General features: G+C 34.6%; 11 protein-coding genes and 1 long non-coding RNA gene across 13 annotated transcripts; 10 read left to right on the top strand and 2 right to left on the bottom strand.

Moving 5' to 3' along the window:
* Positions 1-10,693: 10,693 nt before the first annotated feature.
* Positions 10,694-11,524, top strand: LOC110714534. Its single transcript, XR_002510123.1, has 2 exons — positions 10,694-10,906; positions 11,281-11,524. It is a non-coding gene; the product is annotated as an uncharacterized LOC110714534 (long non-coding RNA).
* Positions 11,525-17,340: 5,816 nt separating this feature from the next.
* Positions 17,341-20,834, bottom strand: LOC110714399 (zinc finger MYM-type protein 1-like). Its single transcript, XM_021892905.1, has 4 exons — positions 20,316-20,834; positions 18,438-20,208; positions 17,731-17,815; positions 17,341-17,545 (listed from the first exon to the last, which is right to left on the bottom strand). Exons 1-4 carry the CDS (start codon positions 20,832-20,834, stop codon positions 17,341-17,343), a joined length of 2,580 nt encoding a protein of 859 aa, XP_021748597.1.
* Positions 20,835-27,618: 6,784 nt separating this feature from the next.
* On the top strand, positions 27,619-31,101 carry LOC110714661 (cytochrome P450 90A1-like). The gene is made up of 8 exons (XM_021893215.1): positions 27,619-28,247; positions 28,469-28,618; positions 28,860-29,111; positions 29,419-29,505; positions 29,710-29,788; positions 30,059-30,165; positions 30,578-30,705; positions 30,798-31,101. Exons 1-8 carry the CDS (start codon positions 27,726-27,728, stop codon positions 30,895-30,897), a joined length of 1,425 nt encoding a protein of 474 aa, XP_021748907.1. The 5' UTR covers positions 27,619-27,725; the 3' UTR covers positions 30,898-31,101.
* Positions 31,102-39,230: 8,129 nt separating this feature from the next.
* Positions 39,231-57,499, top strand: LOC110714197 (DNA mismatch repair protein MLH1-like). Its single transcript, XM_021892678.1, has 16 exons — positions 39,231-39,658; positions 39,743-39,915; positions 40,035-40,107; positions 40,557-40,691; positions 40,790-41,000; positions 41,234-41,382; positions 41,601-41,699; positions 51,249-51,318; positions 51,845-51,980; positions 53,312-53,409; positions 53,528-53,636; positions 54,052-54,217; positions 54,480-54,641; positions 54,747-54,918; positions 55,034-55,197; positions 55,606-57,499. The coding sequence occupies exons 1-16, from the start codon at positions 39,386-39,388 to the stop codon at positions 55,648-55,650; spliced, it is 2,235 nt and encodes a 744-aa protein (XP_021748370.1). The 5' UTR covers positions 39,231-39,385; the 3' UTR covers positions 55,651-57,499.
* A 784-nt stretch (positions 57,500-58,283) lies between these two features.
* Positions 58,284-61,609, top strand: LOC110714269 (transcription factor MYB13-like). The gene is made up of 3 exons (XM_021892769.1): positions 58,284-58,717; positions 60,504-60,633; positions 60,733-61,609. Exons 1-3 carry the CDS (start codon positions 58,579-58,581, stop codon positions 61,406-61,408), a joined length of 945 nt encoding a protein of 314 aa, XP_021748461.1. The 5' UTR covers positions 58,284-58,578; the 3' UTR covers positions 61,409-61,609.
* A 4,473-nt stretch (positions 61,610-66,082) lies between these two features.
* LOC110714312 (protein NRT1/ PTR FAMILY 1.2-like) lies at positions 66,083-71,327 on the top strand. The gene is made up of 4 exons (XM_021892816.1): positions 66,083-66,322; positions 66,459-66,676; positions 69,488-70,041; positions 70,279-71,327. The coding sequence occupies exons 1-4, from the start codon at positions 66,205-66,207 to the stop codon at positions 71,195-71,197; spliced, it is 1,809 nt and encodes a 602-aa protein (XP_021748508.1). The 5' UTR covers positions 66,083-66,204; the 3' UTR covers positions 71,198-71,327.
* Positions 71,328-83,662: 12,335 nt separating this feature from the next.
* LOC110713890 (ABC transporter G family member 34-like) lies at positions 83,663-95,124 on the top strand. Of its 2 annotated transcripts, none has more exons than XM_021892329.1 (20): positions 83,663-83,829; positions 84,095-84,361; positions 87,199-87,319; positions 88,078-88,166; positions 88,503-88,587; positions 88,933-89,223; positions 89,325-89,415; positions 89,533-90,439; positions 90,559-90,719; positions 90,869-90,972; positions 91,219-91,384; positions 91,477-91,658; positions 91,748-92,080; positions 92,255-92,545; positions 92,697-92,780; positions 93,084-93,217; positions 93,375-93,602; positions 93,711-93,882; positions 94,009-94,263; positions 94,644-94,916. In XM_021892329.1, exons 2-20 carry the CDS (start codon positions 84,096-84,098, stop codon positions 94,914-94,916), a joined length of 4,233 nt encoding a protein of 1,410 aa, XP_021748021.1. In that variant the 5' UTR covers positions 83,663-83,829; position 84,095. The 2 variants fall into 2 exon arrangements, with proteins under 2 accessions (XP_021748021.1, XP_021748020.1); XM_021892328.1 differs by having other exon boundaries at positions 83,664-83,829; positions 84,091-84,361; positions 94,644-95,124.
* Positions 95,125-95,463: 339 nt separating this feature from the next.
* LOC110713891 (cytochrome P450 CYP72A219-like) lies at positions 95,464-98,428 on the bottom strand. The gene is made up of 5 exons (XM_021892330.1): positions 97,615-98,428; positions 97,287-97,501; positions 96,805-97,058; positions 96,329-96,719; positions 95,464-96,015 (listed from the first exon to the last, which is right to left on the bottom strand). The coding sequence occupies exons 1-5, from the start codon at positions 97,916-97,918 to the stop codon at positions 95,590-95,592; spliced, it is 1,590 nt and encodes a 529-aa protein (XP_021748022.1). The 5' UTR covers positions 97,919-98,428; the 3' UTR covers positions 95,464-95,589.
* A 3,222-nt stretch (positions 98,429-101,650) lies between these two features.
* LOC110714192 (beta-amyrin 28-oxidase-like) lies at positions 101,651-103,618 on the top strand. The gene is made up of 3 exons (XM_021892674.1): positions 101,651-102,750; positions 102,849-103,036; positions 103,132-103,618. Exons 1-3 carry the CDS (start codon positions 101,790-101,792, stop codon positions 103,426-103,428), a joined length of 1,446 nt encoding a protein of 481 aa, XP_021748366.1. The 5' UTR covers positions 101,651-101,789; the 3' UTR covers positions 103,429-103,618.
* A 1,127-nt stretch (positions 103,619-104,745) lies between these two features.
* Positions 104,746-107,475, top strand: LOC110714258 (beta-amyrin 28-oxidase-like). Its single transcript, XM_021892756.1, has 3 exons — positions 104,746-106,031; positions 106,550-106,737; positions 106,859-107,475. Exons 1-3 carry the CDS (start codon positions 105,077-105,079, stop codon positions 107,168-107,170), a joined length of 1,455 nt encoding a protein of 484 aa, XP_021748448.1. The 5' UTR covers positions 104,746-105,076; the 3' UTR covers positions 107,171-107,475.
* Positions 107,476-109,689: 2,214 nt separating this feature from the next.
* Positions 109,690-110,853, top strand: LOC110714352 (DNA-directed RNA polymerases II and IV subunit 5A-like). Its single transcript, XM_021892859.1, has 4 exons — positions 109,690-109,890; positions 110,139-110,324; positions 110,451-110,564; positions 110,703-110,853. The coding sequence occupies exons 1-4, from the start codon at positions 109,690-109,692 to the stop codon at positions 110,826-110,828; spliced, it is 627 nt and encodes a 208-aa protein (XP_021748551.1). The 3' UTR covers positions 110,829-110,853.
* A 1,322-nt stretch (positions 110,854-112,175) lies between these two features.
* LOC110713943 (protein TIC 40, chloroplastic-like) lies at positions 112,176-126,390 on the top strand. Its single transcript, XM_021892394.1, has 12 exons — positions 112,176-112,701; positions 112,826-112,901; positions 114,892-115,225; positions 115,568-115,671; positions 115,754-115,805; positions 116,168-116,252; positions 116,895-116,935; positions 123,288-123,333; positions 124,117-124,211; positions 125,047-125,150; positions 125,219-125,266; positions 125,850-126,390. Exons 1-12 carry the CDS (start codon positions 112,379-112,381, stop codon positions 125,907-125,909), a joined length of 1,368 nt encoding a protein of 455 aa, XP_021748086.1. The 5' UTR covers positions 112,176-112,378; the 3' UTR covers positions 125,910-126,390.
* Positions 126,391-130,467: the final 4,077 nt, after the last annotated feature.

Below are 130,467 nucleotides of genomic sequence, written 5' to 3'. Positions count from 1 at the left end.
ATGCGGACCTTATCTTAGACGACTCACGTCCTGACCGAACAGTCAAAGTTGGGACGACTGCTCTGAGAAACCTTGGTGACGACTTTCACAATCTATTGAAAGAATACAAGGACATCTTTGCATTTGAAGTCCATGAAATGCAGGCATTAGTCCTGATCTGGCGGTACATAAACTCGCTGTGGATCCGAAAAAGAAGCCGGTACGGCAAAAGAAGCGGAACCATGGCGAAGAAAGAAGTCAGGCGGCAGCCGCCGAAGTTAAAAAATTACTTGATGCAGGGTTCATTCGGCAATGTTACTTCCCAGACTGGGTTGCAAATGTGGTGCTTGTTAAAAAGCCGAATGGCACCTGGCGAATGTGTGTAGACTACACAGACTTAAACAAGGCGTGCCCCAAAGACAGTTACCCTCTGCCTAAAATTGATAACCTGGTCGACTCAACAGCCGGCCATGCCTTGATGAGTTTCATGGACGCCTATTCTGGTTTCCATCAAATTCCCTTATGGAAGAAAGATCAGGAGAAGACGGCCTTCGTCACTGATCAGGGGTTATACTGTTACACGGTCATGCCGTTTGGTCTTAAGAATGCCCCGGCTACCTTCCAACGAATGATAAACACAGTGTTCTTTGATCAGATTGGGAGAAACGTCGAGGCATATATTGATGATATGATTGTCAAGACTAAACTTCAGAAAGATCATCTGACAGACCTCCGAGAAACTTTCGCCACACTCAGGCGGCACCATGTCATGCTCAATCCCAAGAAATGTGTATTTGGAGTTGAGTCTGGGAAATTTCTCGGATTCCTTATCAATCAGAGAGGAATAGAGGCGAACCCTGAGAAGGTGCAGGCGGTCATTGACATGCAGTCGCCTCGTACCATCCGAGAGGTTCAGAAGTTAACAGGTTATCTGGCGGCCTTGGGGAGATTCCTAAGCCGATCATGCGACAAATGCCTATACTTTTTCCAGGCAATTAAGAAAAAGGCAAGGTTTGAATGGGGGCCGGATGCTGAGGCCGCCTTCCAGAAATTAAAAGTTCACTTGCATTCCTTGCCGAGGCTAGTCAGCCCTTTGCCCAAAGAGGATCTCTACATGTACCTGGCCGTCTCTGATCATGCGTTAAGCGCTGTGCTCCTTGCTGAAAGGGACGGCTGTCAGCTCCCGGTCTACTTTGTCAGTCACGTACTGAAAAATGCCGAGTTGAGGTATCCCCTAGTGGAGAAATTTGGTCTTGCACTCTTCATGGCTGTTAAAAAATTGAAGCCTTACTTTTTGGCACATGCAGTCGTCGTGTATACCGACCAACCAATCAAGCGGCCCCTTACCATCATGGAGTCGTCAGGACGAATGATCAAATGGGCCATAGAAATACAGAGCCTCGAAGTTACTTTCGAGCCTAGAAAAGCAGTGAAGGGGCAAGCCTTTGCTGACTTTATTGTAAAGATGACTCGTCCTCCTGACTCTCAAGTTCCAGACCAAGTCTGGAAGGTATATGTGGACGGAAGCTCTACTTCAAATGGTTGTGGAGCAGGCGTCGTATGTCAATCTCCAGAGGGCGACAGGTTCGAGTATGCTCTACGCTTCAGTTTTCAGGCTTCAAACAATGAGGCAGAATATGAAGCTTTACTAGCCGGGATCCCCATGTGCAAGGCGGCAGGGGCAAGAAAAATAGACGCCTGTTCGGATTCACAATTGATAGTGAGTCAGTACAATGGCGAATACGAAGCAACCCATCCGGCCATGATCAAGTATTTACAGGCGGTCCGACAAGCAGTCGGCTCCCTTGAGGATTTCCATCTGATCCAAGTGCCGAGATCAGAAAACAACCAGGCAGATGCACTGTCAAAATTAGCATCATCCGCCTCCTCCGATACTCCTCGAACTGTTTTTTGGGAAGTAATGGAGAAGAGAAGCATCGAGGAAAACCCTATTGGAATCCTAGACAGAAGCTCAACCTGGATGGATTCAATCAGGGCATATCTGACAAACGGTACACTGCCGGATGATCCTCAACAGGCGGCAGCACTGAAAAAACGAGCCTCCTGTTTTGAAATGATACAGGGAGAACTTCACAAGAGGGGGTACCTTCAACCCTTCTTAAAGTGTGTTACTCCTGAAAAGGGACGAGAGATACTAGATGATCTTCACTCTGGTTACTGTGCTTCTCATATAGGTGGTAGGATGCTTGCTCAAAGGGCAAGGCGGCAGGGCTACTTTTGGCCTACTTTGGAAGCAGATGCAATGGAGATGGTGAAAAAATGTGACAAGTGCCAAAGGTTTGGCAAATTAATTCACCGTCCGGCTACTGACCTCACTACCATTCACAGCCCACTACCGTTTGCTAAGTGGGGCATGGACATTCTGGGTCCATATACGCCTGCTACAGGCGGCAGAAGGTATATACTTGTTGCCGTTGACTACTTCACTAAATGGGTAGAGGCGGAGGCTGTAAAGGGAATCAAGACGAAAGATGTAATTTCATTCATTTGGAAAAACGTCATCACTCGGTTCGGGGTTCCCATGTCTATGGTTTTTGATAATGGTCCCCAATTTGAGACGCTTGTTCTCAAAAGCTGGTTGGGAGACCAAGGAATTGCACACTACTTTGCATCTGTCGGCCGTCCACAAGCAAACGGCCAGGTAGAAGCCTTTAATAAAATCATCTCAGACGGTCTCAAGAAAAAGATTGAACGAGCAGGCGGCCTATGGGCGGATGAACTACCACATGTTCTCTGGGCCATTAGGACGACTGAAAAAGGGGCGACTGGAGAAACTCCATTCCTCCTAACTTATGGTGCGGAAGCTGTTCTTCCAATAGAACACTACGAGCCGACTCTTCGAGTAATGCTGTATGACGAAGAGGCAAACTGGGAAGCCATGCGCCTGACATTAGACTCACTTCCTGAAAAGAGGGGCAATGCTGTTTTGCGCCATGAGATCTATCGCCTGAGAATGACTAGATCATACAACAAAAAAGTACACAGGCGTCCACTCAAAGTAGGGGACTTTGTACTTAGAAAAATGGAAGCAGTTGGTAGGGCTAATGAGTCTGGAAAACTAACTCCCAACTGGGAAGGACCCTACCGAATCTATGAGGAAGTCAGGGACGGTACCTACCGTCTGGAAACACCAGACGGACAACCGTTGCCTCGAACTTGGAATGTAGATAACCTTAAAAAATATTTCTTCTGAAAGATGTAAAGTAAAGGGCTACTTAATAAAGTTTGCACTTACTATTAAATTTTGTATTACGAGGGGCATGCCGTCTGTACCTTTACAGTCGGCTACTCTCCATTGAGTTTTTTCACTCTATCTTCAGAGGGGCATGCCGTCTGTACCTTTACAGTCGGCTACTCTCCATTGAGTTTTTCACTCTATCTTCAGAGGGGCATGTCGTCTGTTCCTTTACAGTCGGCTACTCTCCATTGAGTATTTTACTCACAATACTTAGCTAAAAAGATTAGGGCCTGGCCGACCCTGTGCCTAACAGGCGGCTACTCTTCTTTTACTTAGCACCTACGTTCACCAAGAACTTACCAAGGCCACCGGCCGAATGATCAGACCAGGCGCCAAGCCACCTGATCAAATCTACAAAACTAATACGACCTGTCCCAACATCGTAGCAGGCGTCCGACGGCATCCCTCCGGATGAAATTCGTCGCAGAGAGCAGCTCCCTTTTGGGTGGAACATTGTTCTATAAACTAATTACACGGCACCTATACGACTGTCCCCAAGGGCAACCACGTAGCCGTTTTTGAGACAAGGATAACTCTATCACTAACCAAACCAGTGGTAGCAGTTGACATCTAAGTCAGATGACCGCCTGTATTACTTGGGATAAATGCAGGGGGTACCTATTGAGTTAATAGCCAACAAACATTGGCGAATCAAGGGGTCTAGCCGACCTACGCCGCCTGGCACCTCTACTACTCAATCTAGATTGTGACGAAGACTAAGTAACTCCTATGTTAACTTAATAGTCACTCAAACTTAGTATGGAGCCTAAAAGGTATGAGTCGTCCGCCTGTTTTTAATAAACAGGGGCTCTCAACCACTACTCTTGCTAGGTTAACAAATTACGAGTTAAAAGCCAACATTGGCAATAAAGGGAAACAACCGGTATCCGCCGCTTGTTATCCTACTTAATTCCTTGGCGACTAGGTAATACTATTTACTTGGTCAGACCGATTGAATAAATAGTTCGAATACCGATTGAATAAATGGCCGACTGATCGTCTATCCTGGAAACAGACAACCAGTCGTCCAGGGGCATAGGCGGCGTACTTACTATTTGTACCTGTCTGCAACGTTCGGCCATACACAACAGTCGGTCTAGTGAACAATGGGATTTTAGATATGGAATACTTAGACAAATTTGAATCAAAACAAAAATTTGATTAAAAATAAGCCGGTCATTAAAGACCAACAAAATATTCAAAACCCCGGCCCCCTGGCCGGGTAAATACAAAGCAAACGGCACGCAGGCCGTGAAAAAAAAAATATACTTTAAGCTTAAGAAGGGGGCAGTTCCGTATTAGCAGCTGCCGCCTGGTCAGCACTCTTCTTGCTGGACTCGGCTTTAGCTGCACCCTCTTTTGATGCCTTACCCCCAAGTGGCACAAGCGCCACAACCGGCTCTTCCTCCTCTTCTTCCAACGCCTCTTCTTCAGCAGCCGCCAGGATCTCTTGATTATATGTTTCCGAACACTGGCGGTACGTTCTTTCCCATGAGGCAAAGTCGGCATTGGGGAACAGGCGGCCCCAGGTCATGCGCTGGATTTAAACGGAGTCTTCCACCATCTCCCGGACGAGCTCTTTCTTCTCTTGCTCGGCCTTTTCCGAGAGCTCTTGGGTAAGACTCTTCTCTTGGCTCACCAGGCGTTCTTTTACGTTGGCCAAAGATTTCTCCATGGCTTCGTAAGAGTGCATTTTTTGGCGAAGAGGTTTCAGCTCGGCCTTAAGATTTGTGACGGTCGCCTCCAGCTCGTCATTCTTCTTCTGGGCCGCCTCTAACTGAGCCCGAACAGCGGCGGTAGCCTGCGCCTGATAATAAAGAAGATCAATGGTCAGTACTTCATTTTGGGCAATTTGAAACATTGCCTTATCACAGTTGGAGGCGGCCATAGCTTTTGCGGCCTTTACCTCTTTGTTTTTCCGATCAATCGGCTTGCGAAGGCTGTTAACTCGGAGCAGGGCCTAAGTACAAAAAAAAAAACAGGCGTCAGTTTCCAAACAAAAAAGATAACAGGCGTCCTGGAACTCAAATACTCAAAAATATGCTAAGTATACCTCAGCAAGGACCCCTGAAATCCCATCAAGGTCAAGGGTGCCGGCACCCCTGACCGCCTCCCTTTCAGATGGAGGAACTACTTTGATCATGGACTTGGCTACCTCAACCAAGTCAAGCCCCTGAGGGCCGGCTGCATCAAGCGTAAAAAAAAAAATCAAGTTAGACCTAGTCAAGAAGGAAGCAAATGAGTTTTTACAAGTAATTGTCCATACTTCTAGGCGGCCCCGCCGGGGTTTTAGAAGAAGTGGCCGGCTGCTTCTCAGCCGCCACTGGTTTCCTGGAAGACCCAGGAGAGCTTGCAACAGTCGTCCTCCGGGCCTTGGGGTCCGGCTGTTGCGAGGAAGAAGCCCTTGGAGTGCCAGACTGAAAACAAAAAGAGTTAGTATATGCATAAGACAACTAAAAGAGGAAGAGTTTTCGAAGCCTACCAAGGGTGCCCCCTTGTTGGGGGAGTCGGCATAAGACTGTTGCATGAGAGAGGCCCGCAACATGGCCGCCGCAGTCTTGGATGCTGTTATTTTACTCATGGCGTCAGCTGCAAAAAATAAACAGCAAAGTTAGTAAAGATCCCAAGTAAACAAGGCGTGAAAAAAACAGAGTATTTGTCAGGCCGGCTACCTCTAGAGCACCAACTGCTGAGGCCACAGGCGGCCAAAAAGTACTCGTCATAGAGCCACTTGAAGCTCGGGACGCAGTTTAGGGGTACTTGCTCTCGTACCCCTGAAGTAGGGTTCACCCTAGTCTCTACTTTGAAGAGTCCTTTGTCTAGGATCTCTCTTTTAGCCTTTGGGGGAACAGGCGGCATGCTGCGGCCGCCTGCGAGAAGAGGCGGATCCCTATTCCACTTGTTAAAACGTTGGTTCAGCTCCGTGTCTGAACCCTCAATGATAAGGAAGGTGTTCCGCCAATCCTTCCATTTGTTCGCTTTACCTCTCGTCATGAGGTAACCCCTATGGCTTGTTAATTGATACCAGCCGGTACCTCCCGACTTAGGGGTCCGGATGAGATAGTTCATGTGGGCGAAAGCCTCAAAGCTTGGCTCCACCCCGTACATTTCGCACCCGGCCACATAGCCGAGTACGTTTACCCAAGAGTTGGGGGCTAACTGCCATAACCCCAAATCATACCCATCTAAAATCCGCTGAACAGCCGGATGTAATGGGAAGCGCAGTCCAGCTTTGATGGCCGCCACATAGCAGCCAAAGCAGCCGTCATCATAGCTGGTACCAGCCGGCCAGACGACAGTGTCTTCTGGATCCGGCACGAACAGTAAAAATTCCGGGCCCATTCTGTGGTTAGCAATAAAGCTCGCCACTTTGTCTTGCATGGTTGCGATCCGGCCCCGGGGTACCATGCAGTAGTAGGGGGCGTTTTCCTCTCTGTAAGAGGCGGACGGCTCCGCCCAATTGTCCCCCTTCTCAACTGCATGAGAAAGTCTCGCCTCTTGTAGGCGGCTATGTCTTTCTTCTGAGCTTGGAGAACTGTGGCCAGAAGAGTTGGACTCGGACTCGTCCTCTGACGAGTCCGAAGAGGACGACTCCTCCCCTTTCCCAGAGGGGCCCGCCTCCTCTCCCTTAGAAGGAGCAGGAGGAAAATTAGACATGTCAACGGTAAGATGGGAAGGGACCACCTTGGCCCCTCTCTCAGAACTGTCGGCTTGGCAGCCGCCTCGTTTCAATTCTACATCTGGCGCCTGGTCAGATGTTTCACTAATGAGCATCCTTTGGGAGGAGCCGTCTGAGTTTGATATCATAGCAGTCTTTTTTGTTCTGGCCATCACGTTCTGCATAGACACAGATACAGTCGGACTTTGTATAAAGGGCAAAGATGGGTCCAGAAAAGGGCAGGCGGCACTCCTAGTCCTAGATTCAGCCGTCCCCGGTGACCGGCTGATCACTAACTTAGGTCGTGTCGTGTGCTTCCGTGGTGCCATTTCAAAAAATAAAAAGAAAATTAAGAGTAAGAGAACTGAGTTACCTGAACGAGTGACGGTTGATGAAGTTCTGGAAGTCCGGTGCAGTCGGCTTGTCAGAACAGGCGGTAGGCAGAAAAGGTCCGAAATGTCAGAGCAAGTTCAGGGGTCCGAATGTTCTCGCAAAGTTCTCAAATGTGAAAATGACCGAAGTCAGCACTTCCTTATATAGGCAAAGTGAGAAGGCGAAGGGTCGCTTCCAAATTCAAAATTTGGGCGGGAAAATCTCTCGGCCATTTGCAAGGTGACACCTGTAGCAGGCCGTCGCCTGTCACCGTGCGACACCTGTCACAGGCGACACGTGACCAGTCACGTGCCACCTGTGAGGGGCAAATGATTAGGGGATTTTTATCCACCAATCACCGTCTGACAAGTGGACCAACCAGGTTCCGCCACGTGTCCTTCACGAAGGCCAATAGGAGCCTGCCACGTGTCAATCACAGATACGTCCTCTACGGACCAATTGAGACACGCCACGTGTCCACCCATGCCAAATGGGAAAACCGGCCAACAAGGCCCAATCCTGTCTAGAGGCCCGGTCAGCCCTAGGTTTACCCTAAACCTAGAGAGTGGCACGCTTCTCAAGGCTATAAATACTTAATTAATCCTCATTAATTAGAGAGATCAAGAAACCAAGAGAAGAACAGAAACATTACGGAACACTAATAACCGGCTAATCTCGCTAACGACGCAGATTACCAACATTAAACACTCTCACCTAGAGAGATCTTATTACTTTAATTTCCGTATTAATCACTCCTTAATCAGGTACTAACTTGACCGTTGGAGGCGGAGCTCTCAGGAGTCTCCGTTATTTTGCAGGTACAGGCGTCCGGTTCCAGTCTCGGAATTGTAACTCTCCCGCAGGACATCAGAAAACCCCGAAACAATACTAATCTTTGATGATTATAAATAAATAAAAAAAATTCAAAAAAAAAATTGCACGTAAAGATTTTTTATCTCATAAATAATAACTCTTTTGTTGCAACTAAAAATTGTTATTACTGGTTGGTAAAGAGTAGAGTCCTATCGAGCCGATCAAAATCTTTCACATGTCTTCCACATCCTAGTTAACAAACTAGACACTTCGAAAATATGAGAGAAAGAATAAGAAAATTCCCACTCCAAAATACCTCTAATAGGGTTTGAAAAATTAATGAAAGAAATATATTTTTTATACAAATTCGAATGGTAGAGTACCTAACTCATTGATCATTATACCTCGCCCGGATCCGCTTAGAGTAGCTTAAAAAGTAAAAAGAGATTCTAGTGGAATAAAGATTCCCAGATGTGTGCATCAAGAAAAGCTCTGAATATGCGAGAAACACACACTTGTGCACCTCTCAACATGACACTGTTGTCACATTCTAAGCCTTGTTGTTTACTCAGGAGTTTACTTCAAGCCACCACCTACTTCCCAAATTAAAATTATTAAAAATAAAAAATACAAAGTTTGAAAATTCAAACCTTTTTGATTGCTTCGTTAATATATATTTTTTTTATTTGCTGTTTATACACGATTACACCACTTTGTAAAAATAATCTAGTTGTTAAACTTAGCTGACCAAAGATAACGTTGAATTTTACGTCAAATTTATTAATACCAATCAATTTGCTAATTTGCTGTTGTTTTCCCTTGATTAAGAAAGATCTTTAGCCTTTGACTTCATGATCATCTTCCTTATTCTACAGGAATTTTTTTGTTAGTTTATTATACTCCGTAAATGATTCATTAATACAAGTAAAAACATATACGAGAACCCTTATAATTACATCGCAGTTTTACACAAATTTATATGCTTCGTATTAATTACATTGCGCACCGTATTTATATATTAAAGTACGGAGTAATAAATAAAAAGAATAATTTGAGTTTTCCCTTGATAAGAGAAAGAATATATCCCTAGAGTGATGGGTGGGTAATACACTACAAATACGAATTTAAATTTCCATATTGTTACGTTGCCTATGTACGTGATGTAATCACCAAGTTCGACTAATATAATTATGATATTGATTATGTAATTTTATTATAATCTCAAACGAAACTTGCTGTCAATTGCAAGTGTACAATTCACTCCCTCTTTACGTGATATTATTGATCAATAATTTAATTTTATAAACATATATATATGTGCATGTAATCATTTTCGTTTATGTAATTCATATAATTGTGTTCATACGCAAAACCTTTTTTTCATAATAATAATAAATACTACCAAATAAGTAATGGATTACATGAATTGATGTACATACCCCTGTTCTTATTTACTCCTTTTATTCTTATCTAAATTGCTCAATACACGTACTCGATTGGTAAGTTAATAACTTATGTTTGTTCAAAATATCCCTCTTTAACACGAGTGAGTAGTTATAAATTTATAATTAAGTAAGCCCTTCATTTATGGAATATTAGAGCAACTCCAATGAGCTTGCCATGCCACATACTTTTAAGCTAATTATCATTTTAGTTATTTTTTGCTCCACTGGCTAGCTATTAGCTTAGTAGTAGTTGTTGGATAAAAAATACATGGAAATAACTTAATTGGTGCAATGAACATTTTTATTTTGGCAGTTTAATTCCCAAACAAATTAGCTTGGCAAAGCTAATTTGCATGCTTAGTCAAACTAATTGTGTTTTCTAGATCCAATAGTCAAACTAGTAGCTAGAGAATTATTGAAATTGCAAGCAATTCCCTAGCTACAACCATTATCCCTTTGATTATTTTACATAATTTATCAGTTCCAAATGATCATGTCATGCATAAACCGTGCTACTCGTCAAATAACAAGTTGCCAATTCAGCACCGTTCTAACCTAATTGTATGTTTCTGTTCTTTTCTTTCTTTGTTCTATTTGTGTGAGTAAATGTTAGTTAGTAATTATTGTCAATTGTCAAAGCCACAGTTGTTTGTTAAAAGCGTTTGCCACAAATTAGTTGTTGATATTGTAAAATAAAATTTCAAATTGATTCATTGATAAAAAAAATAAAAATAAAAGGTTATGAACACCAAGGTATAAAGTGCAAACATCAAGGCTATTTACTTTTATTTGTTGTTCATAATAAAATCTTAAAAAGAGCAAAAACATACTCCGTCAAATGAGCAAAAAGAGCATCCCTTGGTGCATGGTGCATAGGGGTGAGCACAAATTCCGGGTACCCGGTCTTGGAATTGGAATCGGTTAGGACCCGGTGGGTCCGGACCCGGACCCGGTACCACCGGTTCCGGTTCCGGTTCCAAAATTTAGGATCCGATAGCAACCGGTTCCAATTCTGGGTCCAAATTTTTTGGACCCGGTACCCACTACCACCCGGTTAAACCAATTTCGGTACCGGGTACCCGATACTGGATCCAATAATAACGGGTACCCGATTACTGGTACTGGTTTTTTTATATCTAAGTAGGATTTTTTTATACCCACTTACCCAGAATCTAGATAAATTTGGCCCATTTATTAAAAGTCCAATATGAGGAAAAACCCTAGTTCATTTCTCAGCCACCATCACTTCATTTCACACTCTCTCCTCTCTCTAGCTATTTCAATTTTCAAAATTTAATCCCTAGATCTCTCAAAATCTCAAGTTTAATCTTTGTTCATCGGTGTCATACACTCTCCCATGGTTATCTAAGCGAATTCGAGGTAATTTTTGTTTAATTATGTTCGTTTTACTTGAATTTTTATGTTTATCAAGTCATTTTCGTTTAAATTTGTTCATCTAATTTTTGTGCGAAAATGTTCATGTGAGATTGATTTTTTTTTTTTTTTATATTTAGTTGTTCACCTTTGTCCGTTTAATAATGTTTGTTCTAATATATCTCTTAAATTATTAAGTCTCTTACTAATCGTGTTTATAATTTTTATTTTTACAAAGTTGGATGATAATGGGCTTACACAAGTTGATGATATTTTAGGAAACAAATGTAAATGTCTATTTTATTATCTTCTTTCTTATTAAAATTTTATTCTATATTAATTTTTTACTCACTAATTTTGTTGTATTTTTGTTTTACAAGGAGTTAGAATAGTGTGGTTTGTGCTTGGATCCATCATTGGATTAATCAAATGGTTTGGAGCTTGTATTATTACTTTTGTATTGTGTAGTGGACTTTTATATTAGTTGGTTGTTTGTATAAGCTTTTAATTTTATGGAACTTTTTCGAGGAACTTTTAATTTGTAATTTATATGTATTTTTAGCTTTAATGTGTACTCCTATTAATAATTATGTGTATAATATTGTGTGTTATAAATTAAGATTATACAGGTTGCGGGTTTTACATTATCATAGAAACATAGCATATAAGCAATTAAGTAGGAACAAATTTTAAAAAAATTGTTAAAAAAAGTCATCGGGTACCCGGTCTTGGAACCAGTTCCATCCGGATCCAATACCAGTTCCAAATATTTAGGACCCGGTATAACCGGTTCCGGTTCCGGGTCCAGATTTTTTGGACCCGGTGTAACCGGTTCCGGGTCCAAAATACCCAACCGAGTACCCGGGTATGCTCACCCCTAATGGTGCACCTACCTATATATGAACACCCGAATACCTGATGTATGTATATAAAAGGTGCTTGTTAATAATTGAATGTAATAAAGTTTGTATACTCGTATTTTGACAAATACTAACCAATTAGTACAAAACTCTAAATTTTATTTATTTTTATTTTTATTTTTTTTTTTACAATGAGAACTTCATAAATAAAGACAAATTACAACCTAAGACATCTAAAACAAGAAATTAAAAACAACAAAACCCACTTAACTAAACCAGTAGAGGGAAAGAGAAATGAATTAATACACCCATGTGCATCATACCAAACATCTCGGAGCCCGGATAACCAAAAGGTTCTTACCAAAACCTTTTGTTGGACCAAAAGTTGCCAAACAAACCAAAACCTTGGAGAAGGACAGATAATGCAAGCGAATACTAAAGAAGGAAACCGAAACTTAGTATAATCCCTATGAAAAATCCCGACGGAAGTAGTGTAGAGACAATACACCCGAAATTCAAAAGCACCCTATTGCTGAAAAAAGGACCCAACACCCGACTCCACTCCTAGGGAATTATCTCCTAAGAGTCCGGGAGCCAAACCATAAGAGTCGAATTTTTTCACGACTCTACTAAGAGAAACCTTACACCAAAATGTAGGTTTCTTTCCTGCAAATCTACCTATATAGAATGCAAGAAAATGGAGGACTTTGCTTACCCCAAACATTAAAGATGGGGAGCCTCCTTCAAGATTGAAATTTTTAATGATGATTGTCTTTGTCATCATCAACACCAACACCGACACTGGGATGATAATCATTGAATGAAGACCTATATCATCCCGCAACCAATAAGCAACAGGGCCAATGTACAACCCTCTCCCCTTAAACTTACCTACCCCCTGCAAACTCCAAATGCAAGGAGTACTTTCTGCTTACATAAATATCGCTAGCCTCTGGAAAACAGCACAAACACAGAGGACATCGCCCAAACTGACAAAGGGGGAAGCCACACATGCAACATGACAACTTCCCATAACACAATCCCACCCCGAACAAGCAACTAAAAGGACCGCCAACCAAACTAGCAAGGGATTGTTAAACCTTACAACCCCTAAAACCAACCAACAAGGTGCCGAGAACAACGACCACACTTCATAACCCTCTATAACTTGAACAACTTTAAAACCAAACAAAACAACAAAACCCACCGGTGTTAAAATAACTTTATTTAAAACCAAACAAAACAACAAAACCACACTTCATAACCAACCAAACCAGAAGCTTACACAAAAACAACATAATAAAACCAAACAAAACAAAACAACAATTAAAATAAAACAAGAACGCAAAGAAACGAAAGAACATAGGAAGGAACAACAAGAACGGGAAAGACCTCACCGACAATAACCAACTCAACACCACGGACAATCGTTAGCGACAACAGAAAAAGAACCCCTCACTGAATCTAACTTTAGATACGCGAGGAAACCCTAGCCTTAACTTCACCTTTACCGTCGGGAAATTAGATTAATCCTTTCAACGGCGGCGTTAAGGGTAGCCCTTTGGTTCTTTAGTCCTTGAAACTAGTCGCAAAACACTTGACGATATACCAAAACCCACGAACTACCGAAGAGGATTGGAGCTCCCTGCCTTCCTGTATTCTTCGCCAAACAGACCAAAAAACTAAAAATAAAATAGCAAAAAAAGGTATTAACGGGAGGACTGGGCTCGCCGGCGACGGCTAGGCGAAACGCCAGTCGCCGGCGAGCAGGGCTGAAGAAAGAAGGGGGGCGGTGGAGGATAAGGATGGGGTTAGAGAGAGAAGGGTCGAGAGAATTCTTCAGTACAAATATGTTTAGATGTATAGTATTTGTTCCTCTAAAAGTTAGTTTTGCTGGCTTTTGTAAAACAATTTCAAAATCTATACTTAGTATTTAAAAACACAAACCATAATTTTTCATGTGACACATGTCATCACAAGTCACTCACTACCACATATGATACATGTCACCCCTTTTAATCTTTTTGTTTAAGTCTTTATACATTCTATAACTTGCAAATTCAATTAAGAAAATGAAGTGTTTCATTTCCATCATAATAAAATAAAGTTGAACCAATTAATACACATCGCATAAACATATGAATTGAATTGTATAAAAATTGTCTTTTCAACTAATAAACTTAAAATATAACTTAAACCAATATGTCATTTCATATCCTACAATCTCCATGTATATATATACGTATCTAAATTCCTTTATCTTTTTCCACAATTCTATCCTCATTCTTTTTTTCTTTTAAGTTTTAGCAATGAAACAATTACTTCGTATTTCATATCAAAAATTTCAACTATTGAAAAACATACCTACATATAAAATAACCTAGATGAGAACCCATGCATCGAACGGGCCAAAAGGCTAGTTGAATTTAAAAACTGTCATCCGCCAATATTTTGTGAAACATTAGTACATTACTAACCGAGCGAGGATCTATTTTTCCATATACTAGGGCAGCTAACGCGCGCGTTGCGCGCGGAATGGCTAGCCATTTCGAGTTAGCTTTTTTCAGCTTGTGTTTAGGAATGACAATATCCATTTATCACATGTATACGTAATTATCACAAGTGTAGCTAAAACTTGGCAGTGTTTGGGTGGAACAACGATTACTTTAGTTGTGGACGATTACTGTTTTACATTATGTGTTTAAAATAAGTGTTTTTTAATAAAGCCTTACGAATTTAGACCATAGTTTTAAGGTTTATTGGAACAACTAAAGCATATAACCTAATGCATAATAGTCTTAAACCATAACCTTGAAAATGTTACAAACAAAAGGTTCAAAAGCAACAATTACAACCAAACATTGAGCATAATATGTTGTATGTGGTAGTGTTCTTGTATGAAGAAACACTGTGTACTTATTCATGTTGTAGCTAAGTTGTTCTAGTAGAGTCTAGGAAAAGGAAATGGCTTTGATAGCCCACTTTAGAACCCGAAGTCTAGTTAGGGATGTTGTTGATGCAATCTAAACGTACAGTAGCTTGGTTGCCAAGGTGGTAGTTATTACTTCAAATTCTTGTTAGTCGCCCTGTGAAATAATGCATTGAACAGTACTAACCTTTGTTTTTTTTAAAGGTGAAGGAGATATTAAGATGAAGGAGAAATAGGAAAGCCAAGTATATAAATTGTTGGAATTATAAAAGAACTATCAGTTTCCTAAAAAAAATAGTTACAAACTTTAGCAATTCTTGAGCTTGGTTTTAATTAGAATTTAATTAGAATTGAATTGATAATAGGAAATGAATGCACGAAATTTGAAAAAAGTTACAATTATTGTTTATGGGAATAATTATTGCAAATTATTTTTAAGTACGGAGTACTATTTTAATCTTCCTATGACAGATTGATAACGTAAAATGTTGTGCAATAAATTAAAAATATAGCATCCATTGAGCTAATGAAAAGCTTTTTCACATTCATCATCTTTATTGCTGGTCAATTATTACTTTTGAGTTGTGCTTCATCTTCTTTGGGTTTTCTTCAGGGATGGTGATTAAAGATTGAGCAGATAGAAATTAAAGTGCAAAACTCAATAATGGGTAGGGATTATAAAGGGGTAAGAATGTAAATAAATATTTTGAAGGGCAAAAAGGTCCATGCACTATTCATAACAACAACTTCCCACTTTTTATAAGGTAGGGATACATGTAAATAATTGCATTAATTCCATAATCAATGCCTAACTACCCCTAAAACTTTATCCAATTCAATATTTTTTATGAGTACTATATACGAGTAATTAATAAATGAAACGTAGGATCACCTTTTTTTTTTTTAACACAATGGATCACATGATGTTTTGTAGTTTTGTACATTGCAAAATGCCAAACTACTTCGTAGTATATTGTAATTACATTTAGCTTAATCGATGGCCAAGTTTTCTTAAATAAATTATGTGATTATTATGATAACTTTTATATAAGAGATTAGTATGGTTAAATTTCATAGTGATACATATGGAGCCATTGAAATTGTTTTTGTAATTAGTTAATTAAGCGAGAGTGTTAGTCTATTGTTTTCAGTGCAAATTTAGCGAGAATATAATTATATAATGCTTTAACTTGTGCTACAAAACTTAAAACTCGTATACACAAGTATGCAACAATCTCGTGTAAAAATAATTTTTTTTTAAAAAAAGAAAAAAAAAGTCTGCAACATTAAAAAAAAAAGTCTGCAACATTATTGTTAATAAAATCTTATAACATTGTAAATTGATAGGAGTATCGATAAAATATATTCTAATACAGTACATCCGATTCTGGTGCAACAAGCACAAACTAGACAAACTAAATAACAAAACAACAATAAATCATAGATGTTTTTTTTTAGGAAAAATGGAAATTAAAAATCCAACCTTTGCACTTTTTCCTCCTAAAAATCCAACTTTTATTTTATTCCACAAAAATCCAACCTTTATACCCCCTTCATCTAAAGGTCCATTACCTGTTGATGACCGGTTTTTTAAGTTAGATGCCACGTGTCAACTATTAATAGGTCGATTATAATTTTAATTATTAAAAAAAATTATTTTAAAAAAAATTTAGAAACCCAGCCCACCCTCCTTCCCAGCCCACCCTATCCCCACCGGCCACCGGAATACCCACCCTCTTCCTCTAAATTATCTGGCAGCCCCAAAAATTTCCGGCAGCCACCTCTTCCCCCCCCCCCATCTGACCAACCTCCATGATTATTTTTTCAATTTTCTCCATCCTCCATTAAATTCGGCCACCATTCCTCACCACCTCCCTTTCCGACCATCCTCCCCTTACCCTCCCTTTCCGTCCACAACCTAGCTCGCACCACCGCCCAACTCTATTTCCACCCTCAAAACCGCACCTGCTCCAACCCTCCAACCCACAAATACGCCAGCCACCAAGAAATAAACCCAGCCAACAACTCCGATCCAAACCCAAACCCCCCACAAACTGCCCAGCCACCAATTAAAACCGCCCAGCCACGAAAATACCTGCCCACAAATTAAAACAACCTTTGGGCTTTGAAACAGACCGTACCACCCAAAAATCGTCGCCGAAAAACGTCGCAGTATCACGAATTTGGATGCGGTAGTACGTAGAGGAAAGAGGAAATCACTTGGGGTTGGATATCAGAGTGGCAAGAGGGTGGCAATTGGGGTTTCGGGGCGGCAAGTGGGTGGGTCTTGTGGTTTCAAGGGGGAAGCAGGTGGGTGGGTTGGTTGTTTCCGTTTTTGTGGAGAGAGGAGAGAGAAAGAGGAGTGAGAAGGGAAAGTGAGAAAATTTTAAAAAAAAAAAAAATTAACCTGTTAATCAGGTTAAAGGTCAAATGGATCTGTTGGAGAAGGGGGGGTATGAAGGTTGGATTTTTGTGGAATAAAATGAAGGTTGGATTTTTAGGAAGAAAAAGTGCAAAGGTTGGATTTTTAATTTCCATTTTTCCTTTTTTTTAAGGTAATAAGTTAAAAACAACACATAATAATTGATAGATGGCTTGATCTGATTAATTAACCTCATTGTTTAATTTGAACATTGTTCACAGTAAACTAGTCACATAGAAACATTGTCATCCATCTTTTCTCTACACTTCTTGCACCAAAGACTCTTCCGATCAACGAAATATTGCATCTCCTCCTTATTTTGCAAAACTATCCATACAGATGAACGTCGATAAAACAATACCTTACCAAATTGGGGAGACTTACGAACATGATCGTAGTGCATGTATAATTTTTCTACAGATAATCCAAGTTTCCTGAGTGAAAAAATATTGATTATTTAGATCGTAAATTTTGTTTGTTAATCATATACATTATGCACAAAATATAACACGATAACAAGTTAGTATAACATTATTGAATATTGACGGATAATTAAATCCTCCTAAAAACGAGATCTTGATGAAATGAATTGAAACAATGTAGTATAGAAAATATATACCAGTTGAAAAAATTGTAAAGCTGCATTTCAGTGAGGGGATGTCCATTTGAAAAGGTAACATAGATTGACCTATCCTTTGCTGGACCTATAAAGAGCCTAACATAGCTAGGTTAAGAGATAATTGAGCATGCCATGACGTTGTTAAGATCTCATATAGGCCTTTATGCCCCTGGCCTGTAAATGGACCTTTATGAGCCTCTAAAATATCTTTTAGACCGTGACCAATGCCCCAGTTCGTTCTATACATGTGACCCGCTATCAGGAAAAGAATTGCAATAGCTAAATGATGGTGTGCAATATCGGTCAGCCACAGACCCCCAGTTACTGGGTCTAATCCTCCACGCTCGGTCAATCGTAGGCCTCCAAGGCATTGCGTGTGGGTTCAAAGTATGACGACTTTGGTTTTGAGCCATAATGGATGCAGTGGCGGACCCAGGATTTTCCGACTGGTGAGTCACAATCGATAATCAAATATGTAAAAAAAAATTTTTACCAAACAACCAAATAATAGTACTAAAAAATACATCCAAATATTCAAACAGTACAAAATACAACCAAATGTTCATATAATACTACAAAAGACAACTAAATAGTAATGCAAACTTATTACAATAGTTCTCGACGAGTTTTCATGTTTTGATATCGATTCATGATATCTTCCATGCTAACATTCAAAAACAAATCATTCTCCAAATAAGTAATTAAACAATCATTCAACATTTGATCTCCCATGCTATTTCGTAGTTTGTCTTTCACTTGCTTCATGCCATAAAATACCCTTTCCACACTTGCCGTTGCGACAGGAAGAAGCAACACCAACTTCAAAAGTAAATAGACCCTATCATGAGTTTCAGACAATCCCGTTTCAACCAATTTGATTGAAAGATCACTAAGACCCTTCAAATTCCAAAACCTTTCATCTCCTCTAACAGAACAAATGTAACTATCAAGTGTATGACCAAAGACTATCAATTCTGAACTTGGAAATTCATTAGGATAGAATTTTGCAAGCTTAATCAATTTTTCCTTATCAAACTTAGAAAAACGATCCACAGGACTCAAACAAGACATACACACAAGTAGTTCTTTAGTTATTTCGGGAAATCGATTTTCAAGTTCTTGCAATTGAAGATCAATGACACCAAAAAAAACTTCAACTCGAAAATGATGTAGATTAGACACTTGTGGGCATTTACGTCTAAACAACCTCCTCCCGGGAACAACATATTTAGCCTCCATATCTGGAACTGCAATGTCATAGTCACCAATAAAAGAAATTACCTTTTCCCTATGAGAATCCCATCCTTCATCTCTCATTTTTTGCAAATTAGTCTTGGTTACATTAACCATGGCCATTGCATTCACAATGTCTTGATCGTGCTTTTGTAAGGCCACATTCAAAGCATTTGTTATCGCAAATATACTAACCATCAAGTGTGCCACGAACACAAAATCAAAGGACATCAGAAGATTTGTAAGTGTTTGAGCTCTATTAGAATCTATTGTATCAGATACTTTTGCAATATCCTCAAGAGAACCAAGGATTACAGGGAATAAATCAAGTACATTCAAGATTGTCTTGAAGTGAGATCCCCAACGAGTATCACAAGGTCTACCTAATCCACGTTCTTGATTTAAACCTGAACCCGTTTCAAGTTCACCTAGAGACAATGCATCCACCACTCTTTGAGCTTGATTTTCACGAAGAAACTCTTTCCTTTTTGGTGAACCCCCCACAAAATTCAAGAGAGGTGCAAGTACATCAACAAATAACCAAGCACAATCTGAATTCTTTTTAGCAAGTGCAACTTGAGTTAATTGAAGTTGGTGAGCAAAGCAGTGGACAAAATAAGCTTCTTTACACTCATTCTCTATAAGAGTCCTAAGGCCATTAATAGAACCTTGCATATTACTTGCCCCATCATAACCCTGACCCCGTACTTGAGAGAAAGACAAAGAATGCTCCATTAATAAGGATTCAATAGCAGTTTTGAGAGTCAAAGAAGCAGTGTTTACAACATGCACAATACCAAGTAAACGCTCACACACTTCTCCCTTTCTATTAACATATCTCAAACAAAGAGCCAATTGTTCCTTGTCAGAAACATCAGCGGACTCATCAGCAAGGATAGAAAATAAACCACCATCAATATCTTCAAGCATTGCTTTAGTGGTCTCTTTTGCACATGCATTTATGATATCTTTTTGGACTTTAGGAGAAGTAAGTTGACAATTACTAGGAGCATTTTTGAAAACAACTTTAGAATATTCAGGATTACCTTTGGAAATAAGGGATAAAAGTGAAAGAAAGTTACCTCTTCTTAAGGAACTTTCTTTTTCATCATGACCACGGAAAGGCAACCCTTGGAGTAAAAGCCATTGGATAGATTCAATTGAAGCTTCAAGTCGCGTCCTATATGCATTTGTACTCTCAGCGGTTTGTTTTGTTAAGGCTTGTGTGATGCTTGAATTTTGTTTCTTGAACAAATCATAGCTAAAACAACATTATTATGTGCACTCAAGTGTTTACCGACATGTTTTCTTATTAAATCCGATCGATTCCATGATTTGAAACCATCACTAACAAAAGCATCACCTCCAAAGGCATTTTCATCCTTGAATAGATAACAAGAGAAACAATAGGCAGCATCCTTTTCCACACTATACTCAAGCCAAGTCCAAGTATCAAACCACTTAGCACAAAAGCGACGATTTTTGCCAAAAATAGAAGTTTGAGGAAATGTAAAGTCTTTGGGCTGACAAGGCTTTCTTTGAATGTAAATTCTTCTCACTAAATCTCTATCATCTTTATGAAATTGACTCATTTTTCTCCTCTTTCCTGGATCTTGTGGAAGATTAGCAAATTCATGTTCACTTAATCTTTCTCCAAAGATTGGGGCATTAGGAGAACATTGGCCTTGTTCATTTTGAGGGGAATTTTGAGTTGAATAATGAGATGGAGATGAAAGTTGCTCACTTTCTTGAGGTGGAGTTATAGTTTGTTCATTTTGTGTTGGATGTGGAAGAGAAGTTGGAGTAGGATTCTTTTTAGCAAAGAAGCTAGTAATGTTTTGCATTTCATTTGGAGTATGTTTTCTCTTCATTCTGAAATTTGAATAAATATTGAACTAAATCAAGCAATATTCCCCAGAAAAATTATTTGAATAAATATTCAACTAAATGGTCTAAATCAAGCAATTTCACATAATGACATAATCACATAAACATATTACACAAAACACAATTACACAAAACAGATTTCACATAAGTAATAACTAATAAGTTCAAGAGATTTCAATTACACAAAACACAATTACACAAAACACAATTACACAAAACAGATTTCACATAAGTAATAACTAATAAGTTCAAGAGATTTCAATTACACAAAACACAATTACACAAAACAGATTTCACAAAAAAAATCAATTGATGATTAGTTGATTACCTACCTTGCTAGGCGGAGGCGAGCAGCGGAGCAGGCGGAGCAGCACTGCAATAGGGCCACGGGCAGTCGGCCAGCACCGCAGCACGACAGTCGGCAGCACTCAAGTCTCAGGCACCGAGGCACGCACTCAGCAAGACAGCAATTCGCCAATTCAGCAGCACAACCAACTACAAATTAACAAATCAACCAAAGTTTAAACCAAAGTTTATTATAATTAACTAATTAGACTGAATTAATTTGAAGATTAGAAATTAAAAATAAAAATTAGAAATCAACTTACTAGCACCGACGTTTCGAGTAGCGATTTCGAAATGCGATTATGCGACTATGCGAGAAGCCACGAAGAGGACGGAGTCCACGACCACCGACGTCCGACCACCAGGCGATTAGGCGAAGAGAACGGTGGCTGCCTGGCTGGGACGAAGCGAAGAGGCGAACGCCGCGAACTGAAGAATGGAGATGAGGCGAAGTCACGAAGAGAAGAAGGCTAGGGCTTGAAGTCTCCTCTAACTGATTTTAATTTATTTTTTTTTTTTAAATAACTTAAATTTTTTTTTTGGGCCTGGTGAGTCACTTGACCCACCAGGTCTAAGCCCAAGTCCGCCACTGAATGGATGAGATCTTGTGAAGAGAACGCACCCAAATGCAGGGACGATAGTAGAATTGTATTGTCTTTTAATTTTGTATAAATGAATGTGAGACCAGAGTGGTAACTTGGTAGCATATTTATACTAAGGTGGAGAAGGTAATTTAAGGACTTTAGTAACATTTAGTAAAGCTATTAATGTATTATCCATAAGTGGGGTATGCAACTATTATGTTACATACCTTAACTAGCAAAATCAAAACAAGTTCCACACTTTGACCCATTTCCATACTTTTTAATTTGCATTTCCACCCCTTTAATATAGGTTTATTATTACCTTATATAAATGATTATTGTAGATTATTACCTTACATATATGATTATTATAAATTATTACCTTTAGAAATGATAGTTTAATTTATCAATGCAATTATTTCATCTCCAAGTCCAATTGCTATGATAACAAATGAAAGAAAATGTGCAAGACCCTTTGACTCTATTACTTGTAGCAAAATTTAGTATGTCTTAAGTATTGATCTCTAAAACTTTGACCAATTAAATTATTTAACATCCACTAATAACAAACTTAACATAAGATTAAAATAATAAAAACACATAAAGCCCCTTTAAAGTGATTTAGATTATCTCCACACGCGACACATCTATCAAATTTAAGATTTCCAAGCTTGATCCCATGAAAACCACAACAATCTAGGTTAGAACCTCGAATTAGATGAAATAAAATATCATGAACAATACTTATTCTCATTATTAGATATTTAGATACACGTAAAGTTTTTAACATAAAACAATTAATAAATTAGGAAAGCAATTATTTGTGTGTGTGCGTGGGTGTGTTTTTCATTTTTTAACTCACTCGTGATTATCTTCTACTTTTTTATAGAAACTGGATTTGAAAGCTTGCATCAACATAAATAATCTTATATTTACAATAATTTCTTATGGCACCAAGCAATTATTGTCTTCATGAAAATCAAGGGGCATAATTTGTCCAACAAATTTCATTACACCCACATCTTCAAAAAAGTTAAAACTAATACGAAATGTCATATTGTCATGTACTACCTTCGAATACTTGGCGGGAAAAATACACACAAACAGAACCATCATCGAATCCCTAGTCTGAGCCATTCACTTCGCTTTACTTCATTCATTATCTCTCTCCTCTGACCAACAACAACAACTATGGAGAAGAGAGATGAATTCTTACCCATTCAAGAATATTATGATGATCACTGCATTTCAAGTTTCCGACGAAATTCCGGTATGAGGAACTTTTTTTTTAAAAAAAAAATCCAGAAAAATATATGATCTTTGAATTTTTTAAAGATTAGCCCTAAATTTTGTTTGTTTATATTGTTAATCCAAGGGTCTTGATACTTATCGAAAGGCATACGATGTTGAAATTGTCGAAATTGGAGGGTTTGCATTTTGCAGTCGATTACATTGATCGGGTTTAGGGGTGAGGATTTGGAAGCATGAACTATGTGACTAATGTGATTTGGTTATTATTGTTTTTGGTTAATTGCATGATTGTAAGGTGAATTTGCGGGTTTTGTTTTTGATCACCAAGTGTTTGATGAAATGCCTCTTAGAGAGATACTGTTGTGTTTTGTTTGTAATGGAGTTCTGCTGTTTGTTCCAGGGTTTCTTCAAGAAATCGTTTGACAGAGAATAGGCCTAGAGGTCTTGTGTTGCTGTGAATGGGACTCGGATAATGGTACGAGCCGTAATTGTTCGAATGAAATGATATTTCTTTTGTTTGTTTGTTTTGTTGATAAGATATGTTGTGTTACCATTGAAAGAGGATTGTTGCTTTTAAAGAAAGAATAACTTTTAACTTGCTCTTGAGTTTAACAAATGATCATGCCTATTTTTTGTCATTTGAAGAGAGTAATACAAGGAACTGACTGAATTAAATTGATCTAGTACTCCTTGAATATTGTATTTCTTGGTTAATATGTAGACAATTATTATCTTACTTCGGTTATCCTAATTTTCTTAACAACCAAATAGAGGGCAGATGAAAAAATAGTTGCTGAGATTTGATATATATTGTAATTTTGTTTTCGAAATGTAGTAGTGAAGAAGTTAAAAATGTCGATTTATAAGCTTTCATCTACAATTCCAATTACGTGCCCATGAAGATAACTATGGTGCTGTATTTTGATATGTATGTGCTGTGCATATAATGCCTGTAAGGGTATATTGATTTTGTCATTGGTTCAGATACTCCCCTCTCTCCCCTTATTTATTCTAGATATTGTGGAAAAGGTAAACAATGTTCATTAAGTGTCAATCTTATCATTGTGTCATTGCTTGATTTTTTTATTTTTTTATTTTTTTTTTTTATTTTTTTTTTTTTTTTTTTTTTTGGCTAGCAGTAGGGATTTATTTGTTATAATTTTACAACATAATCAATTTATTGGATTTTCTTCTAGATTGGTCTTCCGAGTGGTATGCTTTGAAAAGGGCTACTGAAATTTTTTATACTGCAACTATACGTTGCCATCAGATTATATTGATAGAACATATATTCAACAAGAAGAAAGATAAGAAAGACATTTTAGGTAGCTCATAATTTCACTTGCATTAATTTGTAGTTGGGCCCTTTGATATTTAGGATTGCAGATTGCTTAACCAATTTTAGTGGCCTTCTTCAGTTTCCAATTTTTAGCTTTTGTTCCTCATGTTACGTCATCTGTGTTTTACAACTAGAATCATCATAATATTCTCATAACATGTGCTCTGTTCTCTTTCACTAGAAAGAACAACTTATGATAGATGATCAGTTCCTTTGCTCATCATTAAAAAGATACATGTAAGCTTCTGAATGTACGCTGTACATAATCTTTCAAAGTGGCTGCAACTGGAGTATATGATTCGGCTTTGTCCTTCTATTGATCTCCTGCATATATTTTAGATTTCTGTCTAATATCTAAGATCCCTGTTGATTCTGTTTCCATCAGTGGGAAATGTCATTTTCTTGATTGGTTTTTTGACAGGTAAAGCCTTTTGAGTTTTGATTCAGGAAGTTATAGTTGATAAGATAAATTTTAAGCAAAACCTCAATCATAAAATTCCAATGAGGAAGGAATCGCGAGAATATTTGAAGAGTAGGTACATATATGTTACCAGGAGCTGCAAACCTTTCATTACATTAAGGATTACAGCAGTTCTTTGTGCTTGCTTACTAATTTACTAAGCACAAACTCCAAGAAAACTCTTCCCATTGATGTGCTCCTTGCCGTTTGACTCAAATTCAATGTTTTTATACAACAAAAATTTGTGGAACTCAACCTTTAACATATTTATTTTTACATAAATGACAAGTACCTTTTATGTATTTTTAAGAAATCTATCTTAACAGACAAGTTGACTAATACACACAACTGATTGATATTTTTCTTGACCTTCAACATTAAGTATGGTTCACAAAGCCAGTTCTCTTCTAGGGCCTGGCTACTCGCCACAATAAAGTGTTACATATAAAAAAAAAAGGTGTTTACATATAAAATTGGTGAAATGGTAGTGTGCATTGGACACTTAAATTTTGTTAGGTATTGTTTTAAGCAAACTTTTTTATAAGTTTGTTGTTTGTAATACAAGTGGTATTTAGAAGGTAATTTCTTATATATTATAATCCTTTACTTTTCTTAATGAAGACGCAAAATATGATTTTCTTATTGCTGTACAATGCATGGTTTTGCTATAGTATTGAGGATCCCTCTACTAATAACATGCATGTATTCTTGGTTTGTAATCTTGAATGATGGCATTATCTGCCAAGATGAAAAGTTCATAAGCATGGGGTTTTATTGATGATGATGTACTTTGTATACAGTATCATTCTTCTGGCCTAAGGAAGTTTAATTGAAATAGGCTTTTTTGATTGGATCAGAATTTTGGCTAATGTTTATGATTTGCTCTGTTTAGACATCTTGTTCCTTCTGTGTTGTCCTCCTTTTCATCTTCCCTTATAAAGAAAAAGAATTGATCATTTATTCCCTCAATTTATATATATCTCTCATTTTTCAATGCATGAAGCAGGTGGTGCAAAGATTTCCATTCTGCTCCTTCAGCTTTGGGTATGGGATATAATCTTACAAACTTGTCTCAGCTTTCTCAAAATTTGGCTTTGTCACCACTTGATATTCATCTAATGAATTATAGAAATGACAAATGATTAAATAGTGTATTTTCAGCCTTTCACCAAGTGTTGTATAAGTTCTTATATTCTTAGGGCAATTTTTTTGTTTGTTTTTAAATTTTATAGTTTGCCTGGGGAAAAAGGGGGTAGGAAAGAAAAAAGCATTTGCTGAACATTCTTCTTATAAGTTTTAGGAGACATGATACATAAGATTTGGAACAAGCATAAAATGGGAAACATGCATCAGGAGACTTAATCTACTGAATTAGAAGCTCAAGTTGATAGGTTTTCTTCTTCCCTGGAGCAAGCCCTATCAAATGCTCTGTAACAGTTATTTACTGACAGATGCTCAAGTGATGCTTATAGACTTATAGTTACTGGAATTCCGTATGGCATGGACAAACACTGATAGAGTTATATAAGCTATAGTTACACACATATGCATCAGTCACATAATTTTTTTTTTCCCCTGCAATAATCCTTTTACATTTTGGTACTCTTCATCACATGACATACAATCACAGCATCAAAGTTGCAGAATTACAGAAAGATCCAGTGCTTGGATTCTGCAGACGATATGTGCTTAAGCCCTCTATAGTCAGCTCAAGGAAATGCTGCCTTGCGTTCTTTAAGGTAGGACATTTTGTTGATGCAACATTGTTATTCGTGCTTATTAGTGTGATTCTGTGAAGGTAACAATCTATCTTCTGAGAAGTGCGATTCTTAAGTCAGTATCCGAATGAATTATTTTTGGGTAGGAAATCTTGTTATTGTTGCTGTTAAGTAGGACTTTTTCTTTTCTTTTTTTATTTTTTTATTTATTTATTTTTTTTATTTAAAAAAAAGGAAATTTGTTTCTATTTTTTCATATCAAGAATCCTCTTCAAAAACTTCCTAAAAAAAAAAAAAAATCCTCTTTAAAAATAGTTTTAAAAGTTGTGAATCTGTGACCTCACTCTGACCCTTTTAACAGTTTATTTTAATTAATAAATCTGTGACAGTTTATTTATTTACTTCTCAATGTTTAAATTTAATTTGAGAAATTGAGATATTATACATAAATTCTTGGATCAGATAGAAAACAGCAGATAATTTAAACAATATGATTTTAAGTAAGGAGATAGGCGATATTGACAGTTAGAAAAGTTGACAATTAGAATATGACTCGTGTAATAAAGCTATCCAATCATAGTAATGAAGATAACTTAGATAGCATATTAGCATATTATTCTATAAGCAGCATAATGTGATGAGTGCATAGTGATTTATGAGAGCTTAATAATATTAATGTAATTTTGACCTATGACTAATTAATTTAGCAGACATCTATTAAGTGTGTCTAGTTTTAGGGGAAAAAAATGAATTGGAGTAAAATGTAAAAGGGTGATGAATGTAATAGTGATATACGAAGTACATACGTAGTAGTATTTTGTATTGTGTATTTGTGGTGTTACATTAAATTATTGTGATACTTATATAGTTATATTTTCATATGTTAGATTATATTGTGGATCATATATGATTTTTAGCTCATTTTTACACAACAAAAATATTCGCTCAAGTGTTCAAAATACAATGGAATTTTTTGTTTATTGAAAATATATTTCAATATATGTTTTATTTTTATATGAAAATTAACTAGGTAAGTGCACTGTGCACCACATATATTCTGCAATGATTAACTGGATATTTTTTTAAGGTAGACTGGTTGAGTATAATAATATCCTAACCGAGGAATCTGTCATTACTCTTCTGTCTAGCTCAGCTACTAAACACTAGTTTGCTCTCCTATGGAGTTCTCATTAAATGTCACGATCACCTTGTTCATCTCTCTTCTCTCCCTCCCCTTCCTACTCTTCACTTTGTATCGCCGACGGCCCAACACTCTCCCTCCTGGTAAAATGGGTCTCCCCTTTATCGGGGAGACCCTCCAACTGATATCGGCCTTCAAATCCGATAACCCTGAGCCTTTCACAGATGAACGTGTGGGCCGTTTTGGGCCCATCTTCTTGACCCACCTGTTTGGTGAGCCCACAATCTACAGTGTTGATCCCGAGGTCAATCGTTTTATCCTTAACAATGAAGGCAAGTTATTTGAGAGTAGTTACCCAAGTATAATTGCATATTTGCATGGGGAATACTCACTGCTTTTAATGAAGGGAAATTTGCATAAGAAAATGCACTCTCTTACTGTCAATTTTACAAAATCTGCTCTTACTCGTGGCCGTCTTTTGCTTGATATGGATCGTCTGATGCTGTTTTGTATGGACTCCTGGTCTCCCAAACTTTTACTTCTGGAGGAAACTAAGAAGGCAAGTATTTCCATCTTTTTTAACACTTAATAACTTTGTGCATACGTTGCAATTTAAAATTAACAGAGAAATTACACAAAACCTGTACATGTTTAATTACGGAGATACAAACTATGCTACTCAGTTAAACTTTAATTTATTATATCTTTGCAGTTTCTGTATCCCTGAGGTTCAAAACTAGTGTATACTAAATTCCATCATATTCTTTTGTATGAATGCAGGTTACATTCGCATTAACTATAAAGCTTTTATTGAGCTATGACCCTTGTGAATGGACAGAGAACCTTAGAAAAGAATTCCTTCTTATTGTTGAAGGCTTCTGGAGCATTCCCTTGCCTTTCTTCTCTATCTCTTACAAACGAGCAGTTAAAGTACTTCCCCTAATTTTCTGATCTTAAAATCAATATTTTGCATATGATCTTCAATTGAATTTGATTTAATTCCTTGTTTGATGAATATAAGTTAATTTATGTCGATCTATGAAAAAATGTATTGAAGCTTATATTTATGAGTAGGTATATATCATCAATCATGACTTGGAAATTACTTTTCTACATCTCTAAAATTTGGACAATATCATATGTTAATTGGATGGTCACTATGTGGTTGAAGGCTAAGACAAAAGTGGTAGAAGCTTTGAAGTTGGTGGTTAAGGAGAGAAGAAGTGCTAGGGATGAAGGGGAGAGAAAGAGCGACATATTGGGGGCTATTCTGGACGAGAAGGCTGATGATGAATATTCTGATGAGATGATAGTAGATTTGCTGGTGTCTTTGATGTTGGCAGGCTTTGAGACCACCTCCTCAGCAATGACTTTAGCAGTCAAATTTTTAACTGAATCTCCACTTGCTCTTGCCCAACTCAAGGTAATCGATCTCTCTTTATTTTCTCCCCCGTTAATTTAAGAAAATTTGTAGTATACTTTGTACTCATATTGTATTGACCTGAGAAAGTCACTCCAGTATGACTTTGTTTTTCTCCGTGCAATCATGTCTTATTCTACCTCACTTATGAGATTAAGGCTTGATTGATTGATTGAATTGTGTCTTCTTCTAGTAAAATTTCCCCTTATGCATGTTTGAAGTCTTTGATGGTTTTTCCTAGTATGCTCTAGACTGTTGGCAAATATTAATACATTGCATAAGAAATTAATATGCTGTAATTATACAACAGGAAGAACAAGAGAAGATCAGAGATCAGAAGGGTGATAATGAGCTATTGGTTTGGAATGATTACAAATCAATGTCATTCACTCAATGTGTAAGTCGTCTTATTTATATATGGTACTTAGTCTAGTAACCTACTTCAAACTTGCATAAATTTGCAATACTGTATTTTAATCTTCTCTTTATTTCTATAATTTTGATAGAGTGAAGTTTTCTAACAATCTAATATAGAAACTTTAAGCTGTGTAGTATTAGGCTAACAATATTCTAATTTCTGTATATATGATTATATGTCCAGGTTATTAGTGAAACTTTGCGAATTTCTAATATCGTTGGTGCCATATTTAGACGAACCCTATCAGATATCCAAATGAACGGTATTTCTATGAGTTTATATGTTTACTTGATCCTTATCTTTCTAGTGGAATTCCAAATATTATGTTTTGTTTAAGATGAATATTAAATACTATGCATAAGGGTGATTTTTATAATTAAGTTGTTGATTATTAAGAGACTGAAAAAGAGGTGGCATATTCCGTCTCACGTATGTTACATCTCATACTATAACTTATGACATTTATAGGCAATTATCTTAAATCATAGTAGTTGAGTAATATATTTCTGCCTCTGGGTCAATATGTTAACAGGCTATACAATACCAAAGGGATGGAAAGTACTTGCAGCAATTAGGGGCGTACATATGAATGATGAATACTTTAAGGATGCTCAATCATTCAACCCTTGGAGATGGCAGGTTATTCATCAAAAATCCCCTGCTCTAATTGTTACCTAGATTCCCCTTTTTCTGGTTAGAATTTAATTATTTTGGTCATTTTTTAAATTTGCAATCTCCTTATTTCTTTTAATAAGATAAAAATGTATACTCTGTAGCTTATATGACCTCTAGTATGCTATATTACTAGTTTCAATACACTTGTAGTGAATGTAATATTACTTTTCAACCAGATATATAATGTGGGGGCCTTATGTTCTTGTAGTAAGTAATGATGTAACTTGTAATTAGAACTGTTAGATTAGCTGTATTCATTGCATTGATACAGATACCGAGTATTTAGATGTAAAATTTTGTTTACTACGCAGTAGATCATTAATACGAAGTTTATCTTTTTCCTGGATTGATGATGTGTTTTTTGTCATATGAACAGGGTGATGCAGAAATGACCCCTGCTAATGTTTTCATTCCATTCGGGGGAGGGCCCAGGTTGTGCCCTGGCTATGAGCTTTCTAGGGTATCAATCTCCATCTTCCTTCACCGCCTCATTACAAAATACAGGTAACATTGTGTTCTTGTCTATAAATTGGCATTGGCATATACGTATTAATATCATCACCCTTGATGTCTTACATGGTTTGGTTTTTCAACAGTTGGGAGGCTGCAGAGGAGGATAAGCTAGTCTTTTTTCCCTTAACTGGAACACAGAAGCGGTATCCCATTAATGTACGCCCACGAAATCCATCTGTGTGAAGAGGAAGACAGGAGAAAAAAAGTATCATACTATAAAATGGTTTTTTCTGTTAGAAGATAAATATGAATGCCTATAATTATTTGATTTGATTTCACAATGTTCACACAAGTCCAAAGACTTGTGAACTTGTGTGGCATTATATGTAAAACTCTTGGCTATATAAGCCATGTTACCGGAGCAATATACATAACCAATTTCTCCATCTTCTCTTACTCCTTTATAAAACTTTCTATCGGTAAAACTTTAACACGTTATCAGCACCAGTTTTCAGTCAGGTATATTTATACCTACTTATAAAAATTTATAACAAAATAATACTATCTACTTCTAACTGTTTCGAGGAGTATGCTCTATAGTTGCCCATATTTGGGATCCTCTATAACAGAAACTCAAACATTTACTATATATACCTCAAAAAAACAACGGTGAAAGTTCTCTTACTTGTGAATTTACTACTATCATCTTTTGTTTATTCATGTTGATGTTTCTTTGTTTGATCCATGTTGATATTACATACTCATTTTACGTAAATTTTTATCTTAGTTATTATAATTGCTAAGTAGTAGCTTTGCATGCATATTATTATTAACTAGATTAACAAAAAGATGCAGCCTTTTTATACTTATTATTTTTCTTACTTTTACATACTTTTTTGTGTTTCTTTCCGTTTTCGAACCCATGATCTTTTATAGATATTAGGGCTCTCGGACCACTATGGCTTGCATTCCCAGTGTGATAACCTTTTACAATTATAAATATATATATATGGACCATAATTTACAGTTGTACAGAACAGTAACGGATAAACCTACCTCTATAAAAGACGGATTTTTCCCCCAATTTCACCACAAATCCTTTATCTCTTCCCACTTTTTATCCAAAAATCACCTAAATTTTTTTTTTTCACCCCCTTCTTCTCCGATATGTTCCCCGACGACGGCAACTAAAACACCCAAAACACCTACAACTTCACTTTTGAAGAAGATTTAAGGAAGATAAAACAATATTTCCTTCTAATTACGGCACTTGTAGTTCTATTAGTAGCAATATTAATTTTTGTCATTATGTATAAGTAAAACTCACTTATTTTGTCGTTTTAGTATATTAAAAGCTTGTTTTTGTTTTATTATGTTGTTTGTTGTTATTAATCATCATTGTATAATATTACCGTTATCATTATAATTATTGTTACTACTGTCATTGTTGTCGTTTTGCTGTTTTTTTTTTTGCAACTAACATGATTAATTTTTGTCTAATCATATAATTACTCACAATAATAAACCAAGGGGGAGAAAAGACTATATTATTTATGGTTTATTATTATTAAATTTAATTATCACGTGTCTTATTAACTTAATTATAAATATGGAAGAACTAAACATGTGAGTTGTACATATAATTTGTTATTATAATCTAATTATCACAAAATTTGTTGTAGCTAAAATGGGAGACCTTATAAAAAGACAGTTCAGCATCTTAGATTTATCTGGAAAGAAATTTCTGGAATGGAAAGTGGATGCAATGATGAATTTGAAAGCTCAAGGTTTGGAGCACACTGTTAAAGAAAATAAAAGTCCCTCTGGTCAAACAACTGATGCTACCTCTTCTGCAATGACGGTTGAAAAACCTATCACTGAACAAGACAAGGCAAAAGCCTTAGTGTTGTTAAGGCATCATTTACATGAAGGCCTTAAAACTGAGTACATGATGGTTGAAGATCCCAAAGAATTATGAGATTGCCTTAATGAAAGATTTGGACACCACAAAAGGGTGCTCCTGCCTAAGGCATTATTTGATTGGACAAATTTACGGTTCCAGGATTTCAAATCTGTAATTGATTATAATTCAACCATATATGAGATAGTGTCTATATTGAGATATTGTGATCATCCGGTTACAGATGAACAGATGATTGAAAAAACACTCACTCCTTTCATGCAAGTAACATACTGTTGCAAGAACAGTATCGTGAAAGAGGTTTTAAAAAGTTCAATGAATTAATGAGTATATTGCTTGTTGCGGAACAAAATAGTGAACTTTTGTTGAAAAATCATAACCTGAGACCAACTGGGTCTTTGACCACTCATCATGAGGCAAATGCAACAAATTCCTATCCACCCGAGTCAAATGCTACAAGAAGAGGTGGACGTGGAAATTACAATGACCGTGGAAGAGGCCGTGGAAATTATCGCGGACGCGGCCGTGGTCGTGGTAGAAATAATTTTCAAAGAAACAGTAATTTCAAAAATTTTGAAAAACAGAAGGGACAGTCATCTGGAAGCCACAAACAAACTCCTTCGAAAGGAAAAGACACATGTTACAGATGTGGCATGACAGGACATTGGGGACGTACTTGTCGAACGGCCAAACATTTGGTAGACCTTTACCAGGCTTCTGTAAAAGGCAAAGAGAAAAATGCAAAGCAAATTATGTTAATGAGGAAAATGCTCCTTGTCCCAGCCTTGATGTGTCTGATTATTTCATGAATAATGTTGAAATTGGAAATGATTTCATTCTTGGAGAAAACAACAATACGTAGGTTTCTCATCTACTAATGTAACATATGCTATGTTTTAATGTATTTTCTTAGTTCCCTGTATTTTAAATTTCTAGTCATGTACTTTAAATCTCTATCATCAATAAAAGTTTGTATGATAATATTCTAAACTAATCTCAAATTTATTTTATGAAGATATGGATCTACCTGAAGTTAGTTCCGAATATCAATGTCTTTTGGACAGTGGAACAACACATACTATCTTAAAAGATAGAAAATATTTTTCACAACTAAAGTTGTTTCAAGCAAATGTAAACACCATTTCCGGGTCAGCTAAATTAATTGAAGGATCTGGAAAGGCTTGTATAATGCTTCCAAATGGAACAAAATTAATAATCAATAATGCTTTATATTCGAGTAAATCTCGAAGAAATCTCATAAGCTTTGAAGATGTACGCCAAAATGGCTATCATCTAGAAACAATGACAACAGATCAAAAAGAGTATATATGCCTCACGGCAGAAAAACATGGCAAGAAACATATATATGAGAAATTGCCAGCATACTCTTCGGGGTTATATCGTATAAACATACGACCCGTGGAAATCAATATGGTATCTAACCAGAAGTTAGATGACAAACATTTGATTATTTTATGGCATGATCGTTTGGGACATCCAGCAACTGGGATGATGCAAAGAATAATAGCACATTCAGTTGGACATTCAATAAGAAATGTCAAAATTCCCCGATCAGATGAATTAACATGCTCTGCATGTTCACTTGGAAAATTAATAATAAGGCCATCTATGAACAAAATTGCTACTGAATCTCCAAAATTCTTGGAAAGAATTCAGGGAGACATATGTGGGCCAATTAATCCAGCATGTGGACCATTTCGATATTTCATGGTTTTAATTGATGCCTCTACACGATGGTCACATGTTAGTCTACTTTCAAGTAGAAATGTTGCCTTAGCAAAATTACTTGCCCAAATCATCAAATTAAGAGCACAATTCCCAGATCATACAATAAAGAAAATAAGACTTGACAATGCTGGGGAATTTACATCCCAAACATTTAATGATTATTGTATGTCAATTGGAATTGATGTTGAACACCCAGTAGCTCATGTTCATACACAAAATGGTCTAGCTGAATCACTAATTAAGAGATTACAATTGATTGCCAGACCATTATTAATGAGGTCAAGATTGCCATCATCTGCTTGGGGACATGCTATAATACATGCAGCAGCGCTAATTAGATTGAGACCTACAACTTATCATAAATTCTCACCACTACAACTTGTTTGTGGTCGAGAACCAAGTATCTCACATCTAAAAATCTTTGGTTGTGCTGTATATGTTCCCATTGCTCCACCCCAACGAACAAAAATGGGTCCACAAAGAAGGCTGGGAATTTATGTCGGGTTTGAATCCCCCTCTATAATTAAATACCTTGAACCATTGACTGGTGACTTATTTACGGCTAGATTTGCGGACTGTCACTTTAATGAAACAGTATTCCCAACCTTAGGGGGAGAGAAAGTGGACCAACATAAGAAAGAAATTGAACTCATTTGGAATGCAACACAATTGTTGATGTTAGACCCACGAACAAATATGTGTGAACAAGAAGTTAAGAAAATTGTTCATTTACAAAGTGTTGCAAATCAATTGCCTGATGCATTTGTAGACACAAAGAAGGTGACAAAATCACATATACCAGCAGAAAATGCCCCTGCACGTATTGAAATCCCAACTGGTAATAAGGCCATAGAAAATGAATCTCAGGCACGCAGAAAGCGTGGAAGACCACTTGGTTCAAAAGATTCTAAGCCAAGAAAATTGAAAAGATTGGATGGAATAGAAAATGAGACTAATGATGTTCCCCCGTCAGAAGGTCAAGAAAAACCAAATGTGGATGAAAGTAAAGAAAATGATGATAATCCAAAAGGGACGAACAAGAAGACAACCCTACGGGGAATGAACAAGATGTTCAAAACATCGATAACAATGAAATTTCAATGAATTACGTCTCTACAAAGACTCAGTGGAATAGGAAAGATGTTATCGTTAATGAAACATTTGCAAATTCCATCGCAATCGACATCGTGTCCGATGAAAATGATGTTGAACCAAGAACTGTAGAAGAATGTCGACGTAGGAGTGATTGGCCAAAGTGGAAGGAGGCAATGCTGGCTGAGTTAAAGTCACTTGAAAAACGAGAAGTTTTTGGGAAAATAACCCTTACACCAGCAGGTGTAAAACCCGTTGGATACAAATGGGTATTTGTAAGAAAACGTAATGAGAAAAATGAAATAGTTAGATACAAGGCAAGACTTGTAGCCCAAGGATTTTCTCAAATTCCATTGATTATGAAGAAACATATTCTCCAGTGGTTGATGCAACTACATTAAGATTTCTGGTAAGTTTGACAGTCACAAAAGGACTGCAAATGCGATTAATGGATGTAGTGACTGCGTATTTGTATGGGTCACTCGATACGGACATTTACATGAAAGTCCCCAAAACTACCAGAAAACCACAAGCCTAGAAAACTGCTTTCCATAAAACTAAAAAGGTCACTTTATGGATTGAAACAATCTGGAAGGATGTGGTACAACCGTCTGAGTGAATACCTTATGAGAGAAGGATTCAAAAACAACCAAGTTAGTCCCTGTGTTTTCATAAAGCGATCACAATCAGGATTCTCTATCATTGCAGTTTATGTTGATGATTTAAATATCATCGGAACCCCAAATGAACTCGAGAAAACTGCAAAATACTTGATGAAAGAATTTGAGATGAAAGACCTTGGGAAAACTAAATTTTGCCTTGGACTACAAATTGAGCACTTGAGTCATGACATTTTTGTCCATCAATCAAACTATACAGAAAGAGTTTTGAAACGTTTCTTCATGGACAAAGCAACCCCAACCAACTTCCCAATGGTTGTTCGTTCTTTGAATATGAAAAATGATCCATTCAGACCCCGAGAAGAAAATGAAGAGATTCTGGGTCCAGAAGTACCATACTTAAGTGCAATTGGAGCCTTAATGTACTTAGCTAACAATACTAGACCCGACATAGCTTTCTCTGTGAATTTGTTAGCCAGGCACAACAATGCACCAACATATAGGCATTGGAAGGGAGTTCGACACTTACTCCGGTACCTACGAGGGACACAAGACCTTGGTTTATATTACCAACCAAAACAAGATGCTGCTCTCATTGGGTATGCAGACGCTGGATACTTATCAGATCCTCAAAATGCCAAGTCACAAAATGGATATGTATTCACTTATGGCGGCACTGCAATATCATGGAAATCAACAAAGCAGACATTGACCGCGACATCATCAAATCATGCAGAGTTGATAGCCCTCTATGAAGCAGGACGGGAATGTGTGTGGCTGAGGTCGATGATCAGTAATATCCAAAAGGAGTGTGGAATGAACGCAATAACAGAAGACCCAACTATCATCTTTGAAGACAATACAACATGTATCGCTCAAGTAACTGAAGGATATATTAAGGGAGATAAAATGAAACATATTGCCCCAAAACTGTTCTTCACACAAGATCTGCAAAAGGACGAGGAAATAAGTATCCAGCAAATTCAGTCTTGTGAAAATCTTGCCGACCTTTTCACCAAATCACTTCCTTCGAAGAAATTTGAACAGTTAGTTCACAAAATCGGAATGCGACATCTTCGTGAACTATGCTGAGATCAGGGGGAGTATTATATGTACTGCACTCTTTTTCCCTTCGATCAGGTTTTTATCCCACCGGGTTTTTCCTGACAAGGTTTTTAACGAGGCAGTATACCAAAGCATATAATACTATATCGTTGTACTCTTTTTCCCTAGCTATGGTATTTACCCCATAAGGATTTTACCTAGCAAGGTTTTTAATGAGGCAACAAATACCTTTCTGTATAATAAGTATGGGCATTCAAGGGGGAGTGTTAGAAGATAAATATGAATGCCTATAATTGTTTGATTTGATTTCACAATGTTCACACAAGTCCAAAGACTTGTGAACTTGTGTGGCATTATATGTAAAACTCTTGGCTATATAAGCCATGTTACCGGAGCAATATACATAATCAATTTCTCCATCTTCTCTTACTCCTTTATAAAACTTTCTATCAGTAAAACTTTAATATTTTCCTTTTTTTTTTTAATACAACAAGGGAAACCTGCCTGTTATAGTCTTATGTCTAGATTATAAGAAGTCACAAAGGTCTAGCAATGCTTGACAATCAACTCTTGATTTGATTGCAAAATAAGCTTAGACTGTGTTACTCATATATCGGCTCCATAAGTAAACATAAAAGGTTCAAATACACAATATGTTTGTACTTTCCTGTCAAAAAAAAAAAAGGTTTGTACTTTGTAATATGTATATATGGGTGTATGCTATATACGTATATTCACTCTATGCAGGCTATATAAATTTCAGGGAAGGGGTAATTGGGTAAATACTGTTGTTTTCAAGGGCTTTTTAAAGGGCTCAACATGCTGCAAACTTAACCGCGCATGTTACTATGCCAGTGACTAATTTAAACAGATTGAGGATTGACAATCGTCAGTGTATATAGTTTGTCTTGGATCATCCTCTAGTGTTCCTTACTAGGAGGGTTGAAGAAATTGTGATTGATTGAGCTGCAAATCGAATAGAATATTTATATTTGCTACAAAATATGGAGAATAAAGTCTATATATTTAGGTGTGTTCTGTTTAAGTATTAATATGATAGTTTTTGTGTTTTTTGGTAAGAGAAGAAGGAACTATTGAACTGAAACTTTTTACTAGTCAACTCAATCCAGATTTGCAGTTAAGGCCCCTTGAAAGTGAGGGGAAGGGTAAAGAAGTCTTCCACTCTCAAGTTACTTATAGTGGAATTTTATGGTTGCGAGATGACAATCTTTACCATTAGACTAAGTATTACTTAAGGAGAGTGTTACTTATAATGGAATTTCATGGTTGTGAGATGACTATCTTTACCACTAGACTAAGTATTACTTAAGAAGAGGGACTCTTGTGAAAGGATCTAGCTTGGTAAGAACTTTAATCTTACCTTTTTTTAAAAAAAAAAAAAACTTTATCTGTAGGATAGTAGGAGAAAACATTAGTTATTACTGTTGTATGTAGTCTTCAACAAGTAAGTTTTTGTGGGAGCATTGTCCCACATGGAAAGAATATGAAAGGTTGGTCTTGTTTATTAACTTCTCAAAAACATGTCCATGGAGAGAGTGAAAATTATACTGTGTTTTCATTCTTAGAAATAGGATATTCCTGGGGGTAAATTAGCGTAGGAATTCCCATCAGCATCGTGGGGGCTAATATTATCCTAAGGACAGAGATTAATCTCGTCCTATTCTGTTTGTATTATTATTGTAATTAGTTTTCTAATTTTCTGTAATTATAATTTTCTAACAATTACAAACGTATTTCCATGAATCAATGCAAATCAAAAATGTTTTGGAATTACAGAGAAATACTTAGCCTTTACCGGTATTTAACTTCTTTTGTAGAAGTTTTAATTACTCCTTTTGTAATTTTAATTAACTAAATGCGGTCATTTTTATTTTAATTGTTACAAATTTATTTTAGCAAATTATTAAGTAACGAATGTCTTCAATAACTAGATATTAAAATATTTTCTAAAATACAATTAATAGAAGAATGTATACCAAAATTACGCGTTAATTGAAATAATTAATGGTCATCTTATAAAACGTCCCATGATATCCATTAACTTTTGCCAATTAGTCAATTACTACTTCCTCCGTTTACTTCTTAGTTTTAGTCAAACAATAGCCACTACTCCACTAGGCACTAGCCCACTAAATATAATGGGGAAGGGAGAAATTATGTCAAGTAAACTTGGCGGGAAAAACGAAAGCAGCCATTAAAACAACCATAATATCTTGAAACTTGAACTACTCGCTCATTCTCTCTCCTCTTAGCAACTACAACAATGGAGAAAAGAGATGAACCAATACCCATTAAACTAGATGAAGAAGATGATGAAATCATTCCTACTACAACCAAAGAACCCCCTAAAATCCATCGTTTAGATGAATCTGTAATCAACCGTATCGCCGCCGGTGAAGTCATCCAACGTCCAGTATCCGCCATTAAAGAGCTCGTCGAGAACAGCCTCGATGCTCATTCTTCCTCCATTAATGTCGTTGTCAAAGATGGTGGTCTCAAACTCATTCAAGTCTCCGATGATGGTCACGGAATTAGGGTAAAATTGAACTCATCCAGAAATTTTATGATTTTGTGGCGCAATCTATGTATTGAAGATTAACCCTAATTTTGGTTTGTTTAGTTTGAGGATTTGCCGATACTTTGTGAACGGCATACGACGTCGAAGTTGTCGAAATTTGAGGATTTGCAGTCGATTACATCGATGGGGTTTAGGGGTGAGGCTTTGGCAAGCATGACTTATGTTGGTCATGTGACGGTGACTACTATAACCCCAGGCCAATTGCATGGATTCAGGTAATTTTGGTGGGAATTTATTTTGAGCACAAAGTGTTTGATGAAATGCCTCTGAGAGAGAGACAGAGTTATTATTAAAGTAGGAATTGGTTCTAATGAGGGTTCATTGTTTGTTTCAGGGTGTCTTATAGAGATGGTGTTATGGAGAATGAGCCTAAACCTTGTGCTGCTGTGAAAGGGACTCAGATCATGGTACGAGCCGTAGTTACTTGGATGAAATGAGACTTTTTTGTATGTTTGTGTTGTTGATCAGATTGAATGGTGGCATGCCAATGAAAGAGAGTTGTTCTTAATAAAAAAGATTGACTTTATTTTGCTCTTCAGTGTAGAAATTGAAGTATGTCCCAGTGAATTTAAACCTGCCCTTTGATGTAATCCTTTGTTGCAAATGATTATTGAGTAAATGATCAGGCATAAATTTGGCCTTTTGAAGTAAGTAATAGAAGGAACTAACAGAATTGAATTCAACTATTGTAATATGAGAGGTTTGTATTGTTTGGTTTGGTGGTTTACTTTCTTTTTCTAGTTTATCCTTATTTTTTCACCATCTTAAATGAGGCTAATTGGACAAATATGTTACAGAGATCTGATGTTTTAGGTGAGTTTGGATCTTGAATTGAACTTTTTTCCATTGAATGTAGATCGAGAATCTTTTCTATAATATGACTGCACGGAAGAAAACACTTCAGAACTCTAATGATGATTATCCAAAGATTGTTGACTTGCTAAGTCGGTTTGCAATTCATCACATAAATGTGGGCTTTTCTTGTAGAAAGGTTAGTCTTTGGTTTTAAATTCCTCCATTTCATCTACTTTATTTCTTCAGGAGCCAACCTGATATAAAACTCATTATTTGTGCTCCTTTTATTTCTAGCATGGGGCTGCAAGAGCTGATGTTCATAGTGTTGCCACATCTTCTAGAACTGATGCGATCAGAGCTGTTTATGGTGTATCTGTTGCTCGTAATCTAATAAAGATAGAAGCCTCAGATGATGATCCATCTAGCTCAATGTTTAAGATGAAAGGTTTCATCTCCAATTCCAATTACGTGGCCAAGAAGATAACTATGGTGCTTTTTATTAATGGTATGTTCCGTGTAAATATCACCTATAATTGGGTATGATCTTTAAGTGGTCGAGATACATCCCTCACTTCCCTCTGTTCCTAAATATCGCGGAAAAGGAAATATTTTCAATTATATATTCATCTATTTACTTGTTTTTACTAAAGTGTCAGTGGTTGAAGTTAATGCTGGCAGCATGGGTGCATTTGTTTTAGCTTCAAAACATCATTGACCATTTATCGGAATATCTTTCAGATCGATTGGTTGAGTGCTCTGCTTTGAAAAGAGCTATCGAAATTGTATATGCTGCAACTTTGCCCAGAGCATCAAAACCTTTTGTATACATGTCAATTACATTACCACCTGAGCATGTTGATGTGAACATACATCCAACAAAACGTGAGGTAAGAAATAATTTTAGGTAGCTTGTAATCTTCAGATGCTTTGATTTGTTGTTGAGCCCATAGCAGTTCGTGATTGCAACCTATTTAGGTTACAAAAAATCAGCATTGTCCATCTGTTGACCTTAAGAATTTTTTTTAGATGTCTGTCTCACAAGACCCTTGTTAGTCCTGTTACCATTTTTTGGTAGATAATATTTTCTTGGTTGATTAATTGGCAGGTAAGCCTTTTGAATCAGGAAGTTATAATTGAAAAGATACAGTCAGAAGTGGAACTGCAATTGACAAACTCCAATGAGACAAGAGTATTTGAAGAACAGGTAAAATATTTTGCATCTACTACAAGAGCTTCAAATCTTTAACTTATATAGTGCATTCAACAGTTATTTTGTCTGTTGGAAAATATGCACAATGCTGAGTTTAGTCCATGATTACAACCCCTAATGTCTCTTAAATTGCCTCTAACCTTCTTGGCATCCTTTTATCCTAATTTTACAATATCTGATTCTCTCTAGAATTTCCATTGAATTCTGAGGGAAGTTAGCTTACTTATCTACTTAACCCGCAAAGTAGGGTTTCTTGCATTTGTTTGCAATCTCTAGTTCATATCGAAACCTTGGGATCTCAACTGTCCTTGTTAGTATGTTACAAACAATTACCTTTTAAAGAAATTTATTAAAATAACTATCTTGGGAGACAATTTGCTTAATAAGAGCTCCTATATGAGTATACGACAATTATTTACTTTTTGTGATTTTCAAAAGTTAACTAGTTAAGTATGGCTCCAAAATCAGTACTCCAGTAGCCTCCTGTTTCTGTCTTGTTTCCACGCATAGGGCCAGGTCTAGTTTAGTAAGCCATACTTAGATTTGAAATTGTCAAAAATTGTGAAATGGTAGTGTTCATTGAACATACATTCTTAATAGGTACTTTGTAGTTGTTTGTATAAATCGGTATATAAAAGGTATTCCCCTTCATACAATCCATCACTTATGTTAATGAAGTCGTAACAGTTTCGTAATTAATGTAGTGGTTCAATCATGACATTGGATCTCCCTTATCTTATGTAATGTGCATGCATGCATGGCTTGAATGACATCAATTGCCAAGATGGAAATTTCATAAATATTGGGATTTATTAATAAAAAAACTGTATGGATCTTCTGACCTATTGCCATGCTCATGCTTTTTCCTAGAGCTGTCAATTCGGGTAAACAAGTCGGGTTTTGGTAGGGTAAGAGTGGGTCGGGTCAACTCGGGTCGGGTCTATTCAGATTAATTCCATAACCTATACGGGTTGGGTTTGGGTTGGGTAATGCTTGAGTCAAGTCACGTCGGGTCATACTTCTTATCGAGTTTGGGTCAGGTTTAGGTCGGGTTAATAAGGTCAGGTTACATTCGGGTCAGGTGAACAATAGGTCGGGTTTAATTCGGGATTTCACGGGTTAAAACAGGTTAGGGTAATTCTCGGGTTCGAGTCGGGTTAAGTTCAAGTCAATAATTTGCGGGTTAGAATCAGGTCGGGTCATTCTCGAATTTATGTCGGGTTCGGTTTAAGTCAATAATTTGCGGATTATAATCAGGTCGGGTCATTCTCGGGTTCAAGTGAATAATTTGCGGGTTATAATCAGGTTGGGTCATTTCCAAGTCGGGTTATTCTTGGATTCAAGTCGGGTTATGTTCAAGTCAATAATTTGCAAGTTACAATCAGGTCGGGTCATTTCCAAGTCAGGTCATATTCGGGTTCAACTAACTATAAATAGATAATTATCATTTTTATCAAGCTAATTATTTCCTTTGACTATAATATATATGGCAATATACTAGGGAACTATAGTCTATAATTTAGGAAGATAATTATCTCCTTTGACCATACAACAAATATATACTATATTTAACTCTTAAATTTGAGGATGATGCTTCTTTCTTTTGTCGGCCTGGACCGACTTGGTCTCCCAAGACAAAATGGTTTGATCAACAATAATAAGGTGGTCTAATTTGCATTTAAGGTGATTTGAAATCGGGTCAGGAACAATTTAGGTTGAATTTAGGTCGGATCAATAACAAGTCGTGTTATTTCAAGTCGGGTTAGTAACACATTGGGTTTAATTTTTGGGTTGGGCAAGTAATAGGTATGGTAAAATTTAGGTCGAGTCAATAACAAGTTGGGTTGAATTTGGGTCAGGTCAATAACAAATCGGATTGATTTCAGGTCGGGTTTGTAACAAATTGGGTTGAATTCGGGTCGGGTTAGGAACAGGTCGGGTTGAATTCAGGTCAGGTTCGTAACAAGTTGAGTTAAATTCGGGTTTTGACGGGTTAAAACGGGTTTCGGTCAATTTCGAATTAAGTCGGGTTTGGTGCAATTTAATTAAATTGGCCGTTGTAAGCCAGTAAATCTGTGCAAGGTGTAGAACGGTAAATTGGCCATTTAAAAGCAAATTGAATGGTTCCACACACCCAGTTGGACTCTCGGGAATATTAGGAACCATGGTAAACATTTCGACAATTTTCATTTCTAGGCGAAAAAAAGTAAAAAAATTCCAAAATTGAAGGCTTAGTTTCCACGCTTTTTGAGAAATTTTGGAGGTTTCGAGGCCCGGTGTAGAAAAGTATTAATATTTTAGAGGATACACCTCGGGGTCATATAATGCCGTTTGGAACCATATATGATCATTATATGTTGTCATAAATATTCGTAGTAGGCTTGAGTTAATGAAATCTGTGTAAGTTGTAAACCGATAATTAAATTGGCAATTTAAAGGCAAATTAGATGGTTCCACCAACCGAATTGGACTCCTGCACAGGGACCATGAAAAACATTTCGGCAATTTTTATTTTTGGGCGAAAAAAAGTCAAAAAATTTCAAAATTGAAGACTAAAATCCACACTTTTTGAGAAATTTTAGAGGTTTTGGAGCTCGGTGTCGAAAAGTCTTGAAATTTTAGAGAATATATCTCGGGGTCATATAATGCTATTTAGAACAATATATGATCATTATTTGTTGTCATACTTTTCGTGGTAGGCTTGAGTTAATGAAATCGGTGCAATTTGTAAACCAGTAAATTGGTCGTTTAAAGGAAAATTGGATGGTTCCACTATGGATCATGGTAAACATTTCGGCAATTTTTATTTTCGGCCGAAAAAAAAGTCAAAAATTTCAAAATTGAATGCTAATATCCATGCTTTTTGAGAAATTTTTGAGAATTCGGGGCCCGTTGTCGAAAAGTTTTGAAATTCTAAGGGATACATCTCGGGGTTATTTAATGAGGTTTGGAACCATATATGATCATTATTTGTTGTCATAAATGTTTGTGGTAAGTTTGAATTAACGAAATCGGTGCAAGTTATAAACCGGTAAATAGGCCGTTTAAAGGCAAATTGGATGGTTCCACCCGCCCAATTGGACTCTCGAAGGATATAAGGGACCATGGTAAGCATTTCGGCAATGATTATTTCCGGGCGAAAAAAGTTTAAAAATTCCAAAATTAAAGGCTAATATCCACACTTTTTGAGAAATTTTTTTAGGTTTCGGAGCCCGGCATCGAAATGTGTTGAGATTCTAGGGAATACATCTCAGGATCATATATTATCGTTTGGAACCATATTTGATCACTATTTGTTGTCATAAATGTTCGTGGTAGACTTGCGTTAATGAAATTGGTGCAAGTTGAAAACTGGTAAAATGGTCGGTTAAAGACAAATTGGATGGTTCAATCCACCCAATTGGACTACCGGAGGGTATTAGGGACCATGGTAAACATTTCGACATTTTTTTTTTCTGGCGAAAAAAAGTAAAAAATTTCCAAAATTGAAGGCAATGTCTACGCTTTTTGAGAAATTTTGGAGATTTCGGGGCCTGATGTCGGAAAGTTTTAAGAATTTAGGGAATACATCTTGAGGGTCATATAATGCCGTTTGGAACCATATATGATCATTATATGTTGTCATAGATGTTAGTAGTAGGTTTGAGTTAATGAAATCGGTGTAAGTTGTAAATCGGTAAATTGGTCGTTTAAAGGCAAATTGGATGGTTCCACCCACCCAATTGGACTCCCGGATCGTATTAGTGACCATGTTAAGCATCTCGGCAATTTTTATTTCCGGGCGAAAATAAGATAAAAAATTCCAAAATTGAACTCTATTCCACGCTTTTTGAGAAATTTTGGAAGTTTCGGGGTCCGGTGTCGAAAAGTCTTGAAATTTTAGGGAATACATTTCGGGGTCATATAATGACGTTTAGAACCATATATTATCCTTATTTATTGTCATAAATATATATGGTAGGCTTAAGTTAATGAAAATGGTGCAAGTTGTAAGCCGGTAAATCGGTGTTTAAAGATAAATTCCAAAATTGAAGTCTAATATTTCTGGGCGACTAAAAGTCAAAAAATTCCAAAATTGAAGTCTAATATCCACGCATTTTGTGAAATTTTTAGGTTTTAGGGTTCGGTGTCGAAAAGTATTGAAATTCTAGGAAGTACATCTCAGGGTCATATAATGACATTTGGAACTATATGTGATCATTATATGTTGTTATAAATGTTCGTGGTAGGCTTTAGTAATGAAATCGGTGCAATTTGTAAATCGGTAAATTGGCCGTTTGAAGGCAAATTGGATAGTTTCACCCACCCAATTGGACGCACGGAGGATATTAGGGACCATGGTAAACATTTCGAAATTTTTTTAATTTTCGAGCGAAAATAAGTCAAAAATTTCCAAAATTAAAGGCTAATATCCACGTTTATATAGAGTAATTTTAGAGGTTTTGGTGGCCTGTGTCGAAAAATCTTAAGAATTAGGGGATACATCTGGGGGTCATATAATGTCATTTGAATCCGTATATTATCATTATATGTTTTCATAAATGTTCGTGGTAGACTTGAGTTAATGAAATCAGTGCAAGTTGTAAATCGGTAAATTGACCGTTTAAAGGCAAATTAGATGGTTCCACCCATCTAATTGGCCTCCCGAAGGGTATTAGGGACCATGGTTAATATTTCGGTAACTTTTGTTCTCGGGCGAAAAAAAGCCTAAAAATTCCAAAATGAAAGTCTAAGATCCATGCTTGTTCAGAAAGTTTGGAGATTTCGAGGCCCAGTGTCAAAAAGCTTTGAAATTTTTGGATTACATCTCGGGGTCATATAATGCCGTTTGGAACAATATATGATCATTATATGTTGTCATAAATGTTCGTGGTAATCTTGAGTTAATGAAATCGGTGCAAGTTGTAAATTGGTAAATAGTATGTTTAAAGGCAAATTGGATGGTTCCCCCCACGCAGTTGGACTCACGGAGGATATAAGGGACCATGGTAAAAATTTCGGCAATTTTTATTTACGAGCGAAAAAAAGTCAAAAATTAAAAAATGGAAGGCTACTATCCACGTTTTTCGAGAAATTTTGGAGTTTTCAGGGCCCGGTGTTTAAAAGTCTCGAAATTCTAGGGAATACATATCGGGGGTCATATAATGTCGTTTGGAATCGTATGTGATCATTATTTGTTGTCATAAATGTTAGTTGTATGCTTGATTTAATGAAATCGGTGCAAGTTGTAAACCGGTAAATTGGTCGTTAAAAGGCAAATTGGATGGTTGCACCCACCCAATTGGACTACTGGAGGGTATTAGGGACCATGGTAAACATTTTGACAATTTTATTTCCGAGCAAAAAAAAGTCAAAAAGTTCCTTAATTGAAGGCTAATTATCCACGTTTTTTGAGAAATTTTGAGGTTTCGGGGCCCGGTGTCGAAAAGCTTTGAGATTTTAGGGGATACATCTCGGGGTCATATAATACCGTTTTAAACCATAAATGATCATTATATGTTCTCATAAATGTTCTTGGTAAGCTTGGGTTAATGAAATCGGTGCAAGTTGTAAACTAGTTAATTCACCATTTAAAGGCAAATTGGATGGTTACACCCACCTAATTGGACTACATGAGGATATTAGGAACCATAATAAAATATTTCGGCAATTTTTATTTTCAGGCGAAAAAAGTCTAAAAATTCCAAAATTGAAGGCTAATATACACGCTTTTACGGAAATTTTTGAGGTTTCGAGGCCCGTTGTTGAAAAGCTTTGAGATTTTAAAGAATACATCTCGGGGTCATATTATACCGTTTTAAACCATAAATGATCATTATATGTTCTCATAAATGTTTTTGGTAGGCTTGAGTTAATGAAATTGGTGCAAGTTGTAAACTAGTTGATTCACCATTTAAAGGCGAATTGGATGGTTCCACCCACCTAATTGGACTACCTGAGGGTATTAGGAACTATGGTAAATATTTCGGCAATTTGTATTTTCAGGCGAAAAAAGTCTAAAAATACCAAAATTGAAGACTAATATCCACGCTTTTACGGAAATTTTTGAGGTTTCGAGGCCCAGTGTCGGAAAGCTTTGAGATTTTAAATAATACATCTCAGGGGGTCATATTATACTGTTTTAAACCATAAATGATCATTATATGTTCTTATAAATGTTCGTGGTAGGCTTGAGTTAATGAAATCGGCGCAAGTTGTAAAACAGTAGATTTACCATTTAATGACAAATTGGGTTGTTTCACCCACCTAATTGGACCCCCGGAGGGTATTAGGGAGAATGGTAAACATTTCGGCAATTTTTATTTACAGACGAAAGAAAAAGTCCAAAAATTAAAAAATTTAAGGTTGATATCCACACTTTTTGAGAAATTTTAGAGGTTTCGAGTTCCGGTGTCGAAAATCCTTGAGATTTTAGGGGATACATCTCGGGGTTATATAATGCCGTTTGGAACCATATATGATCATTATATGTTGTCATAAATGTTCGTGGTAGGCTTGAGTTAATGAAACCGGTACAAGTTTTAAACCGGTAAATAGGCCGTGTAAAGGCAAATTGGATGGTTCCATCCATCCAATTGGACTACCGAAGGGTATTAGGGACCGTGATAAACATTTCACCAATATTTATTTACAGGTGAAAAAAAGTCAAAAATTCCAAAATTAAAGGCTAATATCCCCGTTTTTTGAGAAATTTTGGAGGTTTCGGAACCCGGTGTTGAAAAGACTTGAGATTTTAAGTTATATATCTTGAGGTCATATAATGTCGTTTGGAACCATTTATGATCATTATTTGTAGTCATAAATGTTTGTGGTAGACTTAAGTTAATGAAAACAGTGTAAGTTGTAAACTGGTAAATTGGACGTCTAGAGGCAAATTGGTGGTTCCACCCACCCAATTTGACTATCGGAGGGTATTAGGGACCATGGTAAACATTTTGACAATTTTTATTTTGCGGCGAAAAAATGTTAAAAAATTCCAAAATTGAAAGCTAATATCCACGCGTTTCTGGAAGTTTTTTAGGTTTCAGGGCCCGGTGTCGAAAATCTTTGAAATTTTTAGGGGATACATCTCGGGGTCATATTAAACTGTTTTAAACCATAAATAATCATTATATGTTGTCATAAATGTTTGTGGTAGGCTTGAGTTAATGAAATCGGTGCAAGTTGTAAATCGGTAAATTCGCCATTTAAAGGCAAATCGGATAGTCGACCCACCTAATTGGACTCACGGATTGTATTAGGGACCATGGTAAACATTTCGGCAATTTTTATTTACGGGCGAAAAAAAGTCAAAAAATTCAAAAGTTGAAGGTTAATGTCTATGTTTTTGGGAAATTTTGGAGGTTTTGAGACCCGGTGTCAAAAAGACTTGAGATTTTAGGGCATATATATCGGGGTCATATAATGTCGTTTGGAACCATTTATGATCATTATTTGTTGTCATAAATGTTCGTGGTAGGCTTGAGTTAATGAAATCAGTGTTAGTTGTAAACCGGTAAATTGGCTGTTTAAAGACAAATTGGATGGTTCCACCAAACCAATTGGACTGCCGCAGGGTATTAGGGACCATGGTAAACATTTTTGCAGTTTTTATTTCCGAGCGAAAAAGTCAAAAAATTCCAAAATTGAAGACTAATATCCACGCATTTTGCGAAATTTAAAGGTTTCGGGACTCAGTGTCGAAAAGTCCTGAAATTCCAGGGAATACATCTTGGTGTCATAAAATTCCGTTTAGAACCATATATGATTATTATATGTTGTAATAAATGTTCGTGGAAGACTTGAGTTAATGAAATCGGTTCAAGTTGTAAATGATAAATTTGTCATTTAAAGGCAAATTGGATGGTTCTACCCACCCAACGGGATTCCCAGAGGGTATTATGGACCTTGGTTAATATTTCGTCAATTTTGATTTTTGGGCGAAAAAAGTAAAAAATTTCCAAAATTGTAGGCTAATATCCACTTTTTTGAGAAATTTGGAGGTTTTAGGGCCCGTTGTCGAAAAGCTTTAAGATTTTAGGGGATACATCTCAGGGTCATATTATGCCGTTTGGAACCATATATGATCGTTATATGTTGTCATAAATGTTCGTGGTAGATTTGAGTTCATAAAATCGGTGCAAGTTGTAAATTAGTAAATTGGTCGTTTAAGGGCAAGTTGGATGGTTCCACCTACCCAATTGGACTCCAGGAGGGTATTATGGACCATGGTAAATATTTCGGCAATTTTTATTTCCGGGCGAAAAAAATCAAAAAATTCAAAAATTTAAGGCTAATATCCACGCTTTTTCAGAAATTTTTGGAGGTTTCGAGGCCCGGTGGCGAAAAGTCTTGAAATTTCAAGGGATACATCTCGGAGTTATATAATACTGTTTTAATCCATAAATGATCATTATTTGTTGTCATAAATGTTCGTAATAGACTTTAGTTAATGAAATCGGTGCATGTTGTAAACCTGCAAATTGGTTATTTAAAGGCAAATTGGATAGTTCCACTTACCCAATTGGACTCTCGGCGGACATTAGGGTTTATGGTAAACATTTTGGCAATTTTTATTTCCGTGCGAAAAAAAGTTTAAAAATTCCAAAATTAAAGGCTAATATCCATGCTTTTTTAGAAATTTCGAAAGTTACGCGGCCCGGTGTCGAAAAGAAATGAGATTTTAGGGGATACATCTCGGGGTCATATAATGCCGTTTAGAACCATAAATGATCATTATATGTTGTCATAAATGTTCGTGGTAGGCTTGAATTAATGAAACATTTGTCGTTTAAAGGCAGATTGGATGGTTCCACCCACCCAATTGGACTCCCGAAGGGTTTTTGGGACCATGGTAAACATTTCGGCAGTTTTTATATCCGGACGGTAAAATTTGGGTCGGGTCAATAACTAGTCGGGTTGAATTTGGGTCACGTCAATAACAAGTCGGGTTGATTTCGGGTCGGGTTTGTAACAAGTTGGTATAAATTCGGGTCGGGTTAGGAACAGGTCGGGTTGAATTCAGGTCAAGTTAGTAACAAGTCGGGTTAAATTTGGGTTTTGACGGGTTAAAACGGGTTTTGGTCAATTTCGGTTCAAGTTGGGTTCGGTTCAGGTCAATAATTTACGGGTTACATTCGGGTCGTGTAATCTCCAGGTCAGTTCATGTTCGGGTTCGGGTCTCACATATTCGGGTCTAGGATTGGTTTTAGTTCGGGTCAGTCGGGTTTGGGTTACCATTTTTCGGGTTCAGATGGGTTGGTTAATAATCGGGTTTGTGTCGGTATTTTGGGTCTGGTCAACTTTTGACAGCTCTACTTTTTCCAATAAAATTTAACTGGAACAGAGGTATATAAAACAATTAAGTGTTGATCATAAGAGGACCATGCTCTAGAGAAAGGCTTTTTAATCAGACTTGAATTTCTTAGCCTCTTTTGCGTTATTTAAAGCACCTTTTCTTCCATGTTGTCTTTGATTACAGTTGATAAATTATCTTCAACTAAAAGAAACTATCACTATACTCTTAATTTTTGTACTCGCTTTTGTTTTGGATGTGTGAAGCAGGTGATGCAGTCCTCCCCTTCAATTCCTGTAGGAACAAGCAAAGATTCCCTTTCTAGTCCTCCAGCTTCTGGTATGGATAAATTATCACGATCAAATCTCAGCTTTCCTTAAAAATAACACTTGATACAGCTTATGCATCCTAGAAGCTGAAAGTTGCTCAACTTCACCAGTTTTTTTTTTCAAAAAAAAAAAAAAAAAAAAAAAAAATCTTTAACCTTCTCTCCAACAATTTTTGGTTTGTTGGAATAATTGAATTTTTCTTAAAGAAAAATAGAGAAAAGTGAGGCTTTTGCCCAAAAAAAAAAAAAAAAAAAGGTCTCTTGATAAGTCTGTAAGGAGGAGAATGACAGGATTTGAAATATATGAAGTGGTCAACATGCATCCAAAGAGACTGTAATAACATAGTCTGTAATGCCTTTGTTGATTGAGGAAGCTGAAGTAAACAGATCTTTTTCATTGTTGCAGCAATAAGAGATGAAAGTTACTGCTTACTAGAATTTTGTGTGACCAATACTGACAGATACTCAATTGATGCAATTTGTCTTTATATATTTATTTGTGATGTTTTGATGCCCTACCCCCTGGTGCAACTGCAGCATCAAAGTTGCAGAAGGTTCCCGTGCAAAAGATGGTTAGAACTGATGCATTAGATCCAGCAGGAAGGTTGCATGCATATATGCAAGTTAAGCCTTCTACTCAGCTTGAAAGAAATGCTAGCTTGAATTCTGTAAGGTCAGACTTTCATAGATGCAACATTGTTATAATTATTAATCATCAGTCTCCTTTTTCATTGTGCTTCTTAAGTTGTCATCTTTTTGTTTTTTCTTGGTTGGTGGGTGCTGGTGGTTTTAAAAACCACACCTCAATTCCTTACTTTCAGCAGTTATAGCTTGCTCTTTGAACTGGTTTTTGCTTTCACCAGCTAGGATATTTGCTTCATACAAAGTTTGTTTAGTTGGTAATGTTGAAAAAAGAGCAAATCATATTCTAATATTTGTGACAGGTTGGAGTTTAAGAGTGTTTCTACAACTCTCCTAAGATTTCTGAATGGTGTAAATCTTGCTGACCTGCGTGTAAAGGATAGAGTCAGTTTTGGAAGTGATAGGAAAGTGAGATTAGGAGAATGCTAATGTCCAAAGCATTAAAATTTTATGGTGAAGGAAGTAGAACTCAGTATAATACCATAATTAATGTGTTCTGCTGAATAATTTAGTGAGTTTAATTTTTATGTTGTTAAATCCAGTAGATAAAAGCCGCCTGAGCTGCAAGGTGACACTGGCCATGTGTCTTTTTTGGTCTAGGCAAGTCTGGTTTGGTGAGGCACAATGAGGCACGCCTAGTTGCACAACCTTTATTTCCCCATAAACTTTTTATTAAGTGCACCCCATTAAAGCTCTCACTTCAATGAGGTGCAGAGAAACCCCTATCTCCTTTACACAAACTCAAATTGTCAGCCAACTGAGAGATTAAAATTGGAACCGAGTGGCAGTTTACCCTTATGAGATAAATACTTCTCATTTGTGATATTTTTCCTCTAAGCTTCCGTATTGTAAAGTGAATTAATATGGTCTCTTTAATGCTGTCTTTGCTACTGTTCTTCTGATATCGCACCTTGTGGTAGTCTTAAGTCCTTTTTCTTTACTGATTTTTTGCACCACATAATTTTTTTTTTCCCTTCTCTTTCTAATTTCAACTGATTTGTTGCACCTCATAAGTCTTTAATTGCATGTTTGCCATATCAGAACAGGTTTTTTATTTTGTCATGGTTTTGTTTTTGTGACTATGTTATGTTGCTGCCTCATGTCATCAAGCTCTGTTCTAAGTGTTACAATCCTCAGCATGACATCTTTTGTTTTCTAGTAATTTCTCTTTTTTTTTTTTTTAGATCATACCCAAGACCGTATTAGCGTATTGTTTATCTCTGTTGCAAGATATTTAATTTGGTGTTAACAAGCATTTGTTTGAGTGTAGTGTAGTATCTGGTGAATAACAATGTAAGAATCTCTTAGGATTGTTGTGGTTGTAATATATCTAATGATAAAGACGCAAATTGAATATTGTAGGTCTTCAATTATTAGACAAAGGAGAAATCCCAAGGAGAGTGCAGATCTTACCAGCATTCAGGAGCTTGTTGAGGAAATTGATAATAGCTCTCATTCTGGTGAGTTCTCCCCCCACCCCCTGTATGTACTGTAATAACTTTGAAGCCATTTTCAATTTAGCCATAGCTTTTCTTTTTATATTAATAATTATAGCTCATTAATTTGTATTTCTACCAGGCCTTCTTGATATTGTCAGAGGCTGCACTTATGTTGGAATGGCAGATGATGTTTTTGCATTGTTACAGTACAAGACTCATCTTTATCTGGCAAATGTAGTAAACTTGAGGTATCAATATCGGCTCTTTTACGCTCTTTACACTAAATGTTTTGGATTCATGGCAAGAATAAGCAGCTGTCTGATTGCCAATTGGCCATTCGTCTCTACATTTATCTTATAGTTTTAAAGTTGACTCTGGTCTACATTGTAAAGAAAATTAGTAAGGTTAGGATAGTACTTTAAGTCTACTGCTGGTCCATCATAGGGATCATAGAATCAAAGAATTGATGATCCTGCAATATCTGGAGTAAATTGCAGCATGCATTTTGGATGGAAAAACAACTATTGTTGGTTTTATCATCCTCCTTGCAGTCAGTTAGCCTGTTCTTTAGTTTGTGTGAGTTCCATATAAATCTAAGCATCAATTTTTACTGATCTCATCTGATTTTGTTTGCTTGTTACTTTTACCCCTTTTTCTGCCCAGCAAAGAACTCATGTATCAGCAAGTCCTGCGTCGTTTTGCTCATTTCAATGCTATAAAATTGAGTGACCCTGCTCCTCTCCCTGAGTTAATAATGCTGGCACTCAAAGAGGAAGATATTGATGCAGATGACAGTGAGGATGATGATTTGAAGAAGAAAATTGCTGAGGTTATTACTTTTCCTTTGTCCACTTTTCCAAAGAAAGTCCTGTACTCTTGCTCCCCCTGCTTGAGACCTAGGCTAGTACTTTATTTAACTGCAAATTAACATAATCAGATACCTTCATGTCCTTGATTTTTCCACATTTACATGTTATGTTTCTTATATTTATTACATCATTATCTCTGAACAAACCCATACTTTAAGTTTCCACTTGCACCATTTAATAAAATGCTTTTGATGTGATTTATTTTGAATAATTGGTCTACAGATGAACACGGAGCTACTCAAGGGAAAATCCGAAATGCTGGAGGAGTATTTCTGCATTTACATAGATCCTCAAGGGAATTTGTCCAGGCTTCCTGTCATACTTGATCAGTACACACCTGACATGGATTGTGTTCCTGAATTTGTTCTTTGTCTTGGCAATGATGTATTTTTCTTGCTCATTAGCTGCAATCTTCAATTTTTTCTTATAATTTCTGACTCTACTTTCATCCTGTGTGATGGCATAACCCTACTATTTGTCTCTTCATAGGTTGACTGGGAGGATGAGAAAGTTTGCTTTCAAACAATCTCAGCTGCTCTTGCAAATTTCTATGCCATGCATCCACCTATTTTGCCAAATCCATCAGGTGATGGCTTACAACACTATAGAAGAAAATCTCAACCTGCTGTGATTTCTATTGATGAAGATATGAACAGATCTGGTACTTAACTCATTAAAATCTTGTTTCAGTTGATAGAAGTTAAATTTAATACCTTCTTGAACAAGCTCGACTGTATGCAGAGCTTTTTGCTGAATTTAATTTCTGTTTTCTACAGCTCCTAGTGAGGTTAAGGACGATGAGATTGAACATGAACTACTTGCAGAAGCAGAGACAGCTTGGGCACAACGTGAGTGGTCTGTGCAGCACATCCTAGTTCCTGCTATGAGACTCTTTCTTAAACCCCCTAATTCAATGGCTAAAGATGGGACTTTTGTACAGGTAACAAGTGCATTCAAACTCATGTTAGTCTTTCCCTGTTACATAAACGAGATTTTATTACTCCCTCATCCTCAAATAATAGGCCGCATTTAATTAGGGATTGTTTTTTAGGAACAGAATAATATACCATTACTGGAGACTCATTCTCTTAATGTCAAACCGAAATTGGCTGTCGAGTTTTTATAGTTAATGCCTATAAGAGTGATCTACTGATGTAGGAAACTTCACATTTTAACTTAACATAGAAAGAAGTGCCCAATTATTTTGGAATGATCGAAGATAGAAATGTGGCATATTATTAAGGACGAAGGAAGCAATAATCTTTCTTTAAATAAAAAAGGAAGCAATAATCTTATTTTTCCGCGCAATAACTATCTTTGAAAATCTACATTGTTTCTGAAATTACAGGTGGCCTCACTGGAGAAGCTTTACAGAATATTTGAAAGATGCTAACAGGTTAGACTTGAAACTCTTAGCTAAGATGAGGAAAAATGATTGTTTGAAATATAGGGGATGTATATAAGTATGAATGAATGATAACTTTAATTAGGTGTCACCTGTCTTCTGTACATACAAATTGTCTGATGTCATCTGCAGTATGTATAAACTGCTGATTCAACAAATACTTTAGACTTTCAATGTGAAAATGTTGTAAACTTCTCCACTTATTATTCATGCTTTTTGGCCAAAAAGCAAATTTATCCTAGAAATTCCGATCTATCCTTGAGGGTAAAGTGACTATAAGTTTATGTCAAGTCGTACAATTTTTAATGTTACCTCAATATCAGCTTAGACTATGATATTCTATTTTTTTTTTTTTTTTTTTTTGGTTGTTGTGTGAAGAAGTTACATTAGTTTGTTTGCTTCAAGTAAGAAAATTCTATGATGCGTCTTAAGAAAATTCCATTGGTTGAGATGTATGCTGTTTGTGCATTAGATTATTATGGAAGTATATACTTGTACTCTGTATATGGTGACTCTGATGGTCCAAATCTCACTCACAAAAACACAACTCTTGGTCTGGGATTATTAGGTTGTAGGTATGTTGGGTGTGTTGGGAGACGTACAGTAGAAGTATTTTTGGTGGCTATTAATAAGAAATTATGTTACAGAGCATTTTCCGTAAATATTTAGAAAGTTAAATGTAAATTCGTTACGAGTTCAAATAGTATCAATTGAGCATTGTAATGAACAAATTTCAAAATACGTATTAGTTAAAATGGTACTCCGTATTAACATGTGGTTTCAACCAATTATTTTATCTTTTCTTTTTTCTCCCTTTTCATCGCCTAATACACCCACATTTTTGTTACCTCTTCATTTCTCTCTCAACTTTGTGATATTAAATTACCCTTTAACCCTTGTGAAATATCAGGGCTACAAGCCTTCAACTATCTTATTTAGACTCTGCCTGCCAATGAATCACTTGTACAAAAATCGACAAATAGGAGAGTTTGGACTACATCCAACTATCTAAGCTATTAAACAAAATTGGAGTGTTTGGACAACAAGTACGGAGAATTAAACAAACTCATAACAAAAAAGTAATAATTTTTAGTGATTTGGTGTTACATTTTTTTTTGTTTGTTTATTGTAAGATACATTTGATTTTTATATTAATCCAACATTTTGTAACTATTCATGGATTATGGAAAAATACCTACTTTCTCATAGTAGACATTCATTATTATATTAAAAAAAATCGTTGGAAAATTGGTACAAAATTGTTGACGAATGAATAAATTCCAATATGTTAACCACTTTCTATTTCTGTGTGGGAGAAGATTATGCTTTTGTTTGAGAAGACTGAATTATAAGCATGCAGTTGATATATAGTCAACATCTTCAGTCACTGTTACATTTACAATTTACAGCTGAGATTTCAAACAAGTAATTGACCTTGCAAACCTATATTATTTAAATAATACATTTTGTACTATTCTCTCCTACATGTCTACATGTTTCTATATCAATATATTCATTGAAATTGAAGTTTTAACCTTCATTGTTTTATTTTAAATACTTAAATAACAACTTAACATTCTATATTCATGGCAAAATCATTCTCTCCATTATAAAAGTAACCTTAATGTATGTTTTTGTTATTATTTCAAAATCATAAAGATATTGCTTGAAATTGTCATAAGATGATGTACTACATATCCTATATATAAAGTGAAAGGGGATTTTGGGCGATAAATTTCACTTTCTCAAAATACCCCTCTCATTTTTGTTTTACTTTTTTTTTAAAAAAAACTACCATCTAAAACATAATACCATCCTTTAATAAAAACTATCATCTTAAAAACCTAACATGTGAAAAAAAGAAACAAAAAAAAAAAATAAAATTCCATTGTGTAATTAATGTGAGAAAAGAAAATTAAAACAACCCTACAGGTTATGTATGAAAAAAAAAGAAAAAAAAAACTAATCAATTAATAATTTTAAGCGACTCATGTTATCTAAAAAAAAAATTATATAATTTTAAGCGTCATGATATGTACGAAGTACATTATGATAAAAGGCAATATTGTCCTTCCCCTTAAAGAATGTATTATTTAAAAATGTTTCAGGTGATCTTGAGATTGATTTCCTGAAATTGATTCTCATCACTTCTTCTTGTTGATATCTAAACCAAAAAAAAAAAGTGCAATTATATTAAAACGGGAGAAACATATATATGATCCGTACCCATTACTCCTTAAGCTATAGGCCACAACAATCAAAATGGCAAAATCCTTTGGTTATTAAAATTAAAACCTACTATTACTGTAATTATCTGTGTAAATTTATTATCATCTTCATTTACATCAGCACACACATCAATTTAGATAAGCATGACGTATGAACAACTTGCAGATGATTAAGTAGTAAACTCACCTGTAAATCTGAAAAAAGAGTTTCAATTAAGAAAATCATTACGTATACATACTAATAATTAATTAATCAAATAATTGATCATCAATAGTCTAATTAATTAGGACTATTATTTACCCTCTAATTAAATAATAAAAAGTTAAAATAGCATAAATTCAAAGGAAAAGTTAGTAAGTCCAAAAAGGTTTTTTTTTTATTATTTATTTATTTATTTATTTATTTTTGAGGAAAGTAAAGTCCAAAAAGTTTGGTAAGAGTGAATAATATTACTACTACGTTAGCGTAAGCAAATGCATGTAATTTCATCATCTTCTCTCACTCCTCTTCCCCTATAAATACTTGCTTTATCATTATTCTCATAACTTCCTACTAAATCCAAAAAATCCACTCTTTCAACAATTGTAAAAATAAAATATATATAATACTCTTTTTAAATAATTTTTGGATATTAATTAGTTAGAATTGTTAATTAGGAAACAAATTAAATTTAATTAAGAATTTGATATGGGTAAAGGAAGAAAGCCGTGTTGTGACAAAGCGGGTGTAAAAAAGGGACCGTGGTCTCAAGCTGAGGATTTTAAGCTCATCTCCTTCATTCAGAAACATGGTCATAATAATTGGCGAGCTCTTCCTAAACTTGCAGGTTTTTCTTCTCAATCATTATTCTCTTTTTATTGAAATTATTTATGAGTTGGTTTAATAGTTTTTAAGGCATAAAATAGCATATCTACGTGATTGTAGTTGCTTTGTTACACTTGCAGTATCATATGATCGTCTTATTCAAAAGACAAACAGTTTAGCACTTAGTATATTACAAAATGCGTAATTTTTACAGGTGGATAATTACTAAAGGATGCAATAGCTAGGGGGAAAAAGATATCACAATATGATCTGAACATTTAGTGAAAAGTTGCTAAGTTTATATATTTATATATACATATTTGGTGCGTGCGAAAAAGTTATTAGGTTTATGATTACTAAACATCATCATAAGTTAAATATTGTCTTAGATTCATCAAATCTTAAGAATTGTTTTCACCATTTTTGGAATTATGCAGTCTCGTAATGCTAATTAAGATCTTTAGAATGATTAAGTTTACCATATAGAATCTTAGATTATAATACAGTACCAACCATTATATCGTGTGTTTTAAATTGTTGCTTTTATTGACTTTTTTACTTAATGCACGTACATTGCCGCATGATAATATAGAATTAGTTTTCCTTTAGTTAGCTAGTAGTGTATCTCAGTTATATCGTAATTCAAAAAGCTATAATTGATATAAAAAGCAAAACATACATCAATTAAGCTTATATGGACTTATCTATTTTAATGATTTTACTACTCCGTACTAAATTGCTTATGTGATGACATGAATCATGATCATAATAAATACTCCAAACAGTGCAATAGACTTTTATGAAAGTTGAATTTGTCTACAAACTATGACAATGTGATTTGTCTATTTTGAATTAACAAGGTATATATTTTCGATCAAGATTGTATTTTCTAATTAGTTTTATACATCCTTTTTTCTGTATTATGACTATCATTGTTTCATTTTGAAATATCTTTATTTATTTATAAGAAAAAAAATAATTAATGATATATTAAATATATATATTGTGATAAATCCAATACCTTGTTATTTGTTACATAATATTACTAATATCTAAATGTATAATTATATGATTATGACCAAAGTAAGATTTATGAATAGTATAGAAAGACACTATTGAACCATTATTAAAATTTAAATAAATGAAGGAAGAAAGAATTTGACTATAAACACACAAGTATATATACATGTAGATTTTTTTAGCTTTTTACTCATATGGTTTACTTTTAATCTGAGTAACAAGGGTATTACACGAGTACAAATGAAGTAGAGAGAAATCGAACAGTGAAATAAATATCATACTTATTCATACATATGTTATTCATATAGCACTAATTAGTGATCAAAATTTATTATATTTTACACGTGAGAACCGGCCTTATGATAATTAATTTATGGTGGTGGGTTGATGATAAGTTGCTTGGTCACTTAGTCAAAGAACTTAACCAACCAATAAAATGATTGTCTTCAAAGGGACCAAAAACTTTTATAGGTAAACGAAGTCAAAGAAATTTACGAAGCAAGGCATTTTAAGTGGAGTAAAACATTCCAACCCTACGGTCTTTATCAAGGTTGTTGAGTGATTTCCCCACCCAAACTAATATAGAAAATAACTCTTCCACATACTAATTAATTAATTAATCATTCAATTAATGACATCATAAGCATAAAATAAAGAGTATGAGTTAATTTAAACCTAATCACATCAATGTTGTTATCATCTCATTTAAGTTAACTAGTTTCCTTGCTTGTCTTATTAATTATAATAATATGCCATAAATGATGATCATCCTATGTTTGTTTTTTTAGGATTAGCACGATGTGGCAAAAGTTGTCGTTTAAGATGGGTTAATTACCTTCGACCAGATCTAAAACGCGGTGATTTCACTCCCCAAGAAGAGGAAATCATAATCAAGTTACATGAAGCGCTGGGAAACAAGTAATTGTTCAAACCTATGCATAATTTGAACCATTTTTGGTGAGATTTAAATGCTAATAATATAATTTCTAAATGATCATTAATGTTTATATTATTCAGATGGTCGAAGATAGCATCACATTTCCCGGGAAGAACTGACAATGAAATAAAAAATGTATGGAACACTCACTTAAAGAAACGCCTCAAAGAGAAACGTTCTAGCAATGATTCTCCTATATCATGTAACGCATCATCCTCAACAAATACTCCTAATGAAATTACTATTGATGGAAGCGACAACCAACATTGCTATAAACAAGTCCTCACTCAACAAACAATCACAAACAACGACACGATAGAGTATTCAAGCTCATCATCTACCTCTTCAAACTCACAAGCCTCATGTTCATCGGACCATCAAATGATCGAAAATGTGGAGCACCCTAATAAGGATGAAACAAGCGCGTGTGTGGGCAAGAACATCGAAAATAATAATTCACTAGACGAGCTATTTGAAATTCCTTACGAGCCAAACTTGGACTTATGGGACTTGTTACATGGAGACAATAATGAAGTCCAATTCAAAGATGTTGACACACCAATAATATATGAGAATGACAACAAGAATGAAAATGTAAAGCAAGGTGATGGAAGTTGGTGGTGGTTAGTATACTTGGAAAATGAACTTGGACTTGATCATCTAAATCAGTCTACACCACTACAATCTACCAACAATACTACTTCAAGTTCAAACCATGACTTAGATTTTAATTTCCTTCTAAATTCACCTAATTAGTTAATTAGTTCAACATCTTCAAGTTGATAGTATATAATATGTATATGTATAGATAATATTCAGTCAAATGTAGATTATTGACAAATTAAAAGTTAGTTTGTCAAGGATTTATAATTCGTACTAAGATTGGACCAAAATTGTTCAACTCCTCATATAATTAATGGTGTTAAATTTTTATGGTTTACACCGGCCGTTTGAATATACTCCGTATTAGAGCATGACCATACATATGCTATATGAATTTGTATAACATTTTGAGTCAAATACTAATACTACCTCCGGTCCAAATTACTCCCAACTTTGGGGTATTATTTGTGAGATATAAAATATTCCAAAGTTGTGAGTAATTTGGACCAGAGGTAGTATGTATTTTCGTGCTTTGCAACTACATACCCCGTACTATATAATTAAGTTAATGTCCCCTCTTGTCAAAAATTATTTTAATTACGATCCTGCTAACGGACGCCCCGGACGTTAGATAAGAGCAAAATTTTTTGTAATCTATAAAATAACATTGATAATAATAATTAAAAATGCATTAAATTAGCTAATTTAATACATGGTCAACTAATTTACCTTTCCCAAAAAAAAAAAAAAAATTAAAAATGCATTAAATTAGCTAACGAACGCTCCGAGGCGTTGGATAACCCTATAGAGTCAAAATAATTTATTTATTTATTTTTTTGCTATTGCTACTTGTATGCATGTTACCAAGTAGAGCTGATCATAGGCAGGCCTAGCCTTGGCTAAAAAGGTTTGCCCATTAAATTCGTAGACAAATCCACTAGAGTATTTCAGGCAAAAAATCCACAGCGTGTTCAAACCCGCTATCTTGGTCATTTGGATAGAGCTAAATTTTAACTAAGAATAAAAATTTAGGTTGTCCAAAATTCAACACTGAACCTATCATTTTTTAAGCTGCTCTACATTTAATACTGTCTAATTCCAACAGTACTAGAAAATTTGTTAAATCTATACCTGTCTAGTATGAGATTACATATCAATCCATTTTAAATTTTAATGTAAAAAACCAAACACGAAACACTCCCTAAAATTTGTTAAATGTAGCAAAGAAAAAACACGGGTTTTATTAAAAGATCGGCCGAGTCATATTTTGAACCGGGCTGCATTTGAAAACAATGATGATCATGATTGACTGATTGAGTGTTGTAACTTGTGTTGTGTACTTGTGAGTGGTGTTGGCTGATTTTTCTGTTTTATTTGATGTATGATTTTGTGTTTGTTGCGATGTCAACGTGGTCGTGCTTGGGGGAGCAAGAGACTAGTACTAGGTACCGGGAGCAATGTGACTGTTTGTGCCCAAGTACAGATGACGAGGTTGTTGTGTGTTGTGTGGTGCGTTTGGGTTGTCTATAAGTATTCGCTGCTATCTTGTGCTTACAGGCTGTAGGACATGTATATTTGTGATCATGGATACTGAACCATTCAATTGTGTGTTTTAGAAACTAAATAGATGAGCATAATGGCGGCACGTGATGCCAAAGGAAGAGACTCCCTCTTATTATAACAGAAGCTGAGTCTTTGAGAGAGAGTTTCAAGAAACCCAAGTTCACCAAAGGTATTGATTGATCCCTCTGTGGTTTTTGAATTTGATCCCACATTAATTGCTAGCAGAAATATTACCTGTATGCACAAAATCGTGGAGTGGAAGTAGGTATTCGCCATTTGTCTCAGGCTATAACTAACCTCTTTGACAACTAATTTCTATCTCTTAATCTCTAACTAAACCAAATCTTTTGGGGTTTCACCCTCCTAGTTTTAAAATGAACAAATTCGTACTGCATAGATATCAATTAGGTGAACATATTTACTAATTGCCTTAAATTTACTCGCTAATGAGCGTACACATTCTACCTATTTTGTTTGCTTTCCTTTCCTTAAAGAATTTAAGTTCCCTTCCATGGCACAAGGTATATATGCTAGAGTTTTCTTTCTGTTCTACTTTTATCCTTTCCTGGGTCATTTAATTGCTCTGTTATTGTTGTGAGTATCTATGATTGCATTTGTTAGCATATAGTCAGTGTGTGTTTTTCATTATCATTATGATATTCTGCATGTTGCTAGATTTGGAGTTAATAATGTCTCTGATTTTTTTCCCTTTCTTGTCTCAATTCAGTTGTATGCTCCGACTCAACCATTCTTTAATGAACCTTGGATAGGTTGAGGTATGCACTTGACATCAGCTCTGCTGCATGTTAATGCTGCTGTCGCTACAACGAACTAATACTGCTGCTGCCACTCCTGGCGCTTCAGCTAATACTGCTGCTGCTAAAGCTGCCCACTACTACATGTTGCTGCTGCCAGCATTAAAGAATTATTACAATAATTTATTTATGAAACTATTTAAGCTTATACTTCGTATATATTTATATATTACTAACTTTTCTATGCACGCGATGTGAGCATTACACATTAATCAAAATAATTTATATCATTAGTTTTAAACAATATGTATATATCAAAATCTAATGAGTTAAGAACAAAGATGTATAGTCCAATATGTTGAATAGTTTAAACTAAAACTCTAGATAAAAGCAACCAACCAATTGAATGATAATTAATTACGAAGTAGTAGCTATTTAACCAGTATAACCAACAATAATTTCGATCAATTCATTAATGTGGCACATGGTTATACATAAGAGAAAGATAAAAAAAAATTAAAAATTAAAAATTAAAAAATTAAAAAAAATAAAAAAAAATAAAAAAAAAATTTGCGAGATAGTGTAAGTAAAAGAAGAGAAGATAGCGAGGTATTTTTAATACTAAATGATTAAAGTAATTGATTAAAGTCTTAAAAGGTGGTACCAACACTAAAAATTAAATTTTTCTTAAAAAAAAAAAACAAACACTATAAATTAAACTCCGTTTACATCCTTGGCTTTTCGTTGACTAGGGGTGACGTATACAAAAAGATGTGAATTCGATCCTCTCTATGATTTGACAAGGGGTGAAAGTTCGGTTTGCGGTTTGGATTATAGCCAAAACCGAATCCAATCCGAATTAATTCGGTTTCGGAAATCTCAATCCGAATCCAAACCGATTTAAGATTCAATCCAATCCAAACCAAACCAAATTATTTCGGTTTTTCATATTAGAATCCAATCCAAACCGAAATTTGTCCCCTTCTTTAACAAGATTCAAATCCGAAACCCGAACTTCACCCAAAAAATTCCTACAATCATTTCTTGTTAACAACATTCTTTGTGAGAGAGTAAGATATTAAGAAAGGAGAATTGAAAATTAGGTTTTTTTTTCAAGTTTATATATGAAAGGTGAAAGTGGTTGGATACTTTGAAAAAAAAATGGGTTTAACGTAATGGGTCGAAATTCGGTTTGTAATTCGGTTTTCGATTTTTTAAAACCCCAAACCAAATCCAATCCGTAATCCATATTTTTTAATTTTTCCAAACCGATCCAATCCGAATTCTAAAAAAATTCAAACCGAATGACTAATTAATCTAATTCGGTTTGATTTTCGGTTCTGTTCGGTTTTAATCCGAATATGGATTTGACAAGCACCACAAACAAAATTTTCAACCGATTCTCTTGGTGTTAGTTGGATTCTTATTTAGATTTTTGGAGTACTTTTCTAATTATCTTAATTAAACATGTGCATTCGAGATACATTCAAAATGAAAAGAATATCTTTTCAACAAATGTGAAAGTTACCGAAATTTATTTCTTTTAATTTTTTTTTTCTTAAAGATTGGAGTTCACAAAACTGCACTACTGAAAATAAAATTTTGTCGGCGCCTCAAATAATTTTAATTTGCTCGTGGGTCCAGCTCATTTAAAAATTGGCAGTGGTATTAAATTGTGTTTAGATGTGTCATCTAAATATCAACAAGGAATTATATTGATACCAACAAAATATTTTTACATTTGTTGATTCTACTGAATAAATATTTTGGTATCAAGATAATACCATCTAAACTATAATTTAATACCAACGCATGTTATTAGAATCATTCATTACTCAAATTATTATAGGTAGAGAATTCATCGTAAAGAAGTCTCCCTTTTCTTAAAATTATTGTAGTCCATCCACTGTAAATGAAAAGTGAAGTGAACTTGTTTTTTTCCCAAAAAAGTTGAACAAAACGAGGCTTTCAATTCATAGTATATAAAGTCTTATAGTCGTAACTTGTAAGCAGAGACGAATCTTTGTTAGGTCATTAGATAAAAAAGATGCGTTGCCTAAAAAATCTATAAAAACACTTCATGGTATAGTGGTCATAAAATCAATTTATAGATTTAAAACTAGCAAACTCTTTATATTTGGTCTAAGATCCACCACTGTTTGTTATTACATACTCCCTCTATTCTTATATTTTTGCTTAATTTGATTTTTTACGGTCTCTAAAACACGTTTTAAAACGAATATATTTCTATTTACTTTCATCCGTGTAAAAATAATAAAAATTTAATATTAATAAAATATACAATGAAATGAATCCACATGATTATATTATCTCTTATTAATTCAAGGGAATCAATGGACAAATTAAAATTTTCAAAATTTAATTCAAATATTAACTATAGGGCGAAAAAAATAAGAGACAGGGGAATTACTCAATTACATAAACGTTCACTATTAGCCTTGTACTCTTTGTTTGATTATTTATGCTATTAAATTATTGTCATGAGATTCATGACTATATATATTTTTTGGTCTTGATAATGACTACATATATGGCTCGATCGATTCCCTTACCAAACAATCAAATTCAACTAAGTTTAATTTATTCCTTCTCTCTCTCTCTCTCTCTAAAATGGGGGCAAGTGATGAAGAAAGGAACATTAACGGGCAACAAGATGATCACCAAGAACAACAACAACAACCATCCAAATGGAAAAAGAGTATCTTCATTACCATGCCATTCATCATAGGTAAATTTATACTTGTTGTTGCATGCATGTTTTTTTTTTTTTAAATTAAAGACGGATTACACTGTCATCGTGACTATATATTAACTCATCGCGAATATCTAACACACTTAAAATGTTGGAATTGTGACACATACAGCAAACGAGTCATTTGAAAAGGTAGCAAGTTATGGATTATTACCAAACATGATCGTATATTTGATGAAGGATTACAAGATGAGTTTAGCGAAAGGCCAAAATTTGATATACTTTTGGTCAGCTGCTACCAATTTTTTTCCTCTTATTGGTGCTTTTGTGGCTGATTCTTATCTGGGTCGATTCCTTACCATTGCTCTGGGTTCCGTCTTCAGTCTCTTGGTAATTCTATTAATATTTAATATCGAATTCTTTACTTATATTTAATTTTAGATATTATATTCATGGATATTATTCGCTATATATTTATTTAATTTTATACTCTATCTTTCTCTAATTAATTGTTTTATTTTTTTATTCTATAAGCTATCACTAAAAGATTTTAGACATCTGGTATTGTACTCAGGCCCGTTTCTGAGATTTCGGTGGCCTGAGGCAGAAACATAAATCGGGGCCATAATTCACATATACTATATAAATTTTTTTAAAAATTGGGTATGCAAAAATATTTTATTATGTTCGATAATATTTAAAAACATCAAAATTCATAAAACATTGAAATTACATTCTCTTAACTCTCGTTGAAGTAATTACACCAGCCGAACCATTCAAACCAAGTACTAACCCATCCATTAGATTTTTTTTAATACAAAGAAAAATATAATTTAATACAAAGAAGAGAACTTGATGGATAAAGTCGTGTATGCACCGTTCAAAAAAAAAAGTAGGGTATGTAAAGAGAATTATATATAATTAGATTAATCACGTTGAAAATTTAAGAGTAAAATGATCGTTTATTATAGTTTTCATCTTCAATTGAATTGCGAAAGAGAAGGAATTTAACTAACTGAAAATTATAATGAAATACATTTTGAAAAATAAAATTAACAAAAATAGAGATACAATAAAAATTAATGACTTTTTTTTGTTAATCAAATTCATTTGGGAAAGTGAATAAGTTGGGCAAAAAATTAGGGATGAAATACATTTACCAAAAATTCCATTTGATAATTTGGAATACTACAGTACTATTGTAGTGTTGTACATTACACACTTCTTGTTTTCTTTCTCTTCACATATATATATATATATATACGGTAAGATATGAGGGTACCCCTTTTATCACAGGATGGGTGGGGTGAGGATCAAACCCAGGTTATTCATGTGGGAGATGGAGGGACGGTTTCCCTCTACTACATGATCCTCATTTAAGCCTTATATGGTAATATGGTATGCAGTCTCATTTTGCCATTTATGATTGTTTCTTAGCTTATCGATATTGCAATGAATCTCCCTCTGTTTACTTTAATATTTTAGTGTTTTTTTTTTCTTTTTTCTTTTGTCATCTTATATACCAAGCAAACTAATACGAGTAGTCAACAATTGATTTCACCTGCTCCCTTCCATTATTGATTTCATCACCCTTTCCCTTCCACTCTTAATAAGCTTAATTCTTGGTATTTGCTTTTTGAACGGTATTAAAGACATTTTTTTTAACCATTATTCTCTTCTATTTATGATGTTAGTCCAATTTAGAATCTTTTGACTATTAATATTAAGAGGAAATCTAAACTAGTTTATGAGATCAATTTAATTCAACTTGGTGAGTACATTATTAGTCAGATGGTCTTTTAACAATTAGATATTGATAATGTACTCACCAATAATGCTCATATGTTTAATACTGTCTTAATTTACATAATTGTAATAATTACAGACAAAGGTTTATTATCATTGAAAGTTTACAGAATAAGTATACAAACGAATGGAGTAATAACTGTAACAAAATCAATGCTAGCCACTTGGTTAAAAACCTAAAACAGGCATTTTGCTTTCTTTATGAAAACAAAAGGTGTTTAAACAAGTCAAGTAAATTAAACTAGCCAACAATTAATGGTTACAAAATAAGGCCTAAAGTCAAAGTTAGTTGCTTTCTTTGTATTTAAAAAAGCAAGTTTATCTGGCAACAATTATGCTATGAGTAGTTTATTTGCATAATTTTGGCAAAAAATATATATGCTCATTTTTATTCAAATTAGAAAATTTTATTTTCAAAGGTACTCGGATCCCCCTACCATTTTAAGGTTACATCTAACAAAATTGATTGCCCCATCAAACTTAACTACGGAGTACTTAACATACAACATGGCAACTCGATACGAACCAAGATAGCATCACATAGGTTTATAGCTTAATAACTCCTTGAAAATGTGATTGTACAACTTATGCGTAACAAATTATATTTGAACAAGAACATTTTTCCAAAACAGTCCAAATTATTTGACAATATCGATAACCCACCAGCCAGAACTTTAAAAGAGTCATAAGATATGATCTTTTCTGCACTACGTGAATTCATATACCATGCAAAAGGAGCTAGAAATAGAGAAGTAATGAAGGGGTAATGCAAGTTTATCATCATTATAAATAAAAAAAAACAAAAAAAAAAACTTTTATTTAGTGGCATTTTCGTAAATAAATTAACAATTTTTTATCAAATGTGGATCCCATAAATGTTGATTTATTTACGAAAATATTATGCTAATTGAGATAGATTGGGGCTTCCTCAGTAATAAACGAGGAATGTAGCTATATATTTGGTTATGAATTACTTTGTAAATGTTATTGGGGGACAAAGCTGCTGCAAAACATGAATATGTAAAATTAGGCCATGTTGACATGTTGTGGCACATGAATCAACATTTTTGGTAAATATAAAGTATGTCAATAAATCAAAACCAATCAATTTTATTATTATTATTATTATTATTTATTTATATTGCTATTGTTTAATTAATGTACTTGAAAGAGCATATAATCATGGGCCTTCAATTATGAGCTTAATTTCTTGGTGATCATTTGACATAGTATCAAACCAACGTGACAAGAAGGTTACTGCTGGTCCAAATTTCATACCCCTCGATTGTTGAAATAATCTTGCAATTCTAGAGTAACGACATTGGAGAACATTTAGCCTTATAACGTACCTATACATATGTGATGTATTAATTGTAAGAAATTTTCTTGATGCAGGGGATGACTCTACTCTGGCTAACAACAATGATCCCAAATGCAAAGCCACCGCCGTGCAACACCTTAGCCCATGACTGCAAATCCCCAACATCAGGGCAATATGCCATCCTAGTGTTTGCCTTTCTCATCATGTCAATTGGTGCCGGTGGAGTAAGGCCTTGTTCACTAGCTTTCGGCGCTGATCAAGTAGACCGAAGAGACAATCCCAAGAATAAAAAGACTTTGGAACTCTTTTTCAGCTGGTACTATGCATGTGGTTGCTTTTCTGTAGTAATTGCTATGACAGTAATAGTGTACATTCAAGATCACTTGGGTTGGAAAATTGGGTTCGGCATACCAATTATTCTTATGCTCTTATCGACCATCTGCCTCTTGCTTGCTACTCCTCTTTATGTGATGAATAAGGTTAAGAGTAATCTCTTTATTAGCCTTGTCAGAGTTGCAATTGTTGCTTTTCGAAACAGAAAAATTACTCTGCCACCTCCAAGATCAAATGTGGATTACTATTATCTTAAGAAAAATTCGACAATAACTTCCCCAAGAGATAGATTAAGGTATGTTTCAATCTTATAAGTGTGCTTAATTAAGTTCTGTTTAATATTGTTTCAACTTTTATATGTTAACCTAGGTACTATACATAAGTATCTAATTAACCTAGTGTTTTATATATCTTAGCATCTTGCAATGTAATATTCATACTAGTTGTTAGGCCAATATAATGAGTTTTAATTTGTGCTATGGAATAAACAACTAAGCATGCTTCTATCTAATACTAGTATATCATTTTATAGGTGCTTGAATAAAGCTTGTATCATTCAAGATGTCTACCGCGACATTGGGTCTGATGGAATAGCGAAAAACCCATGGAATTTATGCACGGTAGAGGAAGTTGAAGAGCTAAAGGCTCTTATAAGAGTCCTTCCCATATGGTCGACTGGGGTCTTAATGTCCATACACGCGAACCAGAGTTCATTTGGTGTGGTCCAAGCTTTATCCATGGATAGGCACCTAGGCTCAAAGTTTGAAGTTCCAGCGGCTTCTTTTATTACGTTTCAAATCATGGTCATAGTGCTATGGATTCCTATCTATGATCGCGTACTCCTTCCCTTGGCATCAAGGATCAATGGCAAACCTATTAGCCTAAGTGTAAAGTTAAGGATGGGGATCGGACTCTTTTGTGCATTCATGTCAATGTTTGTAGCCGGAATTGTGGAAAACATACGAAGAAAACGAGCCACTAGTGAAGGGTTGGCAAGTAACAATAGGCATGCAATCCTTATGTCTGCCTTTTGGCTAGTACCCCAAAATTGCTTAAGTGGCTTAGCTGAGGCCTTCAACGCGATAGGGCAAAACGAGTTTTATTACACCGAAATGCCCAAGAGCATGTCAAGCATAGCAACATGCCTCTTCGGAGTTGGGATGGGTGTTGCAGGGCTATTATCTAGTGTAATATTGAACTTGGTGAATGATATTACAACAAAAAGAGGCAAGGAAAGTTGGGTTTCAAGCAACATCAACAAAGGTCGATATGACTATTTTTATTGGCTTATTGCTGCAATATGCTTCTTCAATGTCTTGTTTTATATGTTTTGTAGTTGGTGTTATGAACCTGTTGATGAGGTGCATAAGCAGGCTGTCAATCAAACACCAACATTGGCTAGACTGGAGAATAACAGCCTGCCGGCGAACGAAGAATTGAAAGAGGGCTAGATTTATTTGTCGATATATCATATATATTATTTGTAACCTTGATTTATTATATTGATTGGAGTACAATGAGAATATCCAAGTTTCTCCCCTAGATAAATAAGGAAATTTTATCAAATGGCAAGTTAGTAAATAAAGAGTCTTGAAATACGTGCTACCACATTAAAAAAATATTTTCTATCACTTTGTGAACAGTTTTATAAGTTCACAGTAATTTCACCAAATCTAACACCATTTGGTGACTGGTCCCTGCTATCTTCTTCCATTTTTGAGGCTCATAATTTTCCTCCATTTTTGAGCTCCATAATCTTCCTCTATTCATGACAAACACCCCACCCTTTGGGGTTGAACATTCTCCTTATTTCCATACTTTTTCTTAGGGTTTTCTTTGAATTCCACCATTGTTGAACGTCTTCACCCCCGATCTTCCTCCATTGTTGAACATCTTCGCCGTCGTGTTCCTCCATGATTGTTGAAGCTTTATGTATTGTAGTTTAATAGACCAGCAATAGGTATGAAGCAGACGACATCTAACGACGTTACTTATGAGGGTAACGATGGTGCAACGGAATTTACGCATATACCCTTCAGTATTTACTAGAATTGACAACTTTACCCCTTGATAAACGTTGGTGAGAAACCCTGGCTAGCTCGAGTACAATTTAGGGAAGTGATTTTGGCGCACCAAAAAGTAATTTAGGCACACTCATTATTAGAGCACAATTTTCTATGTACCTTTTACATAGAGGTATGTCAATATCAATATTAGGTTTGCCAAAATCAGCTTCTATAATTTATGAGGATAATTTTCAAAAGGAAAAATTGCCGGGAATAATCTCACCTTTGGGGCATCCTCTAAAAATAATCCCACCTTTGGATTATTTTTAAATAATCTCATCTTTATACCCAATCTACTCCCAATGATCCCAACCGGTCAACTAAATTATTATAACAAGTTACCTGACACGTGTCGGCCTGTGATTGGTAAAAAAAAATAAAAAAAATTAATTGATTAATTGAAAAAACCACCCACAAGCCCCAGCCACCCTCCCCGCCGCCTGTTCCTGTCGGCCTTGTTGTCGGACTCCCCTGCCCCACAATGCCGACCGCCCAGACCGCCTCTCCTAGCGCTGACACCCCCCTCCCCTGAACCACCAACCTCCCTACCACCGTCACGAAAACCCATTAAAACCAACCATCCCCCAACCCTCGAAAACCCTTTCTCCGCCCCGATCCCGGCTCCGCTCCCCTTCCCCCATTTTGATTTCGGCAGCTCTCCCCTTTCCCCATTTTGATTCCGGCAGCTCTCCCCTTCCCCCTTCCCGATTCCGGCCTTCCTCTCCTTTCCCTGGCTCGAGTTCGGCCTCCCTCACATTCCCCCGCCACAATTCCGGCCTCCGTTGTCACTCTTCCTTGCCTCGATTTCGGTCGCCCAGACCACCCACAATAGCGACGACGACGCGAGCACCGATCTAATGGTTGCTGCAATTCGGCGATCGAGTGTTGCGGTGGCTAGGGCTGGTGGAGGGGGTGGCTGGGTGACTGCTTTTTTTTTTTTTTTTGATTCAGATTTTTTTTAATTTTAAATTTTAGACAAATTGTATGGTAACACGTGTACTTTAAAACCCAAATTATTTTTTTTTACCATTTTAACAGGTAACCGGTCACTTGTTGGGTGCAGATTGGGTATAAAGGTGGGATTATTTAAAAATAATCCAAAGATGGAGTTATTTTTAGCGGACGCCCCAAAGATGGGATTATTCCCGGCAATTTTTCCTTTTCAAAAAAGGTATTTACCATAGAGTGCCAAAATCCCTCATAAATTATGGAAGTGTTAAATATAGAATAGAAAATAAAGAGAGATGAGGGAAGATTGTTACGTTCTATTTCATATTCTATCTAGTACGGGATATATATAATGTACATTACCTAGGGTTCCATCAATGGATAAGACCAAATACCCAACTCTAGAATATTCTAGATTGTACATGGGATAATAGTCATCCATATTTAGATATTATCATAACACTCCCCCTTGGATGACTATATATTGAATAAAACAATAACTAACATTTACTACAAAACCCGTACAAAATAATACACTATAATGCGCATAATATGTTGCCTCGTTAAAAACCTTACCAGGAAAACCCAGTGGGAAAAAACCACGGTTAAGGAAAAAAGAGTGCAGCGCGCATTAACTCCCCCTCATGACTACATCACTTGAGATTTTTAAGACGACGCAATCCAATGCCGTAAGCTAACTTTTTGAATGTTGCTGTTGGAAGAGCCTTAGTAAATAAGTCTGCTAAATTCTCACTTGAACGAATCTGCAATACATTTATATCTCCATTCTTCTGAAGATCATGAGTGAAGAAAAATTTGGGTAAGATGTGCTTTGTTCTGTCGCCTTTGATGTATCCTTCCTTAAGTTGAGCAATACAAGCAGCGTTATCCTCATATAAAGTTGTTGGTGCCTCTTTCCCATATGATAAACCACAAACTTCTTTTATATGTTGAACTACCGACCTTAACCATACACATTCACGACTAGCCTCGTGAATTGCTAAAATCTCAGAATGATTGGAAGAAGTAGCTGCAATGGTTTGTTTCATGGAACGCCAAGAAATGGCAGTACCACCATATGTGAACACATATCCAGTTTGTGACCGACCATTATGAGGATCAGATAAATAACCTGCATCTGCAAAACCAATCAAATTTTCTTTGGACAATTTTGGGAAAAATAAACCCATATCCTTCGTACCTTGAAGGTAACGAAGTAAATATTTAATCCCATTCCAATGCCTTCGGGTTGGACATGAACTAAACCTTGCTAATAAATTAACTGAAAATGATATATCAGGTCGTGTATGACTTGCAAGGTACATTAGTGCTCCAATTGCACTAAGATACGGTACTTTAGGACCAAGAATTTCTTCATCATTTTCCCGAGGTCGGAATGGATCTTTCTCTACTTCAAGTGATCTTACAACCATAGGGCTTCTCAATGGATGTGTTGTATCCAAAGAAAATCTTTTAAGAACCTTTTCTATGTATGTTGATTGATGCACAAGGATTCCATTCTCTAGGTGCTCTATTTGTAACCCCAAGCAGAATTTTGTCTTTCCTAGATCTTTCATTTCAAACTCTTTCTTTAAATAATTAACAGTCACTAAAATCTCTTCAGGAGTACCAATGATATTTAAATCATCAACATACACTGCAATTATAACAAATCCTGATCCAAATTTCTTTATAAAAATACATGGGCTGATAGGATCATTCTTATAACCTTCTTTCAACAAATACTCACTTAGACGGTTATACCACATACGCCCAGATTGTTTCAATCCATAAAGAGATTTGTTTAATTTAATACAGAAATGTTCTCGAGAACTAGATTTTGCTGCTTCTGGCAGCTTGAATCCTTCTGGGAGCTTCATGTAAATGTCATTATACAGTGGGCCATATAAATAAGCTGTGACTACATCCATCAAACGTAAGTCAAGTCCTTCTCTTATTGCCAGACTAATCAAAAATCTAAAAGTAGTTGCATCCACCACAGGAGAATATGTCTCCTCATAATCAATACCAGGTCTTTGTGAGAATCCTTGTGCAACTAAGCGTGCCTTATATATTACAACTTCACCTTTTTCATTTCTCTTTCGCACAAAGACCCATTTATATCCCACTGGCTTTACACCTTCAGGTGTACGGACTACTGGTCCAAATACTTCTCTTTTTCCAAGAGATTTTAATTCTGCTTTAATTGCTTCTTTCCATTTTGCCAATCATTTCTTTCTCTACATTCTTCAATGGATTTTGGTTCATGATCCTCATTATTATCCATAACATCTAATGCTACATTGCATGCAAAAACATCATCGACGTCGATTTGATTTCGGTTCCATGTAATTCCAGACATGATATAATTTATTGAAATTTCTTCATTATCAGGTACCTGAATTTCTTCTTGTATCATGTCTAAAGTCTCTTCTGGAGATCCTTCGGAAATTGTTTCTTCAATTTGACCATCATCAATCAATGCTCCTTTTCTTTTTCGAGGATTCTTATCTTTGGAACCTATTGGTCTTCCACGTTTCTGGCGTGGTTTAGACTCATTAGCAATTTTATTTTGTCCTTCCGGGACATCTATTTTAAATGGAGCATTAACAGCTGGAATATGTGACTTGGTCACTCTTTTTGGGTCAGCAAACGAGTGTGGCAATTGATTCGCTAAACTTTGTAAATGAATTATCTTTTGAACTTCTAGTTCACATTGTTTAGTTCAAGGATCAAGATAGGATAATGATAATTCATTCCATTTCATTTCATTTTCCAGCTCTCTCTTTTCTCCCCCTAATGTTGGGAAAAGTGACTCGTTATAATGACAATCTGCAAAATGAGCCGTAAATAAATCCCCTGTTGTAGGCTCGAGATATTTAATTATTGACGGGGATTCAAACCCAACATATATCCCCAACCTCCTTTGAGGACCCATCTTAGTGCGTTGTGGTGGAGCTATTGGAACATAAACTGCACATCCAAAAATTCTTAGATGGGAAATATTTGGTTCCTGACCATAAACCAATTGTAATGGGGAGAACTTGTGATAACTTGTTGGCCTAATACGAATTAGTACTGTTGCATGTAATATAGCATGTCCCCAAGCAGAAATTGGGAGATTGGATTTCATAAGCAATGGTCTAGCAATCAACTGAATACGTTTTATTAATGACTCTGCTAGACCGTTTTGTGTATGAACATGTGCTACGGGATGTTCAACATATATCCCAATGGACATGCAATAATCATTAAAAGCTTGAGATGTAAATTCACCAGCATTGTCAAGCCGAATAGTCTTAATGGGAGTATCTGGAAAATGTGCCCGTAACTTAATCAATTGGGCAAGTAATCTCGCAAACGCCAGGTTACGAGTCGATAACAAAGACACATGTGACCATCTAGTTGATGCATCAATTAAAACCATAAAATATCTAAATGGTCCACATGGGGGATGTATGGGCCCACATATGTCTCCTTGTATACGTTCCAGAAAACTAATTGATTCAAAATTAATTTTAGCTGGTGATGGGCGAATAATCAACTTGCCTTCTGAGCAAGCAGCACATGAAAAATTATTATGAAGAATCTGCTGGCTCTTCAAAGAATGTCCACATGAATTCGTAATTATTTTTCGCATCATTATTGAACCGGGATGGCCTAACCGGTCATGCCAAACAACAAAATCATCAGTAAACTTCTGGTTTACTATAGCATGAGCTTCAATAGCATTGATTTTTGTGTAGTACAAACCACTAGAGAATGTAGGTAGTTTCTCCAAAAACATGTTTTGAGCCTTGAGTTATATTTGTGATTTGAAGGAATTCATTATTTTTTTCATTGATTGTCTCAATATGATAACCATTGTTGCGAATATCCTTAAAACTTAATAAATTTCTTTGAGACAATGGGGAGTATAAAGCATCAATTATTTTAATTTCAGTTCCCCAAGGCAACTTTATAGTGGCTCTTCCGGAGCCCTCAATGATATTTGTACTACCCGATATGGTACTCACATTAGTTCTTTTCATCATCAAATGAGAGAAATATTTTTTATTTTTAAGTATTGTATGAGTAGTTGCACTATCAGCAAGACATAATTCTTCACCATTCATAGCAAATCGAACTTGAGTTATATCCATGTTCTTCATGAAATAAAATACATGTCAAAATATTAAGCAAAAAAATAAAGATGATAAAACACATAAATCAATAAAAACACTCAAATAGTTCTTAAATTTATAAAGCAAAAATCCTTATTACAATGAAAGAAATAAACTTAAATAAATCACTAGAATAAGCAAACATGAGTCTAATACTTAAAACTGACATAAAACAATATAACTTTAATTATTCCCTTTTGGGGCAGTGAATAAATCGGCAACTTCTAAATGTGTTGTACTACCAAAATCAAAATTATTCCCTTCCGGGGAAGTAAGGAAATCACCAACACCAAATTGATTGGCATTGCCAAAATCAAAATCACCTTCACCATCTTCAAGAACAAGGTTTGCCTCAACTTTCTTTCCTTTCTTCAATGATTCTTGGTAAAGTTCAATAAGATGCTTTGGAGTTCTACAAACCCGAGACCAATGACCTTTTCCTCCACAACGGTAACATATATTGTTATCACTTTTCTTTTTTTCATCCCTACGTTCCCACTTCTGGTGGGATTGTGAGTTTGTGAAATGACCTCCACGACCTCTACCATATCCACGTCCACGACCCCGGCCGCGCCATTGGCCACGACCACGACCTCTACCTCGACCACTACTGCTGGAATGGTCTCTGTTTTTAGTTTCTTTCCCATTATGGGTTGTCACATTTGCTTCAGGGAATGGAGTAGAGCCAGTAGGACGTGATTCATGATTTTTTCATTAACAACTCGTTATTTTGCTCAGCCACAAGAAGACAAGATATTAATTCAGAATATTTTTTAAAACCGTTTTCTCTATATTGTGTCTGCAGGACAATATTATTAGCATGGAAAGTGGAGTATGTCTTTTCAAGCATTTCTGCATCAGTAATATTTTCTCCACATAATTTCAATTGAGAAGTTATTTTAAACATAGCTGAGTTATATTCACTAACATATTTTAAAATCTTGCAATCTCAAATTCAACCATTCATAACGAGCTCTAGGGAGTATCACTGTTTTTTGGTGGTCATACCTTTCCTTTAGATTACTCCAAAGGATTTGTGGGTCTTTCACAGTTAAATATTCATTTTTGAGTCCTTCATGGAGGTGATGGCGAAGGAATATCATGGCCTTAGCCTTATCTTGAGGTGTTGCCTCATTAGCCTCTTTGATTGTTTCACCAAGCCCTTTAGCATCTAAGTGTATTTCAGCATCTAACACCTATGATAAATAATTCTTTCTGGTAATATCAAGGGCCACAAATTCAAGCTTGGCAAGATTCGACATTTTCACTATACAAAAAATTGTTCAAAATTAGATCTCATAAAATATCAAACATATACATACCAAATGTATTGGCAAAATAAAATTAATGTTGCAGAACTAAAATAAGGCATGAAAATAAATTAATTTAATAACAATCATGATATATATATATATGGTGTACTACTCATAAACAAAACGTGATAATTTACAAATTTCTTAATTATAAACACAGAGAATACGAATAGAGATGCTTATAGATCCATAAGAATATGAGACATGATTACACTTGCATATATATGGACTTAAGAAAATAAAACAATAAAAATATGCAATTTGGTAATTCGGCATTAACAAACAAAAGACCAAAACTTTCATGATTGTAATCAACCAAATCTTACCTAGTTCAAAACAATCTATATATTGGAATATAATTTTAATCTATACAAAGTGGAGGTGGAGGTAATTACACTCACCTCAATTGGATGAAGTGTACGTATATTTTGCGATTCGGCAAATTGAGGTTGGTGCAATAAGCCGGCTAGCAATAATGTTTCCTCCGATTCTCGATAACTAAAGCAATGGTGCTGATAACGTGTTAAATATAAAATAGAAAATAAAGAGAGATGAGGGAAGATTGTTACGTTCTATTTCATATTCCATCTAGTACGGGATATATATAATGTACATTACCTAGGGTTCCATCAATGGATAAGACCAAATATCCAACTCTAGAATATTCTAGATTGTACATGGGATAATAGTCATCCATATTTAGATATTATCATAACATGAAGCTGATTTTATGGTAAATTTCATTGAGAAATTTAAAGTAGTTTAATTGATACTCAAATAATACTATGGATATCAAACAATGAGAATTTATATACGTTGTTGTTCATGGTCCATAAAACGCTAGATGTCCATAAAATGCTAAATGGGCCAGGTCCATCATATACTTTAATAACACTAATCTTCTCCTTGTATAAGGTTTTATTTTTTTATTTTTTTTTATTTTTTTTTTTTGTGCATAGAAAGCCATAGTGGCGGATGGTAGGGGTGTTCAAAAATTGGCTCGGACCGAAAAAATGGATCGGACTGGTCCGGATTGGACCAAATTAATCGGTTCGGTCTCCGGGTCGAGAAATTTATTTTTCCGATCTTCGGTCCGGTCCAAAACCCTATAAAAACCGATATTAGACTGGACCGATTTTTTCCTTAAAATTATACATAAAATTTTTATTAATGCTTTAGATTATCCTTAACAAACTTGAAAAACAGAAAAACTGTAGTCGTATGAGTTTTTTGTACTAAAAATACAAAAAAAGACGTTAAAATAGTGTTTTTCCTTTTTTTTTTTCAAGTTTTCCATAAAATATTTAAAATTTAATAAAAATTCTAAAATCGGTCAGGACCGGGTTTTGGACCGATTTTTTCGGTCCGGTCTGGGTTTGGTCCTAGCTTAATCGGTCCGATTTTCGGTTCTTGAAATTCAATTTTTCGATCTTTGATCCGGTCTTGGACCAATGAACAGCCCTAGCTGGCTAGCTGATGGCAATCGATATTAGAATCCTCTAAAATCGGGAAGAAAACTTAACCAAGTGAGATATCCCTCGCTCTCTCTTTGTATGTAGTATTTATTGATAAATAATGAATAGAATCAATTATACAAAAATATTCTTTCGTGGTATTTGAAATATTGAGAATCATCAATATTTAAACAAGATATCTTTTCCTCTTAAAATAAACGGTGTTTTTTTTTCACTTATAGAAGTTACTTATTCAAGGTTACTCAATCGGTCAAGGATTACTTATAGGGATTACTTATTAAGGGGTTACTTGGTCAGTTAGAGGTTACTTAATCTGTCAAGGGTTACTTATAAGGGTTATTTATGAAGAAGTAACCCCGTATACCCTAAATTGCTCATTTACTATTGAATCTCACCAAACAAAAAAGAATAAAAAAAACTTAAAAGTATAGAATATCAAACTCCTTTTGTTTCGTAATAATCGCAACAGTTTGACTTTTGTACTATTCATTTGCTTACTTTGACTATACTTTTTACCAATATATAAAAAAACATATGTTGCCATGAAAACTATTTTTGGATTAGCTTATATATATTTTTATTATATTAACTTTTTATACTTCTTAATAATATATAATTATAAACATTAATGGTCAAAATTATGTATTGCCTTGTGTGTTAGTCAAAGTTATGGATTGACATTTGTGTCAGTTAAAGTGTTGCGATAATTATGTAATAGAATGAGTAAAAATAAATCAAAATTGAAAATTATAATACAAATTCTCATCATGCACAAAATGGTGAATAAAGTTTGAAAGTGAAAAAGGAAAGAGAAAATGGGTTATATATATCTAGAGAGTGGAATAGGAGAGTCATATCTCTATTATATGAGCCCATCGAGAAGGCTATAGTTTTCATCTACAGTTACTTTAGTATCCTCACTCAATTTTCATTAAATATTTTTGGGTTGGGGTAATTGGGTATATTAGACAACTTGGAAAAATTAAAAAATAAGTAACCCCGAGTAACTCCCCTTAATTTATTTTTACTATAAAAAAACTGCACTTATCTATAAAAGTAACCCTATTTTCCCATTATGATATTAATGATAACCTCTTATCCGTTAAGGTAACCCCATTTGACAATTGTTGTAACCTAGTAACCCCCTTTACTTAATTAATTAATTATATGTGAAATGTTTACATCATGTGGCTAGCCACATATAATACTACCTCCATTTCATATTTTTTGCAAGTTTGGGGTATTATTTGTGAGATATAAAATATTCCAAAGTTGCAAAAAGTATGAAACGGAGGTAGTAATTTGTTTAACAATTTTCCAAGGAGTGGACTGGTGGGAATATGTTACTAATTACTATATCTTATTTTGCGCATACGATGCGCGCGTCATAGTTAGCCAATTCCTGAGAGCTCTTTCAGTTGTTGACAACATAATGAGGGAAAATATGTAAATACATATTTTTAGAGTTATAAATATCCACACAATATTCTTAATTTTTTTTTTTTTAAAAAAAAAAAAAGCAATTAACGTTAATGAAGGCAAATAAGCAAATAAACATATTAGAGGATATAATTGTCCAAACATTATTCATAAGAGTTAAACTAACAAATCACACAAGGAAAAACTTAAATGGAATTAACAACGTATTAATATGGACATATAGGTAAACAAATATTTTAATAATATAATTGTACTCACACTATTAATAAGTATTTTCTAATACTTTTTAAAAGAAGAGAAGAAGATAGGATTAAATCATAAAGAATTAAAGATGTGTTATTCTCTTAATATTAATATGAAAATTATTACACACTAATTTATTTTCCCAATATGTTCTACCACTAGGCTGTAACTCCTCTAAGGCCTAACATACAAAGATATTCGAAAGCTTGGTATTACAGTTACGAATACGAGACATTGGTTTGCTTTTCCTTGCAAAAATGGACTTTAATGATGCTGCTTTAGTTAACCATGTGTTCAATGGGGCCATATTATACTTGTATTAAATTTGGATCCAAACTTTGCTTTTTAAAATTCTACTCGTATTTTTGGCAACTAAGTTTCTTTTATTACTCCCTCCGTTTTTTTTAAAGCTAGAGTTGGGATTATACGCAGTTTTAAGAGGTGTAATAAAATAAGATGTGTGTAATAAAATAAGATGTGTGTAGAGTGGATAAAGTAATAAAAAATTGTAAGAAAAAGATACTGGGTTATTATTTTATTGAAAAGTAAAACGGTGTGAGAGGAAGTGGGGACCATTGCAGGAGTGAAAAATGATAAAGTAAGACTGTAAGAGTGAGTGAGGACCAAAACTCTAGCCGTCTCCTCTCTATTTTTTCTCTCTAGGGTTTTCAAAAAAAAGTGTTTTGTAGGGCGAAAATAGTCAAATTTCTCTGGAAATTTGACTATTTCTGACCCTTTTCCTTTAATTTTTTTTTTATTTTTTTTTAATTTTTTTTTATGTTTTTTTTATTGAATTCAATAAATCTACACTTTTTGAAGGTAGTAAGTACCCCTATAGTGGGTTTGAGCGTAGAAAGTGCCCTATGTTGGGCTTTGTTCTAGTTTTGTTTTTGTTTTTGTTTTTTGAGTTTAGTATGAGACAAGTTGTTTCATGGGTAAAGATATATGCGGGATCGAAAAAGAGGTTAATCCTTCGATTACAATCAGATGAATCAGACGAAAATTTTCTTCACGACTACAACAAATCGATAGACCCCCTTGTCGAAAAAGGTTGTAAATCACAGCGATATAAAAGAGGGTATAAAGAATGTACGATTTGCAACAACGATCGTAGCTCTGCTGAAAGGAAGCTTTTATTTTATTCAACTGTCATGTATTTATTAAATTTAAATCTCTTTGTAGATGTAGTATGATTTTTTATTTATGAACCAATCTTTATTCAAAAAAAAAAAGTGAGTGGGGACTATTAGTGGATAAAGATATATTATTAAATTGTAAAGGTTTCCAAAAGAGGAAGTGTAGCTTTTAAAAAATGGACGAAAATAACAAGTGTAGATTCAAAAAAAAAAAAAAAAAAAAAACGGAGGGAGTAATACGGAGTAGCAATTGGTTCATACTGTAGTACTTCCTCCTTTTTTTTAATATTAACAACACACTTTTTTACGATATTTAAGAAAAGTGGATTTCACATAATTTAAAACACTTAAAATAATGGGGTTGAGAGGTTGTTAACACTCGTAGTATACTTAAGTGAGTCATGAGGTTAAAATAAGGGTAATTTATTTATTTATTTATTTATTTTATTTTTTTTGTTAAAAAAAAAATTCCAATCATAATGTGTTGTAAGTATTGTGACATTTACATTTTAGGAAAGTGTTGTAAGTATTAAAAATAGATGAAGTAATATTAAGTGTGGATCCAACTTTATTTGTTTTTTTTTCCTTTTTTTGGCAACTAAGTTTGCTTCTTTATAGAAATTGAATTAATTTGCTAGTGCGTGTTCAGTGCGGCTGACTACTCTGTTTGCCCGCTTGTAAAAAGAATAGATTAATCTCTATAATAATGGTTAAGTAACATGTATTATACTGATAAAATAACCCCTTATTACTTATTATACTTATTGAACAACCTTTAAATAACAAACTAAGTCCTATAACACTGACACAATAACCCCTATACTACTATATTCTACTAACAAAGTAACCCGTATAGCCATAACAGAGTAACCCCTATACTCCTAACCGAATAATCCCATATTCCCATGGATCCAAACTTTGGTTTTTTTTTTTTTTTTTTTTCATTTATTTTATTTATTTATTATGTCGACTACAATAAAGTTTGCTTTTTGAATTTTAATTAATAGCAATTGAACTAGTTGGGCATCAAGAAAATACAGAGTAAAATTCTTTTTTTGGCAACTAAGTTTTTTTTTTTTTTTTTTTTTTTTTTTTTGGTGCATATTAAGTTTGCTTTTTAATAAACGTTGGACATGTTTTGCCGCTTCTTCTCACCGAGTCACTATATAAATGCTGGGCACCGCACACCATCAATATTAACTTTTCTTTCCATATTTCCAAACAAACAAAAAAGAAAAAAAAAAAAACATTTTAGCTAACGAAGTACGAAGTACTTGTATATGAGAGTAACCCATCCAGGTACGTTATTGTGTTGATACAAGTTGTTCATTTGCTGGTTGTCAATTTGAGTTTTTTTTTTTCTACCACCTCCATTTCATATAGTTTACAATTATTAGACATTTTCTACTTACACTTTATGTCAAATCGTTACAAATAATGTGAAACAGAGATAGTATATCAAATGATTTAAATTTTAACTTTTTCAATAATAGTATCTTTGCTGACAAGGATTATGTATATCGTTTTCCACCTATTGTGATGATAATGGTTGTGATGTAGATAGTATGAATGATACGACGGAGAAAGAGGCCGGGGCGGTGGAGGAGGAGGTGGAGCGGAGGTGGGCTGCTTTACAGCGGCTGCCTACTTATACAAGCATAAGAAAAGGGTTGTTGAGGCTAGTGATTGATGATGGGAAAGTTGATATTAAGGAGATTGATCTTCAAAAGTTGGGGAAGCAAGAGAAAAAAGTTTTGATTGAATCTCTCCTCAAAGGTATTCAAGAAGATACTGAGAATTTCCTCAGAAAACTCAGAGATAGAATTGATCGGTGAGTTTTTGTTTTACTACATATTTTTATTACTCGCTTTGTCCAATGAATTTATTTGTCTCGTATTCTATTTTGGGTTGTTCCTTAAAAGAATGTTCCAATTTCTAATACTCCATATAACAACATTCCTTATTATTTACACCTTGTGCTTATACTCATAAAAAAGAGATGATTTTAATGTAGTCTTATGACTTTTGACTACCACAATTTTTAAAAATGAACCTTTGAGATTATTTATTTATTTTTAATTAATAATTTTAATTAAAATTAAATTTTTAATTATTTTAATTATATTTTTATCTGCCAGGAATTATTTTTTAATATTTTTGAAATTTTGGAAATTAAAAAATATATAAAATAATTAAAAAAATAATTTTTAATTAAAATTACTAACTAAAGATAAATAAAAAAACAAACAATCTCAACCGTCCATTTTAAAAAAATTGTGGTAATCAAAAGTTATAAAACTACATTAGAATTTTCAATGAAAAAGACATTACATCGTTGATCACTTGATCATTAATATGTAGTATTTTCGATTACATATTATAAAAAATTATCAGTACCAAAGCAATTTGATTAAAGAAAACCTCGCAGACAATTTTACTTTTTTATAGTTACAAGATTTTTTTTAAAAGAAAGAAAACACCACAGACCCTTAAAAAGTTAAAATGTTCATTATACTTTTCTCATAATTTTTTTTTTCTTTTTTAAAAAAAAAAAAACAAATTCACCTTGAAAGTTGAAACCATGCGTATATGGCAATAAAGTGATTAAATTTTTATTTATTTATTTTTTAAATCAATGTGAATCACTCACATTGATCACAAATCTTAGGGCATGTTCTCTTCCGTTGAAATTCAGTTCAGTTAAGTTCAGTTCAGCTCTTAATTTACGTCTAATGATATTGCTAATGATATAAAGCCAAATTTCAATAATAGTAATAATAATAATAATCAATAAGTAATAAATAATAATAATAATAATCATCAATACATAATAATAATAATAATCATCAATACATAATAATAATAAGAATAATAACAATAATAATTGAAATAATAATACTAATAATAATAATCAATAAATAATAATAATAATAATCAATAAATAATAATAATACTAATAATAATAATCAATAAATAATAATAATAATAATAATCATCAATAATTAATAATAATAATAATAATAATAATAATAATATGTACATTTGTATATACACATATGTATAGTAATAAATAATCAATAAATAATCAAAGATCACTAATCCGTAGTTAAAAATCACTAATTAATAAGTTCAGTTCAGCTCAGCTCAGCTGAGTTCAATCAATCGGAACAGACCCTTACAATACACTTGGGGAAAAGATTATTAAGAATTAAAATTAGAAAAATTTAACCACGTAAATAATACTCTATTATATCTTACATGTTATTCTCATTTGAAATTTAGACAATATTAACAACTTAAGAAAATCTTCTAAATTCTTTCTAATATACAAGTATAAGAAAAAGATTAGGGAAAATGGAGTTTGTTTAATTCCATGGATGAATACTTTAAAAATATCAAATTTTTATATGAATTTTTTTTACTAAAATGTAATTAAAGATTTTAATACTTTAAAACGTACTTCGTATGTTAAATTAAATGAAAATATGATCAAGTGGAGTACTTAATAGGAAGATTTTCAGTTTTTCACGGAATAGAGTGAGACTTGAGAAGTTGAGATTGAGTAGCCTCACCTGTATATAATTAAGGGTAGGGTCGTAGGTAACTGTCATACTTGGGAGTAATTAAGAGATGAGTGGCTTATATTAACAACTCAACAAAAAAAAATCTATAGTTTATAATAACAAACCACACATTCCGTACGAATTATTTTTCTGGCTGTTTCACCATTGGCTGCTTTATACGTAGTATTTTTCATCATTATTCTTTTTTATTGGTTTTCTGTGTGACCAAAAGCTTAAACCGATGTTGAAATCTTAGATCGGATTATATACTTTATCACGCCCCTTCAAATGAGAGCCCATTGGGCTTGAAATGTGGATGTGGTATGGGTCCCACTCATACCCAACGCTAAATATTCCACTTGAAAGTAAGGAATGAATGAGATTTGAACCTGTGATTTTTATGTCACGATGGCTCTTGATACCATGTTAAAGGACTAACTCAACAAAAAGTGATAGTTGAAGTAAGCTTTTGATTGAAGTCTAAGGCTGGTTTATATATATCCTATCATGGAAAGATATTTAACAGAGTGAACACGATTAAGTAAATTATCTTTCCATTATTTGAGTTGGCATCTTGGAATTAATGGAATGTTTGGGACCAATGGACCATCATCCATAGCTTTATTATTGCTAAGTTGTAGGATTAACTTTAATCCTGTTAAAAAAAAAAAAAAAACTTTATTCAATAGGAATTTAAAGGGAAAGTAACGCTTTAGTGCATCTATGATTGGGTTCCATGGAAAACTACTTGGATTAATCTTCACAAATCACATTGACAATTGATTTGAAGGAACGAATTGGCTAATTTAATACTGTACTCCGTAAAAGTTTGTTTCAAATAATGATTTATATATAAGTGACCATAATGTACTAATAATGTGATGTTTTTTTGATACTTTTAATTTATGGTGCGTTAATGTTTAATTACCTACGAACTTAGTTTCTTACGGGTTTTAATACGTGTAATCTTTGACCATTAACTTATTATTCCAGAGTTTATAATAGTGAAAATTATGGAAAATTGTTGAAATTTTCAATAATTAATATATATATAGATTTTTTACGTCATGCAATTTATGATCTGGATTCTTATTGATATTTATAGGGCTGCAATTAAAATTCCAAATATTCAATTGAGATACGAGCATCTGTCCGTGGAAGGAGAAGTACGTGTAGGAAGCAGAGCCTTGCCCACTTTGCTTAATTCTTCTATGAATTTTCTAGAGGTAATAATTTTTATTGTCGTCTTGTCAGAGGACATTAGATTTTTTACTTGACCTGTTTCTTTTATCACGCTTGCCAATACAAAACTTTAACGATCAATAACTTAAATTCTCCATAAGTAAAAATTATAAAAGTTATATATTATGATAGTACTTATTGAGATGAATCCAAAAAAATCATACATGAATATATTTTTCTTTACATATTATTCACAAAAGACGGTCAAAGGAGGGGTAATGAATAGTGTAAAAGTTAAAGCGGGTCAAGTAATAAAGAACGAAGGAAGTAGATATTAGTTGTCATTTTATTCTAATCTTTAATTATAATTATTAGTACATGGACATTTTTGAGCAAGGCAAATTAAAGGCAATTTGCATGGATATGCAATCAAAGAAGAAACAATTATTAGGGAGTGTAGTAAGGTCAATATTAATTTTATGTGGGACAGGACTTTTTCATTTTTTTTTTTCCAATTTAAATCAAGGCATATTGACAAGAATTTATTTATATATTTAGACAAAAAATTAAGACTTGATATCTTATAAAGTTATACTGTAGTAATAAGTTTGATGTGTTTTTGATATTGGTGCAATAGACACATTAAAAATAGCATAAATAAACCAATGTTGCAATGATCCTGTACCAGTCAATCCAATAACGAACTATCAAAAACATTATTTGTGACATACTCTGTGAATTGTTTAGCTGGTAAGAATACTGTTTTTTTTTTTTTTTTTTTTTTGAATTTCGACATTGGCAGACAATTCTTGGGTTGATACGACTTACCCCATCAAAGAAGAGGACCATCAAGATACTCCAAGATGTCAGTGGAATTGTTAAACCATCTAGGTGTACTCTTGTTTTGAATACTTTCTTCGTTTATTTTCGTTAATGTATCATGAAAACATACTCACTCGTGTTATAGAATGTACATAGAGAAATGATTTTGGCACACCTATCGTAAGATGTGTCTAAATCAATCAACTGTGTACCAAAATAAGTTTCCTAGTCTTTCATTTTAGTGTTTAATTTAAGAGATCAATTTTTCATAAATTTTGTTAATACAATAATCAAAGTTGCATAGTAAATTATAAGTCATAAAAATCAAACTATTTCCATGCATACATAATTAAAAATATTAATGTTCGTTACTAACTTCACTGTGCATTGATGTTTAAATGTTAGGATGACATTGCTTTTGGGACCTCCAGACTCTGGAAAAACTACATTACTACAAGCACTCGCAGGGAAGCTAGATGAAGACCTTAAGGTGTTTTTAATTTTCAATCCGAAATCTTTTTATGAATACGTCACTGAGTTTTATAATATTTCATATGTAATATTATTCTTAATAACTCCCTTAATAAATTGATAAAGTGTGGTATGGATATGTGATAAATGAAGTTCATAGGAAATTGACATCTTAACCTTAGAGCTGTGTGTATATACACAAGTAGACAAAAGTGGAAGCTAAAATAAACATTTATTACAAATGCGTGATTTGTCGTGTATTCCTAGCTAGGAACTTCGTTTCTGTATTTTTTTAAAAATTGTTTATTTATGGATGTTGGTAACAACATTATCCTATACATACTATGTAAACTACTGTCAACAGGTAACTGGAATGATAACCTACAATGGGCATGAGTTGACAGAAATAAATCCCCATAGAACGAGTGCTTATATCAGTCAACATGATCTTCACTTTGGAGAAATGACAGTAAGGGAGACACTCGATTTTTCAGGACGATGTTTAGGGGTTGGAACTCGGTATAAGTTGTTGGAAGAGCTGTTAAGACAAGAGAAGCAATCAGGGATCACACCTGATCTTGATATCGACGTCTTCATGAAGGCCATAGCGATTCCAGGTCAAGAAAGTGGTCTAATTACTGATTATGTCCTCAAGGTTTGTAATCTTTACTGGCCTAAAGGCTTACTTTTAAAAAACTTATTTAGTTTTTAAATCTCAGTACACTAAATTAAATACCATCTTTTATCTATTAATAGTTACTAGGATTGGATATATGCGCGGATACCATGGTGGGTGATGAGATGAGGAGGGGTATCTCGGGTGGTGAGAAGAAGCGTTTAACCTTAGGTATATATGCACATTCAACTATATAATACTTATATATATCAGGGTGTACCTTCAATTACGTTTATTTTTATGTGACAAAAGTGCTTGATTAATTTGGGTGATTGTACTATAATGTAGGTGAAATGTTGGTTGGACCAACAAAAGTGTTCTTAATGGATGAAATTTCAACCGGGTTGGATAGCTCCACTACTTTTCGCATATGCAAGAACTTAAGAGATATAGTTCACATGTTGGATGTAACAATGATCATATCTCTTCTGCAACCGAATCCTGAGACGTATGACCTATTTGATGATATCATTCTTCTTATTGAAGGTCACATCGTTTACCAAGGTTCGTGTGAAGATGTTCTTGAGTTTTTTGATTACATGGGATTCAAGTGCCCGGAGAGAAAAGAAGTCGTCGACTTTTTGCTAGAGGTTACTTCAAAGAAAGACCAAGCACAATACTGGTCGCCTAAGAACCAGTCTTCACACAAATTTATTTCTGCTCACGAGTTTGCTCAAGCCTTCAAATCTTTCCGAATTGGGCAGAGACTAGCATCGGAGCTTTGCATTCCTTATGACTCTAAGTCTAAAGCAATGCAATCGGATCTTTCGAAAGAATTGTATGGTACCTCCAGTTGGAAACTATTAAAGGCATGTTTCGCAAGGGAGTGGACGTTGATGAAGAGGAATTCTTTTGTGTACGTCTTCAAAACTACTCAATTAACAATCATGTCATTGATTACCATGACGGTGTTTCTAAGGACAACAATGCATCATGAAACAGTGGCCGATGGAGGGAAATACTTGGGAGCTTTATTTTTCAGTCTCATGAATATGATGTTTAATGGAATGGCTGAATTTCCTATGACAGTCCTTAGCCTTTCGGTTTTTTACAAACAAAGGGACCTTTTCTTCTACCCTGCTTGGGCTTATGCCTTGCCTGTTTGTGTCCTACGAATACCACTGTCATTCGTTGATTCTACTATTTGGACTGTCATCACTTATTATACAATTGGCTTTGCTCCAGCAATTAGTAGGTAAGGTAGACATGAGCTTTTAATTTTTTTTTCGTAAATGCATGCTTTGTTATATCATGAAAACCATGATCAATTATGTGGTGTTTAGCCAAAGTAAGTTTATGTGCAATTTTTATCAGATTTTTTTGCCATTGGCTAGCACTCTTCTGCACAAATCTGATGGCAATGTCCCTCTTTCGCTTGCTTGGTGCCGTTGGAAGGACAATGGTTATTGCTAGTACTATCTGTACCTTAACCTTGCTGTCTGTTTTTGTCCTAGGAGGATTCATTATTGCAAAAGGTAATCAATTCACCAATGCGTGCTTTCAATTTTTTGCTTTTGTTCCAAGTTCCGTATTCTTCATGGGATGTTCTACGTCGTATTTTCCTAGCATTGGGAACTTGTTATGATCTGTTGTTACCGCAATTCACATTGTGTGTGTTTTACAGATGATATTGCACCTTGGATGAAATGGGCATACTACCTTTCGCCTATGATGTACGGACAAAATGCTATAGTTATCAATGAATTTCTTGACAAACGATGGAGCACAGTAAGTGCACTTTCTGTTGCTTCCTTTTCCTTGATAAATCATTCGTGATCATGTTGTTTTCAAGAGACTACCTTATAAATAAAGGGGTATTATTTGTGAGACATAAAAAATTCATTTGTTGCAAAAATTAGAAACGGAGGTAATAGTTGTAATGAACCACCTATAATATTGACCAATCTAATCTTTTATGTGGTACGTATGTATGATATATATACTTATTAATCTATACATGTTTTTAATTCGCAGCCTAATATGGATTCAAGAATCAATGAACAGACAATTGGCAAAGTCATACTATCCTCGAGAGGCTTTTTTAAACAACAATATTGGTTTTGGATTTGTATAGGAGCTTTATTAGGATTTTTTCTCATCTTCAACTTATTCTACATACTGTCATTGACATACTTAAATCGTAAGTCCTTGATTTCATTTTTCTTGACTTAAAAAAAATACGTAAAATAATAATGTTGTTATTGAACTTTACTAATAACAATGTTTCTTCAGCTATTAGTCATTCTAGAACTATACCCTTAGATGATGATGATGAGGTCCAAAAGAAGGTTACTCTTGTAAAGAGTAATAGTAGCTCTTTCGTGAATGGTGCTTCGAAAAGAGGAATGGTTTTGCATTTTCAACCTCTTTCACTGACATTCAACCATGTAAATTACTACGTGGATACGTCTGCTGTAAGTTCGGATTTCAATTGAAAACATTTGGTTATTGAATGTTGATGTACTAGTATTAATTATATTGATGACTTAATAATCTTCAACAGGAAATGAAAGGCAAAGGTTACAATGAAGATCGTCTTCAGTTGTTAAATGATGTTAGTGGTGCTTTTAGGCCAGGGATTATGACAGCACTAGTTGGTGTAAGTGGTGCGGGGAAGACCACACTGATGGATGTGCTCGCTGGAAGAAAAACTGGTGGCCATATTGAAGGAAGCATCAAGATCTCAGGGTACCCCAAAAATCAGGCAACTTTTGCTCGGATCAGTGGTTATTGTGAACAAAATGACATCCATTCACCCCACGTTACTGTCTATGAATCCCTTTTATATTCGGGTTGGCTTCGTCTTTCTGCAGAAGTGGACACTACAGCAAGAAAGGTTTGTTACCTTTACACATACTTCATTGAATCATTGTCATTAAAAGATAAAAGATCCCGTTCTTTACTAACTATGGAAGTAGTATTACGTTTAATTTTAATAAACATTGTTAGCTTTAATTTCTTACCTTTCATCAACTATGCAATGAAAAATGACTTAATTTAACAATAACAGCTGTTTGTTGACGAAGTAATGGATCTGGTGGAGCTTAAACCATTGAAGGATGCTCTAGTTGGACTTCCCGGGGTGAACGGCCTTTTAATAGAACAAAGGAAAAGATTGACAGTAGCTGTAGAGTTAGTTGCTAATCCTTCCATAATATTTATGGATGAACCAACATCCGGACTTGATGCTAGAGCTGCGGCTATTGTTATGCGCACTGTGAGAAATACTGTGGATACTGGACGGACTGTGGTTTGCACAATTCATCAGCCAAGTATAAATATATTTGAGGCCTTCGATGAGGTATTACTTCAAATATCTTTTTTCTCTTCATATAAATAATTTTTATAGTATATGTAACATGTACATTATTATTGCAGCTCTTTTTTTTATTTTTTATTTTATTTTTTTTATTTTATTTTTTTTATTTATATTTATTACCGAATTATTGCAGCTCTTATTGATGAAAAGGGGAGGACACATAATCTATGCAGGACCACTTGGTCACAACTCTTGTGAGCTAATTAAGTACTTTGAAGTATGTTATTCACTTGATGCACTTATAGTTTTAGCTCTACTCCCCTGTTTCATATAATCTTCAATGCCTAACTTCGACCATTCATTAACATCTTTTATTAAATGTCAATTACAAAACGAAGTACTTATATGCCATCTATTTATCTGCTAAGTTTAATAGAGACATCATACGAAATCCAATCATAAAACATTATCAATAGTCTTCAAACTTTGAACTTACATGGACTATGGCTTGAGTACTGTTTTTTTTTTTAATGTACATTGCGCCTTTTGCCTAGATGATCATTGAATGAATCAATTGTAGGCCATTCCCGGGGTGCCAAAAATCAAGGACGGTTATAATCCAGCAACATGGGTGCTTGATATCACTAGTCCTGAAGTAGAGTCTCAATTGGAGGTTGATTTTGCAAATAATTATGCAAACTCCTCGCTTTATCAGTAAGTTACAAATTTAAATGTCTAGATATGAATATCTATTATTTCAATAATTTATGATGAGAACTAGAGATAATACATTTTGTTAGGAATGTCTAGATATGAATATCTATTATTTCAATAATTTATGATGATAACTAGAGATAATACATTTTGTTAGGAGGAACCAAGAGTTGATTAGAGAGCTTATCACTCCTGCACCGAATTCTAATGATCTCCACTTCCCAACCGAATACTCTCAACCATACCTTGTTCAATTTAAGGCTTGTTTTTGGAAGCAATATTGGTCTTATTGGAGGAACTCAGAATACAATCTTGCTCGATTTGCTATGACTATTTTCATAGGCCTTGTCTTTGGTGTTTTATTCTGGAATCAAGGAGGCAAAATGTGAGTTTATTTATCTTCTTCTTAACTATTATTGATCACATTATGAAGTATCCGTACCATCCCAAGATTATTTTAGTTTAATGACGCGTATTTGTTGTCATGGAACAGATCTAAAGAGCAAGACTTGATGAATCTCCTAGGTGCCATGTACTCGGCTGTACTATTCCTTGGAGGTACTAACACTTCTGCTGTGCAAGCTGTTGTTGCTACTGAAAGGACAATATTTTATCGCGAAAAAGCAGCTAGGATGTACTCCGCGCTACCCTATACGTTTGCTCAGGTAATGTAACAAAGGTGTATCACGTTAAAGTAATTTAAAAGTGTATGTACTTGCTCTGGTTTGAAATTAATTTCACGTTGATAGTATAATTTAACTTTTATTCGGATTTGTTTTCATATCATACAGGTTGCAATAGAGGCAATTTACAATGTGATACAAACTCTTGTTTACACTCTTATCCTATATTGCATGATTGGATTTGAATGGAACATCGAGAAATTCCTATACTTTTACTTCTTCATCTTAATGTGCTTCCTTTACTTCACACTATATGGAATGATGCTCGTTTCTCTTTCACCGGGTCATCAAATTTCCGCCATTATAATGAATTTCTTCCTCGGCTTTTGGAACATATTTGCTGGTTTTTTGATTCCTAGACCGGTATGTCACTTCCTACTTATTATCTATGAAATGTCTAATAAACCAATTCTAGTTATCATGTTTTTTTTTTTTTCCTTAATTAAACATCTAGTTTTATGTAATTTATCTCTTATAATCATGTTACATTGTTACAACATTATATTACATCAAAGAATAGTTAATTACTTGAAGTTACATGTTATAAATTGACTCAATATACATGACCTATATCCATATTTATTCTTGGTTTATTAAGGTTAAGGGAGATGTTAGGCAACAAGCATTAGGTTAACATGTACTCGTATGTATTAAATAAACCCGAGTTTAGCTAATTGTGTTTAGCTTCGATCAACACTTACCTTAATTTCTAACTTAGAGCGTTACATTTGATTTCATTGTAGCAAATACCAATTTGGTGGAGATGGTTTTACTGGGCTTCCCCAGTTTCCTTGACATTATATGGTCTCGTGACATCACAAGTTGGCGACATCGAATCTACTCTTCTTGTGCCAGGAGGTAGCAACAACATATCCGTTAAGGTTTTCCTGAAAGAATACTTTGGTTATGACTATGAATTCCTGCCTTACATTGTTGTGGCACATCTTGGTTGGGTCCTTTTCTTTGTGTTCGGCTTTGCTTATGGCATGAATTTCATGAACTTTCAAAAGAGATGAATTAGGATGAAGTTCATGAACTCTCAAAAGAGATGAATTAAGGATTCAAATTTTTCCTTAATTATTCTAGATTTAATGATTTTGGAGAAAATGAATTACATGTAAATGTGGGTATACTTAGTAACGTGTTGTAATCGTAAATGTAAATGGAATAAATATCACCAAGTGCCAATTAATGATGAAGTAAATTAGGTATTATGTGATTGAATTAGCCATTTAGGCTTTGTTCAGTTAATTTTATTTTTGGTTAACTAATTTGCATGATTTGAAATTTTGAACTTATTTTTATTATTTAATTGTTTGATTTGACATAATATGATAATTCACCAAAAAAAATAAAAATAAATACAAGTATATCAAATGAAGGAATTCAAGATCAAATATCTAGCCATAAAAACGATAAAGTTAAATCTAAAAACAATAAAGGTTATTCTAAACTTTTTTTTGCTGATATGATCTGAAAAATGCAATGAGATACTAAAATAGGCCAAATTAAATGTAGCCTTTATGACCATCAAATCCGACCAAAGGTAGGAGCGAGTTAAAATAAGGCAAATTAAATGTAGCCTTTATGACCATCAAATCCGATCCAATCCAAGGTAGGAGCGAGCTAGTGCTTATACATTATCTCATATGCATTGTATTGATCAAAGATTATTGATTTATTTCAAATCTAGATTTTGGTTAAAATTAAGTTGGCTCCATGTTGAGGCCTTACAGTTAATGTACCATGAGGTGCATGAATATAAGTAGGTGAGACATCGAAAGAGAAACGTTGCAAAATCATAGCTAATGTTAATTTGGCCTCTAACAAGGACAAGTTTTGGCCGATGCAAAATCGAGGACCGGTACTGAAGGGAAAATATATGGGTTGGCCTTTGGTTGCTTTAGAAATACCTTGAGCAAATCTTTCTGGATTAAACTCTTTAGCGTCGTTACCCCATAGATTTATATCTTGATGAATAATACACAATGGCAAAAGAATTTCTGTTCCTGCTGGAATCAACACGTCCTGTAACTTTGTGTCCTTGTAAACTTTGCGTAAGAGCATATAAGCTGGTGTGTAAAGTCTAAGAGTTTCGTTTAAAATCATAGTTACCTGCAACAAAGAGGTGTATTTGCATTTAGTAATTTGACGAATCTAGTGTTCTTTTAAGTGGGTTCAAGTCAATTAAAATAACATTCAAATCAATCGGGCCCTCATCATCATTTAATAAAACTCATCGCTCCTACCATTATCATTACTCCTATATTCAATAACATTTAATTTACTACCTCCGTTACATATTATTTGCAATGATTTGACATAAAGATGAGAGAAAAAATATCTAATCGTTGCAAATAATATGTAACAAAGGTAGTATCAATATCTCTGAGAAGAAGATAGAAAGATTAGAGAATAACGAACTTACTATTTTGAGATGGCTCAATCCTTGGAAAGTTGGGATTTCATCCTTGCCAAACAGTTGCAAAACCTCAGCCCGAGCTCGGTCTTGCCAAATTTGATGTTTGCTCATCAGAATGAGTGCCCAAACAATAAGAGTAGAGGTTGTTTCTGAGCCAGCTAAGTAGAAAATCTTGCATTCATCAACAACCTCTTTGGTAGTTAAACCTTTTCCCTTTTCATTTCCATGTTCTTTAATTTCTTTCATACTAGATTCTAGTAGTATGCCCAAAAGGTCATCTTTGGTGCTTGCCCCTGCTTCCATCTCCTTTTTCCTCAAATCTATTATTTCTGTCAATGATTCTTCTATCTCTTTGCAAATTTCTTTTACTCGACGATTCTTCTTCGTTGGCAAAAATCTAAAAAAAAAATTATCATTCATTAGAAAAAGTGGAAATAAGGTAAACAAAACAGAACATGTTCAGTAAGAGTACTACGTCATACCTACATCCGGGGATGTAATTTGATGCTTGTGGACTAGCAATCGATAAATTGACTTGTTCTGTTTGCAATTCACATATTCTTATCCCTTTCTCATAACTGCTGCCAAAGGCTACTCTAGAAATTATATCACCGGTCAAACTCTCAAGGTAAGGCCATACATCTATCTCTGCTGAAGTTGATCCACCTTTCGAAATCATCTCTTCCCAAGAAGTTGTCATCAAGCTACAACTCTCGTGTATTGAATGGAACATACTCTTCATTTCAAAGTAGCAGACGAAGAAAAAATAAAAAAAATCATGCACGACATTTATAATTTGTGACCAAATGATAAGAAATATAATATTATTCCTTAGGAAATACTACCCCATCTAGAATAAATTGTCACATACTATACAGTATCACTAGTTGATAAAAAAAAAAACGAAAAATCAAAGCAACACGACTACAAATATACAATAGTCGATATAATATGAACAATTTACCTTCAATTTGTCCATGTGAAATGCCGGGTTGATTATTCTTCTATGTTTAACCCAAGTTTCGCCTTCAAGGCCAAACAAACCTACCATGAGTAATTGGGTAAATGGATGATTTGGTTTCTGAAAATCTTCATATTTTATCAAAACATCCTTTATCTTCTCTGCATTTGTGATGATCACCCAAGGAGTCGGACCCATCCAAGCAAAACATTGTTCACCTACAGTATTATCGAATCTTCGAAAATTAACATATGATAAAACTAAAAAAGTACAATGCAATTATGTTTATAACCAAAAAAAAAAAAAAGTAAAAGTTGATTACTTTGCTTACCATAGTTTTGAATAATATGATGAATAAAACATACAATTCGAGGCAGGTGATCATCTTCCAAACTAATAGGTTTTCCCAAAGCGAGTTTTGTTTGAGTTATAATCTCCTTTACATCTCCAACAATGAATTTGTAGGGATTACCCTTAAAACCTTGCCTTCTTAGCAGCTTTTCCATTTTTTTTGGCCTTAACCAAACTCCATTTACAACTTTCCACAAAATAATTAATACAATTATTACTAGAATAATTGAAATTGGGTAATTGAGTGTGGTCTCCATTCTTGTTTCTGTAGGATGAAAACTCATATGATAAAATTATACAGAGTACAAAGTATGATATATTTATCATCGAAGTGAGCCACATATTACATACTATATACATGCAATGATATCGATGGATGTATGTAGACAAGATTTAATCGCAAATTCTTACTCCCTATGTCCTTATCAAGTCTCTTATGGTCAATTTTTAGTCCCAAATTGATAGTCCCATTTGTTTACCAAATTCCCTCCAATTCGCAACAATATTTGTGTATCATGTACTCCACCAATTACCATTAATTATTACTCCATATCATTACCACAAAGCTTTAGCAATAAAATTAGATAGCTACAACTTGAGATCCGTACTATAGCGAAAGATAATTTTATATATCCGGATGTACGGTACATCTAAGGATATTTGTTTGTTCATTTGATGATAAAATGAGCAATAATCATCAAAATTAGCAAAAAACACTCTTGAATGCACCATGTACTCGTATGTATAAAATAATTTCTATATTATAGGCCTATAGCTACTCCGTTGTTAACATACGGAGTATGTATTTTATTAAGAGTATTAACTTATAATTATTTAATTAACTTGTTGATTCTATTTATAAGTGAAAACATGTTGCTCCATACAAAATTTCTCTATCAAAATTATCTTTGTCATGAAGTTAATGGTGTAACATTTAATATAAATGGATAAAATACGAGTATTATTTGTGTTCTTAGAATAAATGGGACACTAACGGCTTAATACATTTGTTGCTAACATAAGAAATAAAAATGATACTTGTGTCTGTGTCAATAAAAAAATAAATAAATAAAAAAGTAAAACTTGTGTCTTGTCATTGTCTTATTGAATTTAGTGGGGTTGATTTGTTTGATTACCCTTGTCATAAATTAAAGTTTAATGGTGTACCGCTTAATTTATTCAAATGCGAGAATGTATGATTTTAGATAAAAATAAACAAAAAACAAACAAAACAAGAAACTACTTTTGTTTTTAACATAAAGATGAAATGATAATTTTATTCAAAAAAAAAAAAGAAAAAAAATGAAATGATAATGATACTTGTGTCTTGTTATTGAATTATTGTGGTTGATTTATTTGTTTGATTAAACTTGTCATGAAGTTGATGGTGTCACTTTTTAAAAAAAAATAAATATAAAATAAAATTTAATAATGTAACATTTAATTATTGGTTAATATATGATGTATGAATGTTTGTACACCGTATAATAAACAAGACATGGATACCTTTGTTGCTAATATAAGAAATGATAATGATATTCATGTCTTGTTATTGAAATTATTGGGGTTGTTTTGTTTGATTATCCTTGTCATGAAGTTAATGGTGTGATAAAAACGTGATTTATTTATTTATTTATTTATTTTCAAAAAAAGTTGATAGTGTAACATTTAAATATTTAATTATTGGTTAATATACGATGTATGTATAGTATGTTTATATACTAAACAAGACATGGATACTTTTGTCCCTAATATAAGAAATGATAATGATATTCATGTCTTGTTATTGAAATTATTGGGGTTGATTTGTTTGATTATCCTTGTAATTGAAATTATTGGAGTTGATTTGTTTGATTTTAGAATAAACAAGACATTTTTTTTTGTTTGACGCAATATATTACTTTTGTTGTTAATACGGAGTATATATAAGAAATGATAATGATACTTGTGTCTTGTTATTGAATAATTGGTGTTGAATTGATTTGTTTGAATAGCCTTGTCATCAGTGTTAATGGCAATATACACTATACAGTACTAAAAAAAATTGACCACCATAACTCCATATGGCATAAGGCTGTAAAAATGGAGGATAACGATAGATTTATTACCTTTTCTACAACATCACTTTTTTTTTTCCAGCTACACTGTGCGACAAGGTAAAACACACCAAAATACTGATCAAATGACCCCTAACTAACCGAGTAACCCCTAACTGACCAGTTAACCTCTGACCGTGTAACCTCTAACCGATCAATCTAAGTAACTCATGACCACTAATCGAGTAACCCATGAGTCCATGACCGATCGAGTAACCCCTTACCAAATAACACTGGTAAGGGAGTATGACTCGTCACATATGAAACTTTATGTAGAAATTCAGTTTTAATTATAAAAATTAGAAAAATATCTCTCTTCTTTATGCTTCATCTCCGGTTCTCCACGGATGTTCATCAATGAAGATCATGATAATGTCGAATGTGTGTTGCTCGATCCCCATTGTAGTTCATTTGGAGAAAGTCCATTAATTTCAATTGAAATTCCAATATCTAGGGATGTCAATGGGGCGGAGCGGAACGGATGTTGGTCTTCCCATCCCCATCCCCACCTAATATTTTCATCCCTGTCCCCATCCAAATCCCCACGGCGGGTCCAATTTTCATCCCCATCCCCGCCCCACCGGGTACAACTCCAAAACCATCCCCGCCCCACCCCCACTTGGATATCCATCCCCACCAAAGACCCGCCTAATCCCCACCCAAAATCCACCTAATATCAGCATCTCAAATACACAATCTTACATAATTAATACGAATTATAAAATAAAACATTCTATACATATTTTTGTGTTATAATATAAGTGTCGTAGAAAGTATTATAATTAATATTGTATTTCATGTTATTATTTTATAAATAGAATAAAAGTATGTAATTTTGCTTTAAAAGATATATAGATGTGGGTATGAGGTGGAGATGGGGCGGGTACAACTTAAAACCCACCCCCGCCCCATCACCCATGGCGGGTATGGTTTTTATCCCCATCCCCGCTCCACCACCCGCCAAACCGAGACTCATCCCCGGCCCATTGGGGCGGGTCTCCTACTTGACCCGCCCCAGTGACATCCCTACCAATATCTAAAATGTTCTTCATCTTCATAATTTTCAATTGAAATTCCATTATCTAATCCGTTTTTCATCTCCATTACTTTCATTTGATATTGAACATCGAAATTCCAATCCAATGTCCCAGTCCGAATTTGTCTTCTCCAATTTGTACAGTAATTGGAAACCCCAAATTTTCCAATGACCTTAACTTCATTGATTTTGTATCAAAAACCTGCCTTTTCGAGCCAAATATAGCGGGCTTTTGGTCCATCTATTGTTTTACAGTTGCACTGTGTATTGGTCTCCATTTCTCCAATATACACCTTTGCTTATTACTTCATTAATAATTTTTTTTTTGAAAGATACTCCATTAAAAATTTTAGTTTTAAATTAATGATGAATTCTAAAAAAGAATTGTCATTATGAAAATAATGTTTTAAATAAATCTAACAAGATTGTGCACGATTCCTTAAAAAAAAAAAAAAAAGATTGTGCACAATTTTTTTACTTATATAATTTAGTTATTAAAGACAATCAGAATTTTACCATATACGGAGTATATAAACAATACATGGATAGGAAACTAGGAATGCCTAATTGTATTGTATGTAGTTGCAGATATTATAATTGCTGACTACTACATCAATTTCATATTAATTGCAACAATTTCTTCTTTACCGTTTCTAATTAATTACAATATTTTATTATTTGGTAAGAGTCCACTATATTATTCTACAAGTATTACTTATCTCTCACTATTATTAGCTTAAACTTTTGGTTGAGTTGGTACTCTAACACAATTAAATATTCGTATATATCCCTACGAACTATACTAATACAATAAAATCATCACTTTGGTCCCCACCCTTTTATTTATTTATTTTTATTTTTAATATGAGTTAAACTTAGTGTTGCGATTAATCCAAAACGGATCAGAAAGAGTATTATTTATCTTTTATGTAGTAATAATGATAAATTGTGGCCTTTAATCAAAAACTAAAAAAGTTCCATCCTCTAAAACATAGAACTTTGATCATTTGCAACCATCAAAATATGGATTCAATCTTTATGGTTGGACTATGCATAACAATTATCATAGTGATAGTCACTCAAATCATCCAAATAATTTCGAAAACCTCCTCAAAACTTGAACCACCAGGCAAAAAGGGTTGGCCTCTAATAGGAGAAACTACAACATTTGTGTCATGCCCAATGAATTTTGTAGTTGATCGGATGAGAGACCATTCTACTGATGTCTTTCAGACCTCACTTGCTGGTGAAACAATGGCCATTTTCTGTGGGCCGACATCGAACAAATTCATCTTCTCCAATGAGTTGAAGTTGGTTAGATCTTGGCTTCCTCGCTCCATCTCCAAAGCTCTTGCTCAACAAAATGCTGACCCATATTCCCTCTCTTACAAACTAGCAGATCAAGTATCCCATAAATTTTTGAAGCTAGATTGTATCCAACAATATGTTGGTACAATGGACTCTATGGTTAAACAACATTTGGATGAATTTTGGTTGCCTTTTGATCAAGTCAAGGTTCATCCCTTAGCAAAAGAGTTCACTTTCGAGCTCTCTTGCAGGATTTTTGTGGAGTTTTCTAACCCAAGTCCTGAATTAATTAAGCAACTTCGTGACCCCTTCTTCGAGTTCATTGAAGGGATATTTTCAACCCCTCTTAACATTCCTGGGATGCCTTACTACAAAGCTCTTAAAAAGTCAGCACTTGTTCAGGAGAAACTTTTCGAGATCATGGAGCAGAGGAAAATCCAACTCTCTGATGTTGAGCAGCAGCAGCAGCAGCAGGACCAGGTTGTTTATGACCGCGATTTGTTAGGCCAGTTTCTTATGGCTACTGATGAGCACGGAACTTCTGTAAGAAAGGAGGACGTTGCTCGTGTTATTGTTGGGTTTATTTTTGCTAGTTTTTACACTACAAGTACTACCATTGCCTTTGTGGTCTACTTCCTCTCCAAACACCCTGACATTTATGAAAAAGTATTACAAGGTACTTACACATTTTATGTAGCAAAGCTGGTTCGTTGTTATTGTACCGTGCTTTAATTTTATGTGTCATTACTCATTTGTCGTGGTACTATATAACAGAACAAATGGAGATCAAAAAAACAAAACAAGCAGGAGATCTCCTCACTTGGGCAGATGTTCAAAAAATGAAGTACTCTTGGAATGTAATTTGTGAAACCATGAGACTTAGACCCCCGGCCACAGGCGGTTATAAGGAAGTCATAACTGATTTCACTTATTCAGGGTTTAACATCCCTAAAGGATGGAAGGTACATTGATTTTGTTAATTATTATAACATAACTTTAATTAATAATTTCGTCGATGATTGTTTGTTTTTATATATATATATATATATATATATAGGTCCATTGGAGTGCATATTCTACAAATATGAATCCCAAGTACTTTCCTGATCCTGAAAACTTTGATCCTTCAAGATTTGAAGGGAGCGGACCTCCACCTTTCACATTTGTGCCATTTGGGGGAGGACCTCGGATGTGTACCGGTAAAGAATATGCTCGAATGGAGACGCTCGTTTTTCTTCATAATTTGGTGACTAAATTCAGATTTAAGATGGTGAATCCTAATGAAAAGATTTTCTATAACCCAGATCCAGTTCCTGCAGAAGGCCTCCATGTTTACCTTCAGCCTAATTCATAATTTTACATGTATGATGTATATAAACGTAACATATATTTGTTCCTTTTACTTGTAATTATATTGTAATTATATCCTGTATGTTGTGTACCACAATCATGTCCTGTTAGTAATTCGGATTTTGCACGTTTAAGTAAATCAAATTGTATTGAAATTTAGTTAGTGAAATGGATCAAAGGAAGTATTTCATATATGACTACATGTTATGTACCGAACTACAATATCTACACCTACCACCAATGACCTGAGCTCCGTGACTAACTTTGCAAATCAAGTAACTAAATAAATACTAATTACTCGAATTACATAGTTAAATGAACAATCAATCAATCAATCAAAGCTTTAATCTCATAAGTGAGGTCGGCTAAATGAACCAAATTTGATTATTCTGTGTAGACATTGATCCAAACCTTCTTCCTCCATCCCTTACAATCCTACGATCCAATGCTTCATCCTCTTGCAAATCCATATATTTCATATCCTTCCTAATGTTTTCCAACCAAGTCATTATGGATCTCCTCTCCTTCGTCTATTGAAGAAAAAAAATTACAGGGACCATATCTCATGTTAATTACCCCTTGTAATAAATTCATTTCATCGATACAACTTTCTTGAATATGCCTGATGCTAACAAAGTAACAATGTAGTAGTAAATCAATACTCTGTTTATAATACTCCATTACTCTGAGAGTGAGGGATAGCTCTAGTGGTTAGAGCTTCCCTCCCGATTTTAAGAGGTCATGGGATCGATTCTCACCCCGGCCCTTGTGGCTCGATCTCTAAACACCAAAAAAAAAAAAACAATACTCCATTACTCTTGCTATTTTAACTATAATATTTATATTTGAAATTTTGAACAATAGCATGGATGGCAAATGGATTAGTTGCTTAAGTTTTTTTTTTTTTTTTTTTTTTTTTTAAAAAAAAAATTAAGATTAATATAGAATTTAGTTTATGCCGCCAATTTTTCCTATTCATCAAATAAGTAGAAAATGATTAATTTTTAGTCAACTACATTTACACCTTGAATTACTTTTTCTTAAGATATAATGGTAGGGTGCAATCAAATTATAAAATTCCTTATCAATTAACTCTCAAGGTAGTAAAGTAGGAAGAATAATATGAAATTGATGGAGTAAAGTAGGAAGAACAATATGAAATTGATGGAATAGTAAATTGTTTAGTTATTGATTGTATTAGATTTGAATGCTCACGAATCATATTTTTTAATTTCGAAACATATAGATCACCAAATAAAAAGAATACATAAAAAAGTAACGGACATTTTATGTATTTTACGTAGAAATCAAACTCATAGATTGACATTTCCTTACAAGGTTTGGATCTCGCTTGTTGCCATCTATTAGTCTATTGTAGTTTTGAGTTGGCTTAAAGAGGTCTCAAGGGCTTGCTGGGTCGTAGGGGCCTAACCCATATCATTACCATGAAAAAAAAATTATTCCCAACAGTGATCCAATTCAAAAGATTAGACTCAACCCAATAATGCCAATATTAAATTAGTATATACACCATTCACACAATTTCTTGATTTATTTCTTCTCTACCCATTTCATAATTCTTATTATCACATATTTTTCTATATGTATCTCTAAAAAAATCTCAAAATTATTTGAATTTTAGAACAAAAAATATGGAATCCATATTTGTGTATGTGCTTAATAATTATACAACCTTTCTAATACTTATTATCAGCATAATTATTTTATATTTCTCTGTTTTCAAAACAAAAATCAGGTGTTCATCTTTGTATAACATTCCTCCAGGCAAAAATGGGTGGCCAATAATAGGAGAAACCTTAGAATATGTCTCAAACAACCAAAAATTCGTATGGGATCGAATGATGAAGTATTCCCCAGATGTATTCAAGACCTCGATCATAGGGGAAAAAGTTGCTGTTTTATGTGGTCCTTCTGCTAACAAATTCATCTTCTCAAATGAAACAAATCTGTTCAAATTTTGGTTGCCTCCTTCGGTTGCAGCTATTCTTTCAGTGACAAACATCGACACGAATTCATCATCGTCTAGATTAGTAACAGAGGAATTACACAAGTTCCTTAAGGTCGATTCGATGCAATATCTTGTGCCTATTATGGATTCTAAGGCACAACAACATTTACAATCTTTTTGGGTTCCTTTTAATGAAGTAAAAGTTCACTTACTTGCAAAGGAGTTTACTTTTGCTCTTTCTTGTTGCTTGTTTCTTGATTACCATAAGAGTGAACAAGTAAAGGGTATTTCGGAACCTTTTTACGTGTTGAACGAGGGGACCGTGGCGATGCCTATTAATTTTCCTGGCACCCTTTACTACAAAGCTCGAAAGAGGGAAGCTGAGCTTCGAAGTAAGCTTGTTGATGAGATTAGACAGAGGAAAATCGAGTTATCTCGGAAAGATCACGGTGGTTTCGACTTGTTGACTAGGGTGCTTATGGCTTCTCAAGAGAATGGGGTGATGATTGATGAGACGGTTGTTGCTGGACGGATTATTTCTCTCTTGTTCGCTAGTTTTTTTACTACAAGCAACACTATCACTTTTGTGATAGACAACCTTGCTAAATATCCTCATGTTTATGACAAGGTTTTACAAGGTATTTTCTTGATCTAAGTCATCTTTATCCTTTTTTTTTGTAGCAAAAACAAGTCATTTGATTCGATCGGGTTCATCCAGTCCAGTTGAGTCAACATTTGACCTAAAAAACAGTGTATCCATATATGTTGCAAATAGTAATGAGGACTAAGGTCAGTTTAAACTCGGTTATATACTTTAATGTACTACTCAAAATTGAAGTCAAGTTTAATTAAGGCCTATTCATATTTACTGAACTGAAATGAGTGAACTGAACAGATTGGAGCTGAACTGAACTAAACTGAATTGAAGTGAACTGAGCTGAAATGAATATTTTATGAGAGAAGGAAATTAGTAGCAGAGCTAAACTAAACTGAACTAATTGGAGCTGAAATGAATAGAACTGAACTTAAATTAAGCTGAAGTGAACATGCCCTTAATCCAAAAATTTGCTTTGTGTTTGAAATATACTTACTAATATGACTATCAGTGATTTGAAGTAATATGCATATGTATATATATATGTGGATTGATTGTTAGAGCAATTGGAGATTGCGCAATCAAAAGAGGCAGGGGAACTACTAACATGGAAGGATGTACAAAAAATGAAGTATTCATGGAATGCAGTATGTGAAACAATGAGACTTGAACCACCCGCCCAAGGAAGTTTTAGAGAGACCATCACTGATGTCACTTATGCTGGTTTTAACATTCCTAAGGGATGGAAGGTACGAAACCACGAACCATTCATTTATCAATAATCTAGATGTGAATGAAGCACATAATAATTCATTGCTAGTTTCATAATTATTACTCGGTTGTCTATTCTTATACTCTTGTATGAATTAGGTACATTGGAATAACCATTCAACAAATATGGACCCGAAAATATTTCCGGATCCAGAAAAATTCGACCCGACAAGGTTTGAAAGCAACAAAGTGCCACCCTTTGCATTTGTACCATTTGGAGCAGGGCCTAGAATGTGTACAGGGAAAGAATACACAAGAATTGAAATACTCGTATTTCTGCACAATGTGGTGACTAAATTCAAACTCCACAAAATTAATCCAAATGAAAAGGTGATTTATAACCCAAATCCATACCCGGTTGAAGGTCTTCGAATCCATATTCAGCCTCATGTAACTAAAAAATACTTCTAGATCTTGTTTGGTCGACAATATAAAATGAGGGGAAGTGGAAATTCTTGAAATTTTATAAGTTGGATAGTTGTTTATTTCATCATGTACTCCGTAATTGGTAGTGTGTGAAGTGCATCAATTTTTAGGCCATTGTTATGGTGGTGGTGGCGTACACCAAATGTGGAGATATCATGATGAATAGAAGGCCATGGTGTATTATTATAGGCCATGATGTAGAGATAGCATGATGATCTGTTCTATACTACTAATCTTCTTGTTTTACTTTCACAACCTAATGCATGATTTGACCGTTAACATCTAAATTATGTGTTAAATTTTGACTCTCTAATGCAGTGTTACTCACAATATTATTGAAAGAAATTATAATTAATAGAATATAAAACATATTCTTGAACATCAAACATCAAGATAAGCTTTTGATTGATGACAAATTATAAGTTATTTTGTCAAGGATTTACACTCCATACTAAAGAGTGGACCGAAATTGTTCAATGCTTTATAATTGCCAAGGTTGGTTGTAGACATCACCAATTTATTAATTAATGGTGTCATCAAATTTAAATTTATGGTTTACACCGGACATCCATTTACATATATAAGATCGAAAAAAAAAATATTATAAGATCGAAACCATATGCTTACTTATGAATTTGTATAGCATTTTGAGTCAAATTTTATGTCTTTTTCACGCTCGTAAGTTGTCAAAAAGTATTTTCACTAAGAGGGAGAGTTGTATTTTGTTGAAACCCATTGTAGCCCACTTGTGAGTGTTCCACATTGGAGAAAGAATAGAGGTGGTTCCACTTTATAAGGTAGAGGGGTTACTCCTACTATTGTCAAGCTCTTAATCCTTGTTTGTGGACCAAACTCTCCTCCTCCTTGTTCAGGTTGCCCAAACCCATTTCATATGGTTTCAAAATTTATCAGGTATTTGTCGAGCCGCTGGTTAGTTGGCTAATTGCCTAATGTAATGACTTCGATTCACCCTGGTGCTCTGATCTGAAAATTATATTGTCATAACAGGCATTTTATTTTATTTTTTCTATCCAATAATTGTACATTAGTATTAATTGGTAAAAAATAGCATTATTTACACTTTTTTTTTTTCCAAACAGGCGACTCTATATATTTATTCTCGCTTACAACACATATGAAAGATGATGAAAATGGAATAAGGAGCAAGTCCTTCATTTGGTGAGGCTGAGTTATTGTACCTTATTAGGTTAAATTATGCACTGAGTCAACCCAATTAATTTTAGAGGAAATATGCCACGTAATGACAAAAGCAGAGGATCATTGAGTTGAGGGACGGTTTGTCCCTCCATCTCCCCCAATAGTGATCTGGGTTCAAGCCTCACCCCACCCTTCTTGTGATAGGAGGGGCACCACCCCCTGTGTCTTACCGTGTAAAAAAAAAATAATGACAAAAGCAAAGTATGCACGTAGTAATGATGTATAGATTATGATTTAGCAGTATTGTCTTTTTTATAATTTATACATTGACAAATACATAACGATGAATTCATATAAATCATAGTTAGTAGCACTGTCTTTTTATAATTTATACGTTGAAAAGGGTTAAATGAGGTAACATGTGGCGTAATGGTTTGTACTGTTTTTATAAAATTGGCGTGTTAGAAATTAAAGATGCATGTGGCAATCATACAAAGGGAATGTTAAAAATGGTACAAGTAGCTGGTACATTGATAGGGTACGAGCTTGAATTTGTTGGGATATTGCATTACTAATCTCTCTCCTGCACTGCCTTCTCCACTCGCTGCCGCCACCTGAATTCCTGACCCATTGTAAGAAAAATTCTCAATTTTTATTTTTATTTATTCATAATTCAGTACTAATTTAATTTCTTGAGCTCAATCTTAAAACCCATGCAATCTTTTTATGCTAAAGCATAAAGCTCCGATCTTTATGTATCTTTGTTATGTTTTTTTTATTGTTTTTGTTTTGAAATTAATACCCCTATTATTATTTTTTTGGGCAAATACCCCTATTATTTTGATTACTCATTTTCTTTCATATCAATGTTGTTTCATTTATGGTTGATTGTAGTAAAATTTTGTAATTAACTATTGTGTTATATTCAAAGTTCACATTTATTATGACTCTGCTTGCTAGTTGCTAGTACATAATTGTAAAATGTATGTTCATGCCAAACTCTTCTTTTACGATCTCTAAAAAAAATCTATTATTTTGCTACTAGTAGAATATAATAGTAATTCGTACATATGTTACAAAATTACAATCCAATACGTACAATATATCTATCTAATGGGTCCTCGTTATTTCGTTTAGGGTTCATTAAATATCATTTGTATCGACTTGAATTTTGAACTATTGACGTGCTAGTGTGATTAATTAGCTATATATCTAGATTCTACGTGACAAATTTCCAATTTTGTGCTGTTATAGGTCGGCCATAAACTAATTGGTGTTTAGTACAAAAGTGACCGCGAATTTATATTATAACCTGCTTTATTTTTTGTGGACATTCTTGGTAGGAAATGTCTTCCTCTGATGAAGAAATTAAGAAACTCCACAAAGTTCGGAAAACTTTAATGCAAATGTTGAATGATCGAGGCTATTTAGTAACAGATGACGAAATTAACATGACCAAACAACAGTTTATTGAGCATTTTGGTGACAACATGACCCGAGACAACCTTTTCATGATTAAGAATAAGCGATATGATACTTCTGATCAGGTAATTAATTAAACCATTCAAGTTGTTCATTAATTTCCTGGATGTTATTACCATATTCTTGTATATACTCATGTCATACTTTGGTACATGTCGAAGCTAAGTGTTATAGTTGGCCTTTGTACGATAAATGTATATGCACGTTCTGTTTATAACTTTATTGGAGTGTTACAGATTTGGCATAGGTAATTGAGATGAAATGAAGAGTCTGAGTAACACAACGTTTAACTAGTCAAATTGTCGTGCTACAGATTGTGGTTTTCTTTCTGATTCCGGAGCCATCCAAGGACATCATAGGTATAGTCCCACTCAGGAAATGCATTGAGAGAATGCAATCTGAGAAAATATACAAGGCAATCTTGGTGACTGAACATGGTTTGACAACTGCAGCAAAGAAGGCTGTTCAATTGCCAAGTATAAGGTTAGAGGTCTTCCTGGTGAGTGATAACATACCCTCTTTTTGAAGATTACATAATTGTTGAATTATAGGGCTGAAAATTACTAGGATTCATGTGTGCAGAATTTACTGCTGTCAATTTGACCCAGTAAAATTTGTGATGCAGGATTCTGAACTGATGTATAATGTTACCGAGCACGATCTTGTTCCAGTGCATCAGGTGCTTACAGATGAGGAAAAGAAGGAAGTGCTTGAGAAGTATCATGTTAAGGAAACTCAGGTCAGTAACTTAATGCATGATCAGCTCATCCATGTTTGTAGAAAATGTCCTGTATTCGCATTTATATAAATGTATTGCTCATGTTAGTCTTTACTGTCTAGTTGATCTCTTTTATGCTTTCTGACTTCCTGTTTTCAGCTACCGAGCATGCCAGTCACTGACGCTGTTGCAAGATATTACGGCCTTCAACGTGGGCAAGTTGTGAAGATCATACGACCTAGTGAGAATGCTGGTACATATGTTACATATCGATATGTTAGCTGATGTACGCTAGCTGATATATCTGAATTTTGCCCCCTGGGTTCTTCCTGAAATTTGTTACTTGATGGAAAAAGACTTGGTATGTAGATCAGTAGATGATGACTGCTAATGTAGTGGCTGCTATATGCATCAGAAACTGAGTTTTAGTGTTGAACCCAAATGTGTTAAGGCCTAAGGGTGCTGATATGATTGACAAACATTAGTAAACAATCACACTGAATCGCAAAGTGCTTGGGATAAATTTAAATTACACTATGCTCTTGCATTGTTTTACAAGTGCTAGCCGTCTCCAAATGCATATCGACACCGGCCTTACAATTTTGATTATTGTTGCTTACAATTCACAAATCAATACCACATACACATACACTTCTTAGTGCTTCCTTGGGAAAAACTTCCTCAGTTTGGTAGATGTTCGAACCAGTGAATGTTAAGATCAACAATAGTCATATCCAAATATCCTAGAAATCTCAATGTACAACAGGAATACTAGAAGGGTTGAGAGTATTGCCAATGGACAATATCAAGCCTCATTGAAGCTTGAATGCTTGATGTGACCAAAACACCTTCCACTCCATGACCCCTAGAAGCTCGGAGGAAGGATACTTGGTAGCGATTTTAGGCTGTTGTCATGGAGGTGGTGGCGTACACCGAATGTGGAGATAGCCCAGAGTTGGAGGATAATACAGAATGATGAATAGAAAGCCATGGTGTATCATAGGGGTGAAAGTATCATGCTATATTGCTACTCTATACTAATACTTTCTCTTATAAATAATCTTCTTATTTTACTTTTGCGATTTAATGAGTCATTCACTTATTTGACCGTTAACATCTATATTATGTGCAAGATTTTGACTCTCCGATTGTATAAATACAGTTGCTTACAAGTCACAATATTTTTGAAAAAATTATATTCGTAATCAATATAGATTATTAATTTAATATTCTTTATCAAGTATTTAAGCATAGTCACATCGTAAATACGTAGTTATTAATATTTATATTATTATATTACTCTATATAAAATTTAATCACAATGATAAACGACAAAATGAATTTCCATCAAGGGATCGACGATCCATATAGATTATTAATTAAATATTCTTTATCAAGTATTTAAGCATAGTCACATCGTAAATACGTAGTTATTAATATTTATATCATTATTACTCTATATAAAATTTAATCACAATGATAAACGACAAAATGAATTTCCATCCAGGGATCGACGATCCATAATCAACTCGAATACGATTATTGGAGAAACAAAGTCCAAGCCCTTGGTGTGGGAGAACTGGGCATCTTCACAGCCCAAGAAAATAGAGATAACGAGACCATCTTCACTTAAACCCATTGTTTGTGAACTCTTCTTCCCAATTGATTTTCTGTCCCACAGAAGCCAATACGGCAACACTCTCTCTCTCTCTCCGCTCACTCAGCTAAAACTCGCAACTTTTTAGCATCTTCATCCTCCAATTCACAATTAACCACCATTTTCAATAATTCCCATCTTCAATTCTGGGAATTCTTATCATCTGAATCCAAAAAAGATGGAAAATTTAGCCCTAGTTTCATCAAACCCTGTAATGGGATTAAGCTATTCCCCAAATTATAGAACCCTTTCAACAAAACAGTGTTTTGGGCTCCCTCTTTTACCCCCTAAACCAAGTGGGTTTCTCTTAGTTTCAAAACCCAGATCAAAAACAATCTTATTTGCTTTCTCCACCCCAAATTCTAGGAGAAAATCTTCTAAGAATGAGAAGAAAGATAATGGAGCTGAATTATTTGCAAGTACTTCTGCAACTTCTCAAGAGACAACTACTTCTGTTGGTGTTAATCCACAAACTTATCCTCCACCTTCCTCTTCTCAGTTGTAAATTCTCTGATTTTTCTTATTTTTGGGTTTTTAATGCATTTTTTGCTGTTATTTTTATTTTTAGGGATTGAATTTAGTTTCAAATTATTTAATTCTAACTTGTGTTTATGTGGGTTTGTAGTGGGTCACCTTTGTTTTGGATTGGAGTTGGTGTTGGCATCTCTGCCATTTTCTCCTTTGTTTCTTCATGGACGCAGGTAAGTTTTGTTTGGTTTTAGGAATTGGCTAATTGAATTGTATGTGTATCAATTATTTGTATAAATTGTAGGGTTTTTTGAACTGAGAGCATTAATTGTAGGATGAAAGTGATTGAGTTTGCAATCATGCAATTTATTTCGAGTTCTCAAATCCACGCTATACATTAACATCTTATCATGCTCCTTGGAATTGCCACACCTATATAGTGAACTTTCACATAGCACAATTCTCTCTTTGAATAGTCTTATTATATTCTCTATGACTTGTTATGGCATCTACTACAATCTGCGTTTGAGCTGGTGGCTGGTGTTTATTACTTAAGATTTTTGGAGTTGTGGAGGAGACAGTTAATGCTATAACAAGTTCGAAATCATGATTATAAGCAAGCTGGAAGAGTGACAAAGAAGAGATTGAGGAGAGGAAATAAAGGCCTTATTTGCTTTCATGCCAACTCAATGAGCCCTTTATTCTATTGAACAATTAATGGAGTGCTCTATTGAGATTTGAGAGAAAAGATTGGTCTTGGGAAAGCTAATGATAAAATTTTTAGATACATGTGGATTTTAAGTTTCAACAATGGTACTTGATGCATGTCTTCGTAATACATATCAAAATTATAGACGAGGACATGAGGTTTAGGACGAAATTGTGGACAAAATTTGGAAATGCATCTTTCTTCTTATTACAGCTGATTTGCACCCATTAGATATGGCTATATTCGTATTTCAACACTCATAGATGCATAGGGTGTGCTTACTAGTTACTACCACACTCATAGGGGGTATGCAATAGGATTTGCTATTTGCAAATGTAATAAATCTAGTAAATTGTAAGATGGACTTGGCTCCTGGAACCATATGTTTGATCTGTGGCAGTCATAATTTAAGATCCTCTTCCACCATTCACATCTATATAGTGTCCTACTGTCCTGAAATCCTAGGTTCTCCCCTTTCTCTTAGGTGTGTTAACTGTAAAATATGCATTATTAGTTTGTTATTTATTCTAGTGTTTATTTTCTGTTTCTCTCTTTCATTTTTGATATTGCTTAAAAATTAAATTGCATAACTTAAACTTGTAGCTCTTTACCTTTAACTACATATATTTTTTTGAGAATACTTTATCTTCATAACCTCTCACATGCTTAGTTTTAAAAGGCGCAAGGCGCACCAAGGCGCAAATGGTCCTTGCAGCCTAGACGCGAGGCGCAAGGCAAAGGCGCGCGCCTTTTGTATGCAAGGCGCATGTATTTATATATGTATTTCAAAATATTTTTTTACTTTGATTGTACTTAATACCAATTGAAAAGATTTGTAATAAATTAAATAATGATATATGTAAAGTTAAGGTAGTCTGAATTTGAAAAAATGTCCATCATTCTTCAATGTATAACTTAAATCTTAGTTATTTTCCTTGAGGCGCAAAGGTGCACCTTACCAAAGGCGCTTTGAGGCGCACGAGGCGCGTGCCTTCCGTAGCTGACTGAGCCTCGCCTAGCTAAAGCCCATTTCCCAGAGCCCTGGGAACGAGGCGCGCTTTTTAAAACCAAGCTTACATGTAGGATCTATATTGGATTGTCACTAGTTATTGATGCCAAATACATTTAAACTTTGTCGTTTACAAGACCTTTTAATTGATAACTGATGTTGTTCTGCGGATTTTTTGGGCCCTGCAAAGTGCTGTCATCACTCACCAAAAATTCTGCCTTATTACTTGGCATTTGGCATTGCAGTTGTGTGTATATGTCTGGCTTATAAAAATCATTGATGCAGAGGTTTAGTATCCTGATTATTTCATGATACTATGTTTATTGCTGTTGCCTGTGGATCAATTGACCTGTCTCATTTTTTACTATTTCTATGCTTATGTTGTCCTGGATGATGGAAATTATAGCTTCATGTATCTATTGCTCGCAAACCTTTTTGTTGTTGTTGTTGTTTTTTTTTTTTTTTTTTTTTTTTTTTTTTGGAACTGAACTTCTGATTCTGTCAGAAAAAAGCAATGCAAGTAGCTGTCAAGACTATGATGAATCAGATGGGCTCAAAAGACAATCAATTTAGTAATGCGGCTTTTTCTACTGGCTCACCTTTCCCATTCCCACCTCCACCTACAGCAGGCTCTAGTACTTCTGGTTTTTCTTACCAACGACCATCTACAATAGATCTGAATGCCTCTTCTGCACCCAGCCAGGCTACCTTTTCTTCTCCTGCTGCTTCTGAAGCCACTGTGTCAGTTGATGTTTCTGCTACTAAAACAGAACCTTCAGGGGCTGCAGTTGTTGAAAATGAAACTGAAACTGAAACTAAGACTGAAGGAAAAAGATCTGGTATTGTTACTTGCTTCAATTAGTGGTTCCTGACCTGACTTTTATGAATGTCAATGCAAATTTTTTTTATAAAAGCTGCTCTCTTATTTTATTCTATTTTTAAAAAAAACTTTCTGGGTTTTCTCTCATGATTTGATGGGTTTTTGAAAACCTGACTGTGTTATTCTGCTGGCATCATGATGTCATCTTTGCAAGCTGCTACTTGGTTTTTACAAGCTGCTAATGTGATGTAACATCTTTAGTATGCTGAAAAAGTGCTTCTTCAGTACACACCATTTTATCTTAATGCTTATGAATGACAGTTGTTTCATTTTCATTGGGTGGAATCCTTTTTATATGCAGCGTTTGTAGATGTCTCTCCTGAAGAAACTTTTCAAAACACTGCATTTGAGAACTATAGTAATTCATCTTCGGCAACAACATCTGAGAATGCAAACTTTACCGAGGTAGTGATTATTGTGGATCAGCAATATGTTTGGCACAGTATTTAAGATATGGATTTGGTACGTCTAACTTCATTATATACAGGTAGTACAAAATGGAGCTCCTTCAAATACTTCGGAGCAGGCCCAATCTACACGTAAGTCCTCAGAAGATATACATATTTTTCATACCCAAGTTAATTGACCAATAGAGAATAATTGTAGTAGAGAACGTTGCTGTTGACAATGTGGCTGCCATGCTCACTCTTGGGAAAATAAATGAGAAAATTGATTCTGCTGGAGCTTTGTTTTATTAGGTGTATAGACTGTATACTTGTGCATTGTGCTAATATGTACTAGTTTGATGAAATGACTAGTTTGATGAAATAGATGAACAGTCAACCTCGTAAGCTTACTTCTGTTGTATGTATTTGCTAGCTGAGCGTGATTTTTTTTATGTTTTTTCCCTTCATTAAATCATGAAATGACTTTTGTAATTTTTTTTTTTTTGGCCTCCCAGCTCCAGGAAAAAATGGTTCTTTGCTATCTGTGGACACTTTGGAGAAAATGATGGAGGATCCAACTGTGCAGAAGATGGTTTTTCCGTAATGTCTCTTTCCATTGTGATCTTATAGTGTATTGGTTTAACAATCTTTATGGCCTTAAACTTAAAACTGCTGTTAGTCACTCTCTCTCTCTCTCTCTCTCTCTCGCAACGACCCACGCACCCACTTGTAACTTAGATACAAATATTATATTAGGAAATACAAGAGGAGCATATATCTCTCTCTAATCCTTAACTTTATTCTTCCATATCACCTTCTTAATATTGCTTAACAGCTCAGCACTGCTAGCTTCCAACTCACTTTGACAAGAAGCTTTGCTAGCAAATCTGTTAGTAACTGTAATTGATAAGAAGTTGACTTTGTTGTCCATTTTGCTTATAAAGAAGTTATCAAGGCATTGCTTTTAAATTTAATGATTTCTACTATGCAAGTGTCACAAATTCCAAATCTTGTAAACAATTTGGAACTAAGAGAGAAATTCTCAATGATAATATTGGAGTATCTGTAGAGTTGAGTGGACTCTTTTCTTTCCCTTGTCATTTGAGTGTGGTATGGCATGAATGTGCTGCTTGATCTAACTTGGGCTTTCATTTTATAAGCAATGAAGTTTAAATTTGATATGCTACAATCTAGAAATGAACAACGGTAATATTTAAAATTATTTTTACATTTTGGTTGCAGACATTTGCCTGCAGAGATGAGGGATCCAGCTACCTTTAAGTGTAAGCCTTCTGATTCGCCTCCTCTTGCCTACTTTAATCCTTAACATATGGTTTTTTGTTAGATTTCATTCATTAAAATTAATGCTTTTAAGAGCAGGAATCTTCAGCATTCCAGCAAGACATGCATAATCATGAGCAACTGTGCATGACTATCACTCAAAAATACTGGTGGCAAATAGGTCGACCTGGGTCATATTTGAGTGATATGTTAGTCAAATAGCTTATCATGATAAATCAAACAATATAAGTCATACAATTATTTCAGAGCTGGGTCAAATCAAAATCGGGTTATGTAATACTTGGTGCAATTTGGTTTTGGATCAGTTACAACCTTTAGAGTTAGGTAGGCCATAAATACTTATAACAATCAAATCCTTGACAATAGGGAGCTGAATTTAGGTTCTTTGAGGTAATTGACGGTAGCAAATTTGACAAACAGTATGCACATCAGTTACATGTGATAGATATGCAGAAGATAGAAAGTAAGTCGATGGGATATGTTTTCAATATGAATGCCTTAATTGGAAGAGGTGCTTCTAGAATTTTGATTATGGATTTCTTTGTTCGCTCAAATATTATTATCAATTCGGTGAGGCTTCCCCCTTTTTTTGAGAAAATGTGACTATAGTCCAAGTTTGATTTCCAAATTCAATGTCTTGGTTTAATAAACCAAATAACCTTGAATGACATTGGAAGCTTGATTAGTAGTTTGGATCCTTGAATACAATTTTGCCTAGATTTATCATGGAAATCTTGAATATATTTCATGAGCACCATCGGTCAATCTTAAGATTTATAGTTGCTCTCAGAAGATTTTCCTAGGCTTGCCAGTGGTATAATCTTCAAATTGGATTTTTCATAGGTGAATTTGACCAATATCAACCTATTCCTCTATAGTATTACAAGTGTTAAACTTTTCTACTTATGTGGCTTGTCTTGGCTTTGCTTGATTGTTGATCCTTTGATAATGACTTTGGGCCTTTCTCGGTATACCAGCATTAGTCAGTGGTGGTCATCCTTAATACCTTCAGAGGTTATTGATCAACCTAAATAAGCTACCCTCTTGCTTCCTTTGAGATTTGAGATTGTTTATTGGTTCTTGGGAAACTGACTAGGCATAATTATTACTCCTCTTTCCCTATTAGATTGATCCATTGCTGCCATAGGTTAATCCTTTGAGATTTGAGATTGTTTATTGGTTCTAAGTATGCTTGAGTTAATGAAATCTGTGCAAGTTGTAAACCGGTAAATTGGTCGTTTAAAGGCAAATTGGATGGTTCCACTTACCCAATTGGACTCCCGGACGGTATTAGTGACCATGATAAACATTTCGACAATTTTTATTTTCGAGCGAAAAAAAGTCGAAAAATTCCAAAATTAAAGGCTAATATCCACGCTTTTTGAGAAATTTTGGAGATTTCGAGGCCCGGTGTCGAAAAGCCTCGAAAATTTAAGGGATACATCTCGGGGTCATATAATGCCGTTTGGAATCATATATAATCAATATATCTTGTCATAAATGTTCGTAGACTTGAGTTAATGAAATCAGTGCAAGTTGTATATCGGTAAATTGGTCGTTTAAAGGCAAATTGGATGGTTCCATCCACCCAATTGGACTCCCGGAGAATATTAGGGACCATAGTAAACAATTCGGCAATTTTTATTTCCGGACGAAAAAAGTCAAAATATTCCAAAATTAAAGGCTAATATCCACACTTTTTGAGAAATTTCGGAGGTTCGGGTCTGGTGTTGAAAAGTCTTTAGATTATAGGGGATACATCTTATGGTCATATAATGCCATTGGGAACCATATATGATCATTACATGTTGTCATAAATGTTTGTGGTAGACTTGAGTTCATAAAATCGGCGCAAGTTGTAAACCGGTAAATTGGCCGCTTAATGGCAAATTGGATGGTTCCACCAACCCAATTAGACTCCCGGAGGGCATTAGAATCCATGGTAAACATTTTGGCAATTTTTATTTCTGGGCCAAAAGAAGTCAAAAAATTCATAAATTGAAGGCTATATCCTTGCTTTTTGAGAAAATCTGGAGTCTTCAAGGCCCGGTGTCGAAAAGTCTTTAAATTCTAGGGGACGTGTCTCGGGGTCATATAATGCCGTTTGGAATAATATATGATCATTATTTGTTGTCATAAATGTTAGTGGTAGGCTTGAGTTAATGAAGTCACTGCAAGTTGTAAACCAGTAAATAGGTCGTTTATAGGCAAATTGGATGGTTCCACCCACCCAATTGGACTCTCGGAGGTATCAGGGATCATGGTAAACATTTCGTCAATTTTTATTTCTGGCGAAAAAAATTCTAAAAATTCCCAAATTGAAGTCTAATATACACTCTTTTTGAGAAATTTTGGAGGTTTCAAGGCCCGTCGACGAAAACACTCGAGATTTTAGGGGATACATCTCAAGGTCGTATAATATTGTTTGGAACTATATATAGTCATTATATGTTGTCATAAATGTTCGTGGTAGGCTTGAATTAATGAAATCGGTGCAAGATGTAAATCGGTAATTTGGCCGTTTAAAGGCAAATTGGTTGGTTCCATCTACTCAATTGGACTCCCGGAGGGTATTTGGAACCATGGTAAACATTTCGGCAATTTTTATTTCCGGACGAAAAAAAAGTCAATAAATTCAAAAATTAAAAGCTAATATCCACGCTTTTTGAGGGCCCCGTGTCTAAAAGTCTAGAAATTCTAGGGAATACATCTCGCGGTCATATAATGTCGTTTGGACCTATATATGATAATTATTTGTTGTCATAAATGTTCATGGTAGGCTTGAGTTAATGAAATCAGTACAAGTTGTAAACCGGTAAATTAGTCGTTTAAAGGAAAATTGGATGGTTCCACACACTCAATTGGACTCTCGGGGGGGGGGGGGGTATTGGGTACCATGGTAAACATTTCGTCTATTTTTAATTCCAAAATTGAAGGCTAATATCCATGCTTTTTAGAAATTTCGAAGGCTTCAGGTCCCGGTGTTGAAAAGAAATAAGATTTTAGAGATACATCTCGGTGTCATACAATGCCGTTTGGAACCATAAATGATCATTATATGTTGTCATAAATGTTCGTGGTAGGCTTAAGTGAATGAAATCGGTGCAAGTTGTAAACCAGTAAATTGGTCGTTTAAAGGCAAATTGGATTATTCCACCCACCCAATTGGACTCCCGGAGGGTATTAGGAACCATGGTAAATATTTTGTCAATTTGTATTTCCGGGCGAATAAAAGTCTAAAAATTCCAAAATTAAAGGCTTTTTGACAAATTTTTTAAGTTTCGGGACCCGGTGTTGAAAAGGCTTGAGATTTTAGAGGATAAATCTCGGGGTCATATAATGCCGTTTAGAACCATATATGATCATTTCATGTTATCATAAATGTTCGTGGTAGGCTTGAATTGATGAAATTGGTGTAAGTTGTAATTCGGTAAATTAGCCGTCTAAAGGCAAATTGGATGATTCCACTCACCCAATTGGACTCCCTTAGGACATAAAGGACTATGGTAAACATTTTGGCAATTTTTATTTCCGGGCGAAAAAAGTCAAAATATTTCAAAATTGAAGGCTTTCGAGGCCCGCTGTCGAAAAGTCTTGAAATTCTAGTGGATATATCTCGGGGTCATGTAATGCCGTTTGGAACTATATATGATCAATTGATCATTATTTGTTGTCATAAATGTTTGTGGTAATCTTGAGTAAATAAAATCGTTGCAAGTTGTAAACCGGTAAATTGGTCGTTTAAAGGCTAATTGGATGGTTTCACCCACCCAAATGGACTCCCGGAGGATATTGGGGACCATGGTAAACATTTCGGCAATTTTTATTTTCGGGCGAGAAAATGTAAAAAAATTCCAAAATTGAAGGTTAATATTCACACTTTTGAAAATTTTGGTGGTTTCGGGGCCTGGTGCCGAAAAGTCTTTAGATTATAGGAGATACATCTCGGGGTCATATAATGCCGTTTGGAATCATATATGATCATTACATGTTGTCATAAATGTTTGTAGTATACTTGAGTTCATGAAATCGGTGTAAGTCGTAAGCCGGTAAACTGACCGTTTAAAAGGAAATTGGATGGTTCCACCCATCCAATTGGACTCCCGGATGGTATTAAAGTCCATGGAAAGCATTTCGGCGATTTTTATTTCCGGGCCAAAAAAAGTAAAAAAATTCATTAATGGAGGGCTATATCCACGCTTTTTGAGATTTTTTTGAGTCACGTGTCGAAAAGTTTTAAAATTCTTTAGAATACATTTGGGGGTCATACAATGTCGTTTGGAACCATATATGATTATTATTTGTTGAATAAATGTTCGTGGTAGGCTTGAATTAATGAAATCAGTGCAAATTATAAACCGGTAAATTGGTCGTTTAGAGGCAAATTGGATGATTCCACCCACCCAATTGGACTCCCGGAGGGTTTTTAGGGACCTTGGTAAACATTTCGGCAATATTTATATCCAGGCGAAAAAAAGTCAATAAATTCTAATATTGAAGGCTAATATCCACGCTTTTTGAGAAATTTCGAATATTTCGGGGCCTGGTGTCGAATAGCGTTGAGATTTTAGGGGATACATTTCGGGGTCATATAATGCCGTTTGGAACCATATATGATCATTATATGTTGTCATAAATGTTCTTGGTAGGCTTGAGTTAATGAAATCGGTGCAAGTTGTAAATCAGTAAATTGATCATTTAAAGGCAAATTGGATGGTTCCACCTAGCTAATTGGAACCCCCTTAGGGTATTAGGGACCATAGTAAACATTTCGGCAATTTTTATTTCCGGGTGAAAAAAAGTCAAAAAATTCCAAAATTGAAGACTAATATCCATGCTTTTTGAGAAATTGTGGAAGTTTCGGGTAGAGCTTTCAATTCGGGTAAACGGGTCGGGTTTGGGTTGGTAAGAGTGGGTCGGGTCAACTCAGGTTGGGTCAATTCGAATTAATTCCATAACCTATGCGGGTCGGGTTTGGTTTGGGTCATGCTTTAGTCGGGACACGTCGGGTTATACTTCTTATCGGGTTTGGGTCGGGTTAATAACAGGTGAACTATAGGTCGGGTTTAATTCGTGTTTTCACTGGTTAAAACGAGTTAAGGTAATGCTTAGGTTCGAGTCGGGTTCGAGTCAGTTTCGGTTTAAGTCAATAATTTGCAAGTTATAATCAGGTCGGGTCAATCTCTGGTTTGAGTCGGGTTCGGTTCAAGTCAATAATTTGCGGATTATAATCAGGTCGGGTCATTTTCAAGTCCTGTCATTCTCGAGTTCAAGTCGGATTCTGTGCAAGTCAATAACTTGCGGGTTATAATCAGGTTGGGTCATTTTCAAGTCATGTTATTCTCGGATTCAAGTTTGCAGGTTACAATTAGGTCGGGTCATTTCCAAGTGAGGTCATATTTGGGTTCAACTAACTATAAATAGATAATTATTATTTTTATCAAGCTAATTATTTCCTTTGACTATAATATATATGGCAATATACTAGTGAACTATAGTCTATAATTTAGGAAGATAATTATCTCCTTTTACCATACAACAAATATATACTATATTTAATTCTTAAATTTGAGGATGATGCTCCTTTCTTTTGCTGTCCTGGACCGACTTGGTCTCCCTAGACAAAATGCTTTTATCTACAATAATAAGGTTGTTTAAATTGCATTTAAGGTAATTTCAAATCGGGTCAGGAACAATTTGGGTTGAATTAAGGTCGGTTCAATAACAAGTCGTGTTGATTTCGAGTCAGGTTAGTAACAGATCGGGTTGAATTTTTTGGTCGGGTTAGTAATAGGTCTTGTAAAATTCGGGTCAAGTCAATAACAAGTCGGGTTGATTTCGGGTCGGGTTTGTAACAGGTTGGGTTAAATTCGGGTCGGGTTAAATTCAGGTCAGATTAGGTTAAATTCAGGACAGATTAGTAACAAGTTATGTTAAATTTGGGTATTGACGGGTAAAACGGGTTTGGGTCAATTTAGGTTCAAGTCGGGTTCGGTTCATGTCAATAATTTACGGGTTACATTCGGGTCGGGTCATCTCCAAGTTAGTTCATGTTCGGGTTCGGGCCTCACATACTCGGGTCAACTCGGGTCTAGGGTTGGTTTTAGGTCCGGTCAAGTCGGTTTTGGGTCACCATTTTTTCGGGTTCAGATGGGTTGGTTAATAATCGGGTTTGAGTCGGTATTTCGGGGTCGGGTCAACTTTTGACACCTCTACCATAAATGGAAGTTTATTTTGGGACAGTGTGAGCATATGGTGATCTTCTCCTATATACTCTCCTTGTTGGTAATTCTGCAAAAAGTTACAGTAAATGCTAACTTAACTCTATTGCAGGGATGCTACAAAATCCAGTATACCGTCAACAGCTGCAAGAAATGCTGTGAGTTTCACTATTAAGCTGTCCATGTTTGCTCTATATGATTTTATCCTTGCAAGTTTTTTAAACTGATCACAAGAATGTATGGCTTTGCTCTTTTTCTATGTTATGCCATTTTCTAAATTTATATGTACTGTATAACATATGTTTTGCATGACCACTGGATGTACTATTGTACTCTGTAAAACTTTACTTCACCAAAGTGGACATTAAAGATCTATTGGAAGGTCTGTTATAATCCCAAATTATATGTTGAATTGTTGTGAAGTGCTGTACAATTAGGCTTCAGGTGCAATGTATAATGTGTTTCTACACCCAAATTGCATCTGGTTATCTCAATTTCCATTATCATATCAGCCATTTGTTAAAAGTTTTCAGTTTCCCATCGCACCTATGTTTATGTTTTGATTCTGAAGCTCTTTGTACTCGTTGGTGTTGATAAACGGAGTATCTGCAACTGAAATTTTGATGTATAGTTTAGCCTTTAATATTATTCAGAAATTCTCATTTTTTTTAAGCAATGAATCTTCTAAACAAAAAATTTCAGCCATTATATACAAATGTATTTAAACTACTTTTTTGAGTTATTGTCGTGGGCTTGTGGCATATCGTTTGAGTTGCTGTTCTAGTAGGCTATTACCACTATAGATCTGTCGTGTAATCTTGCTTGATTTATTTGTCCCTGGTGTAGTTATGCCACGTAGTGGTTGTCTTCCTTCCTTTTCCCTTTTAGAGATTTAATCTTGTTTCAAGAATTAGATGCTGATCGTTATGCTTTTATCCCAGGGACAACATGGGAGGAACCCCAGAATGGGACAACCGCATGGTTGATAATCTAAAAAATTTTGATTTGAATAGTCCAGAAGTTAAGCAACAGTTTGGTGAGTTTCTATAACTTTTATTTTTAAGTGTGACATTGTATTGCCGACAGTTTCCTTTCCATTTTTTTGAATGAGGATGATTTTTCCATTAGCATATCATTTATATAGTACTCTCTCCATCCCACTAAGATTGCCCCCATTTTCCATATGGGGGGTGAATATGAGAGGCTTTGCTCACTTTACCATCATGCAAATATTATACATCAGTAACTTGAACTAGGAAGTAATTCAAAAAATTTAACCCAAACATTGTTCCTTCAACATAACCTTTATCCACTTTATCCGGTCTAATGTCCTTAAGCCCCTTTCATGCATGTAGGATATATGCAGTCGCTTCTGAAGTAGACCACAGGATCCCCCCATTATGACATTTTTAAGCATGCTGCATTATGCTGTTGATCACGAGTCCTCACAGAAATCTCCTATGACTTCTGAATTAGTTTTATGTTTGAAAAACATAATAATTGATGATGGTTGGACAAAAAGAAGGTATTAGGTTGATTTGAAGAGGATTCTTCTTTGATGTGACAGATGGTGTGGCTTACCATTAAGTTAGATGTCTTCCTGGACAAACTAACATCCCGTTGTGGGATCATCAGAGTCATTAGATGTAGTGATGTACTGTGATAATTTACAATTTTGTGTACAGGAACCTGTAAAGTTGTCATGGACCCCATGTAACGAAATACATCTCTGTTTTAATTGGATACAACGTTGTTGTAAATCTGTAATCCATATAATTATTGAAATCGTGTGATTGATAAAGTATGATTATCTTTATAGCTTCTTCGTCTATCTTTATTTATGGACTAATTTTCTATGTAATCTTTGATAGACCAAATCGGCCTTACACCTGAAGAAGTTATCTCAAAAATTATGGCTAATCCTGATGTTGCCATGGCATTCCAGAACCCCCGAGTTCAACAAGCCATAATGGATGTACGTTCTTCTCATTTTACAGTCATTCTTTCTCTAGTGAACTCGTCTGACTCATGTTGCTGTTGCAGGTTTCCCAGAATCCCATGAATATCGTCAATTATCAAAACGATAAGGAGGTAATAGTAGTTAATTTAGGGAGTAATATACATTTTGTGGATTTTTAGCTTGCTATTGATGTCTTATGATCTTTAGAGCATAATCACTATTTAATATTTATAACCCATTCTGAAACTTGTGATAGTTTTAATCACCTAGGTAGTATTTTGTAATTGTAACCCAAAGTAGTATCCTAAGGTAGCCCTACAGCTTTGCAAAGGGAAGGCAAATTGGTGCACACAGGTTTCATTACATATACAACAAAGCCAAATGTCGATGCAAATTCTGAACCTTAAGATACGGCCTACAAAGCTAGAGTTAAACACAGCAGATTAAAATTTCAAGCTATTAAATTATTCCTTCACCTAACTAGTTTTGACAAATTCCAGATTTCAAATCATTCTAGAATAGTAGACTGCTTCCAGTTTTTGACCCCTGATTCCCTGAATGTTAAGATTAATTGAAAAATTTATAGTAAAACCTGTTTTGATTGCATGTTGTATATTAAGTTAAATCCACTTCTATAACTAGACAAGTAGCCAATAAATTTAGGTTGCTGAATTCTGAGGTAAATTTATGATGTATTGGTAAAATTTATGTTAGGTAATGGATGTCTTCAACAAAATACAACAGCTCTTCCCAGGGACAGCAGGTCCATTCTGATAGGTTATGCACGGAAGTTTGTTACTCTTTAGCTGTTGGAAGATAGATTGCTAGTTCTGCATACTTGGGCGAAAACCACAATACGAAAATCCTTGATATGTGATCAACAATGTGACCCGATGTCAAATATCTATGGATTTGTTGATCGAGGACTAGACCAGCCCTGTGCAAAATTTTTGGTAAATTTATGAGGTAGTGTTTTATGTCTTTGGTTTATGATTTATGAATATGTAGTTGAATGATATTATGATTTTGCATTATGGAGTGATGTTATTAGTGCAAAAGTCCAATATTAGCAATAAGTATTATTACTGAAAATTGTATAGAATATTCCTGCATGATGGTAGTGAAAGTCACTACAAACAGTTAGGTTTCTGGTATTATTTCAGTATTATGAGCAGCGAGAGGTTAAATGCCATTGTGTTTGATCTTTATAAGCCAAAAAAAATCCTGGAGCATACAGAAGGAACCATTTTAGTGACGACTACATGCATTTTAATAACAAGGCAGAGGGATGCACAGCCTTGCCTTGCCCAGTTTGCGGGTTTGACACTATTATGTTTCATTCTTGATGGTGCTTCTTGAAGTTGTGCCAGGATCCTCGAGCTATAATAAGAACTTTGTTTACAAGGAACTGGCTTATTGCGTTTATTTTACCTGCTCTCAGCCTATTCATCATCTTCCCCCTTTTTTTTTGAAAGGCGATGTAGTGGACGTTTTGTGTGTGCGTGTTCAACCGAGCTTTTTGACTGACTCCTATTGTTAGTGGGAGCACTTTGAGACCATTAATGACAGGTGCTCAAGCACAAATCCAAGATTAGCTTAGCATATTGGTCCCAAACTTCCATTTTCCTTTGGTTAAGTCACTTTGTTGAGTTGTTCAATATTGGTTACTCGTTATAAGTTGGTTCTTGATAAAAAAAAAATAATAATAATAATATGGAATAGTCAAAAGTAGAGGGATTAGAATATGATATTAATCTTCTAGATTAATGAAAGTGTATGTTAGATTCTACCAAATACTTAGGTTAATTTATACCCTTACGCAACTCTAACCAAAAGTGGAGATTTATGAGATTTCATTGTTACTATATTTAATGGCGGTCCATAAAGTAAAAAAAATAAATAATAATCAAAGTAAATTAGAGGAATTATAATTATTTGAATAGTTATTGGTCCCAAAAGCTAAAAAGATTCGATCACAAATATATGGAATAGATTTTTGGGGGTACTAGTCACTGTATTATTTGTATTTCCCAGCTAAGTTTTGATGTTGATTGTATTAATTTGATGTGATATTATGTCATGTGAATATTATTACGTGTTACTTTTTTCTTTATTGATTGGTTAGCTAGCTAGATAACAAGGTCTAAGCTTTGCTCTTTGAACATCCATGAAATTGAAACATACTCAAAGAGAAGATATTGTGGAAGAGAATTGAAATTTTATGTATGAAGTTATATTAAGAACTAATATATTTGCTTAATGTTTGACATGTTTAAAATTGTAACTTGTAAGTTAAACCAATATTAAAATTAAAATAGTGAATCTAAAAAGTTTATCGACTTATAATCATATCTTTTAGCCATACAGTCTGACTAAAAGATTTAGGGTGTGCATGTTCTATTTACTTAATTTTTTTACTCTTCTCATCTTTTTGTGCTTTTTACAGAGTAGACCATCATTGAACTTGTTTTAGTTGTAAATTGAACTCGGATGGCTCTAATTAACCCTTATTAAACTTATAAGAACTTGATATAACCGAGCTTAACTTATCTGAACTAATGAGTCCTAATTAATTTAATTTTGTTAAATAAGTAAAAATAAGGTGAAATAGACTCGAAGTAAATAAGACATCACTATATAATGCATGGCTTTACTTTAAAGCATAAATGATCACTACCAGATTGACAAATTTTGACTCAAATCTATAAACAAATAAGATAGAGAAAGACAAATCAATGAATCTTAAATGAAAGGTGATGTGGCTCCTACCCTATTAATTTGGCAACATCATTCATATAAAGGAGCTTAATTACAACCATTACCTCTAGCCTATAAGACAACAAGAATGTGAACGTGTATAGTGAGACATTTCATTGTGATGGACCCATGTAACGTGTTCATATGATGTAACAAGATTTTAATCCAACTAACTTAGATCCATATATTACTGTGAGTAAATCCAATTGAGATAATTTAAAATTAAATATTGGATTTCTTTTTGTTTAAGAGCATAAATTTCAATATAATTTGTAGGATTAATCTTTTGTTCTTGTTTACGGTAATGTTAGGTCACTTTAAAATATCTATATTAGTTTATAAAATTTCGGCCATATAAAATAAATATGATTAATATAAGAGACGGAAAAATTCTACATACAACAATGAGACTGAACAATGAAAAAGCTGGAGAAGCTTGGCATGATTATGAAAAAGTAGAATTCTTTTACTTTCAATAGCAATTACATTAACTTGTACACTTAACATTTCTGGATAAGAAAGAAATGAAAATGAAATGAGCACTATATCATCTTCAGATTATTGACTACTAAAAGAGAATTTAGCCAATTTGGTTAGTGTAATTAAGTGAGCACTACATTAACTATTGTGGTTATTATGTTTAGAGTAGTATATATCAAAAAAAAAGAGTGATCAATCTATTTTGGCCCAACCCCACTTTTTAAGGTGCTCAAGAATAATTCAAGAGATTAAATTCTTGCCTTAGTAAACTTTCTATTAGATGCATTAAATCCAAAAATTATTCACTTTATTTTTTTGTCTTGATAGTCTTTTGATAACTTTTTTTCCTTAATTGATACTCAGTATAACCCATTAATAATCCTCCTACAATGAGTGTAGTTTGCATCGAGAAACTGGGAAATTAAGGGGCAATATTACAGGCATACTTGCTACCAAAAGAGAGATACAAAGAGTGGGAAGTGAAAAATATAATACCTCATCGTGTAAACTTGGGAACTCATTTTGATTATAATCTCAATACTATTTGCTATGTACGTATTAAGGGATTTAAGGGAAGATATTTTAAGACACAATAATAAGAGTGGACCAAGGTATGAATGAGATGGTTTCTGACACCAAGTAAGACTCCCAAGACCTTTTGAAAACCCCATGAACCATCTCGATGCATAATCTTACGGAAGTTAAGTTTGAAGGCTATTATACATGAAATCGGACAACTTTTGGAGGTTTTGGGACCTAGCAATGAAAACTCATGAAATCGTAGGGGATGCATCTCGTGATCATATAATATTGTTTAGAACCATATACAACCATTAATCGGTCGTGTGAAGGTCTGTGGTGGCTTTTAGCCAATGAATGGAGATGTATTGTATACATATATATATACCATTTTGACTATTTAAAGACACAATGAGAGGTCCAATCACTCAAATGATATCATGGGTATCTATGGGGTCTATAGAAAACAGTATGACCTCATTTTTCTCCGGGTCCAAAAAATTCAAAAATCGTCCAAAACTGAAGGTTATAATCCACACTTTCGGACCAAATTCAAAGATTTTTTGGTCTAGTGTCGAAATATCATGAAATCGTTATGGACCCATCTCGTGATCATATAATGTTGTTAGGAACCATATGTGACCATTAGTTGGTCATATAAAGGCACGTGGTTGCCTTGAGTTTCTTAAATAAGGCACATACAAAAATTGCTAATTTGATGGTTTAAAGGCAAAGTGAACCATCCAAATAGCCTCCCAGTGAGTTGTGAGATTCATGAAAAGCACCCTGAGGTGTTTCCTTTTCAAGTATGAAAAAGTCCAAATTTATCTAAAATTAAAGGCTATAATTCACGTTTTTTGGCCAATTTTGGAAACTTTCTCCAAAACTAAAGTAAATGCATGAGGTGTCCCCTGAAGTCATATAGGTTGGTTTGTGCCCATAAAAGACCTATTAATAGGTTAATAGGTCTATAAAGTCCAAGACTTATTTGATTCAATTTTGTGGTTATTTTGGTAAAAACATAGTCATATGAGGTTTGATGAATTTATTTTGATATATACTTTTACAATATTAACTTCTTATATACATTATAATTTTTACCAAAGTATAATTAAAACATAAATTGTATAAAATCTACATTATTGACATGCATGAAAACTCTAGCATTGCAATGCGTAGTATATAATTTCCATTATCGTTCTAATGGTAACCTAACTCACACTCATTATAAACCTCTCAAGAGTTCTCCAAACCACCATTATTGGATCAATAATATTGCTTATGTATATAGTGTCATGCATTTTGTGAATTCTATCATTATCAAGATAGTACATGTATGTTGGTCTCTCCATAAATGTATGAGGCACCCTCACGTCCACGGTCGATATATGTATATGTATATATATATGGTAATCTATATTTTAAAACACATGAAACTTATTCCTAAGATAAGAAATTATATGGACGATCGAATTTGGTACATTGCATCTATGCATCAATAATTAAATGTACTAGATCGATCATATTATTTATTAAAGTGCGTGGTACAACTTTCTGTACATGCACACGTTTAATA

The sequence above is a fragment of the Chenopodium quinoa genome, unplaced genomic scaffold, assembly GCF_001683475.1.
Source record: "Chenopodium quinoa cultivar QQ74 unplaced genomic scaffold, ASM168347v1, whole genome shotgun sequence".
NCBI lineage: Eukaryota > Viridiplantae > Streptophyta > Magnoliopsida > Caryophyllales > Amaranthaceae > Chenopodium > Chenopodium quinoa.
Note: the sequence above shows the minus strand (reverse complement) of the source record. Positions and strands in the feature narration are given on the sequence as shown.

What these genes read in the sequence shown, in the direction of transcription:
- LOC110714352 (XM_021892859.1), top strand. Translation starts at nt 109,690, where the DNA reads ATGTCTTCCTCTGATGAAGAAATTAAGAAACTCCACAAAGTTCGGAAA. An exon ending in GATATGATACTTCTGATCAG is followed by an intron (nt 109,891 to 110,138) that starts GTAATTAATTAA and finishes GTCGTGCTACAG; the next exon opens with ATTGTGGTTTTCTTTCTGAT. An exon ending in ATCATGTTAAGGAAACTCAG is followed by an intron (nt 110,565 to 110,702) that starts GTCAGTAACTTA and finishes TCCTGTTTTCAG; the next exon opens with CTACCGAGCATGCCAGTCAC.
- LOC110714258 (XM_021892756.1), top strand. Translation starts at nt 105,077, where the DNA reads ATGGAATCCATATTTGTGTATGTGCTTAATAATTATACAACCTTTCTA. An exon ending in TTATGACAAGGTTTTACAAG is followed by an intron (nt 106,032 to 106,549) that starts GTATTTTCTTGA and finishes ATTGATTGTTAG; the next exon opens with AGCAATTGGAGATTGCGCAA. An exon ending in ACATTCCTAAGGGATGGAAG is followed by an intron (nt 106,738 to 106,858) that starts GTACGAAACCAC and finishes TGTATGAATTAG; the next exon opens with GTACATTGGAATAACCATTC.
- LOC110714197 (XM_021892678.1), top strand. Translation starts at nt 39,386, where the DNA reads ATGGAGAAAAGAGATGAACCAATACCCATTAAACTAGATGAAGAAGAT. An exon ending in ATGATGGTCACGGAATTAGG is followed by an intron (nt 39,659 to 39,742) that starts GTAAAATTGAAC and finishes TGGTTTGTTTAG; the next exon opens with TTTGAGGATTTGCCGATACT. An exon ending in TGAAGATATGAACAGATCTG is followed by an intron (nt 54,919 to 55,033) that starts GTACTTAACTCA and finishes TGTTTTCTACAG; the next exon opens with CTCCTAGTGAGGTTAAGGAC.
- LOC110714399 (XM_021892905.1), bottom strand. Translation starts at nt 20,834, where the DNA reads ATGAAGAGAAAACATACTCCAAATGAAATGCAAAACATTACTAGCTTC. An exon ending in AGATCAAATGTTGAATGATT is followed by an intron (nt 17,816 to 18,437) that starts GTTTAATTACTT and finishes GGCTCTTTATAG; the next exon opens with GTCCAGCAAAGGATAGGTCA. An exon ending in CTTTACAATTTTTTCAACTG is followed by an intron (nt 17,546 to 17,730) that starts GTATATATTTTC and finishes TTTTTCACTCAG; the next exon opens with GAAACTTGGATTATCTGTAG.
- LOC110713943 (XM_021892394.1), top strand. Translation starts at nt 112,379, where the DNA reads ATGGAAAATTTAGCCCTAGTTTCATCAAACCCTGTAATGGGATTAAGC. An exon ending in TTGTTTCTTCATGGACGCAG is followed by an intron (nt 112,902 to 114,891) that starts GTAAGTTTTGTT and finishes TGATTCTGTCAG; the next exon opens with AAAAAAGCAATGCAAGTAGC. An exon ending in CAACAGCTGCAAGAAATGCT is followed by an intron (nt 123,334 to 124,116) that starts GTGAGTTTCACT and finishes CTTTTATCCCAG; the next exon opens with GGACAACATGGGAGGAACCC.
- LOC110714312 (XM_021892816.1), top strand. Translation starts at nt 66,205, where the DNA reads ATGGGGGCAAGTGATGAAGAAAGGAACATTAACGGGCAACAAGATGAT. An exon ending in TACCATGCCATTCATCATAG is followed by an intron (nt 66,323 to 66,458) that starts GTAAATTTATAC and finishes TGACACATACAG; the next exon opens with CAAACGAGTCATTTGAAAAG. An exon ending in TCCCCAAGAGATAGATTAAG is followed by an intron (nt 70,042 to 70,278) that starts GTATGTTTCAAT and finishes ATCATTTTATAG; the next exon opens with GTGCTTGAATAAAGCTTGTA.
- LOC110713890 (XM_021892328.1), top strand. An exon ending in GAAGAAGCGTTTAACCTTAG is followed by an intron (nt 89,416 to 89,532) that starts GTATATATGCAC and finishes ACTATAATGTAG; the next exon opens with GTGAAATGTTGGTTGGACCA. An exon ending in GTCATTGACATACTTAAATC is followed by an intron (nt 91,385 to 91,476) that starts GTAAGTCCTTGA and finishes ATGTTTCTTCAG; the next exon opens with CTATTAGTCATTCTAGAACT.
- LOC110714269 (XM_021892769.1), top strand. Translation starts at nt 58,579, where the DNA reads ATGGGTAAAGGAAGAAAGCCGTGTTGTGACAAAGCGGGTGTAAAAAAG. An exon ending in AGCTCTTCCTAAACTTGCAG is followed by an intron (nt 58,718 to 60,503) that starts GTTTTTCTTCTC and finishes TTGTTTTTTTAG; the next exon opens with GATTAGCACGATGTGGCAAA. An exon ending in CATGAAGCGCTGGGAAACAA is followed by an intron (nt 60,634 to 60,732) that starts GTAATTGTTCAA and finishes TATATTATTCAG; the next exon opens with ATGGTCGAAGATAGCATCAC.
- LOC110713891 (XM_021892330.1), bottom strand. Translation starts at nt 97,918, where the DNA reads ATGAGTTTTCATCCTACAGAAACAAGAATGGAGACCACACTCAATTAC. An exon ending in TTCACATGGACAAATTGAAG is followed by an intron (nt 97,059 to 97,286) that starts GTAAATTGTTCA and finishes TTTGAAATGAAG; the next exon opens with AGTATGTTCCATTCAATACA. An exon ending in GATTGAGCCATCTCAAAATA is followed by an intron (nt 96,016 to 96,328) that starts GTAAGTTCGTTA and finishes TCTTTGTTGCAG; the next exon opens with GTAACTATGATTTTAAACGA.
- LOC110714192 (XM_021892674.1), top strand. Translation starts at nt 101,790, where the DNA reads ATGGATTCAATCTTTATGGTTGGACTATGCATAACAATTATCATAGTG. An exon ending in TTATGAAAAAGTATTACAAG is followed by an intron (nt 102,751 to 102,848) that starts GTACTTACACAT and finishes ACTATATAACAG; the next exon opens with AACAAATGGAGATCAAAAAA. An exon ending in ACATCCCTAAAGGATGGAAG is followed by an intron (nt 103,037 to 103,131) that starts GTACATTGATTT and finishes ATATATATATAG; the next exon opens with GTCCATTGGAGTGCATATTC.
- LOC110714661 (XM_021893215.1), top strand. Translation starts at nt 27,726, where the DNA reads ATGGAGTTCTCATTAAATGTCACGATCACCTTGTTCATCTCTCTTCTC. An exon ending in ATCAGATATCCAAATGAACG is followed by an intron (nt 29,789 to 30,058) that starts GTATTTCTATGA and finishes ATATGTTAACAG; the next exon opens with GCTATACAATACCAAAGGGA. An exon ending in CGCCTCATTACAAAATACAG is followed by an intron (nt 30,706 to 30,797) that starts GTAACATTGTGT and finishes GTTTTTCAACAG; the next exon opens with TTGGGAGGCTGCAGAGGAGG.